The 127,834-nt window shown below is 43.1% G+C and overlaps 4 protein-coding genes across 8 annotated transcripts in view; 1 reads left to right on the top strand and 3 right to left on the bottom strand.

The window, feature by feature from the left end:
* The window catches only part of LOC124138114 (cytoplasmic polyadenylation element-binding protein 2-like), a 20,769-nt gene extending 19,475 nt beyond the window's left edge, over positions 1-1,294 (bottom strand). Inside the window, exon 1 of one of the 2 annotated variants that reach the window (XM_046504650.2) lies at positions 170-1,294. In XM_046504650.2, the coding sequence (XP_046360606.2) occupies positions 170-1,093 (924 nt within the window). In that variant the 5' untranslated portion in view covers positions 1,094-1,294. The remainder of the gene's footprint in view (positions 1-169) is intronic. The other variant, XM_046504651.2, reaches the window with a different exon arrangement.
* Positions 1,295-16,701: 15,407 nt separating this feature from the next.
* LOC124138113 (E3 ubiquitin-protein ligase MARCHF5-like) lies at positions 16,702-85,258 on the top strand. 4 transcript variants are annotated; one of them, XM_048393252.1, is made up of 7 exons: positions 16,702-16,981; positions 17,617-17,822; positions 18,374-18,504; positions 29,165-29,351; positions 78,160-78,323; positions 82,713-82,751; positions 82,839-82,883. In XM_048393252.1, exons 1-7 carry the CDS (start codon positions 16,941-16,943, stop codon positions 82,866-82,868), a joined length of 798 nt encoding a protein of 265 aa, XP_048249209.1. In that variant the 5' UTR covers positions 16,702-16,940; the 3' UTR covers positions 82,869-82,883. The 4 variants fall into 4 exon arrangements, with proteins under 4 accessions (XP_048249209.1, XP_046360605.1, XP_048249207.1 ...); XM_046504649.2 differs by lacking the exons at positions 82,713-82,751; positions 82,839-82,883 and adding an exon at positions 83,329-85,258; XM_048393250.1 differs by lacking the exons at positions 82,713-82,751; positions 82,839-82,883 and adding an exon at positions 82,976-83,176.
* A 2,196-nt stretch (positions 85,259-87,454) lies between these two features.
* LOC125378376 (extensin-like) lies at positions 87,455-95,346 on the bottom strand. Its single transcript, XM_048393828.1, has 2 exons — positions 95,257-95,346; positions 87,455-88,111 (listed from the first exon to the last, which is right to left on the bottom strand). Exons 1-2 carry the CDS (start codon positions 95,344-95,346, stop codon positions 87,455-87,457), a joined length of 747 nt encoding a protein of 248 aa, XP_048249785.1.
* Positions 95,347-106,887: 11,541 nt separating this feature from the next.
* LOC124138112 (transmembrane protein 127-like) lies at positions 106,888-116,659 on the bottom strand. Its single transcript, XM_046504648.2, has 4 exons — positions 116,570-116,659; positions 114,165-114,576; positions 112,296-112,466; positions 106,888-107,736 (listed from the first exon to the last, which is right to left on the bottom strand). The coding sequence occupies exons 2-4, from the start codon at positions 114,550-114,552 to the stop codon at positions 107,339-107,341; spliced, it is 957 nt and encodes a 318-aa protein (XP_046360604.2). The 5' UTR covers positions 114,553-114,576; positions 116,570-116,659; the 3' UTR covers positions 106,888-107,338.
* Between the last annotated feature and the right edge of the window lie 11,175 nt (positions 116,660-127,834).

The raw sequence follows: 127,834 nt of genomic DNA on the forward strand, positions 1-127,834 counted from the left end.
GGACTAGAAATCTAGGCCATATTGAGGTGACCTGACACAAAACTGTAAATGTAAACACCACAGAAACATACTCAACGAAAAACATCCAATAATGTACACAAATGAACTGAGAATGGGTATCCATTTGGTATATACTCCAATTTTGTTGATGAATGACACAAACCCTCACCTGATTAAACACAACAGAATTCATTCCGTCCCTGTGAAGGTCATCATATGCTTGGTATTCAAACTGCGGTTTCATTCCAAGAGCAGCCTGTTGTATTTGACCAGGAAAGGAAGTGCTCCGACGAAATTTGGACGGAGCAATGAAAGAAGATTGGGGAATTTGTGGAAAATTTGTAGCCCTCTTCATGGGGGCGAGAGCGTTGATATTTGGCACCGATCTACGCTGATGATTTGGCTGAACATTCCCCCAAGGTGACAACGTAGCTGGGTTTTGTTGACTAGACCAAGATGTTTGGGGTGCGTTACTCCAGTTGGGGTAACTTTTCGCATTATTCAACATAACATTTGGACTCTGGCGTTGTGGAAAATTATGATGGGCTGTTATGGCCCGTCTCTGAGGAGGGGGTACATTCATACTCATGTGCTGTCCAGTAAAGCTTGCATTCATCACCGAATTTGGTGCAGGGGGAAATTGTTGAAATGTAACTGTTCCATTCAACGACTGGAAACCGTGTACAAACGTATCATCAGCAGACGCAGTTGACCAAAAATTAGGTGCCGATGAAAGAGATGTAACAACCGTGGTACTAGGTTCAGAAAGACCGATTGACAGCTGAGTTACTGAATTCAAACTCATGTCATTTTTCTTCTCTTCCGATAACCCTCCATTTACTGTGTTTGTAACTATATCTCCATTTTGTTCAGAGGTTGAATTTCCTTGGCCAATGGACACGGGTAGCTGTTTGGGTGATTGTTGTTTAGAAGCAGGCTTTTCGAGCAGCGTGTCATCTTGCATGATTTGACCACCACAAACACTAGGGAATGGGTCCGATGCGAATAAGGACTGATTGTTTGCAAGCTGGTCAAAATCCACAGGCGATAAAGCTCTTACGTTTGAGATAGTGTCCAGTCCAAAATCACCCATGAGCCGGTCGTTATACCTTGTTCTCAATATTATATCCTTTTGGTGTGGAGAGGCCCTCACAAACTCAAATTTAGGCTGATCTTATCGCCACGTCTGCTTGATTCCGAACCACGTCTGCTATCACAGCTGAACTCTCGTACCCAGTGCTCTTTGTTGCCTATGTATTCAGTGACGTTTTCAGTCACCCCACAAGAAACAGTAAATTATGTTAGAAATGTAAAACAGTGAACATGTAGAGAAAACGGTCAGACTGGGATGTATTCTCAAACGACACCAAAGTCAACTATGGCAAATTTACCCAGACCCGCTCTATTTTAACAGCGATGGGAGTATCGCGCAGATGAAGCGGGCACCTTGAAACAGTCACGTGCTTTGGTATACACATTCCGGGCCTGAGGAGGCGTGTTCTGTTATTGGTCGCTTTTTACGTTCAGTGACTTTAGTTGCTGTTAAGTTTATTTACCGTTATATCTATTCACAGGTATGTGGCAGTGTTATTTCTTTGATCCAGAATTTGATTTTGTGTTTTAATGTCGTTCTGACGTGTACAAGTCGATTTCTTTACACCAAACGTAGCTATATTAGAAACAGACCCGTTATATAAACTGGAGTGAAAGTATAACTATCTGTGACAAAGTTATAAATACAAATAGTCACATGGCCATCACATGGGATAGTGGACCGTTCTAAGATCCGTTGTACATAAATACAATCTCACGCTGTATCGCCATGCTGCCACAGAAAGTTATCTAAAATCAGCCAGTATGTCCAATGTTACAGAAGACGGCGGTATAGACAATTTAGAAACGCGGCACATGCCAATTATTTATTTATTTAAGCGAAAGTGATATCCATCATTGACGTATTTACCTGTGTTTTTGTTCTGTATCTAATTAATTATTTGTTTCACGACAGCGAACGCGATCGGCTTACTCGTTGTGTATGGAAGTAGGGTATAGGAAGGTGTTATCTGTTATCAATGAAATAAAAAGTTGTTTTTTTTAACACTGCACATGATTTCCGTATTTGGCAGATTGGTTTTCAGGACGTATATTGAAACACTGTGACATTTATAAAGCATTTATTTTAAAGTCGATACAGCACGGGTAACCGTTTCCTACACTAAGCTGTATTAAATTGCATTTTCATGACAAAATCCAATCATTCATTACACTCAGGCTCACTCTAGCTACGTATAACAAGCTAGGCAGTCAACTATCACCCATCGCCCACCCATCAGTAATAACTAATACAGGATCATTTTTCACAGATTAAATTCTATACAATTTTGATTAGAAATGCAAACTTTCTTATTTTTAATTAAATATATAATCATGCTGACATTGTCTCCCCCTACGACACATATACTAACGGGCGACAATAATTTTGACAATGGGTATATTACATTTAAATATTTTTGGATATTTCTTTCATAGGTTTCTTGTATCAATATAAATTATAGTCACTGTTTTATTCCATCACTGTAAGATTGTGTCGGGTAGTATCAATTACATAGAAGTACTTTAAATCTTTCATAGGTTTCTTGTATCAATATAAATTATAGTTTCTGTTTTATTTCATCACTGTAAGATTGTGTCGGGTAGAATCAATTACATAGAAGTACTTTAAACATACTGATAAAAAAATAAATAAATTAAAAACAGTAAATAAGACTGCTGGTTTATTTAAACCTCGCACAACCACGTTGTCTCAGCGTGAACGCGACTATGACGTCACGGAAGTCAGTGTATGGGATATCGAGCGCACTCCCAGCTGATACCAAGGTGACAGGCGACCAAACTAGGGGCATAATCCTTAGAGCTCCTTGGTTGCAAGTTGGATTTATTGATTAATATTGTGATATTAGATCATTTGAGTCTCCAAGATAATGCATTTGGGTGTTTTATATAAATGTAACCAAATATTTCTGGTGTTTCAGAAAATAGTCAACATAGGTATTATTTCACTGTCGGCGCGTATAGCACGTTCATGTGGATGGATGCTATGTGTGTGTAACAAACTCGACGATCACAATAACATCAGTTTTAAACGTGTATAATTAATAAAATATAGATTTAGTCTTTCTTCTACATGGCCACCACAACACTGGGCACAGTGGGCATCCCCGGGTCCGTTTCACAAGGCAGTTGTATAGCGCTATAAGACGATCGTAAATCCCCCGTTACACTATCAAACTCCCATACTTATATATACTTCAACATAGACTTGTGGCAGTCATAGTACTACGATCGCTTGGTGGAACGGGGCCCAGGTATGCCTAGTGTTGCTCAATGGCTATGAAACACCCGAGTCCCAGCATGGAGATAATATTCAGTGTAGGCATTGATTCCGGCACCGCGAGACAGGTGATCGACGTGAGGATTGTGAGAATATGCTGGAAATACTCACCTGTGCATAAAATGGATTTGTCCGACAATGCCGAGGTCGGATTCTATTGAGGGAATCATCAATATTTAAATACGGGTAAATATTTTTAAAGCTTGTTCATTTTATCACCACCCTTAAAGAGGCTGTACATAATATTGATATCTCATATAAGAAATGATCGTGGTCGTTGATTATCGTACAATAAAACACTGCGGTGTGAATAAACCACTCGGGGCTGCACCCTTGATGGTTTATTTTCCCTGCAGTGTTTTATTGTACGATAAACAACTCCCGCTCATCGTTTATTTCTAAATACAGTGTCCGTCGCCGTGACGGCGGTACACAAGAGTAACATGGTCTCTCTCTCTCTCTCTCTCTCTCTCTCTCTCTCTCTCGATCATCCCCCAAAATAGACTTGGATACGGACGTCATTACATGTTAATTTAAATCGATGCTCAAAGAAGTTTTAATATGCGCATATTTGACACGTGACAAAACCAGACTGGAAAGGAAGCGGCTTATTCGACCGGCAAACTGAGACCCTTCCAGGGGGTTGTTCATGACCACCTGTCCCAGAGGGAGGGAACGGTGGGGGCGGGGCTACAGGGCGTGGGCACTCCGGGTCGTGTCGTATAGCTGGAGTAACGCCCTATCACGCATTGCATAACACTGCGCACCGCAGGAATACAACCAGTTTAACAGATGGCCATTTATTTGAGGTATGCGTATCCAGGACTCACTGACGGTGTACATGCACATGTGACACGGCACTACCTCATAGTAAACAACTGTATGTACAGTATAAACAAGCTAAACAATGTCAGTAATCCCTAGAAATTCTATACTTGTAGGATGACGTTAATATATTCCGAAAATGTTTAAACGCCGTATCTAATCTCAAAGTCCACGTGATTCACCCAACAAATCCAGCAGGACAAAATGTATACAATTACTGTGAATTCATCCATGCAGTGCATTATATATCATTTCACCATTTGATACATATTTATAATATTATTTGAAATGTAAATAAAATTAGATTGATAACTATTTATAATAAGAGAATGGCGTTCTAGTTCTAGTTCTGTCTGTTTGTTTGTTGTTTAACGCTGCACTCAGCAATATTCCAGCTGTATGACGGCGGTCTGTAAATAATCGAGTCTGGATCAGACAATACAGTGATTGGCATCATGAGATCTACCTACGCAATTAGGATACGATGACATGCATCAAGTCAGCGATCCTGACCACCCGATCCTGCTAGTCGCCTCTTACAAGCATGGTTTGCTGAAGACCTGTCGTCACGGGTGTATATATGTAAGCAAGGATTATGTCCTACCTAAATATTATCCCGGGGGAAGTTTTACTCTAGAGTATAGTATAGGATACAGGATTAAACACACTGGTATGGGTTCAAATTCACTAGGGAGAATCATCCTGACACTAGAGAATTTCATCCCCGGGATAAAAAAAAAATAGGGTAGGATAATATTCACTCTTACATGTACACTAGCAACTCGACGATGCTGTCAACTGCAACCTATACATATTGTTCACATTAAATGAGGCATGTATTTACATATTGTTAAACTGCAACGAATACAAGTAATAAATGTTATCGCCACGAGGGACTAGCGTTTCTGGGACTGCTTTTATTTGGTATTGGCGAAAAAGAATCTTTATGAGGTATGAGATGTTCTGTAGATTTAATTTAAAGAAAATGTGATTTATTGCGTCAAGTGTATAATAATGACAAAAATCCATCTCATCACACGTGCAGTCACACCTTTAGTATTAATATGTAATGTATCACGATTGTATCACACATACATCTGCACACATTCAGTGGAATATTGAGGCAAAAGCATTCAACAACGTTAAGCAAGTCGCGGACTTCAGTGTCACGCAGGCCGCACGTGCTAATCACGGCGCGTGTCCTCACAGTAATCACCGGCGTTGTATCGATCCGGCACGTGCTACCCCCACGTGCACTCACACACGGGTTGTGGCATGTCTCGCACGCCTACACATGCACGCGCTCACGCACATATTGATCATGTGCTGAGTCATGGTCCATCCTTTTCGGGACGCAAGCTGGAGTTACAGATGGTAACCTCTGTATCTTTCAAATTCGACAAATATTTCCGGTCACTCTTGGAGTGAAACGTGTATCTAAATAAGCAAAGAAAATTGGAAAATACAAATAGCGAGAAAAAAGCATCCTCGATTATCTAGGGAATAATATCTCCATTGTATTACGGTAAATTGCCTGGACGCTTGCGCAGGCAAGGCTTCATTTTGTTTCCATCTCTCGTATCACTGCCCAACGCATGATTTACCTCGCTCGTGAGTGTAATCTGATTGGACGGCTATTTCTTTTTCTTTAAGAGAATGGAGTTCTAGTTCTGTCTGTTTGTTTGTTGTTTAACGCCACACTCAGCAATATTCCAGCTATATGACGGCGGTCTGTAAATAATCGAGTCTGGACCTATATCATCAGCATCGATCCACGCACTTGGGATACAATGACATGCATCCACCAAGTCAGAGAGCCTGACCACCCGATCCCGTTAGTCGCCCCTTACGACAAGCATAGTTGCCTCTTACGGCTAGCTTGGGTTGCTGAAGACCTATTTCTAGCGGCGTGGATTTGGAATAGGGTTGAAAACGAAACAATGGATAGATCCAGGGTATTTATCATTATACTGGATTGACATGTCATACAAAGGGGAATTGACGAGGAAGAGGCCATATATGTTGCTGAACAGTACTATATGGTAGATGTATCTAAGGGTATATATTTGTTTCAAGTCCAATTGTAAATGATATATATATCGTACATCAAGTTACAACCGTTACATTATTTCTTCCCATCAGTATATCTCTACAACTTTTTGTGCAGATACTTGACGGCGGAATGTCCTATATTTCAATCGTCATTTTGAGATAGAATGATGCATTACCCCACTGAAGTAATATTCACACAGCAACATTCCAGCTATACGACTGGGGCCTGTAAATAATCGAATCAGGACCAGACAAACAAACAAACAAACAAACAAACAAAATAAATAAATAAATAAATAAATAAATAAATAAATAAATAAATAAATAAATAAATAAATAGTGGGACGAATCCATAATCAATATATGTGTTTTTGTCAAGCAACGCCGATAGGGTGCTGGTGCATAAGAGGGCCTGGCATTCGACTTCTGTGGAGTTACAAAGTTGTTTCAACAAATACCAGAATATTAAGATCCCCTGGAAGCATCAGGCTATATATAAATACCTGGAACATGATTAAGCACATCGTATATCCTGTATTTATTATCTGACGAAACAAACTAGTGTTTGTTCACAAAGTGCCGTACTGCCTACCTTGAAACCGACACCGATTATTCAGTAACACGTTTTGTAACTGTTGCACAGCAATGGTTGTTTTGGTCCCCACTCAGTGCGCTTCCTCTGCTCCTTGACATATTATATGATTCAGTCGAAGGCGCATTAAGACCATCTGCAGATACATACAGTGTTCTTATATATAGTTTTCACCAGCTATCAGTCTATCTTAGACACTTATGAAAATGAGGTGGGTGTCGTATGTAGATATCTCCCCCAAACACACAGACGTTCCCGAAATATGAGTGAGTTGGGTTTAACGCCGCTTTTAACAATATTCCAGTTATATCACGGCGTGTCAGCTTAATGTGGGAGGAAAGCCCGAAGTGATGCAGGTCTCAGACGTTAACCCCCTCGGTGAAACCCACGAGCACGGGTATGGTGCTGACAAATCTGGAAAGTTTACATAATCGGGGCGAACCGGGATTCGAAACCACAATCATAGGTTTTTTTGCGTTCCCAAGGGACGCAACTCCGACACTGCACAGCAAATCGCGCCGCCTAAGACGAATGGGCCACCCGTCGCATTAGATAGAAAAAAACCAAAGTGATGTCAATAATAATAAACATATTTATATGGGAAGTTCTTTTGCTCTTTTACGGCGTTCAAATTCGCATAACTGTCATGAGCTCATGAAACACGCGAAGGTACGAAAGTACTTCGCTTATATTAAAGATTATTTTTGACATCATATATATAATGATCCATCGTTGCCCTGGTGATATATTTTTAAACCATAGTTCATCTCACACGGTTCTGTTCCGTGGTCCTGTTTGAACGCATGTCTATGTTGTTTATTCAGAGAATTAATCACACTGGCTTATACATGTTCGTAAATAATAAAGGATACAAAACTATTTCTTTGTTTGAAAGAACATATCTGTTGGTCGTTGAATATAATAGTTTAATAATCCGAGCCGACCGCCATCTAATATATAACGTGTGTGTATGCATATATATACACACACACACACACACACACACACACACACAAAGGGCTGTCTATGTGGTTAATGATGCCTTTCAGGTGTGTCCTGTATCTGACTAGACATGATAAAGAAGTTGCCTTTGTGTTGGCTGCACAGATGGTTGTCTTCTTAATTTGCGCTTTAACTATACTATTGAAAAATTGTCCACGTTCGCATCGTGTATAGACAAGAGAGATGTATATCTGTATAGCAGACAAGCCATGAATATTATGCCTACTGTGTCAGGTACATACATTATAAGCAGCATACATGGCCGGGGGGTATGACGTGATATGAATATACATACTGTACGTGAGATACTACATTGTAGCCATCGCCATACGTACTGTTTAGTATACATCGTTTGCATATATGCAGTTATGCGTTATCTACAATGTATACCCATACAAGTTGCATAAAAGACACATTGTACAACGATGTTACATTTTGTCCATGGTATACATTGTATTAAACATAGTAAACCAAATGTTATAAACTCGCATACATGTACTTGTGTTTGATTGTTGTTTAATAATGTCGGACTTAACAATTCTCCAGCTGTATGGCGGAGGTATATTAATAAATGAGTCTGGACCAGACAAAAATGACTGATGTGAGTAGCAACCCACTTGGAGTGATGGTGAAGTGCGTTACGCGAATGACACATGTTTGTTTTGCTGTTTTATTTTGGTTTTTTTAACGCCGCACTCAGCAATATTCGAGCTACATGACGGCGGTCTTGTAATACTCGAGTTTGGACCAGACAATCCAGTGATTGACATCAAGAGCATCGAACAATTGGGATACAATGACATGCATCAACCAATCAGCGAGCCTGTCCTCCCGATCCCGCTAGTCGCCTCTTACGTCAAGCATGGGTTGCTTTAGATCAGTTCTACCCGGATCTTCACGGGTACGTATGGAATGGGGGTGAAGTGCGTGACGCGAGTGACGCACACATTCATGTGTGAGGTGGATGTAAAAACCTTGTAGCGCCTGTTGGCAGCATGGGTTGTATACTGCCCAGGGAGTTGAGAATAGCAACTGGCATGCATACTGATCCACTGGTCGGGGAACAAATATAAACTTGATTTGAGCAGAGATATGTGGGAAAGGGTGGTATAGGAATTGATAATATAATCATGCATGAAGCGAGGGTGAAGCCTGGGGCGTGACGCAAATGACGGACGCAGGAATGATGATAAAGTTCCGTGAAGCGAGTGAGTGAGTGAGTATGGTTTTACGCCGCTTTTAGCAATATTCCAGCAATATCACGGCGGGGGACACCAGAAATGGGCTTCACACATTGTACCCATGTCGGGAATCGAACCCGGGTCTTCGGCGTGACGAGCGAACGCTTTAACCACAAGGCTACCCGACTGCCCCGTGAAGCGAGTGACGGACACATACAGTGAAGGTATATAGCGCACGGACACCTGGAGTGCTGGCGAAGTTGTTAATTATTGTTACTTTGTTGTTTAACGCCGCACTCAGCAATATTCCAGCTATATGACGGCGGTAGGTAAATAATCGAGTCTGGACCAGACAACCAAGTGATTAAGACCATGAGCATCGATCAATCCATCGATTAATACCATGGGATCGATGACATGCAACAACCAAGTCAGCGAGCCTGACCACCCGATCCCATTAGTCCCTCTTACGACAAGCAGAGTCGCCTTTTACAGCAAGCATGGGTTGCTGAAGACCTATTCTAACCCGGATCTTCACGGGTTGCTGGCGAAGTACGTGAACCGGGTAACAGACAGCGGATCGAGCAGATCGAGAAGATCAGTTTAAAACCCCACCCCACCCCAACCCACCCCACCCCCTCAAACGAACAGCTGATTCAATGTATACACAATTACTTGAATTACGTTTGTGCAGACGTCCACGTTACACACATTCCCGAGAGCCAAGGTGTATCTTTTCGAGTATAACCAGAACGTCATTCTACATATACTATGTTTTGTTCGTGGCCTCATTCATAAACCCAGTTCCTACTACCTAAGTATACGACCCGTGAAACTCCAAGGTAGAATAGGTCTTCAACAACCCATGCTTGCCGTAAAAGGCGACTGCTTGTCGAAAGAGGCGACTAACGGGATCGGGCGGTCAGGCTCGCTGACTTGGTTGATGCATGTCATCGTATCCCAATAACGTAGACCGATGCTCATGATGTCAATCACTGGATTGTCTGGACCAGACTCGATTATTTACAGACCGCCGTCAAATAGCAGGAATATTGATGAGTGCGGCGTTAAACAACAAACAAACAAAACCTACGTATAAACCAATCTTTCACTGCAGCTGGCGCGGTTATGTATTTGAAGACTTTCAGCCATGTGTGAACATATCAATCGTGATAACTAACAAATGATCAACAATTACACTAAATTACTGCAAGTATACAGAACTAACTTCGTCATTAACACACAATAACGCACCCAGATGTTGGGGGTGTGTGGACTAGTACCACCATCTGTTGGATAAATACAACGCAGGTAACTCAGGTAGTTATCGCAACGCATCTTTTTGGGTGATGTTGAAAGCATTATTGCTTGTGAAGCCTCGCTAATGTCGCTGTCAGTTATGCAACAGATCTCGCAGCAGGGTGTCTCGTCACATCTGGCGCAACTCGGCTTGTTTACTTGCGCCACGCGCCACGACACCAGGGGTCACAGGGGTAGATAATGCACGTAGTCGCCCCACATCTTGCCTCCAGCACCTTCCCGATAAACCCCTTTGTAGCAATGAAACCACAACACCGGTTACCTTTTGATTAATAGTTAATACCCTTTTGTGAATACACCCCTACGCTGTCGCCGGGATATACCCTCGTTATCAAAGTCCCCATCCCCCATACACCACAGCTGTTAGCACATGGGCGCCGTCATGCGTTATACTGGTTGCCGGGCCAGGTCAGCATAGCTTGACAGCACTGCGCCACATGTAGGGCAGTATAGAGAGTATACTCCAGGAACTATTTGGAAATAAACAACATCTGTCACAAGTAAAATACAGATATCACAAACTGTTTGGTCAACAACGCGACAGAACATGTTTGGATCTGACCACCTTACCGATCGTAGCCCCACCAATTAACACGTGGTTGTCAATTAATTGTTGACCTATATTGTCTATTGGAATCGTGTCAGCCCAGCTTAGCGTTGTGTGAGGTTGTTATTTCCTAACGATGTCAGTAATACCCATCTAAGACTGTGTATTTATATTATGACGATGGAACTGCGGGTAATTCGATATCGACACTAATAGCACCCGTATATGATATAGGCTTGTATATCTATCGCCTCGATATAATATAAGACTCCTGCAATATACACAGCAGAATGGTTAAACGGCTGTCTCGTTTCCCCAATACTCACTTGCTTGTGACACAGGTAATTGGATACCCTATATACTGATAGTGGTACCTACATACCCGATTCTCTCAGTAGTCCCAATATAATTGATATTGTCGATGGTATCCACGCATGCAGATTTCAAATTTCGAAACCCAGGCCGACCCAGGTATCAAACCCCCGTTAACCACGATATATTTATTAACCAAAGTTAACCTTGGTTGACCAGAGTTAACACATGTTAACTGATTTACATCATACTTCGGTTGACCTTATTTGCCCACATTTACTAAACCCCTGGGGTTAGCAACCTCCAAGTGACGTCATCGTTAGTATTTCGTATCATTTATTGATTCATCATGAACAAAAGCATTTGAATGAATAAAATTAACTAGGTATTGATAGTATATGTGCATTATGATATGCGTCAGGGAAAGCTAACTCTCGATTGTTGATATAAATGCATTAGAATCAATAATTAAACTTTGATGATGACTATGATCCCTGTTACATGTTCTTTGCGATATTTTCAACTTTCTTGTAGTTTTTCATACATTAAATGGCACAAAAAGCAGCATTGTCAGGAAATGTAATACCTGTTTTCCTCTCGAAAATGTGTGTTACAGCAATTAGTTGTGTGTCGCTCTCTCATGACCGCCATATTGTATTATATCTAAGGTTACATATAATGCGTTTTATTTGGGATACTGCCCTTGATTATGCTTGTTTAACACTGGTTAACTCGGGTTTAAATTTGCAAGGACGGGCCCAGCATTTTTAAAAGGGAGGGTCAAAAATATCAAAATCCTCTCTCTAGATAATTTTACTGCCTAAAACAATAGCATCCAGTTCTCTCAGTAATACGTATATCCCTTGTCTGCGGTACCCACATACCCGATACTGTCAGCAATACCCGACTGCAGCAGCAATCAGGGGAGTAACTGAACGCTACAATCTGCTTCTCTTTGTTCCTTGAAGGAACAATGCGCGGTAATCATCGTATTGATCTCCTCTAATTCACCAGTGTCCATGGCAAGTGTGATTGACCGCCTTGTGTGCCGGCAGAGTTGACCACGCCGGGGCGACCGACACACGTGCCCCCACCTGCTCCTCAGTGACGTCACGGACAATCCACTCATTGTTTGTGTATCGGTCAATACCCCCCTACAGTCAAAACTCTTAATTGGGGCCTCAATGAGGGTTCTATTTCTGATTAAATTCAGGGGACGCGTGTCTGTAATGACATTTAACAAGGGGAAATCTATATCCAGATTACATTCTCTAAAAAATAAAATAATCAGAAGCATAAAAACGGAAGTAGAGGAATCAGTGAATAAACAAATTCTAGTTCAGTCAGAGAAGGGCGGAAGAAAAATAATTTTTGTGTGAAGCCCTTTTCTGGTGTCCCCCGTCGAGATATTGCTGTAAAAGTCACTCACTCACTGAACGTATTCGGGGTTCAAACGAGCCTCGGTGTCGTGTCTGGACTGCCATTTTCTGCTTGACTGTCATGACGTAAACTGATCTCATTCTTCCAGAATTTCTTGTTTCTTAGTTCAGATATTATACTGATCATATTACCTGATTGGATTTTTGAAATAGGATACATAGATACATATAAGCCGAGATGAGTGTTTGTTCGTCACACCGAACATCCATGTTTGGTACCCCACATCGGTACACAATGTGAAGCTCGTGTGGTGTCTCCTGACCGGGATATGGTCGCGATGTAAAAGCCCAATTACTCACTCACAGTAGATCAGTCACATTAGACACTGGAAGTCTTGTTTTTGCTCGCAGGGTTGATCTATCAGGACGTGTGGTCTGTTCGACTTGCAATTTCAGTGTGCCAGTATGACGCCGCACAATCACAATAATCACAGTTGTTTTTTGTTTGTTTGTTGTTTAAGGCCGCACTCAGCAATGTTCCAGCTATGTGACGGCGGTCTGTAAATAATCGAGTCTGGGTCAGACAATTCTGTGATTGACATTAAGAGCATCGATCCATGCAACTGTGATACGATGACATGCATCAACCAAGTCAGTGAGCCTGACCACCCGATCCCGTTAGTCGTCTCTTACAACAAGCATGTAGTCGTCTTTTACGGCAGGTATGGGTTGCTGAAAACCAATTCTAACCCGGATTTTCAGGGGTCCAAACTCTGTTGTTAAATGGCCACGCACCTTGGCATTGTTATGATCAACCATTGATGCCCAGACGCCAACGCTATCCTGACGTCGACAATACTATGACGCAAACAATACCCTGACATCCACTATATTATAACGCCAAAACAACCATGACGTCGACAATATTATGACGCCAACAATACCATGAAGTCGACAGTACTATGCCGTACGCAAAACTCTGACGCCAACACTACCCTGACGTCGACAATACTGTGCTACCAAACGTCGGCAATATCATAACGCCAACAAGACCATGACGTCGACAAAACAATGACGCCAACATATATCCGTACCTAGACAATAATTTTATCGTAAACAACGCCGACAATACACTGACATGAACAATGTTTCGATAACCCCACCCACTGCAGTATAAGAACTTACAATAATAAATACGTACATACAGATGTGTAAATGAAGATGACTTTTATTCGTAATATGACAGTACATCCATAATAATATTTAATATAATTGTAATACACTTTGGCAGAGGTTTCAAATCCGTCATGACGAGTAGGTTGGATGGAACATATGACAATCCTTCTTAACGACGAAAGAATAGTGAAATTCATGGACAATAGAGGGTGAACATGAACTTTTCTTTGGATGTTTTTTCCCCCAACGACCGGTCTCTTATGGCAGGTGATGATTTACTTGTTCTATATTTCACAATTTGTATAGGATATCATTTCATGAAAATTTTGGTAACATTCTTATGAAGTGGGGTAACTGGCGTTTACCGTCGCGTTTACGATTATCTGACTGACGTATATATAGCGACGTGCTTACATGTCTGTGCGTGTGTGTGTGTGTGCGTGCGTGCCTGCGTGCCTGCGTGCGTGCCTGCGTCTGCTTGTACTTGTCCGGACGTTTTCTGGTTTTGTAGCGCTAGCCCATTGAGACACACGCAGCAGTTTAGCGTGGATACCTAACTCAGACACAGTTGACTGACTCCGAACCGGCCAGTCCTTGTTTTATTCCCTTATTGTCGAGCGCCAGGCAAGGTAAGGGCAAGTTTCATCTTTTAGTGTGTTTTTGGTATGACGCGGCACGTGGACCCAACCATTAACTTTCCGCTCTCCGGGCAGATGCTCTATCCGCTACGCCACGGATACAACATCTTTAGGTGCTGGTAATAAAAATACCTTGATGCCAACGATACAATAACACCGACAATAACGTCCGCAAACAAACACATGACGTCAACAACATTTTTTGCCCAAACTAGACCATGCCACTCGGGGAAACACGCATGCAAGAACTGACAACGCAGCAAATACACCGACGCCATAAGTTGCCAAGGAAGGACATTATTGAACAAGATTGTGTAATGAAACAGTTTAGACGTTTTGACAAAGATACATTGTGTCGGAGCTGCATGGCGTCCGACATATTAAAGAATCAGAAATTGAATTAACAGAAATGGAGCCAAATGTTTTATAAAAACTAATTTCAGGATGTGTGTACAAACCGACAGCCTTCCTCATTTTTTGCGGAGGAAAAGTCCTTGCTCTTCATGACCCCGGCCATGACTGACGAAACACTTCATTATTATGATGATTCCTCAAGTAATAGTATTTTGACCGCTAAAATCAGTCCATTTTTTACGACTCTCCCTCAGATACTGTCGTTTTTCACAAAGACTCTCCCGATTCTCCTACGATTCTGATTCCTATGATAATAAAAATATAAACATCATACGAGCCATAAGTACTGGAAAAATAATTTTTCCTTCAAAAAATATTTATTCACTGGATGAATTGAGAAATAGAGTTGTCCTTCTCCATTATAAATGATCGGTCCCTAACCTGTGCAACGTCAGTATGGAAGGTTGACGAACCCGGACACAAGCTATAGATATAGCTCTCAAGACAAAAAACATGGTAAACTGTCATGTAGGAAATAACACGGAATTACATGCATAATTCACCTTCACTTGATTAATGTATCCAATTATTTTATGCGTGACACTTTAATAAACAATTCATTCATTCATTAATGAGGATACAAGTGGGATCGGCACTTCAAACTGCATGCATCGCCCCGTTCTGTCATGGCGGACAAGCAGTAATTAATGTCGTAAACAAACATAACAGACGTAAAAAGATCTGAGGATGAATTAAAAGTTTTACAAAGTTTTCAAACTCATGTGATCAGATTGTAGTCAACTGGTAAAATAGTCCTAAACAACAAAGTCACAAAACACGTTAATAATTTCATTACAGATATATTGCGGCAACCATTGACTAGTATGTAAGGGTTAGCATTTTGTATTATAGATCCCGGGTAGATTGATTAAATGACTGTTTGTATTGTTTGATTCTGAGAGAAACATATTGACATAACATGTGGATAATGAGGTTGTATTTGATAATGAAGAACGGGTACACGGATGTACATTTGCAATGTTAAATTGGGCCGAGAAGGAGAGGCTATATCCTATACTATACGTGGAGACTTATATAAGCATAAAGCATCTATTGATTGGGTCTTCTTTGTGACGGAACACGGGGTGAGGTACGTCAGCATCAACTTTGTGTGCCCTCAGACATCCTAATGAGGGGTAAACGACAAATGTTTCTAGGATCAGATATGTTCAGACAGGAATGGGAAAATTCTGATTAAAACAAAAACATTTATATGCCTCTACACTATGCCCAAGAGCAGTGAGAGAATGAGTGAACGTGAGTTTAACGCTGTTTTTAACAGCACAGTATTTCCGTAATATCAATGTAAACAGTAATATCAATGTAAACAGTAATATCAATGTAAACAGTAATATCAATGTAAACAGTAATATCAATGGGCGATAACGGTGTAAGAATCTACACCGAAACGTCGCTAAATGCAATAAACATAAACTAGAAGTTTGGGAAACAGTTGATATAATATAATACGAATTGATGTGACAATTCTTTGTCGGTGGGACCGACACCTCGTTGGGAATATAGGCCTTTGTCTACTTTTGACCTGTTACTATAAGACATTTACTCTTCAAGAACACAATTTCTGAACACAAAATATTTTGCTGAATAAACGATTATCATGGGGGAAAATGACATTTTCAGTTTGATGTTTATTTTCTCATATGAAAATGAAGATATAAGATTTACAGAGTAGTTTAAGATATATTCTCTAAGGAAAAATACATATTTATCATCTCTATGTTGACAAGCAACAAACTTAAACTATTTTTACATTTTTGTTGTCCACTACCACGACAAATCTAAAAAAAACCCAACGATTTCTGTATACGTTTTGATGAAATGACTGGTCCCCCAGTTCTTTCACTTCCGGTGCAACAAACGTTTCCGGTTTTAGCCGTGACCGAGAAATCATCTGATAATTTTCTCACGCATTATGTGAAAGTTAGATAAGATATTTTGTTAACTAGCATATTGCTCGCTATATTTTGTTTCTATACATTATTGTGCACGACTGAAGACAATGAAAGACAGTCGTGTTTGAGGAGAAGCGCTTAAACTGTCCGTGACAGTGTTTTCATATTAGACTCTTAGAGCACCGAGTTGTGAAGGAAATGGCACAAAGCAGATTAAAAGAAGATGAAGTCGACACCCGGTAATTAACATACTATTGTGTGATTGCATATCAATTTCCGTTAGTAGTCGCCTCATTGTAATAATTCCATATTTCTGTTACCCAGTAAATTCTAGTTTGACCCAAATCGTATAGCCGACTGTAATAGTTATTAATGAGGTAATATCAATTGAAAAGTGACATGTAAAAGGATCTGTGGGTCTTACATGATATGTTTGTACCCTGGTATTTAATGTCATATCTTTAAACAAAAATGTGATGGTATAATGGTTGTTGCAGTCTCCGACTTTTGCCACCAGCGTGAAGCCAGATTCTTGTAATATACTATTTAGTCTAATGAGCTCAGCTAACAATTGTCTGGATTGTAACACTACAGTATCTAATAAAAATGATGCTGAGAGGCAAGTCCAAGCTAGTAGACACAAAAGTTTTTGGCACGAAGTGTAGTTGCATGTGAAATGAAAGAAAACATGTGGCTTCTTATGGTATGTAATAGCCCAGGTCCAATTGTATACATAATGGACAAAGCTCACGAGATCATCTTCAAGATATGTCCATTTGTGAATCGTGGCATTTATATTGGTTAAGTCTTCTGGACGTCGGGAGTCGAGGGACCTTGACTGTGTCTTCCTTCATGTCTGTTTCATTCCTTTCAGGCGTTCTTGTTGGGTTTGTTTTGCCACTGATGATGATGACCGGGATGCTGCATGGGTGCGCCCATGTCGGTGTAAAGGAACGACAAAATGGGTCCATCAGAATTGCCTGCAGCGGTGGATAGACGAGAAACAAAAGGGAAATAGTACAGCCAAAGTAGCCTGCCCACAATGCAATACAGAGTACATGATCATATTTCCTAAATTAGGTAAGGCAAATACTTATCAGATGATGTGTGAGTTGAACAGTAAAGCATGACAGGCGAATAGTGACTTGTCAAAGTTGTATTATGTTTGTCTCATGACAAATTAAGATAAGGACTCACAAATATATTTTCTTGCTTTATGGCTTTTCTTGGTCAGAAGCAAGTTTTGATAAATGGGTTCAGCATTGATTTGAGGTTAATTTTCTTAAAAAACACACCGTGTAAACAAATTTGCTTACAAAAGTGCAAAAAAGTTGAGTGAAAAAGTTAATATTTTCAACCAAAGCATTCTAAATTTGTTTTTTCTCTTTTGAAAAATTTAGGGTAAGCTCATACATTAAACAAAAATAATATATTAATCTGGCCTCAGATTGTAAAGTGTCTGTTTGAAAGAGGTGATGTACACATGAAAGAAAATTTGCAATGAACAGTACAGTTTGCATAATGGGACAAGGTTAGAGATGAGTAGGATGCAGTTGTCACCAGTTGTTTCCAGGTGTGTGTAAATTGTGCCAATTGTAATGATAAAGCTGACAATATGCTTGTATTCCCAGGTCCGATTGTGTACATAATGGATATAGCTGACAAGATCATCTACAAGATGTGTCCATTTGTGGCTGGTGGCATTTTTATTGGTTCAGTCTACTGGACAGCAGTCACGTACGGCGCCGTCACCGTCATGCAGGTACGTTCCCATCAGGCTTTCCTGGCATCACTCTTATATTAAGAGTGAGGTACTGTCACGCTTTCATGTAGAATGAAGTGCAATCATGCAGTTGTGTCTCTGTTGAGTTGTTTTGGTGGACCGTGATGCAGGTACTTCACTGTTAAACTTTCATGTTGATTGAAGAACTGTCGTGCAGGTATGTATCCATGTCGCTTTCATGTAGAGTAAAGTATCATGATGCCGGTACGTCACCTTCATGCTTTCATGTAGAGTAAAGTACCGTGATGCAGGTACATCACCATCACGCTTTCATGAAGAGTAAAGTACCGTCATGCAGGTACATCACCTTCATGCTTTCATGTAGAGTAAAGTACCGTGATGCTGGTACGTCACCATCACGCTTTCATGAAGAGTAAAGTACTGTGATGCAGGTACGTCACCTTCATGCTTTCATGTAGAGGAAAGTACAGTGATGCTGGTACATCACCATCATGCTTTCATGAAGAGTAAAGTACCGTGATGCAGGTACGTTACCTTCATGCTTTCATGAAGAGTAAAGTACCGTGATGCAGGTATGTCACCATCATGCTTTCATGAAGAGTAAAGTACCGTGATGCAGGTACGTCACCATCACACTTTCATGAAGAGTAAAGTACTGTGATGCAGGTACGTTGCCATCACGCTTTCATGTAGATTAAAGTACCATGATGCGGGTACGTCACCATCACGCTTTCATGAAGAGAAAAGAACCGTGACGCAGGTACGTCACCATCACGCTTTCATGTAGAGTAAAGTACCGGGATCCTGGTACGTCACCATCACGCTTTGATGAAGAGTAAAGTACCGTGATCCTGGTACGTCACCATCACGCTTCCATGTAGAGTAAAGTACAATGATCCTGGTATGTCACCTTCACGCTTTCATGTGGAGTAAAGTACCGTGATGCTGGTACATCACCATCATGCTTTCATGAAGAGTAAAGTACGGTGATGCAGGTACGTTGCCATCACGCTTTCATGTAGATTAAAGTACCATGATGCGGGTATGTCACCATCATGCTTTCATGTAGAGTAAAGTACCGTGATGCAGGTACGTCACCATCATGCTTTCATGAAGAGTAAAGTACCGTGATGCAGGTACGTCACCATCATGCTTTCATGTAGAGTAAAGTACCGTGATGCAGGTACGTCACCATCACGCTTTCATGAAGAGTAAAGTACTGTGATGCAGGTACGTCACCATCACGCTTTCATGTAGAGGATTGTACCATGAAGCAGGTATGTCACCATCACGCTTTCATGTAGAGTAAAGTACCGTGATGCAGGTACGTCACCATCATGCTTTCATGAAGAGTAAAGTACCGTGATGCAGGTACGTCACCATCACGCTTTCATGTAGAGGATAGTACCGTGAAGCAGGTATGTCACCATCACGCTTTTATGTAGAGTAAAGTATCATGAAGCAGGTATGTCACCATCACGCTTTCATGTAGAGTAAAGTACCGTGATGCAGGTACGTCACCATCACGCTTTGATGAAGAGTAAAGTACCGTGATGCAGGTACGTCACCTTCACGCTTTGATGAAGAGTAAAGTACTGTGATGCAGGTACGTCACCTTCACGCTTTCATGAAGAGTAAAGTACTGTGATTCAGGCACGTCACCATCACACTTTCAAGAAGAGTAAAGTACCGTGATGCTGGTACGTCACCATCACGCTTTCAAGAAGAGTAAAGTACCGTGATGCTGGTACATCACCATGACGCTTTCATGAAGAGTAAAGTACCGTGATGCTGGTACGTCACCATGATGCTTTCATGTAGAGGATAGTATCATGAAGCAGGTATGTCACCATGACGCTTTCATGTAGAGTAAAGTACCGTGACGCAGGTACGTCACCTTCAGGCTTTCATGAAGAGTAAAGTACCGTGATTCAGGCACGTCACCATCACGCTTTCAAGAAGAGTAAAGTACCGTGATGCTGGTACGTCACCATCACGCTTTAAAGAAGAGTAAAGTACCATGATGCTGGTACGTCACCATCACGCTTTCATGAAGAGTAAAGTACCGTGATGCTGGTACGTCACCATCACGCTTTCATGTAGAGGATAGTATCATGAAGCAGGTATGTCACCATGACGCTTTCATGTAGAGTAAAGTACAGTGACGCAGGTACATCACCTTCACGCTTTCATGAAGAGTAAAGTACTGTGATTCAGGTACGTCACCATCACGCTTTCATGAAGAGTAAAGTACCGGAAGCAGGTACGTCACCTTCACGCTTTGATGAAGAGTAAAGTACCGTGATGCAGGTACGTCACCATCACGCTTTCATGAAGAGTAAAGTACTGTGATTCAGGCACGTCACCATCACGCTTTCAAGAAGAGTAAAGTACCGTGATGCTGGTACGTCACCATCACGCTTTCAAGAAGAGTAAAGTACCGTGATGCTGGTACGTCACCATCACGCTTTCATGAAGAGTAAGGTACCGTGATGCTGGTACGTCACCATCACGCTTTCATGTAGAGGATAGTATCATGAAGCAGGTATGTCACCATGACGCTTTCATGAAGAGTAAAGTGCGGTGATGCAGGTACGTTGCCATCATGCTTTCATGTAGAGTAAAGTACCATGATGCGGGTACGTCACCATCATGCTTTCATGAAGAGTAAAGTACCGTGATGCAGGTACGTCACCATCACACTTTCATGTAGAGTAAAGTACCGTCATGCAGGTACGTCACCATCACGCTTTCATGAAGAGTAAAGTACCGTGATGCAGGTACGTCACCATCACGCTTTCATGTAGAGTAAAGTACCGTGATGCAGGTACGTCACCATCATGCTTTCATGAAGAGTAAAGTACCGTGATGCTGGTACGTCACCATCACACTTTCATGTAGAGTAAAGTACCGTGATGCAGGTACGTCACCATCACGCTTTCATGAAGAGTAAAGTACCGTGATGCAGGTACGTCACCATCACGCTTTCATGTAGAGTAAAGTACCGTGATGCAGGTACGTCACCATCATGCTTTCATGAAGAGTAAAGTACCGTGATGCAGGTACGTCACCATCATGCTTTCATGAAGAGTAAAGTACCGTGATGCAGGTACGTCACCATCACGCTTTAAAGAAGAGTAAAGTACCATGATGCTGGTACGTCACCATCACGCTTTCATGAAGAGTAAAGTACCGTGATGCTGGTACGTCACCATCACGCTTTCATGTAGAGGATAGTATCATGAAGCAGGTATGTCACCATGACGCTTTCATGTAGAGTAAAGTACAGTGACGCAGGTACATCACCTTCACGCTTTCATGAAGAGTAAAGTACTGTGATTCAGGTACGTCACCATCACGCTTTCATGAAGAGTAAAGTACCGGAAGCAGGTACGTCACCTTCACGCTTTGATGAAGAGTAAAGTACCGTGATGCAGGTACGTCACCATCACGCTTTCATGAAGAGTAAAGTACTGTGATTCAGGCACGTCACCATCACGCTTTCAAGAAGAGTAAAGTACCGTGATGCTGGTACGTCACCATCACGCTTTCAAGAAGAGTAAAGTACCGTGATGCTGGTACGTCACCATCACGCTTTCATGAAGAGTAAGGTACCGTGATGCTGGTACGTCACCATCACGCTTTCATGTAGAGGATAGTATCATGAAGCAGGTATGTCACCATGACGCTTTCATGAAGAGTAAAGTGCGGTGATGCAGGTACGTTGCCATCATGCTTTCATGTAGAGTAAAGTACCATGATGCGGGTACGTCACCATCATGCTTTCATGAAGAGTAAAGTACCGTGATGCAGGTACGTCACCATCACACTTTCATGTAGAGTAAAGTACCGTCATGCAGGTACGTCACCATCACGCTTTCATGAAGAGTAAAGTACCGTGATGCAGGTACGTCACCATCACGCTTTCATGTAGAGTAAAGTACCGTGATGCAGGTACGTCACCATCATGCTTTCATGAAGAGTAAAGTACCGTGATGCTGGTACGTCACCATCACACTTTCATGTAGAGTAAAGTACCGTGATGCAGGTACGTCACCATCACGCTTTCATGAAGAGTAAAGTACCGTGATGCAGGTACGTCACCATCACGCTTTCATGTAGAGTAAAGTACCGTGATGCAGGTACGTCACCATCATGCTTTCATGAAGAGTAAAGTACCGTGATGCAGGTACGTCACCATCATGCTTTCATGAAGAGTAAAGTACCGTGATGCAGGTACGTCACCATCACGCTTTCATGAAGAGTAAAGTACCGTGATGCAGGTACGTCACCATCACGCTTTCATGTAGAGGATAATACCATGAAGCAGGTACGTCACCATCACGCTTTCATGTAGAGTAAATTACCGTGATGCTGGTATGTCTCCATCACGCTTTCATCATGTTCAAGAAGAGTAAAGTACCATGAAGCAGGTATGTCACCATCACGCTTTCATGTAGAGTAAAAGTACCATGAAGCAGGTACGTCACCATCATGCTTTCATGAAGAGTAAAGTACCATGAAGCAGGTACGTCACCATCACGCTTTCATGTAGAGTAAAGTACCGTGATGCAGGTACGTCACCATCACGCTTTCATGAAGAGTAAAGTACCGTGATGCAGGTACGTCACCATCACGCTTTCATGAAGAGTAAAGTACCGTGATGCAGGTACGTCACCATCATGCTTTCATGTAGAGTAAAGTACCGTGATGCTGGTACGTCACCATCACACTTTCATGTAGAGTAAAGTACCGTGATGCAGGTACGTCACCATCACGCTTTCATGAAGAGTAAAGTACCGTGATGCAGGTACGTCACCATCACGCTTTCATGAAGAGTAAAGTACCATGATGCAGGGTGTATGGAGGAACATGGTGTGTACATTCAGGGTGTATGGAAGAACATAGTGTATACATTCAGGGTGTATGGAGGAACAGTGTATACATTCAGGGTGTATGGAGGAACGTGTATACATTCAGGGTGTATTGAGGAACATGGTGTATATACTCAGGGTGTATGGAGGAACATAGTGTATACATTCACAGTGTATGGAGGAACATGGTGTATACATTCAGGGTGTATGAGGAACATAGTGTATACATTCACAGTGTATGGAGGAACGTGTATACATTCAGGGTGTATGGAGGAACGTGTATACATTCAGGGTGTATGGAGGGACATGGTGTATACATTCACAGTGTATGGAGGAACGTGTATACATTCAGGGTGTATGGAGGGACATGGTGTACATACATTCAGGGTGTATGGAGGAACATGGTGTAAACTTTCAGGGTTTATGGAGGAACGTGTATACATTCAGGGTGTATGGAGGAACATGGTGTCTACATTCAGGGTGTATGAGGAACATAGTGTATACATTCACAGTGTATAAAGGAACATGGTGTATACATTCACAGTGTATGGAGGAACATGGTGTATACATTCACAGTGTATGGAGGAACATGGTGTATACATTCAGGGTGTATGGAGGAACATGGTGTATACATTCACAGTGTATGGAGGAACATGGTGTATATACTCAGGGTGTATGGAGGAACATGGTGTATACATTCACAGTGTATGGAGGAACATGGTGTATACATTCAGGGTGTATGAGGAACATAGTGTATACATTCACAGTGTATGGAGGAACATGGTGTATATACTCAGGGTGTATGGAGGAACATAGTGTATACATTCACAGTGTATGGAGGAACATGGTGTATACATTCAGGGTGTATGAGGAACATAGTGTATACATTCACAGTGTATGGAGGAACATGGTGTATACATTCAGGGTGTATGAGGAACATAGTGTATACATTCACAGTGTATGGAGGAACGTGTATACATTCAGGGTGTATGGAGGAACATGGTGTATACATTCAGGGTGTATGGAGGAACATGGTGTATATATTCAGGGTGTATGGAGGAACATGGTGTATATACTCAGGGTGTATGGAGTAACATAGTGTATATATTCAGGGTGTGTGGAGGAACATGGTGTATACATTCAGGGTGTATGGAGGAACATGGTGTATACATTCAGGGTGTATGAGGAACATGGTGTATACATTCAGGGTGTATGGAGGAACATGGTGTATACATTCAGGGTGTATGAGGAACATAGTGTATACATTCACAGTGTATGGAGGAACATGGTGTATATACTCAGGGTGTATGGAGGAACATAGTGTATACATTCAGGGTGTATGGAGGAACATGGTGTATACATTCAGGGTGTATGGAGGAACATAGTGTATACATTCAGGGTGTATGGAAGAACATAGTGTATACATTCAGGGTGTATGGAGGAACATGGTGTCTATATTCAGGGTGTATGGAGGAACATGGTGTATATACTCAGGGTGTATGGAGTAACATAGTGTATATATTCAGGGTGTGTGGAGGAACATGGTGTATACATTCAGGGTGTATGGAGGAACGTGGTGTATACATTCAGGGTGTATGAGGAACATGGTGTATACATTCAGGGTGTATGGAGGAACATGGTGTATACATTCAGGGTGTATGAGGAACATAGTGTATACATTCACAGTGTATGGAGGAACATGGTGTATATACTCAGGGTGTATGGAGGAACGTGGTGTATACATTCAGGGTGTATGGAGGAACATGGTGTATACATTCAGGGTGTATGGAGGAACATAGTGTATACATTCAGGGTGTATGGAAGAACATAGTGTATACATTCAGGGTGTATGGAGGAACATGGTGTCTATATTCAGGGTGTATGGAGGAACATGGTGTATATACTCAGGGTGTATGGAGTAACATAGTGTATATATTCAGGGTGTGTGGAGGAACATGGTGTATACATTCAGGGTGTATGGAGGAACGTGGTGTATATATTCAGGGTGTATGGAGGAACATGGTGTATACATTCAGGGTGTATGGAGGAACATGGTGTCTATATTCAGGGTGTATGGAGGAACAGTGTATACATTCAGGGTGTATGGAGTAACATAGTGTATATATTCAGGGTGTATGGAGGAACATGGTGTATACATTCAGAGTGTATGAGGAACATGGTGTATACATTCAATAAATGAATCAGGTGAGGTGCTTGGTGCCTTTTCTCCCATCACATCACTCTAATGGTTTCTTCGCGCCATTGCTTGCTGTGGTGCAGAGCACCAGTCCTGTACACTTTGACAAATTACATTTGCCGCTCAATCAAGCAAAGGATGCACCTGGCCAGGTCGGCACCATTACTGGTCCTGGAATATCAATGTTCCTGGTGGCGCTGATCAATGACTGGCAATACTCACAGGAGCCAATCTGGATTACTAGAGTTTGTGTTGGCTGTAGGAATGTATGTGTTCTTTCAGCCTCCTTGTTAAAGTTCTACTGGGAACATGAATACATTGTGGTAGTGGCGACGTGAACGCTTGCCAGTGACCTCTTGTTACATTTGTTGTTTAAAGGGCCTCTCCTTGGCCCGTTCCACAATGCGTTCTTAGGGCTGTGACTGTCAGTAGTGTATGTTAAAGAATGGGATTTGTGATCGTCTTAGTGCTTTGACTGTCATACGTAAGTCTATGTTTAAGTATGGGAGTTAGTGTCATCTTAGTGCTACAATTGTTGCAAGTCTGTGTTAAAGTATGGGATTTACGATCCTCTTAGCGATACAACTGTCGTAAGTCTATGTTAAAGTATTGGAGTTACACTGGTCTTAGTGCTACAATTGTTGCAAGTCTGTGTTAAAGTATGGGATTTACGATCCTCTTACCGATACGACTGTCGTAAGTCTATGTTAAAGTATGGGAGTTACACTGGTCTTAGTGCTACGACTGTCGTAAGTCTATGTTAAAGAATGGGAGTTACACTGGTCTTAGTGCTACAATTGTTGCAAGTCTGTGATAAAGTAGGGGATTTACGATCCTCTTATCGATATGACTGTCATAAGTCTATGTTAAAGTATGGGAGTTACACTGGTCTTAGTGCTACAATTGTTGCAAGTCTGTGTTAAAGTATGGGATTTACGATCCTCTTAGCGATACGACTGTCGTAAGTCTATGTTTAAGTATGGGAGTTACAGTCATCTTAGTGCTACAATTGTTGCAAGTCTGTGTTAAAGTATTAGATTTACGATCCTCTTAGCCTTACGACTGTCGTATGTCTATGGTCCAGTATGGACGTTATCATAGTCATAGTATACAGTTGTCATAAGTCGTAGGTAAAGTATGAGAGTTGTGTTTGTCTTGGTGCTACGATTATCGTAAGTCTAAGTTAAAATATGGGATTATGATCACCTTAGGGCTGAGATTGCATTGTGGAACAGGGACCTGGTAGGGATCATTTAGGCCACAGACGATAAATACTATACAATGTACAACACCAGTTAAGTGTCAAACAACATTTGTGATCAATATTATGGGATAAGGTGTGGCTTTAAGTTTGGGTGTCAAGTCTCTATGTAATCTGTTAATGGCAACAAGTGGTAAACGGTGCAGAAAACTCCTGGGGATTCATTTTCAGCATCAGTAGACTTGCAAACTACTTTGATTTGAACAGGAATTGAAGCTTAAGTAAACTGAAGCTTTGAACTAAACACTTCATGTGCCATATTTTGTATAATGCACACTTTGTTCACATGTGCTCATGTATGTCCCATTTCTGGTGTCCCTGTCGTGATATTGCTGAAATATTGCTTATAGCAGCGTAAACCCATTCTCACTCACTAACTCTACCTAATTGTGTGAGAAAGACCTGTTTGATCATGACAAAGTTTCTCATGATCATAAAGATATGTCAGTACAGCCCTATAAGTAAGTGTACGAAGTGTCTTAATTAGCCCTATAAATAAGTGATTGAGGTGTCTCAGTACAGCCCTATAACTAAGTGTACAAAGTGTCTCGGTACAGTCCTATAACTAAGTGTACCAGGATATCTCAGTACAGCCCTATACCTAGGTGTGTCAGGATATCTCAGTACAGCCCCATAACTAAGTGTGTCAGGATATCTCAGTACAGCCCTATACCTAGGTGTGTCAGGATATCTCAGTACAGCCCTATAACTAAGTGTACCAGGATATCTCAGTACAGCCCTATACCTAGGTGTGTCAGGATATCTCAGTACAGCCCTATAACTAAGTGTGTCAGGATATCTCAGTACAGCCCTATACCTAGGTGTGTCAGGATATCTCAGTACAGCCCTATAACTAAGTGTGTCAGGATATATCAGTACAGCCCTATACCTAGGTGTGTCAGGATATCTCAGTACAGCCCTATACCTAGGTGTGTCAGGATATCTCAGTACAGCCCTATACCTAGGTGTGTCAGGATATCTCAGTACAGCCCTAAACCTAGGTGTTTCAGGATATCTCAGTACAGCCCTATAACTAAGTGTACCAGGATATCTCAGTACAGCCCTATAACTAAGTGTGTCAGGATATCTCAGTACAGCCCTATAACTAAGTGTACAAAGTGTCTCAGTACAGCCCTATAACTAAGTGTGTCAGGATATCTCAGTACAGCCCTATAACTAAGTGTACCAGGATATCTCAGTACAGCCCTATACCTAGGTGTGTCAGGATATCTCAGTACAGCCCTATAACTAAGTGTACCAGGATATCTCAGTACAGCCCTATACCTAGGTGTGTCAGGATATCTCAGTACAGCCCTATACCTAGGTGTGTCAGGATATCTCAGTACAGCCCTATAACTAAGTGTACCAGGATATCTCAGTACAGCCCTATACCTTGGTGTGTCAGGATATCTCAGTACAGCCCTATACCTAGGTGTGTCAGGATATCTCAGTACAGCCCTATACCTAGGTGTGTCAGGATATCTCAGTACAGCCCTATACCTAGGTGTGTCAGGATATCTCAATACAGCCCTATACCTAGGTGTGTCAGGATATCTCAGTACAGCCCTATAACTAAGTGTACCAAGTGTCTCAGTACAGCCCTATAACTAAGTGTACCAAGTGTCTCAGTACAGCCCTATAACTAAGTGTGTCAGGATATCTCGGTACAGCCCTATAACTAAGTGTGTCAGGATATCTCAGTACAGCCCTATAACTAAGTGTACCAGGATATCTCAGTACAGCCCTATAACTAAGTGTGTCAGGATATCTCAGTACAGCCCTATACCTAGGTGTGTCAGGATATCTCAGTACAGCCCTATAACTAAGTGTACCAGGATATCTCAGTACAGCCCTATAACTAAGTGTACCAGGATAACTCAGTACAGCCCTATAACTAAGTGTGTCAGGATATCTCAGTACAGCCCTATAACTAAGTGTACCAGGATATATCAGTACAGCCCTATAACTAAGTGTACAAAGTGTCTCAGTACAGCCCTATAACTAAGTGTACCAAGTGTCTCAGTACAGCCCTTAAACTAAGTGTACCAAGTGTCTCAGTACAGCCCTATAACTAAGTGTACCAGGATATCTCAATACAGCCCTATAACTAAGTGTACCAGGATATCTCAGTACAGCCCTATAACTAAGTGTACCAGGATATCTCAGTACAGCCCTATAACTAAGTGTACCAGGATATCTCAGTACAGCCCTATAACTAAGTGTACAAAGTGTCTCAGTACAGCCCTATAACTAAGTGTACAAAGTGTCTCAGTACAGCCCTATAACTAAGTGTCCGAAGTTTCTCAGTACAGCCCTATAACTAAGTGTACAAACTGTTGGTTGCAGGTGCTGGGACACAAGGAGGGGCTGAATGTGATGGAGAGAGCAGATCCTCTGTTCCTCCTTATCGGATTACCCACAATCCCTGTGATGCTGATCCTGGGAAAGATGGTGCGCTGGGAAGACTATGTGCTCCGGCTGTGGAGAAAGCACTCCGCCAAACTGCCTCTCCTCAACTACCTGTTTCCTGATGGTAAGTGTCACTGTGTGTCCCGGAATGCAGTGGTCCAGGGGAGATCCTGAGTTGATCCTGGGTTGATCCTGAGTTGATCCTGGGTTGATCCAGGGTGTAACTGGTGTGATCCTGAGTTGATCCTGGGTTGATCCTGGATAGATCCTGGATTGATCCTGAGTAGATCCTGGATAGATCCTAGATAGATCCTAGAAAGGACCTGGATAGATCCTTAAAGTTTTGAGGCTACACTTTGCTGCGCAGAGTGGTAAACATCTAAGATCTGCATTACCTCGGGCTTTCCTCCCACATGAAACTGATACACCATGATGTAACTGAAATACTGTTCAAAGCAGCACTGAACCTAACATACTTACTCTCTCTGGAGGCTCCCAGTCTAAACCTGGGATGCAGCCTTTTCCAGATATATGATCTGGAACTTCACTGGGTTCTGGGAGTTTCAGGATTACTCCTGCTGTTGTTTTCCCATGTCCTCACAAAACAAATGTCTGGCATCATGAAAATGCTTTTGTCTCTTTAAGTGAAGATACTGTGTGTCTTTGTTGTAACATATACCGTATTCGACGTAACAAGCGCCCTGCTCTAATAAGCGCCCACGGCGATATTTGCTAATATATTGGCTAGTGAACAATCTCAGTTAGCATCCCTTCCAATTGATTAATGTACACAAGACTTATTTACTTGTGTATAATACACACTCGTATGTCATATGCACCCTTAATTATGGGCAATTAAATCCTGGAAAAATATATCTGTCGTATATAACATTTCAGGCTGTCAGCATAAACCACGAAATTTACGATCTTTCAACTCTAAATAATATCCTAATAAGAACTCCCTATTTCTAATTTTGAGAGCGACCTGGGCGCTTATTACGTCGAATACGGTAGTTTCTTTACACCGTGTCTACCATCTGTCTACCTGGATATACTTGGAAGGGGTAGATTTTACTAATTTTCACCAGGTGGTTTGTGTCCCTAAAATATTCTCCTAGAATTCTGAATTCTGTGAAATTTGAACACATTAGCATTAATAATTTTGTTGTGGTATTCCGCATTGCGGAATTTGTCCCTTAATAATTGAAGGCGGTATGTTTCATTCCAAAATGGTAAAATATTTGAAGGTTACAAGTGATATGACATGATATGCTGCAGAATTGTGATTTATGTTTTAGAATTTGCTGGTTATGGTGGCAATTACGTTGGCGAAATTGGAATGGAATTAAAAGTCTGTGTTACGGTACATATCGTCTGATCTTAGGTTTACAGACATCCTACATTTTCAGACGACCATGTTTATCACGATTACTTGCCTTATAACGGGAGGTGTAGCATCACTCAGACATTGTAAATACTCAGATGATGGCTTGTTCTTAAGAGAAAGTTGTCTTTTATAAGTGAGTGAGATGTTTTACAGTTGGTGTGATTAGAGAGAAAACTATAACTGTTTCTTGAGTGTCCGAAAACCCATAACACGGGGATGAACAACAGATCTATCCGAATGTAGGGTGCTTTAAAATGAGGGGACACATTGATCAGTGAGGTAATGGAAACTAGAAGATTTTTCCATTTTACAACAATTTTCAGATGAAAAATCAATTCACCAAGAGGAAGAGACACTGTTCATAAACATATTTCAACCAGTACTGAGCTCTGGTAAACAAGAAATGCAATGATGCTGTATATAATGAATGTATAAAAATAGTTTATTATTGATCCATGTAAATGGTGTACAGTGCCGCCCATGTGTCATTGCAGGTTATGATGACATATTGCAATGACTATGACGTCATATTGTTGTGATGACGTCATATTGTAGCAGTTATGAGTTGACGAACTCCTGAAAGGAGTGAAAGTAGTTGGTACATAAAGAAGAGTATTTGGAGATCATAGTTACTTTGTTATGTGTATATGTAGGACTCAGATCTATGGTACGACTCTGATCTGTGGCCGATTCTCAGATCTATGGCACATTCCACACAGGGGGCAGATATTGGCATTTGCTCAGATCTATTGCAGATTATCATATAATAGAAATAATTGGCAATTTCGATAGTGCTAAACATTGTATAGAATCATCTATAGCGGCAGACTTTTGATGATCAATGTTGTGATATATCTGGATTTTTTTTAGCGTTTCCCCTGTGGAACAGCATCATCGGTGCAGGGATTTCACATCGGTACTTTCCTTAAAAACGTTACCCGAAGTTTCAGCGTAGAAATAATTCTAAGACCATCCTCTCATTTTCCCAAGTTGATAAAATCCTGAAATTGAAGTTGAAAAATGATTTTAAAATGATTCAGCATTAGGGTCTTTCCCCTCTTTTGATATTGGTTTCTTTCTCTGCCGGCATGAATCTGCTCTAAGAAAACTATAATTTTCTATGGTGTCTGGCTCCATCGTTTTCAACCGATAGCTGTGTCTATCAGTAATAGATGTTAATCATTCATGACCTCATCCGCCGAAGACCCGGGTTCGATTCCCGACATGGGTACAATGTGTGAAGCCCATTTCTGGTGTCCCCCGCCGTGATATTGCTGGAATATTGCTAAAAGCGGCGTAAAACCAAACTCACTCACTCACTCATGACGTCATCACAGGCAAGGAGTCACAAGCATGACGTCATATTACAATTGATATGATTGTCCATTCACGGATAAGACATCATTGCAAACATGATGTCATATAGGAATGAGAATCTGCCGCGGGTCTGAAAATCCGCCATGAATCTCCACGGACTGGCATATTTTGATGTTTTCTCTATGCAGTGACCTTTGACCTTCCGATCCCCTCATGTATCCTGGCATGGAATTCATGATGTATTTCTGTAAGATAATGAAGCCCTATGTTCTGTGATACTTTGATTTATTCATGTTGCGCAGGTGATGTGTTGGGGCTGTAGGTCACACATAGTGTGTGAGAACAAAGAAGGGTTGGCTCCAAACTGGCTGTACTGCGTTGTCTCATCTTGTGTTTTTAATATTACATAGTTTCTTGGTCTGTTTCATTTTCAGAAATGTAAAAAGCAATCTGCGCGGAAAAACATTTTTCTTGATGAACAAACGCATGGGATTGAAATTAGCAGTGGCTTGTTAGTCTGAGCCAATTTACCTATATGGAGTAGGTTAATGATTTCCCCATGCAGATGCATGTTAGAATTGGTCTTCAGCAACTGATGCTTGTCGTAAGAGGCAGCTAACGGGATCGGGTGGTCAGGCTCACTGACTTGGTTGATGCATTTCATCGATCTCTATTGCTTAGTTTGATGCTTATGAAGACAATTACTGGATTGTCTGGTCAAGACTCGATTATTTACAGACCATTGTCATATTGCTGGAATATTGCTGAGTGTGGTGTTAAACAACAATAAAAAAACAACAAACTAACAAAGTATAGCGAAGGTGTCAACAATGATCATTTCCACATTAAATAAGCTCCAGCCGGTGTAAATGTACAAACTGTTCCATGGGAATAATCCCCTTGAGAAATATGGTACAAAGGAGCAATTTCACTACAGGAACAGATACTCTTTGACAAAGGCACTTAATGCCCATAGGACCGCCTCCGGTCTAGTGGTAGAGCGTCCGCCCCAAGAGCGGAAGGTCCAGGGTTTGATCCCCGGCTGTGTCATACCAAAAGACGTTAAAAGATGGTATTTGTTGTTACCCTGTCTGGCTCTCGGCATTAAGGGGCTAAAACAAGGACTGGTCGGCTCGGAGTCAGTATACTGTGTCTGAGTGGGGTATTCATGTTAAACTGCGGCATGGTATCACAGTGGGCTAGCACTATAAATCGGCATCAGTCCAGACTAGTACAATCAGCCACACACGCACACACATGCATGCACGTCGCTATATAAGTGCAATAATCTTGGACACGACATTAAACCCCATTTCACCTCACCTCACCTATAAAGCCCATAGCTCCAACACTGGCCATGTGCCTCCAGGCATACAGGTGACTTGGGGTCAACGGAGGACATGGTTGTTGAACCATTATCAATTAAAACATCAAGTATTATGATTATAGCCTGGTGGTTAAAGTGTTCGCCTGTCATGCCTAAGACCCGGGTTCGATTCCCGGCATGGGTACAATGTGTAAAGCCCATTTCTGGTGTCCTCTGCTATGATATTGCTGGAATATTGCTAAAAGTGGCATAAAACCATACTCACTCACTCACTCTGATTATAGACTTGTGTCTCTGGTATGTGAAGAGTGAGGTGGGTTTAATGCTACTTTCAACAATATTCTGGTCATATCACGGCATTGCTGAGTGCAGCGTTAAAAAACCAACCAACCAACCAATCATATCACGGCATGTCAGCTTAAGGTGGGAGAAAAGCCCAAAGTGATGCAGTTCTTAGATGATCACCGCTTTGAAACCCACGAGCACGGGTATGATGCCGACAAACCTAGAAACATAATCGGGGTGAACTGGGATTTAAACCTACGATCATAGGTTTCTGGCCAATGAATTGTGGGACCTTAGACAACTGGGTCACCTGTGTGCCCATGTGAAGAAACACTTAGAGTGAGTGAGTGAGTGAGTATGGTTTTACGCCGCTTTTAGCAATATTCCAGCAATATCACGGCGGGGGACACCAGAAATGGGCTTCACACATTGTACCCATGTCGGGAATCGAACCCGGGTCTTCGGCGTGACGAGCGAACGCTTTAACCACTAGGCTACCCGACCGCCCCTAGAAACACTTAGAAACTACACTGGCGACTCATAACGTTTCAATGAAGATACCAAGGGGCGTGTTGCAGAGCGTTACGCCCTTGCAAGCGATTTACAGCGATTCGCCTTACAACGGGGTGGTAACTCTCAGCCGTTTGCAGTCGTACCAATCGCTGACTGAGGTCACTTCGTTCTCAAACCAAAATGGCGGCTGAGTTCGACAGCGGAACAAGAAATCCTTGACTGGATCAGCTGGGAAATGAGCAAAGGTAGCTAACACCCCATCATCCTCAGTCTGCTCCACATCTTCAAAGTAGTCATAAATTTCATCAGTTCGTCATCGAGCCTCTTCTATTATGTTCTTCATTAGGGCAATGCAACCAAGTGGTAGTTGTGCTACCATTTTGGAAGAGTGTGCAAGCGCTTCAAGCTGTGGGAGACCCTGCGATCAGTGACAATTTGCTTACTCTAAGCGATTCATGGCTTGCAATGCGCCCCATGTGATCAGGGGTCAAAATGTACCCTGGTCAGCTTGTCTGAGACACAAAACATTCAGGAAGGACTAGTGACATTTTCTTGTGGACTACCACTTTTACCATTTGTTAGATGGCAACTCTAGAAGATCTTTATTATTCCCTGCTATGAATTGGAAGGGGGATATAGGAATGGGTGCTGTCCTTCTGTCCGTCCGTCTGTCTGTCTGTCAGTCTGTCCGTCATGTTTTGTTTCTGGAGCAGAACTCAAAAACCATGAGAGATATCTTACCAAACTTGGCACATGGACAGGCCTAGTGGTGATAGTTGCTTGTTGCAGACCAGTGAAATCAAAAACCAATGTTTCACTCTGGTATTTGGGAGAAAGGCAAGCATGTCCTTCTGACCTGTAGCAGTCATGAGTGTAGGTCAAGGTCATACAGTTGGCACTAGAATAGTTCTAATATCGTTGAAGCCCAGGAAACAGTTTGTAGTCTGAGGACTTCTTTGTTACAGTACCGTATTCGACGTAATAAGCACCCTGCTCTTATAAGCGCCCACGGCGATATTTGCTAATATATTGGCAAGTGAACAATCCCAATTAGCACCCCTTTCGATTTATCAACTGTACACAACTTATTTATTCGTGTATAATACGCACTCGTGTGTTATATGCACCCTTTATTATAGGCAATTCAATTCTGGAAAAATATATCTGTCGTATATAAACAGTTCAGACTGTCAGCATAAACCACAAAATTTATCTTTCAACTCTGTTTTTTCCACCAAAATAATATTCTAATAAGAGCCCCATATTTCTAATTTTGAGAGCGCCCTGAATACGTTGAATACGGTATACATGGTTTTCTGATGCAGAGTTAAGTGAGCACAGTTTGGCAGTGTTCACGACAAGATATGACAATTTCAGGTTAATCAAAATGAGATTCAGTTTCACTGCATTGTCAAATAGTCTCCGCTTGTGTTAATTAGAAATGTATCATGTTGCATGATTTTATTGTTATGATATTTCAAAATGTTTGTTGATGATTGGCGTATGACATATATAAAATAAGGTTTAATAGTTAGCCACATTGGTAGCCGATCGTGATCAGTTCTCACATGCCAGTGACTAAACTCAGAACATTGACTGATGTGAAGAAAAGCACTAATAGACATGTGATAGACAATAAGATAACATGTACATTTAATGACTGAAACTTCTTCTTCCGTTCAGTGATTGTCTTTTTATTGACACTTCGCTGCTGCTGTTTCTCATTTTCCCCAACATGTTTAAATACATCTTTCAAATACATCATTCAGATCCCCAGTATTAGCCTAGTAAGAGTGACAGAATGTCATCAATAATATATCTAGCAAATTCAACAGCCTTACTTGTAGATGTTGTTAATACTAACGTCGGGAGATACTTTGTTCTTTTTTTATGTATTATTCACAGATTTTCGACCCTGGTGACTTGAACTCGAGTGTGCTTTTCAACTTAGTGCCTACTGCGTGAAATGGGGACAAGTTTTCTCAGAAACTAGCGAAGCTACATAAATGAACATTTGCATGCTTATCTAAGAGATACTTCTCAAGATTGAGTTCGAAAAGTGGTCCCGTCAATTATGTTTTTACAGAACTAAGGCCCTTGATCCATGTTATATTACTTGGTGCGTAGTGTCTGCAATGGGGACATGTTTCTGCTAACTACCAGAGTTAGCTTATCTAAGAGATACTTATCAGTCCTGAGTTATTGTTTTCAGAGATTGGGCCTTTTGTGTGTTCACATTTAATCACTTTTATCCCCCGCCCCAAAGTGGAAGGGGAATAAAGGAATGGGTGCTGTCTGTCTGTCCTTCCATCCTTCCATCTGTCCATCACATTTCTTTTCATGGGCAGAACTAAAAAACCATGTGAGATATATTAACCAAACTTGGCACATAGATAGGTCTAGTGGTAAACTGGTGCCTATTAATAGTTTTGGGATTTTAAAAAAAATAATTTTTTCGAGTTTCCGAGGCAATGACTTTGACTTAGACTGAAAATGGCGGTAGTCAGATCTTGAAAACCGTAGAATATTTCTACACCAAACTTGACACATAGGTAGGTCTAGGGGTAAACTGATAGTTTAGGATTTAAAAAAATATTTTTCGAGTTTCTATAGGAACGACTTTGGCTGAAAATGGCAGTAGTGCTCGTTTCCAGAGCATATCTTGAAAACCGTAAATATTTCTTGCCTTGCACACAACCGGACATATCATATTAGCATGGGATATGAGTATTTCAAGCTTGTTCCTGATGACATAAAGTGCTCCAAGTGCCTATCTCTTCTTAAGGCTTTATAGGACTCTTATTGTATGATTTATGTTCACTACTATATGAACATCCCATATTCTAATATGCCTCATGGCGGGTGATAGTGATGACGCAGTTTTCTTGATTTCAATTTGATCGGCAAATGCAAATAGTGGGCACAGTATCATGCGTTTTGGTACGCATGCAAGTTAAAATTAATTGCATAATTGTGTTATTTCGTGGATATTTTACGCAAATAACAGCTTATCTGGAGTGCTGTTAATAATTATTAATCATCAGCAGAGTGAAGACCATGGCTTGGATGAAATGTCACACCAATATTGATGATCTGGAACACATTCAATTTATAGACGTGGAAGCAGGTCAATTTTGATAAACAGCAGGGTCAAGGTTAAGTTGGACAAGGACTCCGGATGATAGTTCAGATGGGGCTTGGACTGCTTTCTTGACAACTGTTGATTGATGCGAATGAATATCCATATTTGATTGTATATTGACAGTGCTTAAATGCAGATTGCTTCAGTGTTTTATTTAGCTTTGTGTTTGAAGTGAGGGGTAGACTGACTTGAGATGAGCATTAATGTAAATCATTTGTATCATGTCTCAGTATTAATAACTCATTGGATATTTCTTCTTCTGATATTACTTCTTGAACGATGTCTCCTGTTTCCTGCCGAGCTTCATCCCACTCAATAACTTCAAGCAGTTGACCTTTTACTGCATGAAAAGTGATCCGAAGACAATTCTTGGTTTTTCTATTTCAATCAGTCATGGTCGACATCTTGCCCTGGTGTGTGTGTGTGTGGGTGGGCGGAGTGCTGCTTGTAGAGGGCAGGGAGTTAGTGGGCTTCAAGGAAAGAGACGGAGCTGAAAAAGAAATCAAGGACAGATATTGACTGGGGGCAGGGTACGATTACATTATTTTGTTGTTTTTTGGGGTGGGGGAGGTGGTTGATAAATGTGGATGATGATATTGATAGGGATGGATCTGCCACCCTTCTCAGAGAGACCCTTGTTTCTGGTAGACCCGCCTTCACAGTGGACCCGCCTGTACTGGTAGACCGACCTTTACAATTAGACCCACATTCACAGTAGACCCACATTCACCATAGATCAACCTTCACTGTGGACCTCCTTACTGGTAGAGACATCTTCACAGATAGACCCACATTCACAGTAGACCCACCTTCACCATAGATCAACCTTCACTGTGGACCCCCTTACTGGTAGACCCACCTTTACAGATAGACCCACATTCACAGTAGACCCACCTTCACCATAGATCAACCTTCACTGTGGACCCCCTTACTGGTAGACCCACCTTTACAGATAGACCCACATTCACAGTAGACCCACCTTCACCATAGATCAACCTTCACTCTGGACCCCCTTACTGGTAGACACATCTTCACAGATAGACCAAACTTCGCAGTAGACCCACCTTCATCTGGTCTGCCCTCACAGACAAACCCACCTTTACAGTTAGATCACCCTTTACAGATAGACCCATCTTATAGGTAGACCTACCTTTACAGATAGACCCACCTTATAGATAGACCCTCCTTTACAGATAGACCCACCTTACAGAAAGACCCACCTTTACAGATAGAGATAGACCCACTTTCATCTGGCCTACATTGACACATAGACCAAACTTCATCTGGCCAACATTGACACATAGACCCACATGTACTGGCCTACATTGACACATAGACCAAACTTCATCTGGCCAACATTGAACACATAGACCCACATGTACTGGCCTACATTGACACATAGACCAAACTTCATCTGGCCAACATTGACACATAGACCCACATGTACTGGCCTACATTGACACATAGACCAAACTTCATCTGGCCAACATTGACACATAGACCCACATGTACTGGCCAACATTGACGCAAAGACCCACATGTACTGGCCAACATTGACACCTAGACCCACATGTACTGGCCAACATTGACACATAGACCCACATGTACTGGCCAACATTGACACATAAACCCACATGTACTGGCCTACATTGACACATAAACCCACATGTACTTGCCAGCATTGATGCATTGACCCACATGTAACTCAACATTGACACATAGACCCACATGTACTTGCCAACATTGACACATAGACCCACATGTAACTCAACATTGACACATAGACCCACATGTACTGGCCAACATTGACACATAGACCCACATGTAACTCAACATTGACACATAGACCCACATGTACTGGCCTACATTGACACATAGACCCACATGTACTGGCCTACATTGACACATAGACCCACATGTAACTCAACATTGACACATAGACCCACATGTACTGGCCAACATTGACACATAGACCCACATGTAACTCAACATTGACACATAGACCCACATGTACTGGCCAACATTGACACATAGACCCATATGTCCTTGCCAACATTGACACATAGACCCACATGTAACTCAACATTGACACATAGACCCACATGTACTGGCCTACTTTGACACATAGACCCACATGTACTGGCCAACATTGACACATAGACCCACATGTACTGGCCTACATTGACACATAGACTCACATGTACTGGCCTACATTGACACATAGACCCACATGTACTGGCCAACATTGAAACATAGACCCACATGTACTGGCCAACATTGACACATAAACCCACATGTACTGGCCTACATTGACACATAGACCCACTTGTACTGGCCAACATTGACACATAGACCCACATGTACCGGCCAGCATTGACACATAGACCCACATGTACTGGCCAACATTGACACATAGACCCACATGTACTGGCCAACATTGACACATAGACCCACATGTACTTGCCAACATTGACACATAGACCCACATGTAGCGGCCAACATTGACACATAGACCCATGTGTACTTGCCAACATTGACACATAGACCCACATGTACTGGCCTACATTGACATATAGACCCACTTGCCTACATTTGAAAGAGCACCTTCATTAGCACACTGGCACACAATATCTGGCACATCTGGTCCCCAAGAACGCATGTATTGTTGCTGATTCTGCCCTTGTGAATTACACAAAAGTAAACCTGACCTTTGCATCCATTGATGTTGAGGCTTGTTGGAATGTGGTTACTCTTAACATTTGCTGGCTACCCCTGCAAACTGATGCTGATTAAGTATTGATTAATGAGTGGTTGCATGCAGCTCCGTGCCGCCTGCAGAACCCTGATTAAAGACATGTACGGCCGGCCGTACGTCGGCACCACAACTGGGCAGTCCACAGGAGACACGTGGAAGTCTCTGATGGTGATAGAGTGTCCAGGGAGAACTGTTGTGTGGGGCAGGCGGTGTACTGTGGTATGTGCATGTGTGCATGCATGTCTTTGAGTGCGTCTGCATGCATGCAGGTACATGTTGAAATAATATGCATGCACGTGTCACATGTGTGATTGCTTGCAATGTCTGCACTTTTTTATAGTTATTTGGTGCTAGGTTGCTGATATTGGACAAGCAACTTTAGTTAATTTCGAACCCTTGACCACTACCAAGTTGGTTTTAGTACATGGTTATGGTTGGCACAGTGTTCTCTGGAAGTTCTCTGTGCAGAGTTATGTCCCTTGGCTACATTAGGATCTGCTGATCTATGGTTCAAATTCAGATTTGCCTGATCCTCAGCCTCCAACAATGATATGATAATGAAATAACTGAAACTGTTCAAGAACAATTATACCAAACTCACTCACTGACACAATGCAGAACTGGGATTATTATTGTATTTTTTGTAGTTAATAGGGAGCATTCCGTTTGTAAGCCCTACCCAACTATGATCCTAAGTAAAAGATCATTTACCATTTTTGTAGATTCCGTCAGTATTGTTGTGACGGGGTGGTCTAGTGATAATGTACTCACTTGTCAAGCTGAACTTCCAATTCCTCCCCATAGAATCAATGTATTTAAATTCTATAAAATTTTAACATTTTAATAACTAGACCTGTCATTTTTCAGTTAGTGAAGTAGAAACCCCATTAGTTTCTTGGTTTACAGATATTTTTGCCAAAAGTCTGGTTGATTGGTTTGAAAAAAGAATGAAAAAATAAGAATTAGCGGGGGGTCTCGAAAACATTTCCTGCCATGTTTATTAAGACAGTTTTATTAGTCTTATGATTAATATATTGTGTGCACATTTGTTTATATAGATTTTGGTTTGGATAATATAGCAGCGGTAGAAACTAACAGTTTCAGTCCACTTGTCCTTAAAATGATAACATAGCAAACCCCCTAAAAATGGCAAATTTCTACTAGTCCTTATGATACCTTAACTGCTGGGCAGTTTGGCAAGGACTATAGGACTAGTGCCAATTTCTAACGCTGTAAAGTGCATTTTGTATTGTTTTTTACCCCCAACTGTTCTTTATTTTATAAGGTTGACTGATCTGTTAACCCATTACAATAAAGAGTATTGCCTCAGAAGAATTTGACCAAGATTTACAATGCCTCTGTCAGCATCATCCCAAATTTATCGTAATCGTGTTGTCAGTGGATTCTGGAACCGACGATGTCCCAGTTCATGGACTAGTCGAGATACCCAGCTGACTTTGTCGTTGTATGATTGTGTTGGCCTTGTACATGTTGCGTCGGCTCTGCCATAGATTGGAAGGTACATGAGAAGCAATCGGATATTGATGAAGCAGATTCTAGTTGGCATCGCACACAGCATGGTCTTAACCGAATGATCAAGATTATAGAATTCATTGATTTCTGTAAACTACGTCAGTGCACTGTTGAATGGCTTCTTGATTCCCACGTGTTCAATAAATATTTCAGCAGCGGTTCCATTTGTAGAGACTGTTGTGCCACCGTAGGACTCTGCCACCATCGCTCTTGCCGTAGTTGTCTATAGCCCACGATATGCCAGTAGTTCCCCATAACGAGCAGATCAATCATTTGTCTTAATAGCCACTGCTGCTCTGGGATTATCCAAATATGGCGGCACAAGAAGTTATCTTCTTCCACCACTTTGAATAATGTACAAGATGACAGTCTTGGACAGGATGTACTGCCACCAGCTGGTGGGAACGTGTACTTCTTTCTTATATCAAATAATCGCAAGATCCTATAATCAAGATAATCAGATTTCCTATGACTGTTGTGTTTGTTGCTTGCACTGGCATAATGACGGGGGAGATTTATCCGCTACACGGCGGGAATAATGGCAGTAAATTGGCTCTGTTAAGTTGCGGCATTTACTGGCAGCGTGAAGATGGATGAAGCATTTACATGAAATTACGGCTCAATTTGCTATGCTTTGCCAACAATCAAGAATTCATGACTTCATGTCATGCATACAGGCTGTAACATAAAACAATGGATTCTCGTCAAAATAGTATAGAATTTTATTATCAGTATCATTTTTAGTACAGCTGCTGGCAACTTGTATTGCATCATATCAAGGTTTGTAGCTGTTAAATTACTAGCCTTCGCACAGTGAGTGAGTGAGTGTTCATCACTATTTAGCTGGTTTGTATCAGAAGCAAAGTGTAATTTATTCCCTACAGTTCGTACTTAAACTGCCCCTAAACACTCCCAGTCATGTCACTTTTCCCGCCAGGTACCCATTATACAACTTTGTCGTGTGTGTCCAAGAGCAGATTCACATTGTATGTAAATATCTCCAGGATATTTTGAGAGATGATACAAATAGAAGGTCATGTATCGATACAACATGGTACATGTTGATATACACTGAAAAATAAAAAGTTAGAGATCATGAACATTTGGGGGGATATTTTTATAAAATTGTGTGCTCAGTCTTCACTACAATAAAATATCCAAAAAATATAGTCATGATCCCTCATATTTTTTATCCATATATGATATGAAAATGAAGATAATGTTACAGAAATGCTCACTGAGTTGAGACCTTTAGATATGTCAGATACATATTCCAGATTCGCCTTGATAAGTTTCTGGCTTTGTCAGCACCATATCCATACTCCTTGTTTTCATCAGTGGTGTAAATCTCCCACACCAAACTGACGCAGCGCCGTGATATAACTGAAATACTTTTCAAAGCAATGTTAAATCTCTCTCACTCACTCACTCACTCACTCGCTCACTCACTCTGCAGAGTTGCATCCCTTGGGCACGCTAGAAACCTATGACTGTGGGTTCGATTCTAGGTTCGCCCCGATTATGTTTCTAGGTTTGTCAGCACCATACCCGTGCTCGTGGGTTTCACCGAAGTGGTAAACGTCTGAGACCTGCATCACTTGGGGCTTTCCTCCCACATAAGCTGACACGCCGCGATATAACTGGAATAATGTTAAAAGCGGCGTTAAACCCAACTCACTCACTCACTCACTCACTCACTCACTCACTCACTCACTCACTCACAATAATCATGACATACATGTGCTTTTTAACTGACTCAGGTGTCCATGATTTGTCTCTTTGGTGTGACAACATTATCAGGCGTTTCCTCATCACACCAGCTATCCTGGATTGATTCTTCACACTGGTGCACTGTGTAATAACCTACAGGTGTCTGCCACCATGATTTATTCATGTTACATTTTTATTGAGAAATATATTTTATCATGACAAGTTGTATTATTCAAGCCCTAAATGAACCCTGAGTTCTTCTCGCTTCATGGCCCACCAGCTTGCCCACCAGCTTGCCCACGACCTTGCCCACGACCTTGACCCCGTGGTACGTGAGCACCTTCTGCTGCCTTCACTCAATAAAGCTTGGGTGGCCAAGTGGAAACAGATATCATATTCCTGGATCTATTTTAGTCTGAAATACAATATGTAGCTAAAGACAGCGCTATTATTTCAAACCCACATTGACGTCTTGATTGTTCTGTGTTATGGTAAACATGTACATATGTATAAACATTTACGACTAACTGAATATTGGACATTGTTATGAATGATACTCTCTGTATTAGATCTGTCCTGACATGCCATCGTCGACTATGAATTTGTTATTAAAGCAGTATTTGAATGTCCTGACGTATTTGAGATTTTAGTAACGTATACATTTTCTGAAGCGTTTATCTTCTTTTGGTTTGGCTATTGCCCATGTTGGTACTACCATTATCGAGGTACTCATCTTTGTGGAGGTACTGATTTCAGTTATGCTATCTTTACCTCCTTGGGGTGCCGTGGTGGAATAGGTTGCAAGAACTTGCTTGTTTGAAGAGCCACCTATTATTAAGAATTGACTTCATTTTTTTGGCTTTTCTAGAATTTTAAATGTAAAAGCTGGTGTGCATGATGTGGAAAACCCTAAAAAATGTCCTCAAAATGTGGTCACCAGTTTTTATGTTTGTAATTCCATAAACGCTAAAACATATATTGCAGTTAATTTTAGTAAATAAATAAATAAATAAATAAATAAATAAATAAATAAATATGTCAACAATAACTTCCTAAGCTGCTTATTTAATAATTAACAATAAAAAACTGTAGACAATACAAAATCATTTACATCGCTCAGCACAATAACGAAAACAAGCCCCGCCCATTCTATTGTAAGCTAATCAGGAAACAGTAGACTGTTAGTGGGCATGGCCTGATTACTTTGGTTTATGGAAACAGAAATTCAAGAAAAATTGCTTGATTATCCAATACAATGCCATGAAGTCACTTGCGATTTATTTATTGCAGATTGGTTTGGGCCTGGTGTGACTGGGCAGATTGTTTGTCGTTTGACCCAGTTTCTCATGCTATCCACCACTTCTTTCTCTGACCTAGAACTGGACATATACAGGCTGCCATGAGATATCACCTGACCTGGTCTTGGCTCATGAGTTGTAGTAGGATGACGAGTATATGAAGTTTTATGCGTCTCGTGTGAGGTTGTATACTACGAGCCAGAGGCAAGTGGTATTAAACCTAACAAGGGCGCATAAAACCCCATGTACCCTGAGTGAATCAATTTTATCGACATGTTTTATTGTGACACTGTAAAAGAATTAAAACAAATTCAAAATTGATAGAAAACAGCTGTTCGATTGAGCTGAGGTTAATTTGTGCTATGTCACATGACTTTCATAATGGATTTATTCTGCCTCTTAGAAATCCACGTGCAGCCTGACTTGCTCATGGCGGGGTATAAGGGATTTATTAACCTGCTGTGATATTTATTTCCCTCCAAGGCAGGATACACAGTATTTTATCAAGATCACATTGACCAATCAGATCTCATACTGACATGGAGGTATGATAATATGCTTTATTTTTGAAACATTGTTTTGGCAAGGTGAGGTGAGATGAAATTGGGTTTAACGTCGCGTCCAAGATTATTGCACTCATAAAGCGACGTGCATGCATGTGTGTGGGTGTGGCTGCTTGTACTTGTCCCGACTGATGCCGATTTATAGTGCTAGCCCATTGGGATACCATGCCCCAGTTTAACATCAATACCCCACTCAGACACAGTATACTGACTTCGAGCCGACCAGTCCTTGTTTTAGCCCCTTAAATGCCAAGCGCCAGACAGGGTAACAACAAGTACCATCTTTAAGCGTCTTTTGGTATGACGCGCCCGGGGTTGGAACCCTGGACCTTCCGCTCTCCGGGCAGACGCTCTATCACTAGACCACGGAGGCAGTCTGTTTTGACAAGACTTCAGGGTGGTTTCAGACAGCTGAGTTTTGATGGCCCAATATCTTGAAACACTCTGGAACATAACTGATTGTCTCAGGAGTCCTACAGGGTTAGAAATGAATTTATGTTTCGCTGGTCTGTAAAGAAGATCTGCTATCAAGTTTCCATCCATCTAATGGTAACAGTGGTAGTCTGTAAAGAAGATCTGCTATCAAGTTACCATCCATCTAATGGTAACAGTGGTAGTCTGTAAAGAAGATCTGCTATCAAGTTTCCATCCATCTAATGGTAACAGTGGTAGTCTGTAAAGAAGGTCTGCTATCAAGTTACCATCCATCTAATGGTAACAGTGGTAGTCTGTAAAGAAGATCTGCCATCAAGTTTCCATCCATCTAATGGTAACATTGGTAGTCTGTAAAGAAGATCTGTTATCAAGTTTCCATCCATCTAATGGTAACAGTGGTAGTCTGTAAAGAAGATCTGCTATCAAGTTACAATCCATCTAATGGTAACAGTGGTAGTCTGTAAAGAAGATCTGCCATCAAGTTTCCATCCATCTAATGGTAACAGTGGTAGTCTGTAAAGAAGATCTGTTATCAAGTTTCCATCCATCTAATGGTAACAGTGGTAGTCTGTAAAGAAGATCTGCTATCCAGTTTCCATCCATCTAATGGTAACAGTGGTAGTCTGTAAAGAAGATCTGCTATCCAGTTTCCATCCATCTAATGGTAACAGTGGTAGTCTGTAAAGAAGATCTGCTATCCAGTTTCCATCCATCTAATGGTAACAGTGATAGTCTGTAAAGAAGATCTGCTATCCAGTTTCCATCCATCTAATGTTAACAGTGATAGTCTTTAAAGAAGATCTGCTATCCAGTTTCCATCCATCTAATGGTAACAGTGATAGTCTGTAAAGAAGATCTGCTATCGAGTTTCCATCCATCTAATGGTAACAGTGGTAGTCAACAAAGAAATGTCACTAGTCCTGTCTGATTCTTACTAGTCTCGGACAAGTGGACTTCGAACCCTGGCTCTTCAATGATGGCCATTTAGATAATATTATATTTTCTTTTGCAATGAGAGTTGGGCAATACAGGTTTGAACAGATAGAAACCGTTGTTTTCCATATTGTAGCATGATAATGAAGAGCTTCCTGTATTAGGTAAACATTAATGTGGGTTTAATGTAGCTGATCAGTCATATGTGGAACCATGGTTGTCACATATCGATCATGTAGAGGTGTGTTTGACTTGGGTGAGATTCGGGCTCCCACAATGCAACTTGGATTCAACCACAGTTATAAATTTGTTAGTCCACTCTTCAGGTTTGGAGCCATGTTGGGTGGGGAGTGGATGGGGTGTCAGGTTAGGCAGGTGGGATAATAGTAGTTGGGTTGGGGCTAGGTAGCTATGATTGAACCACAGGTTCATGTATTATTAGCTGTGTTTACTAGGACTAACAGAATTTTACTATTTTCAGTGTGTGTGTGTGTGTGTGTGTGTGTGTGTGTGTGTGTGTGTGTGTGTGTGTGTGAGTGTGAGTGAGTGAGTGAGTGAGTGAGTGTGGGTGTGTGTGTGTGTGTGTGTGTGTGGGTGTGTGCTTGTTGAGGTGTGTGGGTGTGGGTGTGTGCTGGTGTGTGGGTGTGGGTGTCTGTGCTGGTTCATTCACAGAGGTTTGTGTGGGTGGGTGTGCTGGTGGGGGTGTGCTGGTTCATTCACAGAGGTTTGTGTGGGTGGGTGTGCTGGTGGGGGTGGGTGTGGGGGTGTGCTGGTTCATTCACAGAGGTTTGTGTCCGTGTGTGTCCTGGTGGGGGTGTAAGTGAAGGTTAAGGTTGGGAAAGTGGTCATTTCATTGTTGATATTATTTCTGCCTAAATCTTGACATTTAAACACTAGAGTTGATAGTACATTGACCCCTAGACCTTCATGCCTATTTTTTATTTTTGAACCCTGTCAAGTATTCCTATTCAATCAACCATAAATCCACAATTTATTGCCTATACCAATCACTGATCAATATCATATGTTTACCATTAACCACCCTAGTTGATGAGGGCGAATAGTGGTTGTGGGGAGTTGAGGTGGAATGAGTAAATGAAACACATTTAGGTGAGAGACTCTGGTGAACCCATCTCATCAGCCAGTGTACCAGTATAGGTGGAAAGTATTACCTATTAAACATACACATTTCATGAGGTTGACTGTTACATGTCTGCCTTGTCAAGTACGAGGCATGGTCATTACCAAATTGTTGAGAGAAATAATGCTATAAATTACTAATATGGCTTTCCCCTTGACTAGTCTTGTGGGAGACACAAGTAGATTACTTGTACATAATGAATTCTCCCTTGAGTGAGGGGGAGCCATCTTGATGGTCACTTCTGGCTGACATGCTGTAACTGTACATTGATTATTCATGGCTGAATGGCAAGGTGTAAGGTTCAAGGTTCCCTCATTTCCCATCCCATTTACCACAGATATGATCAGATGGCCTACTTCTTAGTTTGGGGCCAGATGGTCTGGAGGCCGGCCTATGACAGCTGTGTCTGAAGACTGGCCTATGACAGCTATAGTGTGGAGACTGGCCTACGACAGCTGTGTCTGAAGACTGGCCTATGACAGCTATGTCTGAAGACTGGCCTATGACAGCTGTGTCTGGAGACTGGCCTATGACAGCTGTGTCTGAAGACTGGCCTATGACAGCTGTGTCTGGAGACTGGCCTATGACAGCTGTGTCTGGAGGCTGGCCTACGACAGCTATGTCTGGAGGCTGGCCTATGACAGCTGTGTCTGGAGGCTGGCCTATTACAGCTATTTCTTGATACTGGCCTACGACAGCTATGTCTGGAGGCTGGCCTATGACAGCTGTGTCTGGAGGCTGGCCTATGACAGCTGTGTCTGAAGACTGGCCTATGACAGCTGTATCTGGAGGCTGGCCTATTACAGCTATTTCTTGATACTGGCCTACGACAGCTGTGTCTGGAGGCTGGCCTACGACAGCTATGTCTGGAGGCTGGCCTACGACAGCTGTGTCTGGAGGCTGGCCTACGACAGCTATGTCTGGAGGCTGGCCTATGACAGCTGTGTCTGGAGGCTGGCCTATTACAGCTATTTCTTGATACTGGCCTACGACAGCTATGTCTGGAGGCTGGCCTATGACAGCTGTGTCTGAAGACTGGCCTATGACAGCTGTATCTGGAGGCTGGCCTATTACAGCTATTTCTTGATACTGGCCTACGACAGCTGTGTCTGGAGGCTGGCCTACGACAGCTATGTCTGGAGGCTGGCCTACGACAGCTGTGTCTGGAGGCTGGCCTATGACAGCTGTGTCTGGAGGCTGGCCTATTACAGCTATGTCTGGAGGCTGGCCTATTACAGCTATTTCTTGATACTGGCCTTTGACAGCTATGTCTGGAGGCTGGCCTATTACAGCTATTTCTTGATACTGGCCTACAACAGCTGTGTCTGGAGGCTGGCCTACGACAGCTATGTCTGGAGGCTGGCCTATGACAGCTGTGTCTGGAGGCTGGCCTATGACAGCTGTGTCTGGAGGCTGGCCTATTACAGCTATTTCTTGATACTGGCCTACGACAGCTCTGTCTGGAGGCTGGCCTATGACAGCTGTGTCTGGAGGCTGGCCTATTACAGCTATTTCTTGATACTGGCCTACAACAGCTGTGTCTGGAGGCTGGCCTACGACAGCTATGTCTGGAGGCTGGCCTATGACAGCTGTGTCTGGAGGCTGGCCTATTACAGCTATTTCTTGATACTGGCCTACAACAGCTGTGTCTGGAGGCTGGCCTATGACAGCTGTGTCTGGAGGCTGGCCTATGACAGCTGTGTCTGAAGACTGGCCTATGACAGCTGTGTCTGGAGACTGGCCTATGACAGCTATGTCTGGAAACTGGTCTATGACAGCTGTGTCTGGAGACTGGCCTATAACAGCTTTGATCAGTCTTTATAGCATATGTCTTTGGTCTTCTATAGCTGTGGTCAGAGGGTCCAAAAAAGTGCTATGACTTATCATTATTGAAGTCAATTCTTAAATAACACAAGACTGGATTGCCTGTTGTGATGCCTGTTTCCGCCAGACAGTGATATATTCACTGCCCTGGTGTAGGTGCCGCGTGAAGTAGCTTCCCCGTGGCAGTTCAAGTCAATACTCATTGAAATATTCATCCTCCCTGTTCAATCAGGTTGATTTCCATTCAAATTCAAAGAAGTTTAAAGCAAGGAGTGGTGGGTGAGAGAATATGGGTATTGGTGAATCTGTTGATTGTATGATTGTATGATTGTATGATTGTATATAGAGTGTTTGTGTGTGGGGGTTGGGGGGGGGGGGACTTGTGTGCAGAAACTTATGATTGTGGGTTCCAATCAATCAATCAATCAATCAATCAATCAATCCATCATTCCATCAATCAATCAATCAATCAATCAATCAATCAATCAATCAATCAACCCATTCTTAAAAGGTGACCATGCAAGTTGCAACAAACAGGATTGCTGACTTGTCATGTCATGATATCCCAATTGCGTGGATTGATGCTCATGATGTCAATCACTGTATTGTCTGGCCCAGACTTGATTATTTACAGACCACCGTCATATAGCTGGAATATTGCTGAGAGCGGCGTTAAACAACAAACAAAATTCATTCGCTCTCACTCACTCACTCACTCACTCACTCACTCACTCACTCACTCACTCACTCACTCGACTTGCACATGGTATTAGGTTTCATGTGTTGCTGATTCTGGATATATTAATGTGTCAAATATTCTGCCTGATATTTCAGTCAATTTGTAAAATAACTGACTTTTTCTGTCAGTTTTGATTCAGTTCGTCATTTTACAAATTGACTGATTAAACACATTGATTGTAACATATCCAGAATCAGCAACACTATACAAGCCCTGACATTTCAGTGTTTATTTGAATGTGTCAACATGGTTAAGCACTTCAAGTTGATAAGGTTTCGCGTGTATGGTTTCTGTGACAAAGTAAAGGTATAAAGTAATGTACAAGGCCCATACAATCTACCATGCAAGCCAATCTCATTAAAATCAGACCTGAGTTCTCGCTACCACTAAACAAAGGTCTGAAGACATCCCATTACAGGCAACGTAGGGAGAACCTTTCATCCAAACAATCAGAGTGTCGCTTACCAGATCAGGAAAGTGTCTGTCAGAATGTGTTTTTTAATCATGCAACCTCAAAAGGGGGTAATCTGAACGACAGTTACAGCTTTTGCAACTGAATCCATACAATCTTGGCCATCTAATAGCCATTCCAGAATGTTCTTTTGTACAGTTTTCAAATTTTTAATCGAGAATTTGTCAAAATATATTTCGAAGAGTATTGCCAGTTTGAAGCTAGTGCCATAAAGAATGAGAAAGCTGCCCTCTGAATTCTTGTCAGTCATTCCATTGGTCAGTCAAAGTTTGCAAAAGAACGGTCTGACGTGACCCATAATGGGATGTCCTCAGAACATTGTTTTTGATGGTAGCAGGAACTAAGATCTGATTTTAATGAGATTGCCATGCAAGTTAACATTGTGTCCTTCAGAGGGAAACTCTACATCCCCCTTGGGGATTCAGGGTTAGAGTCGGCCACAAGTAAACATTGTGTCCTTCAGAAGGAATCTCTACATCCCCCTTGGGGATTCAGGGTTAGAGTCGGCCACAAGTAAACATTGTGTCCTTCAGAAGGAATCTCTACATCCCCCTTGGGGATTCAGTGTTAGAGTTGGCCACAAGCAAACATTGTGTCCTTCAGGGGGAAACTCTACATCCCCCTTGGGGATTCAGGGTTAGAGTCGGCCACAAGCAAACATTGTGTCCTTCAGGGGGAAACTCTACATCCCCCTTGGGGATTCAGGGTTAGAGTCGGCCACAAGCAAACATTGTGTCCTTCAGGGGGAAACTCTACATCCCCCTTGGGGATTCAGGGTTAGAGTCGGCCACAAGCATACATTGTGTCCTTCAGAGGGAAACTCTACATCCCCAGCCCAGCCAGACACAGCCAAGAAGGCCGTAGTTGAAGCAAGGGTCTGGCTGATGTACATTGTTAGGCCCTCCCTCCCAGCACTATGCATACAAATCAGTGTTTGTGATTACCTGATGTGTATTTTAGCTCGTCTGTTTTGATAGACATGCAGCTGAAACTCATTCTGCCCCCCCTGGGGAAGGAGCATGTTCCACCATTGTCATTTGTAGCCATCGCGATGAGCCTAGCTGCAGCTTGTCAGTAATGGACGGTTGTTTGGTGGAACATGGTATTTGTCAGCTTGATGTATGGTGGGTAGCCCTTGAGTGAGTGAGTGAGAGAAGGAGAGTGAGAGGGAGAATGATTTATAGCGCTGGGCCACCTGTGTCCTTTATGACCTTGGGAGACAGATCCGATAGGGAGGAAGGTCACCGTTGGTTCCCCTTCTACTGGATCATGCCGATGCCTGCCTCCTCCTTATAAACAACAAACCTACAATTACTCAAAATACAACAGCTGTTCTTAGTTTGGTCAATGACCCGCACACATATCCACAGTTACCAGTCACAAGAGTCTAGTTTTGGAATCAACAGAAATTGGTTATTTAATCTACAAGACACTGGTATTTAATCAACAGGAAATTGAAGACATGAGACCTTTCATGGATAACAGTTTCTTTATTGTTTGTAACGCTTCACAACAAAGAAGTTGTTGTCCATAAACGGTTTCATGTCTTCATGTTCTTTCAAATTCTAAAGGTCTGTCAGGCGGTCGGGAATCCTAGCATAGTGGTTAAAGCATTTGCTTGTCACACTGAAGACCCAGGTTCGATTTGGACATGGGTACAGTGTGTGAAACCCATTTCTGGTGTCCCCTGCAGTGATATTGCTGGAATAATGCTAAAAGCGGCATTTAGAGACTAGTATTTGAAATAGCAAAAAACTGGGGCTTTAATCTACAAGACACTTGTATTTGTATCAGCAAGAAACTGGTGCTTTTATGTACAATGTACTGGTATTATGACCTGTGTGACTATGCATCTCTGCGTGTGCAAGACACTAGGGGCTTGGCTTTGCATGAAAGCTGTAATGCCAGGACTCTCGAAAGACTTCGTGATGATGGAGGTTTGGCTCTCCACTGCGGCGGACTTAGAAGTTAGATGACTTCCCAATATCTTTCTACAGCAATGAATGCCCTACACAACAGTGGTATCATTTATAGGAGCGATTTATTGGTGGAGGCTACTTGCACTAAATGAGGATGTAGCATGACTGTAGAAATATAACTGGTGGCATGGCGGTGATGGACGACCACTTCACTCAGGAGACCTGACTGTCGTCGACTGCAAGGCAACTCGTTTTATTCTTTCTGACGCTGTGACCAGAGTTTCGATTTCACAGAACTGTTGGGATGATTGTATTTGTAAATGAAATGCAACCTCTTGGTTCCTACCCTTACTTGTGATCGATGGACAGAATTATATGAAAAAATTGATGAAGTTTCAATGAAATTGGGGAACATTGATGATGAGTTTCTGATCGTTTGACAGGAAAAGATTTGTTTCTGATGCTGATTTGACAGGAGAATAACAAACCTGCTTTCTTATTTGCATGATTGGAGAATTGTGGATGAGTTTTATCCTCAAATTATTGTTAGGTCGGTAATATCTGCACAATGTCCCTTGAATGTTCATGTGCTGCAATGACAGGGGAGGGGAGTTTGTGCTTAGGTATTGAGGGATGGGAGTTTGTGTTAAGAGATTGCGGGTGGGGGTGGGGGTGGGGGTGGGGGAGGAGGAGGGGAGTTTGTGCTTAGATATTGAGGAATGGGAGTTTGTGTTAAGAGATTGGGTGGTGGAGGGGGAGGGGAGTTTGTGCTTGGATATTGGGTGAGGGAGGGGAGTTTATGCTTAGATATTGAGGGATTGGAGTTTGTGTTAAGAGATTGGGGGTGGGGGAGCGGGAGGGGAGTTTACACTTAGATATTGAGGGATGGGAGTTTGTGTTAAGAGATTGGGGGTGGGGGAGTGGGAGTGGAGTTTATGCTTAGATATTGAGGGATGGGAGTTTGTGGAAAGATGTTGGGGGTGGGGGAGGGGAGTTTACACTTAGATATTGAGGGATGGGAGTTTGTGTTAAGAGATTGGGGGTGGGGGAGTGGGAGTGGAGTTTATGCTTAGATATTGAGGAATGGGAGTTTGTGGTAAGAGATTGGGGGTGGGGGTGGCGGAGGGGAGTTTGTGCTTGGATATTGGGTGAGGGAGGGGAGTTTACACTTAGATATTTTGATGGAGGGGAGTTTGTGTTAAGAGATTGGGGGTGGGGGAAGGGGAGGGGAGTTTTATGCTTAGATATTGAGGGAGGGGAGTTTGTGTGAGGGATATAAGAATATGTGTGGAGAGGTGTGAGGGGTGTGAGGGGTGTTCGTGCAGCATTCCATACTCCCGCTCAAGAGAAGTCTAATCTGTCAATGTTACACCTGTAAACCAATTTTATAAAAAAAAACAGTAGACTTTGCATGGAAATAAGATACAAGTACACCTGCATATATCATTGATATTCTCACTAAATCTCCATACTGTAGTGAGTCAAGGCAATATGCTGAACCTGTGCTTGAAGTGCTTTCTCATGTGCTCATTCTACGGCTCAGAGATTTTCTACAGTTGACAAGAAAGGCAGACAAGCAACGAAGCAGAAATCAATGAGTGGAGTTTGATTTTTTCAACACAACAGGGTGTGAGGTTTGATTTACGTAATCCCTCCAGAATGAGCATAAGTGTCGTTAATCAACCCTTACCACTACGGTCGTCAATGATGGGAAATTTAACTATCGATATATCACCTGTTCAATGGATATCAATACATCTAATAATGAAGTGTAAGAGAAAAGTGTTTGGAAGTAGTGCACTATATATGTTAGGCTTGTGAAAGCGTTCAATAGTTGTAAACGATATTGATGAATTTAGAATCAGGATACACTGCAGCATGCACAGAAGAGAGTCATAGAATGTTGCCACCATTGTCTCTCAAGCCCTGGCCAGATTCATGATAGCTGGTTTGTTGTCTTACGCCGCACTCAGCAATATTCCAGCTTTATGACCGCGGTCTGTAAATAATCAAGTCTGGACCAGACAATCCAGTGATTAACATCATGAGCATCGATCCACGCAATTGGGATCGATGACATGCATCAACCAAGTCAGCGAGCCTGACCACCCGATCCCGTTAGTCGTCTTTTGCAACAAGCATAGTTGCCTTTTACGGCAAGCATGGGTTGCTGAAGACCCATTCTACCCCGGATGATTAATGATGGACCAGAATATAGTAATTGTATGATTTTCATCCCCACCTGCCTCTCTACAATTTGGGGGGCGGTCGGGTAGCCTAGTGGTTAAAGCGTTTGCTCGTCACGCAGAAGACCCGGGTTCGATTCCCGACATGGGTACAATGTGTGAAGCCCATTTCTGGTGTCCCCTGCCGTGATATTGCTGGAATATTGCTAAAAGCGGCGTAAAACCTCACTCACTCACTCACTCACTCTACAATTTGGCCTCTTTCACATCATTTTATTGTCCACAAACCTACAATGGAAGTTGCTTCATTTGTTCCTTATTTCGAAATACAACATGTGCAAGTACATGGTGGTAGTGTATACTCGCCTGTGGGAATTCTGGGTAAAAATGTTGGTCCCCGAAACCTATGTGACTAAATGGATCAGTTGGTCACTCTGTGACTGGTTGATGCAGGTCATTGTATCTCAGTTGTTATGATCGATGCTCATGATGTCAATCACTGGATTGTCTGGTCCAGACTTGATTATTTACATGCCACCTTCATTTGGCTGGGATATTGCTTTGAACAAAAAACAAACAACCTACCAAATATTTACTCGTGTGAATCACATCTGCTGACAGTTCAGTACACAATTAAATTGTGCTACAAAAATGCAAATGTCTCCCACCTCGCATTTTTCAAAATCTTGAGAAGAAAATCTAATAATTTGTTATGGAAATTGCATGCAGTGCTTGTTCATCAGATAAAGATCCAGGGTAGAATAGGTCTTCAGCAACCCATGCTTGCCGTAAAAGGCGACTATGCTTGTCGTAAAAGGCGACCAAAGGGATCGGGTGATCAGGCTCGCTGACTTGGATGATGCATGTCTTTATATCCCGATTGCGTGGATCGATGCTCATGATGTCAATCACTGGATTGTCTGGTCCAGACTTGATTATTTACAGACCGCGGTCATATAGCTGGAATATTGCTGAGTGCGGTGTTAAACAACAAACAAATAAGATGTTCCCTGATTTATATCACACAACTTTCTTATTTACAGAAACGTCCCTATCAAATGTTGAGTCGTCTATCTCATCATCCATGTTTCTCCTACTTCTTAGCCAAAGACTTTCTACTGTTAACATATATAAAAAAAATATTTTAATGGACATTGATCCAACATTTCCAAGGTGAAATACTTTTATCTGTATTCCCGTTTCGATACTTCAATCAACGCCATCCCTATTTGCCCCTCTCTGCAGTGATCACAACCACAGTGACTGACAGTCAATCAGGGCGAGCTGTGGTATCCGGAATAGCACAGGGATAGCACTCAGTGATGTTGATGCAAGTGGAGTGGCTCTAACATAGAAGACATGTTGATGCTAAGTGTATGACATGGTCTGGGGGAGTTATGCCAACTGTATTGGATGCATGGTGATATGTGTTTGTGACAGGTCATGCCGAGATACTCCTCTTGGCACGCTGTAGTTGGGCTATAGCCACTTGACTACCGTATTCGACGTAATAAGCGCCCAGGGCTCTCAAAATTAGAAATAGGGGGCTCTCATTAGAATTTTATTTTGGTGAAAAAACGGAGCTGAAAGATAAATTTCGTGGTTTATGTTGACAGCCTGAAGTGTTCATGTACGACAGACATATTTTTCAAGAATTTATTAGCCCATAACTAAGTGTGCATATAACACACGAGTGCGTATTATACGCGAATAAATAAGTCTTGTGTACATTGATCAATCGGAAGGGTTGCTAATTGGGATTGTTCACTAGCCAATATATCAGCAAATATTGACGTTGGCGCTTATTAGAGCGGGGCGCTTATTACATCGAATACGGTATATCCTAATTCCATCCATATGTGGGCTTTCCTCCCACATCAAGCGGATACACTGGGATATAACTGGAATACTGCTCAAAGCGGCGTAACCCAACTCACACTTTCCATATGTTTTATACAGGTTGGTCAACATCAGCCGAATAAAAACTATACATTCAGACCTCGGAGGTCAAGGTCACCGGGACTTCAATGCTTAAATCCAAACTTTTATTTATACAGGAAGTTTTGTTGGCGTTTGAGTTGAGTAAAACTTTAGGCCATTACTTATAAAGTGACATGTTTTCACCAATAACACTATATTGGGATTCAGTCAGACCTGCTCAGCGGTTTCTATTTCGCCTGAGCAGATGTCCCACAGCGGAAGAAAACAACCAAATCATGATATAGTTCTAGCTAATGTTATGACTTTGTCGAGGTGATTTGTGTTTGATAACAGGATCAATAAGGAGGAGGATGCTCTAACACTATGTTATAAAATTTTGCATTGACTACAATGTTAAAATACCCCTGAATTTAGGAAATTTATAACTATAGAATTCCCAATGTTGGACCAAATTAAGATTTTTTGTCCAATTTTCCTCCTATGGGTAAATTATTTGCATTCAACCAGCACTTGCAAATAAATTGCGCTTGCAATATCTCAGTTTCTAAAAAGCTGTATCCAGTTTTGTCAGCAGACTTGCTTCGCTAAATGAAACAGTACCTCTCCCCAGATTGTTTATTTTTACAAAACGTGCCATTTCTTTAGAATAAACTTCATCCTCCTAGAAGTCTTGACGTTAGCGCATCCTTTCACCATGATGAGGTGGCCTTGGTAATCTCCACTGTCTTGCTGGCATTTACATGATGCTGTCTGTATCTTCTTGATATTAGACTGGGGGTGGTCAGGTAGCCTTGTGGTTAAAAGGCCCATCACACTGAAGACCCGGGTTTGATTCCCGACAATGTGTGAAGCCTATTTCTGGTGTCCCCCGCCGTGATATTGGTGGAATATTGCTAAAAGCGGCGCAAAACCAAACCCACTTCACTCACTGATATTAGACTGTGCAGGATAACAGAAGAATTAAATAATGTTGGAAAACTTGTAACCTTTTGTGAAAACAGACACACTCCTTCTATGTCCCTTATGGAATATGTGGTTAGGTCTACTTCACAGCTAACTGTTTTAAAATAAACAGAACTTGTGACTATCATAGCTGAAATATTTATCACGATAATGTTGTCCAATTTGATGCATGCTCTCCAGGTCATCAGAAAACAGGGTGGGATTGTAATGAATTTCCATTCATCTGATTACAGGGCAGGTTTCAATCAGATGTGATAAATGATTAATACGTTCATCCCCACCTGTCAGTCTCATTCATGACAACACAACACTTGGTGGGAGTGAGGGGTTAGGCGTTGCTTTCATGTGTATTGCACTATATAGTGAGATGTGTGTATGTGTGTGTGTGTGTGTGTGTGTGCGTGCGTGCGTGCGTGCGTGCGTGCGTGTGTTTTCTCATGTGTTTTCTTGTGTATTCTGTGTCTGTCTGTGACTGTGTGTGTGTCTGTGGGTGTCTGTGTGTGTGTATTCTGTGTCTGTCTGTGACTGACTCTGTGTGTGTGTGTGTGTGTGTGTGTGTGTGTGTGTGTGTGTGTGTGTGTGTGTATTATGTGTCTGTGACTGTTACTCTGTGTGGGTGGTTGTGTGGGTGTCTGTGTGTCTGTGATTGTGTGTGTGGCTGCTTGTACTAGTCCAGACTTCTGGTGGTTGTAGTACTAGCTCACTCAGATACCATGCTGCAGTTTAACATGAATACCCACTCAGACACAGTGTACTGACTCCGAGCTGACCAGTCCTTGATTTAACCCCTTAATGCCGAGTCCCAGGCAGGGTAACAACACGTACCATATTTTAATGTCTCTTCGCATGATGTGGCCCAGGGATCAAACCACCGACCTTCCGCCCTCAGACGCTGCATCCACGAGACCTACTAATTATACTAAGGGTGGAATGATACATCAGTGACCTTGCTGTATTGTTTCACCCCTAATTATATTCCCCTTCAGTGCTGCTAAACATTTCTCTAAACGAAATCTGTAATATGCACAAGAAAATATTAACTTTCATGTAAATTTTAGGTCTATGTTTACTTACAGATTTGTCTTGAAATTGGTCAAGTGGTGTTCATAGGAACAGGGCGCTTAATACAGCAAACATGGAAAAAATTATTTTGAAAGATATATTTCAAATTTGACTAACTGTGTCACCTAAAATCTTAGCATCCAGGTATTGAAGTTGGTTTTTGTTGTAGGAGCTGTTGAATATTTCATATCTTACATTCAACTTGGGACTGCAAACGATCACAATGACTTCTTTAGTACAAATAGTTGTTTGACTTTCAGTGGCGCTTACTAAGACTGATTGCTCATCCCAGCATATGTCCTCCCCTGACTGCTATCTCAAATGGGGCATAAACCATAGTCACTGTACTGCAATATGCATCATACTTGTCGCTACCTGCCGACACCTGCAGATTTATGCATCATTGCTCTGACCCAGCTGGCTGGGCTGATACCCATCATTGAGTGTCTCAGTGTCAGCGTGACATTGTCTTGACTGTGAGTGAGTGAGTGAGTGAGTGAGTGAGCATGGTTCGTCTCTTTTTGGAATATTCCAGCAATATCCCGCCTGGGGACACCAGAAATGGGCTTCACACATTGTACCCATGTGGGGAATCGAACTCGGGCATTCAGTGTGTTGAGCAAACACTTTAACCACAAGTCTACTCCACCGCACTTTTGATTGTAAGATTATGCATTGTTACAACAAAAAAGCACTTAGAAAGTAATTTATAATAATGATGGCGCTCAGAAGAGTGGTCTTGTATAGTGCTAGCCTCCCTAATGTAACCTGCTCAAAGTGCATGACACATAATTACCCTGACAATAGGTCAGTGTGTATTCAGATTATATTCTCAGCTCCCTGGGGATCAGTCAACCATGTCATTGCTAATTGCTCAACTGGACGGACGTGATTGCCACGAGTAGCTGCAAGATTAAACAATTATCACTCACTCACTCACTTGATATATTGTGATGTGATGTCCATTGTTGAGTTTACATTTGGTTGCCAGGTTACTGAGGTGGCGGGGCGGTGGGGTAGCCTAGGGGCTAAAGCGTTGGCTTGTCACGCCGAAGACCTGGGTCCGATTCCCCACATGGGTACAATGTGTGAAGTCCATTTCTGGTGTCCCCAGTCGTAATATTGCTGGAATATTGCTAAAAGCAGCGTAAACCATAATCACTCACTCACTGCTAAGGTGGATATGGATTTTACCAAGTTTGTTGTAGATAGGTCAGAATTGATGACCAGCCAAGTCAGTCAATAGATAATAGGTCAATGGTGACATAAATATTTAGCTCAGACTGCTTTCTTTTGAGATATATTGACAGATTTCAACCTAAGTTAACTGAAGTTTGCAGATAGGTTATAGGTAAACACAAATCTGTTTTGATAGTTTTCCAAATCTGTAATCAATGATGGCGAGGTCAGAGGGTCACATGGCATGATATTGATTCGTGGATGCTCCCAGCTGGAGCCTGGACATGGCTGCAATTGAGCTTGGGATACAGCTGAAGACACTCTTGACGATAGATTATTATTAGTTGTAGCATTATTATCTCATCTGACTGACAGCCACGTGGGGATTCCAGGCTGGAATGATCCCAGCAACCATTGCTGTAGTAAGAAGGGGCGGTCGGGTAGCCTAGTGGTTAAAGCATTCGCTCGTCACGCCGAAAACCCGGGTTCGATTCCTGACATGGGTACAATGTGTGAAGCCCATTTCTGGTGTCCCCCGCCGTGATATTGCTGGAATATTGCTAAAAGCGGCGTAAAACCATACTCACTCACTCAATCACTGTAGTAAGAGGCGACCCAGATGGAATGGGTGATGAAGCTTGGTGACATAGCCTATCCTCGGACCTGACTGTGGATCTTTGCTCACAATATCGATCACTGGATTGTCTACTCCAAATCTGATTATTATTTGGCTGCCTTCATATAGCTGGAATGATGCTGTGTGCGGTGTTAACAATAAACACACATTCACATTATTATTGATGAACAGACAGCCATGCTTGTTGTAAGAGGTGACTAACGAGATCGGGTGGTCAGGCTCCCTGACTTGGTTGATGCATGTCATCGTATCCCATTTGCGTAGATCGATGCTCATGATAACAATTACTGGATTGTCTGCTTCAGACTCAGTTACTTACAGACGCCATCATATGGCAGGAATAGTGCTGTGTGTGGTGTTAAACAACAAAGAAACAAACAAATATTGGTGAGCTTTTACCACTAAGCTGGTCTACTACCCCTGTAGGGTTGTGAATGAGATATCTAGTCAACTTGACTATCTGCAATGTACTTGTCTCCAGCCAAGCGTGGAAACATGTTCATCCAATCAGAGATAAATGTGGTTCCATCCTTCTGCGTTGGTGGGTGTATCATCACATTCCAGCTGTTGTATACGTTCCGCATCATCGCCACAGCCTTCCAATGTCGGCCATGAAGGAAATGTCTGAATATCATCGTGTGAGAGCATTGTACCATCGCCATACAGTAAAAGTTGAGTGCAAATAAAGAACGACGTCAACGTTGCAGCGATGGTGCAATCAATCATGCTGTTGTTGATGATAATAATGGACATTGAATTTGATTGTTGTCGAGATGGAAGTGTGCATGTTGTTAATTAAATATCATTATTACCAAATTCCCAGACATTATGTCGGTTATAATATTAGTGGAATTGGTTGGAATAAACAGGAATTTTTGCATTTTATCAAAAACAATCTGATGCCTGAGTGAATTTTTAGATTTTTTGCCCCGATATAATCATTGATGGAATCTTTATATATTATATATTCCTTTTATGTTAGTAATATATGTATGGACACCTGATTGTCACAGTTGATAGAGCTAGGGCACACATGATCAGTTCTAACATGCATAGCATCTGTGTGTGTCCCATGGCCCTGATGGATGAAGGGGACACGCGATCGGGCAGCATGTGTGTGGCCCCTGTTGGCCTTGATGGAAGTAGGGGCTGCATGAACAGTCAACACCTGTGTGTGTGGCCCCTGTTGGCCTTGATGGAAGTAGGGGCTGCATGAACAGTCAACACCTGTGTGTGTGGCCCCTGTTGGCCTTGATGGAAGTAGGGGCCACATGAACAGTCAACACCTGTGTGTGTGGCCCCTGTTGGCCTTGATGAAAGTAAGGGCCACATGAACAGTCAACACCTGTGTGTGAAGCCCCTGTTGGCCTTGATGGAAGTAGGGGCTGCATGAACAGTCAACACCTGTGTGTGTGGCCCCTGTTGGCCTTGATGGAAGTAGGGGCTGCAAGAACAGTCAACACCTGTGTGTGTGGCCCCTGTTGGCCTTGATGGAAGTAGGGGCTGCATGAACAGTCAACACCTGTGTGTGGCCCCTGTTGGCCTTGATGGAAGTAGGGGCTGCATGAACAGTCAACACCTGTGTGTGTGGCCCCTGTTGGCCTTGATGGAAGTAGGGGCTGCATGAACAGTCAACACCTGTGTGTGTGGCCCCTGTTGGCCTTGATGGAAGTAGGGGCTGCATGAACAGTCAACACCTGTGTGTGTGGCCCCTGTTGACCTTGATGGAAGTAGGGGCCACATGAACAGTCAACACCTGTGTGTGTGGCCCCTGTTGGCCTTGATGGAAGTAGGGGCCACATGAACAGTCAACACCTGTGTGTGTGGCCCCTGTTGGCCTTGATGGAAGTAGGGGCTGCATGAACAGTCAACACCTGTGTGTCGCCCCAGTTGGCCTTGATGGAAGTAGGGGCCACATGAACAGTCAACACCTGTGTGTGGCCCCTGTTGGCCTTGATGGAAGTAGGGGCCACATGAACAGTCAACACCTGTGTGTGAAGCCCCTGTTGGCCTTGATGGAAGTAGGGGCCACATGAACAGTCAACACCTGTGTGTGTGGCCCCTGTTGGCCTTGATGGAAGTAGGGGCTGCATGAACAGTCAACACCTGTGTGTCACCCCAGTTGGCCTTGATGGAAGTAGGGGCCACATGAACAGTCAACACCTGTGTGTGAAGCCCCTGTTGGCCTTGACGGAAGTAGGGGCCACATGAACTGTCAGAACCTGTGAGTGTGGCCCCAGTTGGCCTTGATTGAAGTAGGGGACACATGAACAGTAAACACCTGTGTGTGTGGCCCCTGTTGGCCTTGATGGAAGTAGGGGCCACATGAACAGTCAACACCTGTGTGTGTGGCCCCTCTTGGCCTTGATGGAAGTAGGGGCCACATGAACCGTCAGAACCTGTATGTGTGGCCCCTGTTGGCCATGATGGAAGTAGGGGCCACATGAACTGTCAGAACCTGTATGTGTGGCCCCTGTTGGCCTTGATGGAAGTAGGGGCCACATGAACAGTCAACATCTCTGTGTGTATCCAGTTAGCCTTGATGGAAGTAGAGGCCACACGAACAGTCAGAACCTGTGTGTGGCCCCTGTTTGCCTTGATGGAAGTAGGGGCCACATGATGTCAGAACCTGTGTGTGTGGCCCCTGTTGGCCTTGATGGAAGAAGGGGACACATGAACAGTCAACCCGTGTGTGTGTGGCCCCTGTTGGCGAATATATAGGCAGGGGCCACATGAACTGTCAGAACCTGTGTGTTTGTCCCCTGTGGGCCATGATGGAAGTAGAGGCCACATGAACAGTCAACACCTGTGTGTGTGGCCCCTGTTGGCCTTGATGGAAGTAGGGGCCACATGAACAGTCAAAACCTGTGTGTGTGGCCCCTGTGGGCCTTGATGAAAGTAAGGGTCACATGAACAGTCAAAACCTGTGTGTGTGGCCCCTGTTGGTCCTGATTTATGTAGGGTCCACATGAACCATCAGAACCTGTGTGTGTGTGGCCCCTGTTGGCGATGATGAAAGTAGGGGTCACATGAACAGTCAACACCTGTGTGTGTGGCCCCTGTTGGCGAATATATAGGCAGGGGCCACATGAACAGTCAGAACCTGTGTGTTTGTTCCCTGTGGGCCATGATGGAAGTAAGGGCCACATGAACTGTCAGAACCTGTGTGTGTGGCCCCTGTTGGCCTTGATGGAAGTAGGGGTCATATGAACTGTCAGAACCTGTGTGTTTGGCCCCTGTTGGCCCTGATAGAAGTAAGGGACACATGAACTGTCAACTTGTGTGTGTGTGTGGCCCCTGTTGGCCATGGTGGAAGAAGGGGACACATGAACAGTCAACACCTGTGTGTGGCCCCTGTTGGCCTTGATGGAAGTAGGGGCCACATGAACAGTCAAAACCTGTGTGTGTGGCCCCTGTTGGCCTTGATGGAAGTAGGGGTCACATGACCAGTCAGAACCTGTGTGTGTGGCCCCTGTTGGCCTTGATGAAAGTAAGGGTCACATGAACAGTCAACACCTGTGTGTGGCCCCTGTTGGCCCTGATTGATGTAGGGTCCACATGAACCATCAGAACCTGTGTGTGTGTGGCCCCTGTTGGCGATGATGAAAGAAGGGGTCACATGAACAGTCAACACCGATGTGTGTGGCCCCTGTTGGCGAATATATAGGCAGGGGCCACATGAACAGTCAGAACCTGTGTGTTTGTTCCCTGTGGGCCATGATGGAAGTAAGGGCCACATGAACAGTCAACCTGTGTGTGTGTGGCCCCTGTTGGCCATGATGGAAGTAGGGGCCACATGAACAGTCAGAACCTGTGTGTGTGTGGCCCCTGTGGGCCTTGATGGAAGTAGGGGCCACATGAACAGTCAACCTGTGTGTGTGTGGCCCCTGTTGGCCTTGATGGAAGTAGGGGTCACATGAACAGTCAACCTGTGTGTGTGTGGCCCCTGTGGGCCTTGATGGAAGTAGGGGCCACATGAACAGTCAACCTGTGTGTGTGTGGCCCCTGTTGGCCTTGATGGAAGTAGGGGTCACATGAACAGTCAACCTGTGTGTGTGTGGCCCCTGTTGGCTATGAGTGATGTATGGGACTACATGAACAGTCAACACCTGTGTGTGGCCCCAGTTGGCAATGATGTAGGCAGGGGCCACATGAACAGTCAAAACCTGTGTGTGTGGCCCCTGTTGGCCACGATGGAAGTCGTGGACACAATATGAGGTAGCGTGTTCTTTTGTCCCAACGGAGGAAATGGGGCAGTCGAGTGTTGCGTGTATTTCATTTTGACAGCAATATCACTGAGAGTGACCCTGACCCGCTACCCACTCTCTCGTGATGACTCTGTCCCCTGTTGGCCACAGTGGAGGTAGGGGACATAGGATCTATCAACGCCGGTGGTACACACTCCCTCCCTGCATGCCTGCCTACCACCGGTGTTCATTGATTCTGGCACATGGCCAACTTATCTGCAAGCCAACTGATTGATGCAGGACCACAAAATCAATATGGGGCTGGTATACGCAGTCGATTTCTTTTGTACCATGTGAAATTTTATTTGCTTTCTGCAAACTTCAATCAGCATTGATAGGAGAATTATGTTTATGCTTGGAATCCCCCCTGGACTCCAGTGAATGTTTTCCTCTTCTGGCAGCTGAGGAGAGAGTGAGGAGGCGCAATTAACATGCAGATAGTAACACTGGTGCTGATAGTTCATGCCACACTACTTGTGTAGTATTAGTTCATACCATGCTCCTTGTGTAATATTAGTTCATACCACGCTCCTTGTGTAATATTAGTTCATACCACGCTCTTTGTGTAGCATAGTTCATACTATGCCTCTTGTGTAATATTAGTTCATACCACACTCCATGTGTAATATTAGTTCATACCATGTTCCTTGTGTAATATTAGTTCATACCATGCTCCTTGTGTGGTATTAGTTCATACCATGCTCCTTGTGTAATATTAGTTCATACCACGCTCCTTGTGTGGTATTAGTCCATACCACGCTCTTTGTGTAGCATAGTTCATACTATGTCTCTTGTGTAATATTAGTTCATATCACACTCCATGTGTAATATTAGTTCATACCATGCTCCTTGTGTAATATTAGTTCATACCATGCTCCTTATGTAATATTAGTTCATACCATGCTCCTTGTGTGGTATTAGTTCATACCACACTCCTTGTGTAGTATTAGTTCATACCATGCTCCTTGTGTAATATTAGTTCATACCATGCTCCTTGTGTGATATTAGTTCATACCAAGATCCTTGTGTAATATTAGTTCATACCATGCTCCCTGTGTGGAATTAGTTCATACCACACTCCTTGTGTAGCAAAGTTCATACTACGCCTCTTGTGTAATATTAGTTCATACTATGCCTCTTGTGTAATATTAGTTCATACCACACTCCTTGTGTAATATTAGTTCATACCATGCTCCTTGTGTGATATTAGTTCATACCAAGCTCCTTGTGTAATATTAGTTCATACCATGCTCCTTGTGTGGTATTAGTTCATACCACACTCCTTGTATAGCATAGTTCATACTATGCCTCTTGTGTAATATTAGTTCATACCACGCTCCTAGTGTAATATTAGTTCATACCATGCTCCTTGTGTAGTATAGTTCATACCACGCTCATAATGTAGTATAGTTCATACCATGCTCCTTGTGTGGTATTAGTTCATACCATGCTCCTTGTGTGGTATAGTTCATACCACGCCTCTTCTGTAATATTAGTTCATACTATGCCTCTTGTGTAATATTAGTTCATACCACACTCCTTGTGTAATATTAGTTCATACCATGCTCCTTGTGTGATATTAGTTCATACCAAGCTCCTTGTGTAATATTAGTTCATACCATGCTCCTTGTGTGGTATTAGTTCATATCACACTCCTTGTATAGCATAGTTCATACTATGCCTCTTGTGTAATTTTAGTTCATACCACGCTCCTAGTGTAATATTAGTTCATACCATGCTCCTTGTGTAGTATAGTTCATACCACGCTCGTAATGTAGTATAGTTCATACCATGCTCCTTGTGTGGTATTAGTTCATACCATGCTCCTTGTGTGGTATAGTTCATACCACACCTCTTGTGTAATATTAGTTCATACTATGCCTCTTGTGTAATATTAGTTCATACTATGCCTCTTGTGTAATATTAGTTCCTACTATGCCTCTTGTGTAATATTAGTTCCTACTATGCCTCTTGGGTAATATTAGTTCATACCACATTCCTTGTGTAATGTTAGTTTATGCCAAACTCCTTGTGTAGTATTAGTTCACATCACGCACCTTGTGTTGTATTAGCTCATAACGTTCATCACTGCTTTAGCATGTTTAGATTGGTATTTGTGTGGCTAATTTCTTGACAAATACAAATTAACTGATTCTTTTGATATTTCCTTTTTCCTTAACACTTGTGATGAGCCTTATAGTTATGTAGATGCCAGCCACTGCCAGCTTCATTTAGCCAAGAGTTTCTCACTCACTGCCACACCACTACAATGGAATCGACACAGAATATGTTTTTATTCTTAAGGCCTTTTTTTCATTCACATGATGCTTTTCTTAAGGAACCAAAAGGTAATTATAAGATCAATATAAAAAAGGCAAAACTTTTATATTTGTTACGTAGCCCCAGAACCGTTGAAAGTTTAGTCTTTCCTGAAAGTGATGTGGTTCTGATTTCCTGACTGACCCTAATTTGGGTGCTGGCTCATATTGTTTTTTTAAGTGGAACACATAGTTCATGACAAAACAAAGGGTACACATGAAACTACGTATATACAAACCACCACTACCTTTGTTCTCCAACAATTGTTCTCGATCATTGTAGCAAGTATTTAAAAATACTGCCTACTGCCAACTCAACGTTAAAAGTTTAATGTAATTAGAACCACAACATATTTTTGTGTGAGGAACAGATTGCAAACCCCTGAGAATCCACGGGTCCTTGGTTTTAAGACAATTCAGGACGTTGGCAATGCTCTATGAAGTGTTGCATTAATCCATGGAATAACCTCTTATAATGCATCTAATGACAGTGTCTTGTCATGTATAGCAATCAAGGAATAATCTCCTATTAAACTTCTAAAGACAGATTGATGCAAGCTAGTTAATGGACACACGCTACCTGTCACTTGCAAGCTGACAGATCCTGGATCACATCGGACTCAAACAATGATGTCCATCATCTTCCACACTCCTTCTCATGCAAATAACCTTATTATTTCATGTTGATGAAAAAGGGCTCTTTAATCTGTTTAAAGAAGCCTCATTTAATTATACGTCCAAAATAGCACTTTTTCTGTCACGGTAGATGATTGACCATAATTATCTCCCCTTTGTATCTGAAGTCACAGGATGGCAACAGATGGCGGAACAGGTTGCGTGACTACTTTTTAGTGCATGCAAAGCAAGGACTATGTGCTTTCTCCCTCTCATACGAATACATACATGCCTTCAGTGACTGGCAGTGTAGAGTGTCTTTCTGGGCAGAAGCCTGAAGCTCTCAGGTCTGCTCCACCATAAGCTGCAACATTCTTGAGTGTCGTAAGGCGGTATTTGCTTTCTGATTTCTAATGGTATACATCAACGACTCTGTAACATGCTGGTAACCATGGCAATGCACAACTGCATGTTATGAAATCAGTTCACCATTACTGACTTAATAAACAGCCACACTACAAAAGTAGTCCAAACAAACTAGATTATTCCACGACAATATCACTTACATTATGACGTCAAGTTATTCTTTGTGTGGGGGGGCTGTCGGGTAGCCTAGTGGTTAAAGCGTTCGCTCGTCACGCCGAAGACCCAGGTTCGATTCCCGACATGGGTACAATGTGTGAAGGCAATTTCTGGTGCCCCCCGCCGTGATATTGCTGGAATATTGCTAAAAGCGGCGTAAAACCATACTCACTCACTCACTTTGTGTGTGGCGAGATAACAGTTTACCAGTAAACCAAGTTAGGTCCGGTTACTGTCCCCTAGAGACACCGTTGTCTTGTCATACAGTCATGAAAGCGTTACGGGAGAGGAATATCAACCAGAGTAATACTTGCGCTGTGGTTAGGTTAGTTACTCGTAGAAACGCAAGAGAGGCAAGTGTAATGGTTATGTTGCCTGTATGAATACCTCATATTGTAATGATTACATCACCTATATGAATACCTCTCATTGTAATGATTACATCACCTGTATGAATACCTCTGATTGTAATGATTACATCACCTGTATGAATACCTCTGATTGTAATGATTACATCACCTATATGAATACCTCTGATTGTAATGATTACATCACCTGTATGAATACCTCTGATTGTAATGATTACATCACCTGTATGAATACCTCTGAATGTAATGATTACATCACCAATATGAATACATCTGATTGTAATGATTACATCACCGATATGAATACCTCTGATTGTAATGATTACATCACCTATATGAATACCGCTGATTGTAATGATTACATCACCTATATGAATACCTCGGATTGTAATGATTACATCACCTATATGAATACCTTCAATCTCAATTATTTGATTTCCTGTATGAATACATCTGATCATAATGATTATATTACCTGTATGAAGACCCGAGAAGATCCGGGGCAGAGTAAGTCTTCAGCCGCCCATGTTTGCAGTAAAAGGCGACTATGCTTGTCGTAAGAGGCGACTATGCTTGTCGTAAGAGGCGACTAACGGGATCGGGTGGTCAAGATTGCTGACTTGCTTGATGCATGTCATCGTGTCCCAAATGTGTAGATCAATGCTCATGATGTCAATCACTGGAATGTCTGGTCCAGGCTCAATTATTTACAGACCGTTGTCATATAGGTGGAATATTGCTGAGTGTGGCGTTAAACAAACAAACAAATAAACAAACCTGTGATCATAATGATTATATCGCCTACCTGGTATATGAATACGTTTGATCAAACCAATGGGGATCCTGGGTCAGAATCTAGGTATCCAGCAACCTTTGCTTGTCCTTAGAGTCAATAATAGATCCGGTGGTCAGACACAGGGATTTGGTTAATTGCAGGTCCTAAAATGCATGGCTCAATGCTCATATTGTCAATCACAGGATTGTCTGGACACAATTATTTACAGTCTATATAACTGGAACACTACTGAGTGGGGCAAACAAACAAACAAAAACAAAAGAATAAATTGAAAAGGGCGAAAAAGCAATATATTCATAACACATTTATACACAGGCTTATCAATGGTCGCCATCAAGCCCTCTATATAATGCTTTCAAAGCCAATGACAAGAGGAAACGATTCGTCAGTTAGAACTGCTTATATTACAGCTGACATTAATACCCCATCCCTCATCATTTTCAACAAACAGAATGATAAATCACATGACCATGCTGTGTCGTAACCCATTGAAATATTATTTATTGAACTTTGTTGTAATATTTAAAACAGGAAGACTCTTAATGTTTCTCGCCCTTAAGTAAATGATATTGTTTTGTCATCTGTTGCCACAAGGACTGACTTTGTATATATTAGCTTATTAAAGTGTGCATGTGTTCATGGTTTCGGCGGTGATGAGGCAGCTCGGCACCACGGTAGGGGGTAGCAGCACCCATCTTGCAGATCACCACTGACTACACACACAGATCGCTGACTACTCAATAATTAAGCTACAAGTACAGCTGTAATGGAATTCTTTGCTTTTACATTGCCGATGAAAGGCTGATGTGGCCGGATCCATCTGCCTTGTGTTACGGAGGTTGTGTTATAGAAATTGTGTTGTGGAGGTTGTGGTGTGTTTGTCGGGATGAGGATCCTTGTCATCTTACTTCATCAGTTCTGGCAGCCTAATGCCATCTCCATTCTCACAAGCTGTCATTAGGGAAGTTGTCTTTGATCAGATAATTCTCCATTAATTCCTCTCAAGTCAACCGTGAAGTTAATTCAATCAAAGCTTACTGTTTGTTAGTGGGGGGAAATCCATATCTCTCTGTTAGCAATTTGTGAGGAAAACGCACTGCTGCCACAGCAGTAGGGTTTAGGGTTGGAACTAGGGTTGGAACTGAGCCCGGTGTTGCTGTTTGAGACAAGGATAACCTGATTTTCATGATACCCTGGTTTTTGCTTTTAGACCAATGTGTTTTAACTGCAAGATCCTGTTTGTAAAGGTCCTGATGTTTTAACTTCAACATCCTGTTTTTTAAAGTCCGGATGTTTTAACCACAAGATCCTGTTTGTAAAAAGTCCAATGGATGGAGTTATGACTGACAGGCAAGAGGCTGAGTTATGACTGGCAGACAAGGGGTGGAGAAATGACTGAGAGACATGGGAGGTGGAGTTATGACTGGCAGACAAGGGGTGGAGTTATGACTGGCAGACAAGGGGTGGAGAAATGACTGAGAGACATGGGAGGTGGAGTTATGACTGGCAGACAAGGGGTGGAGAAATGACTGAGAGACATGGGAGTTGGAGTTATGACTGGCAGACAAGGGGTGGAGTTATGACTGACAGACAGCGGCTGGAGTTATGACTGGCAGACAAGGGGTGGAGTTATGACTGACAGACAAGGGGTGGAGAAATGACTGAGAGACATGGGAGGTGGAGTTATGACTGGCAGACAAGGGGTGGAGTTATGACTTAGAGAAAAGGGGTGGAGTTATTACTGACAGACAAGGGGTGGAGTTATGACTGGTAGGCAAGGGGTGGAGAAATGACTGAGAGACATGGGAGGTGGAGTTATGACTGACAGACAGCGGCTGGAGTTATGACTGAGAGACAAGGGGTGGAGTTATGACTGACAGACAAGGGGAGGAGTTATGACTGACAGACAGCGGGTGGAGTTATGACTGACAGACACGGGAGGCTTGAGTTATGACTGAGAGACAAGGGGTGGAGTTATGACTGAGAGACAAGGGGTGGAGTTATGACCGACAGACAGCGGCTGGAGTTATGACTGAGAGACAAGGGGTGGAGTTATGACTGGCAGACAAGGGAGGCTTGAGTTATGACTGACAGACAAGGGAGGCTTGAGTTATGACTGACAGACAAGGGAAGCTTGAGTTATGACTGAGAGACAAGGGGTGGAGTTATGACTGACAGACAAGGGGTGGAGTTATGACTGACAGACAGCGGGTGGAGTTATGACTGACAGACAAGGGGTGGAGTTATGACTGAGAGACAAGGGAGGCTTGAGTTATGACTGAGAGAAAAGGGGTTGAGTTATGACAGAAAAAGAGGATGTACTTTAATTTGAGTTTGCTCATTGTTTTCCCAAGTTGACTTTTTGCTGGAGTGGCTGTTTGATTGGCAATAGTTGTGGTTTTGCTGCAAACACTCAGTGTAGGCTCTCCTTGTTTCCAGCAGCTGGTTGTGTCAGTGCACTAACACAAAACACCTTGCTAACAGGGACGGCAGTGTTGGCAGCTTCACCTCAGTCTCAGCCAAGGAATTGTGGAAGATAATGAATACCAAACGTAGGCATTAGGACGTTACTGGTGTTTAAACCCTGGCAAACACTGTAATCCGGTGAGGGAACATGACAGATGCCGGCATTGGCAGCATCCCCAGCAAGGGGGTATGTTGACGGTCGATGCAGTGGTAGCTGCTGCTCTGTTTACAAACATACCGCCCACTCACAGTCTGAGTAGTAGTACAGTCTCACCCAGGGTAGATGAGTAGTACAGTCTCACCCAGGGAAGATGAGAGGTACAGTCTCACCCAGGGAAGATGAGTAGTACAGTCTCACCCAGGATAGATGGGTGGTAGTACAGTCTCACCCAGAGTAGATGAGTAGTACAGTCTCACCCAGGGTAGATGGGTGGTAGTACAGTCTCAACCAGGGTAGATGAGTAGTACAGTCTCACCCAGGGTAGATGAGTAGTACAGTCTCACCCAGGGAAGATGAGTAGTACAGTATCACCCAGGAAAGATGAGTAGTACAGTCTCACCCAGGGTAGATGAGTAGTACAGTCTCACCCAGGGTAGATGAGTAGTAGTACAGTCTCACCCAGGGAAGATGAGTAGTACAGTCTCACCCAGGGTAGATGAGTAGTACAGTCTCACCCAGGGTAGATGAGTAGTACAGTCTCACCCAGGGAAGATGAGTAGTACAGTATCACCCAGGAAAGATGAGTAGTACAGTCTCACCCAGGGTAGATGAGTAGTACAGTCTCACCCAGGGTAGATGAGTAGTACAGTCTCACCCAGGGAAGATGAGTAGTACAGTCTCACCCAGGTAGGATGAGTAGTACAGTCTCACCCAGGGTAGATGAGTAGTACTCACATGATACATCATGATATACAACAAACTCCCATGGTACATCATGATATATGACATACTCCCAGGATGCATCATGATATACAACAAACTCCCAGGATAGCATGCTCATGTTATATCCGACCCACAATGTGTAGCTTTGTATTCCTGTCAGTTTACCTGAGCTCCAAGGTAAAGTTTATAGTGCACCTTGGCTGAAACCCTAGCATGTTGTCCCTAGTTCAAGTCTGTGCATGGGAAAGCAGTGATAAGGCAGAGGTTCCAGTCCCAAGAATGGCTAATTGAACAAAGATGGGAAAATACGCAACACACCTAGCTAAGATAGTGTGTTTGTCTTGGGGCGGTAGAAAAAAGTGCTTTTCTTTGTCCATGCCAGGGGTTTGTGTCAACATAAGTACCAGCTTGCCTGTGCTTCCTCAGTTGAGCAAATAGAGCTAAGCACTTAATCTAATTTGTATCTGGAGCTAAAACCAATGAACTCTGTGTTAACAGTGTCTTGGTGCTTGACAGCTAAAGGGAGATAACTTATGGATGTCATGGTCTGTTGATTAGGTCATATGCCATTCTCTCATCATGTTATGATTGTGTATCTGCTAGTGATTTGTTAACATGCCTGTTGTCTGTAGGTGTAGTTGAGTGGTGCTCTATTACACTCACATAATTCAGTAAATGTGTTTCATCAGTGTATGTTATGACTATGTGGAGACACTGACCAAGGTTCTATTCCCCATAAGGGTACGACCGCCACTGTGGTCTCGTTGTAGAACGTACGCCCGGAGAAAGGACATTTTGGGTTCAATCCCCGCCTGTGTCATACCAAAAGACGTTAAAAGATGGTTCTTAATATCACCCTGTCTGGTGCGGAGTCAGTATACTGTGTCTGAGTGGGGTATTCATGTTAAATTGTATAAATCGGCATCAGTCTGGACTAGTACAAGCACACACACAAGCACACAGACACGCACACACACACACACACACACACACACACACACACACACACACACACACACACACACACACACACACACACACCACAAAGACAACAAAACAAATACATACAGACACACACACAGACACAGACACACACACCAAAGACAACAAAACAAATACACACTAATATATAAGTGCAATAATCCCATTTCACCTCACCTCACCTCACCTCACCTCACCCATAAAGGTACAGTGCCTCCATCATGGTGTCTTCCTGCCCTGGTATTCCTGCTCTACCATGAATAGCTGCAAAATTGCTGATGCGGCGTTTAGCAACATTCACTCAATCACTCACCTGCTGAACTACGGAGTCTGTGGTCCCTCGGGGTATCCCAAATAATGAGTTCGTATGATTGTACCACATGGAAAATACCCTGTCAGATATCGATGAGTTGTTGGGCGACACTGGTCAAGCCTGACTATAGCCCTAACCCTCACCCTAACCCTCACCCTAACCCTAACCCTCACCCTAACCCTAACCCTAACCCTGGACCTAATCAGGGTGTCTAGCAGTGCCTGTCAGCACTAATTAAGGTTCTGACCTTCCCAAAATATTGTTGCAATAGACAATATCCGTCCATCATTGTTGGACTCCCATGACCCCTCCTGACGCCTGACCTCTCATGGCCTTGTCCTGGTCGCCAACAGCGGTGCTTGATGCCTTTAGGGACAATAAGGCCGTAAGGTGGCGCCACCAGTCAAGTTCGTTAGTCAACCCCTGTTGGTGTGGCCTTGTCCTGTTCGCCAACAGCGGAGCTTGATGCCTTTAGGGACAGCAAGGTCGCGGAGGTGGCGCCACCAGTCAAGTTCGTTACAGTCAACCCCTGTTGGTGTGGTTTGAAAACTTATGCACTGTGGGCATACAGGCTATTTCTCTTCTTCTTATCACTGTTGAGAATCAAAGCTTGATGTAGCTTCTTAAAATTAGAGGATGGGTGAGTTGTTGAAACGAGATCAGGCTCTTGTAATGACTTAGTAAAAGTATAATGTGTTGGAGCTCCTACCTTGGCGCCAGTTTTCCCATCTACCTGTGAAGATCCAGGTTAGAATAGGTCTTCAGCATCCCATGCTTGTCGTAAGAGGCGACTAACAGGATCGAGTTGTCAGGCTCAATGACTTGGTTGAAGCATATCATCTCATCCCAATTGTAGGGATCGATGCGCATAATGTCAAACACTGGATTGTCTGGTCCAGATTTGATTATTTACAGACCGCTGTCATAAAGCTGGAATATTGCTAAGTGAAGTGTTAAACAAACAAACAAACAGATCTGTTCTCTATTGTCACGTTGTTGTTTACATCCCGACAATTAAAAGAGCCGGGTAAAAGCAGACTCACTGACTCCATGAAGATAGTTTAGGCAACGATGTAGTGGTGTAATAATAGTGGCGATTCCAAGGGGGTGGGGGCCCATTTAAAATTAGAAATGGTCCCCAGCGACAAAAAAAATAAATACCATCTTATTAGTGAAATGCCTGTGTACAGCTTTGATTTATTGCCAGTTGGACCTCCCACAGGAGGTTAAAAATAGACTTCACACTCTGTGGTTAGAAAAACCTGAACCCGGCCTTTGAACTATTTTACATCTTTTATAATTTAATGTAAGCTTGTAATCAAGTTTATCTTGATGACGTCTTGTGGAGGATGCCTTAAAACAGCACTCACACACACACTCACTCACTCACTCACTCCCTCACTCACTCCGTGTAGAGAATTTACTGGACAGTTTATTGCTGTGAGGAGCTGAGGGTTAATGTGTACATAAACTGTGACTAATTGCCAGCAGGTGCCTTTGTACAGGGTGTGTGCTTAAAGTATTCCCCATGTGCAGTTGGACCTGTTTTGGATTTGAAAAAAACCCTGCCAGAATCAAATATGCAGGGAAATATGACTCTTTCAGAAGGTGCAAAAATTCTATACTTCAAAACTATCAATCTGCATGCACTTTTTCACCCCGATCCTTGAATGAGACAGGTTTTCCAGAGTTCTGTTGCCTTATTGCTCTCAGGTTTAATAATCATGTGCATTTTGTATTAACTCAAATCCAGCAGTCTTCTTCAGGATATTGATCCGTTTCATGAATTTGTTAAGTTCTATCATCTGTTGTCTGTGATGCTGAGCTGATATCTTGCGGTCGGGCAGAATGTCGAAGGATGACATAGTGGTTGGGGTGTTTCATTCCCACGTTTTAGACACAGGTTCGATATTTGCAATTAGTGGAGTAGGTAGTTGGGGTATGAGATGGGTGAGTGAGTGAGTATGGTTTTACGCCGCTTTTAGCAATATCCCAGCAATATCTCGGCGGTGGACACCAGAAATGGGTTTCACACATTGTACCCATGTCGGGAATCGAACCCGGGTCTTCAACATGACGAGCGTATGCTTTAACCACGAGGCTACCCGAGGATATGAGATGGGATGTGGTTAATTTTGATTAAAGTGTCTTAATATCTAGTGGTTCCTCTGAGACGATCCATGAGACAGAGAAGCATTGAAATAAATCCCTGGCTGTCTTTGTGTACAATCATACCCGACGTGATAAATATGTAATTATGAACTAACTCAAGAGAAGAGCGGTTTGCCTGCTCCAAGTATCACCATACAGCACCTTTTTAAGGGACCTATGAACATCCAGGGTAGAATATGTCTTCAGCAACCCATGCTTGCTGTAAGAGGCGACTATGCTTGTTGTAAGAGGCGACTAACAGCATCGAGTGGCCAGGCTCACTGACTTGGTTGATGCATGTCATTGTATTCCATTTGTGTAGATCGATGCTCATGATATCAATCAATGGATTGTCTGGTCCAGACTCAGTTATTCACAGACTGCTGTCATACGGCTGAAATATTGCTGAGTGCAGCGTTAAACAACAAACAAACAAACTTTGTTACGGCTGATCACAAGACTGCAGGGTAATGTCTAACACCCATGCAGTGATGCACACTGTCAAGCTGATGCTAATCAGCTGATGAACACTCTCACCTGCCCTGGTGCTCACACCCTGCGTTCCACCGTGAGTCATCAAGCAACCTCCTTACTCTTCAACTGCACAAAAAATTGAAGGATATTATTTTAGCCTATTTTTGTTGCTTCCCCTCTGACTTGGCTGGTAGAGAGTGGAGGGAGGGGGATTCACAATGTTATAAACGTTTCCCTCGTTTGACTTGTGCTCACTCCTGGCGATTGTCCATGGCTTCTGTAGAATGTTGATACAAGCTTGCCGCTGCTGCCGATCAGGTTCATTGTAGACATGTGGGGTGCAGCATTTATACCAAACCTGCCGTTTCCTTAAAACAGCACTCACCCACCCAAATCCCACCCAAATCCCACCCACTCACTCACTCACTCACTCACTCACTCACTCACTCACTCACTCACTCACTCACTCACTCACTCACTCACTCACTCACTCACTCAGATGCCACAACTAGAGCTGTCAAAGCACCCCTGGCTCTCTGTTTCTTTGCTTATTGATAGTTTGGGTTTAGTAACTTTGTAATTAATGATGGATGTCCACCAAACTTTGAGTGAATAACGTCAAATGCTTTCATGTTAATGAGTGAGTAAGTTTTAAAAGAAGAGTGAAATACTTAGTCATGTTACCATAGTGAGTGAAATACTAAGTCGTGTTGCCATAGCGAGTGAAATACTAAGTCATGATGCCATAATGAGGGAAATACTAAGTCATGTTGCCATAGCGAGTGAAATAGTAAGTCGTGTTGCCATAGCGAGTGAAATACTAAGTCGTGTTGCCATAGTGAGTGAAATACTAAGTCATTTTGCCATAGTGAGTGAAATACTGAGTCGTGTTGCCATGGTGAGTGAAATACTAAGTTGTGTTGCCATAGTGAGTGAAATACTAAGTTGTGTTGCCATGGTGAGGGAAATACTAAGTCATGTTGCCATAGTGAGTGAAATACTAAATCATGTTGTCAGAGTATGTGAAATACTAAGTCATGTTGCCATGGTGAGTGAAATACTAAGTCATGTTGCCATGATGAGTGAAATACTAAGTCATGTTGCCATAGTGAGTGAAATACTAAGTCATGTTGCCATAGTGTGTGAAATACTTAGTCATGTTGTCAGAGTATGTGAAATACTAAGTCATGTTGCCATAGTGAGTGAAATACTAAGTCATGTTGCCATGATGAGTGAAATACTAAGTCATGTTGCCATAGTGAGTGAAATACTAAGTCATGTTGCCATGATGAGTGAAATACTAAGTCATGTACAAAAAGGTAGGAGATGATATTGAAGAAATAAAAAGTAAAAAGATGTATATATATTTTTTCAATCAAACATAACATTCTACAAAATGTAAAGGAGCGTTTTTTTCAGGAAGAAACTAAATGGATCGGGGTTTGACATGATCTTAATACGATACTTTGTGTTTCAGAGTATTCGCGGCTGACCCGCGTCCCGGCTGAGACTGTGCCGCTGTCCGACCCCATCTCTGCCACACGGGTGCTGTGTGGGGCCCTGATCATGCCCACCATTGCAACCATCGTAGGCAAACTCATGTTTGGGTCTGTGGAATCCAATTTCCAGAGGACTTTACTAGTGAGTTGATATATATTTCTGATGGGGCATTTGGGAAAATGTGAGCTTGGGGTGGCTGCTTCTGTCTTTGCATGTAATGTAAACACCTTCCTCGTGAAGCTAGTAATTGTTCGGGAGTCTTTTATATTCTTTTTAATGTATACATGGTGTATTTTACCTTTCATTATAAAGCCATTCGATATGTTTTGTTTGAATGTACATTTGCCATTTTCCATCAGTATGTGACCTCGCAATACGAGCATAAAAAATCTTGAAAATTAATGCGTAGATTCTTTTCAAACTTGGTGAACACTTTCTTAACCAAAAGGAGAGGTGCAGTGCTAAGTTTAATTTCAATATTCGGATTTTCTGAGAAATACAACTATTCATTTTTATTAGCTCACCTGGTGCAAAGGACCAAGGTGAGCTTATGCCATACCGTGGTGTCCCTCCGGCGTCCCTATGTTCACAATTTTTCCAAACGACTTCTTCTTCTGAACAACTCATTGGAAATTAACGAAATTTGACTGGAAGCATCGCTAGGTGGTGGGGAATAAAAAGTGTACAAATGGCAGCGCTGACCTCCCAGGGGACTGAGGGCGGGAGCCAAATAGGGGTAATTTGGCTATATTGCTTTAAACGACTTCTTCTCTGGAACTAAGGATAGATATCAACGATATATGGTTGGAAGCATTCTCCGGTGGTGAGGATTCAAAATTTTACAAATGGAGGGGCTGAACCCCCAAGAGGCTGAGGGGCGGGGCCAAATAGGGATAATTTGGCGTTAATGCTTCAAGCGACTTCTCTCTGGAACTTAGAGATAGATATCAACCATATTTGGTTGGAAGCATTCTCCGGTGGTGAGAATTAAAAATTGTACAAATGAAAGGGCTGATCACCCCCCAAGGGGCTGAGGGGCAGGGCGAAATAGGGGTAATTTTGCGTTATTGCTTTTAACGACTTCCTCTCTGGAACTAAGAGATAGATATCAACCATATTTGGTTGGAAGCTTTCTCCAATGGTGGGGATTCAAATTGGATAAATGGAGGGGCTGAGGGGCAGGGCCAAAAAGAGTTTATAACTTGGACACAGTTTAGATCCCCACCGTATAACCATATGTACAATTGCTGAGTTTTATGAGAGGATTGCACATATGCTACCAGGGCCCTCTTGCACAAAGCGATCTTAGCGCTAAGACTATTGTAAGCCGATGTTAAAGTATGGGAGTTACGATCATCTTAGCGCTAAGATCGCTTTGTGTAAGTGGGCCCAGGACTGTAGCTCTGTCCTGCAGTCTCAAAGGAGTTAGAACCTTGACCATAACATGCAAACTGATATTATCCCCACCCTATAATAAACAGATACATTTATACATATGTTTGTTATGAAGAGAATAATACATTTATGCCAATAGGATTCGCCCTTGGGTCCAACCTTGCCTCTGGAAACTTATATCCTTGATCATAACATGGAAACGGTTCAGATCTTTATGCTACATTTGTATCTAGAGGAGTACACGTTCATGCTGTCAGATTTGCCATCCACCCCTTTTAAATACTGACAGTCAAAATTAGGAAATATTTGTAGTGTTATATACATGTACAATGCAAATGTATATTTTGTCATGATTGCATAAGGGGGCACGGGTGGCCCAGTGGTCTAAGGCGCCGCGATTCGCTGTGCAGAGTTGCGTCCCTTGGGCACGCCAGAAACCTATGATCGTGGTTTCGAATCCTGGTTCGCCCCGATTATGTTTCTAGGTTTGTCAGCGCCATACCCGTGCTCGTGGGTTTCACCGAAGTGGTAAGCGTCTAAGACCTGCATCACTCTGGGCTTTCCTCCCACATTATACTGACACACCGCGATAAAACTGGAATACTGTTAAAAACAGCGTTAAACCCAACTCACTCACTCACTCATGATTGCGTAAATATCCAGGTGGGTGATACAGGCCCTATGGGCCTCTTGTTGTTACTCAGAATTCTACTTAAACATTTGTGCGACCTATAACTTGAAAACTACAGCATGGATAGCGAACAGTTGTCACATAAATAGAAGAGGTGCATTGCAAAGTATGATTTAGATATGTAGATTTTCTGAGAAAATATGAATTTTTAGAAGTTTTGTTTACTTTAACATTTGTTCAACCTATAACTTGTGAACTATTAAATGGATTCTTTTTAAATTTAAATTTAAGGAACACTTTCGTTAGATTTTGATATGTCTTTATTCTGATTTTTTATTTTTTTTCATGTTTTCAACTTCTGCCTGATTTGGTGTCAAGGAGATTCAGACTGGCATGGCGTGGGTATCTGCCTGACTTGCTGTCTGTTATCCGATAATGATTGACAGAATCTAGGCTGGAATCTCTAGAAGATCATAACGATTTCAGTTTACACGATAATGTATTTGTCGTATTAGACACCCCCATCCAAGCACTTTTAGACTTATAATTCTGCAATGAATCTCTATAAGCGCCCCGTACTAACCCCGAAAATGTTTCTCGTGTTTAACACATTTTTTACAGAAAAGTCAGCTGTGTAGAAGGGGTGCATAGCATTCATGCAGACATGTGAGCGTGTTTCCTTCACCATAATCACTCATTGGTCGATGTCAAATGATGACTCGTCAAACTGTTTCGTGCAAACAAAAACTACCTGACATACCAAATGCTGGGAATGTGTTTCAGAAGGACGACAGGTTTTCAGTCACCTGTCTCATTACCTGTTATGCCCAAAGTTTTACATTCATTGATGTTTTAACCCAATTTGAATATACATGTTGGTGGGGTACATGCTGAACTTACATGTGGGTGGAATGAACATGGGTGGTGTAATAGTGGGTGGGGTGAGAGTGGGTGGGGTAAGTGTGGTAGAGTGTGGGTGGGGTGGTGTAAGTGTGGGTGAGTGTGGGTGGGGTAAGTGTGGGTGAGTGTAGGTGTGGTGGTGTAAGTGTGGGTGAGTGTGGGTGGGGTGGTGTAAGTGTGGGTGGGGTGGTGTAAGTGTGGGTGAGTGTGGGTTGGGTGGTGTAAGTGTGGGTGAGTGTGGATGGTGTAAGTGTGGGTTAGGTGGTGTAAGTGTGAGTGTGGGTGGGGTGGTGTAAGTGTGGGTTGGGTGGTGTAAATGTGGGTGATTTTGGGTGGGGTGGTGTAAGTGTGGGTTGGGTGGTGTAAGTATGGGTTGGGTGGTGTAAGTGTGGGTGGGGTGGTGTAAGTATGGGTGGGATGGTGTAAGTGTGGGTGAGTGTGGGTGGGGTGGTGTAAGTGTGGGTGGGGTGGTGTAAGTGTGGGTGGGGTGAGTGTGGGTTGGGTGGTGTGGGTGAGAGTGGGTGGGGTGAGTGTGGGTTGAGTGGTGTGAGTGGGTGGGGTGGTGTGAGTGTGGGTGGGGTGGGTGGGGTGGGGTGGTGTAAGTGTGGGTTGGGTGGTGTAAGTGTGGGTGGGATGAGTGTGGGTTGGGTGGTGTAAGTGTGGGTGAGTGTGGGTGGTGTGAGTGTGGGTGGGGTGGTGTAAGTGTGGGTTGGGTGGTGTAAGTGTGGGTGGGATGAGTGTGGGTTGGGTGGTGTGAGTGTGGGTGGTGTGAGTGTGGGTGGGGTGGTGTGAGTGTGGGTGGGGTGGGGTGAGTGTGGGTGGGGTGGTGTAAGTGTGGGTTGGGTGGTGTAAGTGTGGGTGGGGTGGTGTAAGTGTGGGTTGGGTGGTGTAAGTGTGGGTGGATGGGGTGATCGTGGGTGGAGTGAGTGTTGGTAGGGTGAGTGTGGGTGGGGTGGTGTAAGTGTGGGTTGGGTGGTGTAAGTGTGGGTGGGGTTAGTGTGGGTTGGGTGGTGGATGAGTGTGGGTGGGGTGGTGTAAGTGTGGGTGAGTTTGGGTGGAGTGGGTGGGGTGAGTATGGGTGGAGTGAGTTGGGGTGGGGTGAGTGAGTGTTGGTGGGGTGAGTTTGGGTGGGGTGAGTGTGGGTGGGGTGAGTGAGTTTGGTTGGGGTGAGTGAGTGTGGGTGGGGTGAGTGAGTGTGGGTGGGCTGAGTGTGGAAGGAGTGGGTGAGTGTGGGTGGGGTGAGTTTGGGTGGGGTGAGTGTGGATGGAGTGAGTGTGGGTGAGGTGAGTGAGTTTGGGTGGGGTGAGTGAGTGTGGGTGGGGTGATTGTGGTAGGAGTGGGTGAGTGTGGGTGGGGTGAGTGAGTGTGGGTGGGGTGAGTTTGGGTGGGGTGAGTGTGGGTGGAGTGAGGGTGGGTGGGGTGAGTGTGGGTGGTGTGAGTGTGGGTGGTGTAAGTGTGGGTGGTGTGAGTGTGGGTGGTGTGAGTGTAGGTGGTGTGAGTGTGAGTGGTGTGAGTGTGGTAGGGTTGAGTGTGGGTGGAGTGAGAGTGGGTATGGTATCTATCCCCATCAAAGGTGTAGAAAAGGGCACTATTTCTGTTTACAGGGTGGTATAGCATTTATCGCCATCAAGGGTGTACAAAAGGTCACTATTTCTGTTTACAGGGTGGTATAGCATTAATTGCCATCAAGGGTGTACAAAAGGTCTATCGCCATCAAGGGTGTACAAAAGGTCACTATTTCTGTTTACAGGGTGGTATAGCATTTATCGCCATCAAGGGTGTACAAAAGGCACTATTTCTGTTTACAGGGTGGTATAGCATTTATCGCCATCAAGGGTGTACAAAAGGGCACGATTTCTGTTTTCACGGTGGTATAGCATTTATCGCCATCAAGGGTGTACAAAAGGTCACTATTTCTGTTTACAGGGTGGTAAAGCATTTATCGCCATCAAGGGTGTACAAAAGGTCACTCTTTCTGCTTACAGGGTGGTATAGCATTTATCGCCATCAAGGGTGTACAAAAGGCACTATTTCTGTTTACAGGGTGGTATAGCATTTATCGCCATCAAGGGTGTACAAGAGGTCACTATTTCTGTTTTCAGGGTGGTATAGCATATATCGCCATCAAGGGTGTACAAGAGGTCACTATTTCTGTTTACAGGGTGGTATAGCATTTATTGCCATCAAGGGTGTACAAAAGGTCACTATTTCTGTTTGCAGGGTGGTATAGCATTTATCGCCATCAAGGGTGTTCTCAAGATTTACTACAAGCAGCAGCAGTATCTCCGGCAGGCCAACCGCATCATCCTGGACTTCCCTGAAGAAACAACATGTGCAGCTCAGACGCCGCCACAGTGAGCCCGGCTCCAGGTGACACTGGAGCCAAACAAAAGCTCCATGGGACACTGGAGCCAAACAAAAGCTCCATGGGACACTGGAGCCAAACAAGTGGACTTTGTGTGGAGGGATACACGGATGATGTAGATATTTAACTTGTGATGTATATTTTGTAAATAATGATCATCAGGGACTGATCTAGTGACAGACATTGTCAAGTTTGAACTTGAGTGTACACAAACAGAAACACTGCCTTCTGTGAACAGACATGCAGACACAGGCATGTTTTGTGTGAACCCGTAATTTATCTCTGTCTTTTTCGACAAACTGACATATACGCAGACATAGGCAGAAACTTCAGAGACACCCATAATTAGTTCTCCCGACTACAGACATCAAGTCACATACACAACAAGAGGTTAACACATGGACACTGATTGATATGATGCCACAGCAGGATGCAGGGATGATCCACAGCAGGATGCAGGGATGATCCACAGCAGGATGCAGGGATGATCCACAGCAGGATCCAGGGATGATCCACAGCAGGATCCAGGGATGATCCTTAGCAGGATCCAGGGATGATCCACAGCAGGATGCAGGGATGATCCACAGCAGGATGCAGGGATGATCCACAGCAGGATCCAGGGATGATCCACAGCAGGATCCAGGGATGATCCACAGCAGGATCCAGGGATGATCCACAGCAGGATCCAGGGTGGCATGACCTCTTCCTTTCAATAGTTTTGTTGATTTGTCAATGATTGCTGCAAATTTTGTTTTTTGATTAGCCCTATTTCAATATTCCTAGATTACGATATACACATCAGCATAAAGACTGCTGTAAAGATATAAAGAATATTGTAAGAGAGACTCACACACATTCTGGAAGTGGTGGGAGAGTAAAAAACAAAACGTACAACACTATGGATAACAAAATGATTCATTGCATAAAGCGACGTTTAAATGTAGATTCGTACACTGTTATCAAGCTACACACACGCAAAAAGAGGGGAAACACACTCACACATAATCAGGCATGTCCTCAGACACACATAGACATGATCAACCACAGTCACACGTATTGAGCTACACACATGATCAGACACATATTAAGACACATATTAAGACACACAAATGATCAGACACATTAAGACACACACATATTCAGCTTTACATATTAAGACACACATGATCAGACACATATTAATACACATATATGATCAGACACACCTATTAAGACACGCACATGATCAGACAAACATATTAAGACACACATATTAAGACACATATTCAGCTTCGCCTATTAAGACACACATGATCAGACACATATGATCAGACACAGATATTAAGATACATGTACACCTATTAAGACACACATGATCAGATACATATTAAGACACACACATGATCAGACACACATATTAAGACATGCATGATCAGACACACATATTAAGACACGCATGATCAGACACACATATTAAGTCACACACATGATCAGACACACATATCAAGGTACACACATGATCAGACACACACCTACAAAGGCTGACATTTTGTGATATGCAGGACAGTATTCCTCCCTGTGTGGGGTTCCAAGTACAGCGATGGCTGCGTTGATAGTCCCGACTGTGAAAGATACAGACGAATGTGTCTTACACCGGAATATGTAATAGCACCTGACACAGGCATATCAATATTCAAGAGTCCTGTTGTTAGTTACTGACGTTTGTGGGCTGTGTATTTGTCTGTCACCTTTCATTGTATAACAAATAAAACATTGTGGGGGTTTTAACACCCATTTACAGAGAAAGAAGAAGTGTTTGGTCTTTATTCAGTGATAATCCCTTGCCAGACAATGGGAGGTGAGTATTGGTCCAGTTATTGTCCATCTGTCTTTCTCAAACACAGGATGAAAGGAGACTGTTGGAAATAGTTAGAAATATGCAGGGACTTTATGAATTAGCATTATGTTATCTTGCCTGTTGTTTCCCCCTGTGTCCATGTCGTTCGTAGCACCAGAGCAATTCTATGGAGGGATTTTTCATGCAAGAAAGACATGAGTTTGAACATGACTATTTTGGGGAGCATTATACAAGCTATATGTATCAAGTCAAAAATTAGGTTTATAGGATAATATTTACATTTTCATTTTTATCATGCTGTATTTAATGATATTTATGACATGGAGGTGTCGTAAAGGGGAATGTCAATATGTCTGGGGCTCGGCTGGCTTTGTGCCCTAACCCACTGAACACAGTTACATCCTTTAGCTACACCAGGATCTGCTGATTAAGAGATAAAAACATCTTGTTAGTCAACACCTTACCCCTGCTTATGGGCTGCACCATCTTGGTGAATTGTTATAGTCTTGAGTGTATAAAATCTGTGATTGTCTGGAACCTGTGTTGGTCTGTGATTGTCTGTGGCCTGTGTTGGCTTGTGATTGTATGGGCCTGTGTTGGTCTGTGATTGTCTGTGGCCTGTGTTGGCTTGTGATTGTATGGGCCTGTGTTGGTCTGTGATTGTCTGTGGCCTGTGTTGGCTTGTGATTGTATGGGCCTGTGTTGGTCTGTGATTGTCTGTGGCCTGTGTTGGTCTGTGATTGTGTTAGGCCTGTGTTGGCTTGTGATTGTGTGGGGCCTGTGTTGGTCTGTGATTGTGTGGGGCCTGTGTTGGTCTGTGATTGTGGGGCCTGTGTTGGCTTGTGGTTGTGTGGGCCTGTGTTGATCTGTGATTGTGTGTGGCCTGTGTTGGTCTGTGATTGTGTTAGGCCTGTGTTGGCTTGTGATTGTGTGGGGCCTGTGTTGGCTTGTGATTGTGTGGGGCCTGTGTTGGTCTGTGGTTGTTTTGGGCCTGTGTTGGTCTGTGGTTGTGTGGGCCTGTGTTGGTCTGTGATTGTGTTAGGCCTGTGTTGGCTTGTGATTGTGTTAGGCCTGTGTTGGCTTATGATTGTGTGGGGCCTGTGTTGGTCTGTGATTGTGTGTGCCTGTGTGTGCCTGTGTTGGCTTGTGATTGTGTGTGCCTGTGTTGGCTTGTGATTGTGTGGGGCCTGTGTTGGTCTGTGATTGTGTGGGGCCTGTGTTGGCTTGTGATTGTGTTAGGCCAGTGTTGGCTTGTGATTGTGTGGGGCCTGTGTTGGTCTGTGATTGTGTGGGGCCTGTGTTGGCTTGTGATTGTGTGGGGCCTGTGTTGGCTTGTGATTGTGTGGGGCCTGTGTTGGCTTGTGATTGTGTGGGGCCTGTGTTGGTCTGTGATTGTGTGGGGCCCGTGTTGGTCTGTGATTGTGTGGGGCCTGTGTTGGTCTGTGATTGTGTGGGGCCTGTGTTGGTCTGTGATTGTGTGGGGCCTGTGTTGGTCTGTGATTGTGTGGGGCATGTGTTGGCTTGTGATTGTGTGGGGCCTGAGTTGGTCTGTGATTGTGTGGGGCATGTGTTGGCTTGTGATTGTATGGGGCCTGTGTTGGCTTGTGGTTGTGTGGGCCTGTGTTGGTCTGTGATTGTGTGTGGCCTGTGTTGGTCTGTGATTGTGTTAGGCCTGTGTTGGTCTGTGATTGTGTTAGGCCTGTGTTGGCTTGTGATTGTGTGGGGCCTGTGTTGGCTTGTGATTGTGTGGGGCCTGTGTTGGTCTGTGGTTGTTTTGGGCCTGTGTTGGTCTGTGGTTGTGTGGGCCTGTGTTAGTCTGTGGTTGTTTTGGGCCTGTGTTGGCTTGTGATTGTGTGGGGCCTGTGTTGGCTTGTGATTGTGTTAGGCCTGTGTTGGCTTGTGATTGTGTGGGGCCTGTGTTGGTCTGTGGTTGTGTGGGCCTGTGTTGGTCTGTGATTGCGTTAGGCCTGTGTTGGCTTGTGGTTGTGTGGGGCCTGTGTTGGTCTGTGATTGTGTGGGGCCTGTGTTGGTCTGTGGTTGTGTGGGCCTGTGTTAGTCTGTGATTGTGTTAGGCCTGTGTTGGCTTGTGATTGTGTTAGGCCTGTGTTGGCTTGTGATTGTGTGGGGCCTGTGTTGATCTGTGATTATGTGGGGCCCGTGTTGATCTGTGATTGTCTGTGGCCTGTGTTGGTCTGTGATTGTGTTAGGCCTGTGTTGGCTTGTGATTGTGTTAGGCCTGTGTTGGCTTGTGATTGTGTGGGGCCTGTGTTGATCTGTGATTGTGTGGGGCCCGTGTTGGTCTGTGGTTGTGTGGGGCCTGTGTTGGCTTGTGGTTGTGTGGGGCCTGTGTTGGCTTGTGATTGTGTGGGGCCTGTGTTGGCTTGTGGTTGTGTGGGGCCTGTGTTGGTCTGTGGTTGTGTGGGGCCTGTGTTGGCTTGTGGTTGTGTGGGGCCTGTGTTGGTCTGTGATTGTGTGGGGCCTGTGTTGGCTTGTGATTGTTTTGGGCCTGTGTTGGTCTGTGGTTGTGTGGGGCCTGTGTTGGCTTGTGATTGTTTTGGGCCCGTGTTGGTCTGTGGTTGTGTGGGGCCTGTGTTGGCTTGTGGTTGTGTGGGGCCTGTGTTGGTCTGTGGTTGTGGGGCCTGTGTTGGCTTGTGGTTGTGTGGGGCCTGTGTTGGTCTGTGGTTGTGTGGGGCCTGTGTTGGCTTGTGATTGTGTGGGGCCTGTGTTGGCTTGTGGTTGTGTGGGGCCTGTGTTGGCTTGTGATTGTGTGGGGCCTGTGTTGGCTTGTGATTGTTTTGGGCCTGTGTTGGCTTGTGATTGTGTTAGGCCTGTGTTGGTCTGTGATTGTGTGGGGCCTGTGTTGGTCTGTGATTGTGTGGGGCCTGTGTTGGCTTGTGATTGTGTGGGGCCTGTGTTGGCTTGTGATTGTTTTGGGCCTGTGTTGGCTTGTGATTGTGTTAGGCCTGTGTTGGTCTGTGATTGTGTGTGCCTGTGTGTGCCTGTGTTGGTCTGTGATTATGTTGGGCCTGTGTTGGTCTGTGATTGTGTGGGGCATGTGTTGGCTTGTGGTTGTGTGGGCCTGTGTTGGTCTGTGATTGTGTGGGGCCTGAGTTGGTCTGTGATTGTGTGGGGCCTGTGTTGGTCTGTGATTGTGTGTGCCTGTGTTGGTCTGTGATTGTGTGGGGCATGTGTTGGCTTGTGATTGTGTTAGGCCTGTGTTGGTCTGTGATTGTATGGGGCCTGTGTTGGTCTGTGATTGTGGGGCCTGTGTTGGTCTGTGATTGTGTTAGGCCTGTGTTGGCTTGTGATTGTGTGGGGCCTGTGTTGGCTTGTGATTGTGTGGGCCTGTGTTGGTCTGTGATTGTTTTGGGCCTGTGTTGGTCTGTGATTGTGTGGGGCCTGTGTTGGTCTGTGGTTGTGGGGCCTGTGTTGGCTTGTGATTGTGTGGGGCCTGTGTTGGTCTGTGGTTGTGTGGGCCTGTGTTGGTCTGTGATTGTTTTGGGCCTGTGTTGGTCTGTGATTGTGTGGGGCCTGTGTTGGTCTGTGGTTGTGTGGGCCTGTGTTGGTCTGTGATTGTGTTAGGCCTGTGTTGGCTTGTGATTGTGTGGGGCTTGTGTTGGTCTGTGATTGTGTGGGGCATATGTTGGTTTGTGATTGTATGGGGCCTGTGTTGGTGTGTGATTGTGTTAGGCCTGTGTTGGCTTGTGATTGTGTGGGGCATGTGTTGGCTTGTGATTGTGTGGGGCCTGTATTGGTCTGTGATTGTGTTAGACCTTATTGGAGTGTATGTTACATGCTAATGAAGGATTGATTCAGTTTATTAAGATTATTTTAAAGTTGTTTGAACATGAATGAGACTCACACGCACACATGCAGAGACACGCATTTCTGCCAACCTGCCCTTCAGTTGAGCATCCAGTGGAGACACAACACTACATAATTGAATACCACTTATTTAATTGAGCAGCAATATTAACTGTAATTGCTTCATTGCATAGCGACATTAACTATGATTGCATTATTTGTTCCCAGATGATTAGATGGAAGTCAATTCAAACAACATTAAGCCATTCCGTCTCAGGCCACATGAAAAATACTTGTTTTCAGTGTGTGTACATTTACTTCACATGCACTTGTTGATATTACAAGACAAGGAGGACAAATCCGAACCATTTACTCTCACTCTTTACAAACAAGTAGCTGTGTACGATTTTTGACTGGTAATAAATAATCATGAATGTTCCAAATCTGAAAATATAATTATTATCAATATTTATTACAACCACCAGTCAGTCATGCGGATGTTTTTGAATTAATAACAATCAGTTCAAACGTTTGGTTAATTTTCCCCGTTTTCATATTGTAAGATTAGGAGGCTCTAGATTCTGCATCTCCTGATCACTGCAACACCTTCAGTTTCAAATGAAAATCTTTACTTCCGAAATAACATAAAACAGCTCTTATCTGATAACTTTGCAGAGTTGCGTCCCTTACACATGAAGGATCCACTGATGATTGATTCAATATATGGATTTTCCTTAAGTCAGCAGCATAGCCATGCTCGTGGCTTGGCCAATATTGTAGTGAGTGCTCAGTGAACTCCATGTGTATTTAGTTGCCGACTTGTGAAGATCTGGGGTAGAATGGGTCTTCAGCAACCAATGCTTGCCGTAAAAGGCGACTATGCTTGTCGTAGGAAGGGACTAACTGCGTTGGGTGGTCAGGCTGCTGACTTGGTTTATGCATGTCATCGTATCCAAATTGCGTGGAATGATCCTCATGAGTGAGTGAGTGAGTGAGTGAGTGAGTGAAAGTGCATTTGTCACAAGGGTTAATTGGTTCTTTTCAAATGACCCCTACCACATTGCAACTAGTATTTATACAGAGCTGTGCGCAACATGTGGAGTTCAGTGAATCTCACATCAGGATACAGCCAGCAAACATCCACGCAGGGAATCCCGAGTCCTCTCGGGGCACAAATGAAGGAACTAACAAGAACTTAAAAAAGCTAAACTCACCAATCATCGTAAACAGACGATTATGCACTAGATGTTGAATCCGAGATGTATCTGTTATGAGGGAATATTCAGAAAAATTACTGTTTCTAATTTGAATCTTGAGGCATAAATTCTCAAAATGTGGCAGTTCTCCTAGGCTGAACTGACACTTGTATCCTAAGCATATGGTCAGAAGAAAATTTAGACATGCTTCTGCCATAGGAAAATGTAGGTTGCCAGAATTTTCTTGTGGAAATGTCAGTGTATTTGAATATTTTGTTCATCACTTTGTGTCACGACTTCAAATAGTCACTTGGAGGTGAAAGTATGTCGAAGTCTTCGCTATGAATAATTGAACCTTTATGGTTTAAGTATGCTATCCCCTTGTGGCGCCAGTCGGCAAAGGAGCCGTGATTCGCTGTGCAGAGTTGGGTCCCTTGGGCACGCCAGAATCCTATGATTGTGGGTTCAAAATCTGGTTCGCCCCAATTATGTTTCTAGGTTTGTCAGCACCATACCCGTGCTCGTGGGTTTCACCAAAGTGGAAACGTCTAAGACCTGCATCTGTTCGGGCTTTCCTCCCTCATTAAGCTGACACGCTGCGATATAACTGGAATACTGTTAAAAGTGGCGTTAAACCCAACTCACTCACTCACCCTTGCATCATAAGTTCTGTAACGTGCAAGGTGATTTTTATTAAAAACCTGCTCTTAATGAAGTATTTATTGATTTTAAAATTTAATCTATACTGATGGAATATGATAATGGAACATATTACACGACCACTTATGAACAAAATGAGTGAAATGTATATTCAATTATAATTGTCTATGAGATGGTTCAATCTGTCACTGAAATATTTGTATCTCTGTTGAGTGGTGATAAACTTATATCACCCAGTTGTTGACATGGGTTAAAGATTCTTGGCACCATATAATTGGCGGTTGTCTGACCAGTTTGTATGGTCCCAACATTTTCCGCCAATTTTATTGTCTGCTTGTTACTGAGGACACTCTGAATGTTAACAAGTGACTGATCATGGTTTAAAATGGCTGTGCTTCTGTTTCCAGTACAAGTATTCCTACACGCTAGGAACTGCTGTACATTGTAATTGGTTAGAATTTCTTATGTATTGCATACCATTCCAGCATGTCTTGAACATGTTCGTCATTGGTTGTATCGACAAGAATGTAGTATGCCGGACACCTTCCGCCATTTTGAGCACGAGCTCATTCCTTAGTAACTGTTTCTATGTTTTTCAGACGCCATTTTTGTCGCCTCGCTTAAACAACAGGGTGTTTGGGGGGCTTGCCCCCTACTCAACGGTTTCAATTCAATGCTTTCGTAAATATAGGAAATTTCTAATTACCAAAGTAAATACAAAATACTTTATTAGTTGCATCAAGCAGACATGGCAGATTGGTGCCTGGTATAATGCATGTGTACCGGTTGTATAAAATAATGTTTACAATGTTTTTTTCCCATTATTCCCTCGGGCTCACCAGTCCGAACTATTTATTGTCCCATGTGTGGTCCGAGAAGGAAGTGGTAGGGTTCCAAATGGGTTTTTGTTTGAGAAGTAAGATCATGCAAGTGACACGAGAGATGGAATCTGATTGGTCCATAGGAGAGGCTTAGAAGGGACATAACTCGTAATAGCCACTGTTGGCACTACGATCGAGCCCAGTAATTCCAGCCTAGTTCGGCAAGGGTGGAAACTGGACTTTTTTAAGACAGTCAACTCTCTTGCCTCGGGAAGATGTATTCCCTCAGGCTCACCGGTCAGAACTATTTATTGTCCCATGTGTGATCTCAGAAGGAAGTGGTAGGGTGCCAAATGGGTTTTTGTTTGAGAAGTAAAATCACGCAGAATAAGCTTAAATTCTGTAATGAACAGAATATTTGATGATGGTTGTCAAATACACTGTCTTTAGAAACCTACTGCTACTTTTTCCTATTGTGTTGAAGAAATCTTTCTATCTCATTGTTACCTTTGAAGAATCCCGGTTCGCCCCGATTATGTTTCTAGGTTTGTCAGCACCATACCCGCGCCTGTAGGTTTCACCGAAGTGGTTAACGTCTAAGACCTTCATCACTTCGGGCTTTCCTCCCACATTAAGCTCACACACATGATATAACTGGAATACTGTTAAAAGCGGCGTTAAACCCAACTCACTCATTGTTACCTTCAAAGAGGTACTATCAAGTGAGACATGCTTGGAGGCTTTACAGCTGAATTATACAAACAGCCAATTACTTTGCATCTAATGTTGATTTTTTTTTACTGGTTAAAAGTCTTTATATTTTCGCATATAATGTTTAGCATAAACCCACTTCGTCTGGGTGTGTATCCTGACACATCTATGTGCAATGGCTTAGCCTGGTCTGCTGTGGGCCTCTGTGTCGCCACTACTTCAGCTGCCCGACTTAATTATCATTGATCAATTAGACCATTGGTAATGCCTCTGTCACAGCTGTGCACAAAGAAGGCAAATTAAAACAGTAATCATATTATTGATGTGTGTGTGCAACAATTTATGTTTTTCAATGTCATAAAGATATTTGTAAATAATGCAAAGATATTATCATCATATTATGACAGTATAATGTTTTGATAATAGTAGAAGAAGGGAAGAGTGGTCCCAGAGAAGTGTAATAATTGGTTGGGTAGTTGTTACAGTATCCACTTGTCACTCCCAGGGCCTGGATACTGTATCATTCCTTCCTGTATAACACACTACACTGTAGCAATACACTACAACACACTACACTGTAGCAATACACTACAACACACTACACTGTAGCAGTTCACTACAACACACTACACTGTAGCAGTACACTACAACACACTACACTGTAGCAAGACACTACAACACACTACACTGTAGCAGTACACTACAACACGCTACACTGTAGCAATACACTACAACACACTACACTGTAGCAATACACTACAACACACTACACTGTTTCTATACACTACAACACCCTACACTGTAGCAATACACTACAACACACTACACTGTAGCAACACACTACACTGTAGCAATACACTACAGCACACTACACTGTAGCAATACACTACAACACACTACACTCATTCATTCATTCATTCTACAGCTACATTACACTGTTAAAATACAACACACTTATAATGCACGAAAATGTTAAAATACAACACACTTACAATACACAATAATGTTAAAAAACAACACACTTATAATACACAATAATGTTAAAATACAACACACTTATAATACACAATAATGTTAAAATACAACACACTTATAATACACAATAATGTTAAAATACAACACACTTACAATACACAATAATGTTAAAATACAACACACTTATATTACACAATAATGTTAAAATACAACACACTTATAATACACTAAAATGTTAAAATACAACACACTTACAATACACAATAATGTTACAATACAACACACAATACACAATAGTGTTATAATACAACACGCTTATAATACACTAAAATGTTACAATACAACACACTTATAATACATTACACTGTTAAAATACAACACACTTATAATATACGAAAATGTTAAAATACAACACACTTACAATACACAAGAATGTTAAAATACAACACACTTATGATACACTAAAATGTTAAAATACAACACACTTATAATACACAATAATGTTAAAATACAACACACTTATAATTCACTAAAATGTTAGCATGTAACACACTTAAAATACATTATAATGTTAAAATAAAACACACTTATAATACACGAAAATGTTAAAATACAACACACTTATAATACATTACACTGTTAAAATACAACACACTTATAATACACGAAAATGCTAAAATACAACACACTTACAATACACATTAATGTAAAAATACAACACACTTACAATACACAATAATGTTAAAATACAACACACTTATAATACACAATAATGTTAAAATACAACACACTTATAATACTCTAAAATGTTAAAATACAACACACTTATAATACACTAAATGTTAAAATACAACACACTTATGATACACTAAAATGTTACAATAAACAACACTGATACAATACACTATACTTAAACTACATTACAATGTAACACTACAATTTTACAATACGCTACAATGTTACACTACAGTGTTACAATACACTACAATGTTACAATACACTAATCTGTTACAATACAATACACTGTTACAATACAATACACTGTTACAATACAATGCGCCTACAATACTTAACGGGGGCACGGGTGGCCCAGTCGTCTAAGGCGCCGCGATTCGCTGTGCGGAGTTGCGTCACTTAGGCACGCCAGAAACCTATGATTGTTGGTTCGAATCCCGGTTCGCCCCGATTATGTTTCTAGGTTTGTCAGCACCATACCCGTGCTCGTGGGTTTCACCGAAGTGGTAAACGTCTAAGACCTGAAACACTTCGGGCTTTCCTCCCACATTAAGCTGACACGCCGTGATATGAATGTAATACTGTTAAAAGCGGCGTTAAACCCAACTCACTCACTACAATACTTAACACTGTTGCAGTATTACACATTAAACTGTTTGATTGGCATTTTAGAAGTGAGCAGGTAATGTTCAGTGAGGAAAGATATTCTTGCTTGACAAAGGCATAAGGACCCTTTACCGAAACACGGCCTCATAACAGAATAAAGATGTTGCATTATACTGAAGTATAGGGTGCATATCCCCACAGCAGCTGGCTGACGTAGCACGGTGATGCTAGTTGCTAATTAGTGGGAGATGCTCAGCTTCTATTTATGTGGCGGTTTATAGTGGAACGAGATCCTACCTGGGTCATAGTGGAGGGTAATAATCAGTGAGACATGGAGATCAAAGACTTAACACTGAGAGTTACCATGGTAATTGAACACCTTCACAACTTAATCAACAATTCTTGGAACAAATGGGTGTTGATGGCTAGACCAAGTACCATTTTCAACAAGATGCCACTCCCAGTTGTCTTCCTGGCCGCATCACAGACAGCCTGACTACTGGGTGGTGTGACGTGCTCCGTCCCCATCTATGTCCTCACAAGGGGGCACGATTCGCTGTACAGAGTTGCGTCCCTTGGGCACGCCAGTAACCTATGATTGTGGGTTCGAATCCCGGTTCGCCCCGATTATGTTTCTAGGTTTGTCAGCACCATACCCGTGCTCGTGGGTTTAACCGAAGTGGTAAACGTCAGAGTCCGGCATCACTTCGGACATTAAGCTGACACGCCGTGATATAACTGGAATACTGTTAAAAGCGGCGTTAAACCGAACTCACTCACTCACTATGTCCTCACCCTCTCATGAGACCCCTGAAGATCCCGTGTAGAATAGTATGACACAGACACACTAAGCATGACACAGACACTTCAAGCACGACTAGCCACATCAAGCTTGACGCAGACACGTCAAGCAAGACGCCAACAAACATACATTTGTCCATGGCAAGTGCATATTTTGTTGCCGTTTTTCAACAACAGGTAGGAAGGGTGTTTATTTTGTATGCCGAGGATTACAACTAAATACCCCCGGCTCAGTGATGAGCATCTCCCATTGGGATGCTCACAAACTAAATCAAAGACCAAATGCAATCTTGTGGTATAAGAAATAATTAAAGCTAAACCAAAACATCTGGCTTAAATTGCTACACGAAGCGTTTGAGGTGATCTCCAACACATGTAATACCTAGAACTGCCTGCCGACACTAGCGTCTTGAACTGCCTGCCGACGTTGTAGGTATCGAATCGGCAGAAGAATGGCGGGCCCATCTGGCGGACTGTTGCTGCTCTAACGGCGCCGTTTCATAACGAAGACGTAGCCAACACGGACGATGTAGCCCGGAACGACATCAATGGCCAGTACACACATTCACTCCATGACATCATAATAACTTTCTTAAAGTTTCAATTTTACGGCTGTTGCAAAGGCTACAGCAAGTGTCTGCAAAACACTCTCTGAAAAAGCATTTATGGTAATTTCCGACAGTTTGGAACCGCAGGCAGTCAATCACCTGAACACAGATGGCCCAGTTTTCTGAACCTTTAAAACATCATAATTTGTGGTAGAAAATGAAATCATCATTCGCTGACTTCGCAACCACATAAATTGTCTGACGATGTGTTAACCTTGGAAGCATATGTTGCAGCTGACGAGCCTCTGGAGAACAGAACATCCTTACACGAAGTTTGTGGACAGCGTGTTAACATGATGATACAACACGAGATTAGACACCTACTGCTTGTCCTGGTGCGTGTTCCCCGGTATTCCATACTTGTCCTAATGCGTGCTCCCCGGTATTCCATGATTGTTGTGGCGCATGTTCCCCGGGATTCCATGCTTGTCCTGACGTGTGTTCCCTTGTATTCCATGCTTGTCCTGTTGCGTGTTCCCCAGTATTCCATGCTTGTCCTGTTGCGTGTTCCCTTGTATTCCATGCTTGTCCTGTTGCGTGTTCCCCAGTATTCCATGCTTGTCCTGTTGCTTGTTCCCCAGTATTCCATGCTTGTCCTGTTGCGTGTTCCCCAGTATTCCATGCTTGTCCTGGCGCATGTTCCCCGGGATTCCATGCTTGTCCTGACGTGTGTTCCCTTGTATTCCATGCTTGTCCTAGTGTGTTTCACAGTATTTTATGCTTATCGTGATGTGGGTACCCCAGTATTCCATGCTTATCGTGATGTGGGTTCCCCGGTATTCCATGCTTATCGTGATGTGGGTTCCCCAGTATTCCATGCTTGTCCTGGTGTGTGATCCCCAGTATTCCATGCTTGTCTTGGTGTGTGTTCCCCAGTATTCCATGCTACTCTTGAGGCATGTTCCCCAGTATTCCATGCTTTTCTTGGTGCATGTTCTCCAGTATTCCATGCTTGTCCTGGCACGTGTTCCCCAGTATTCCATGCTTGTCCTGGCACGTGTTCCCCAGTATTCCATGCTTGTCCTGGTGTGTGTTCTCCAGTATTCCATGCTTGTCCTGGCACGTGTTCCCCAGTATTCCATGCTTGTCCTGGCACGTGTTCCCCAGTATTCCATGCTTGTCCTGGCACGTGTTCCCCGGTAATCTATGCTTGTCCTGGCACATGTTCCCCAGTATTCCATGCTTGTCCTGGCACGTGTTCCGCAGTATTCTATGCTTGTCCTGGCACATGTTCCCCAGTATTCCATGCTTGTCCTGGCACGTGTTCCCCAGTATTCTATGCTTGTCATGGCGTGTGTTCCCCATTATACCATGTTCGTCCTGACGTGTGTTCCCCAGTATTCCATGTTTGTCTTTGCGCCTGTTCCCCAGTATTCCATGCTTGTCCAGACGCGTGCTCCATCCCATACCATGTTTCTATGCTAGGGAAGAGATGACGTTGTTTCATACTGTAGATGACGTTGTTTCATATTTCATTCGTTGTAGAGCCATATAAATAGTGTATCTGCCATCTGCATGTCTTACAAGGAAAATTGTTCCAATGTATAGGCTTATGAAAAAGATCTTTTCTCTCATGACCCGCTTGCCCCTCATATAATTTTTTTTTCAAATTCAAGGATTTCAGAACGTTTCAACATAAAATTCGCTTTTGCATTCGGTTCTGACTATTGCACCTCGAGCCGAGGGTAATGGCCAAAAGAGGAAACGTGGAGCGTTCGAATCACGTTCACCTTTTACATGTGTAACCTACTACAGAAATATATTTAAGAAACTAAAATCTTCCCTCCCTACAGCGTATGGTTTGAAAACACACATGTTCTTCTTACTGGTCGTATACAAGTACATATCGGAGTCCAGTCACTGTCCGGCAGAATAGCAGTCTTGTGTGTGTAGCGCTGAGCTTGCATTTACATATTTTAATGTCTTTGCAAGATAACTTCTATTGCTATTAGAACAGAGTTCAACCATTAATAAATGTAAGATCAACGTCCCGACACATGTTGTGCTGGCGATATTTTATTGTGCTGTACTTGTTTCAATCAAGTCCTTGATCTTTGGCCGTGAGATGTGTTTGTTTGTTGTTTGACGCCGCACTCAGCAATATTCCAGCTATATGACGGCGGTCTGTAAATAATCGAGTCTGGACCAGACAATCCAACGATTGACATTATGAGCATCGATGCACGCAAATGGAATACGATGATAGCATTAACCAATGTCAGCGAGCCTGACCACCCGATCCCGATTGCCGCCTCTTACGACAAGCATAGTCGCTTTTACGACAAGAATGGGTTGCTGAAGACCTATTATACCCCGGATCTTCACGGGGCGCTGTGAGAGCAAAGAATGAATGAGTGAGTTGTGTTGTACGCCGCTTTGAACAGTACGTCATTGATATCACGTGTCGGTGTGGGAGGAAAGCCTAGAGTGGTGTATAGACGTCGTCTTTGAGTGATGTCAGTAACATGAAGTGGAAGGACACTATGGGCACATGAATAAGGTGAGGTGAAATTGGGTTTAACGTCGCGTCCAAGATTATTGCACTTATATAACGACGTGCATGCACGTGTGTGTGTGTGTGTGTGTGTGTGTGTGTGTGGCTGCTTGTACTGGTCCGGACTGATGCCGATTTATAGTGCTAGCCCACTGAGATACCATGCCGCAGTTTAACAACTACAGCAAACTCGGCTTCGCTATACGTCGTCACCCTTCCCCGCCCTGTCACACACCCGCAGCAGTTTGTGTTTCTGAATTAGCCATGACACCAGTCTATATAATACGTTTATAGACACGACAGTTGTAGTTAAGAACGTTACTAGCTCGACCCTTGATAGTAAACTTGAAGTAAACTTCGATAAAGACTAATATTGTGATTTTTATAAAAGGATGACCTATTGCACTAAGAGAAAAGTGGACATTTAAGGCTGAATATATGAATATTGTCGTGGAATAGTATTCAGAAGTACATTAAACTTAATTAAATCGGTGTTAAATTTATCAACAAGAGCTTAGAAAGCTTTCTTTCAACTACAGTCGGTTGTACATGAACTTGGCGTTGTTACACCTCAAATTTTCTTTAAACCGTTTGATTGTCAAATACAGCCGATCTTATTGTATGGCGCAGAAATATGTGGCTGTAGAGAGTTTTATGCTATGGAAAAGGTTCAGCTGTTCGCCTGTAAAGTATTTCTTAATGTGGGCATGTCAGCTCCCAGTAATATGGTTTATGGTGAATGTGGGAGGTTCCCACTATAAATAACATCTTATACTCGATGCCTACGCTTTTGGCTGAAGTTATTATGTATATGTCTGAACATCGTTTGCCAAAGAAAGCTTATAATATGCTGGTATATCTTGATAATATTGGCAAGAACACATGGGCCTCCCGTGTGCGCTTAACTCTTTTTAATTATGGCTTGGGTTTATATGGATCTCGCAATCTATTGGTGACATGCATATGCTTTATAACAATTTCGTACTCGTGCTATAGATATGTTCCGACAGGATTAGTACTCTACACTTTCAGGAAGTTCGAGATACGACAAATATCGCAATATCAAGTCTCTCCTTGAACCAGTGTCGTATGTTTCAAAATGAAGATTCAAACATCTCCGCAATACCTTTCATACGCTTTAGACTTGGCCTAAATGATTTAAAAGTGAAGAGTGAGTGAGTGAGTATGGTTTTACGCCGCTTTTAGCAATATTCCAGCAATATCACGGCGGGGGACACCAGAAATGGGCTTCACACATTGTGCCCATGTCGGGAATCGAACCCGGGTCTTCGGCGTGACGAGCGAACGCTTTAACCACTAGGCTACCCCACCGCCCCTTAAAGTGAAGAAAGGGAGATAATAAATATTGGAAAGTCACTAATACCCGCCTGGCCATTTTCATGTACACTAATAACTGTATATGTCTGCTGTCAAACCAAAAATATAACTTACAACTACAAGTACCTCCATACATTGATCAAGCTTTTATGCTACGTCAGTTGTAGATGGTCCAGTCGCCTTTTATAAAATAAACCATTAAAATGAATTAATTGAATTGATACAGGATTGTGGCTCTTTAACAGGTCTAGAATTTAATAGCGAGTGTGTTGGGCTTAACGCCGCTTTTAACAGTATTACAGTTATATCGCGGCGTGTCAGCTTAATGTGGGAGGAAAGCCCGGAGTGATGCAGGTCTCAGACGTTTACCACTTCGGTGAAATCCACGAGCACGGGTATGGTGCTGACAAACCTAGAAATATAATCGGGGCGAACCGGGATTCGAACCCACAATCATAGGTTACTTGCGTGCCCAAGGGACGCAACTCTGCACAGCCAATCGGGGCGTCTTAGGCGACTGGGCCACCCGTGTCCCCTACCCACCGCCCTATAGATTGCTATTTTAACGTTTCAGGGGTTAAGGAGTTACGACAGAGGTAAGAGCGCTTTGTGTAGCTCGACACTTGATATCGGTTTTACGACTGAACTAAAATCAATTTTTGTAGCCAGCCCATCGATACAGGAGTTACGACAGCGCTAAGGTTGCTCTTTTAACGTTTTAGGGATTAAGGAGTTACGACAGAGGTAAGAGCGCTTTTTGTAGCTCGACACTTGATACCGGTTTTACGACAGAACTAAAATCACTTTTTGTAGCCGAGCCCATCGATACAGGAGTTACGACAGCGCCAATATCGCTTTTTAACTGGGCCCATGGATGTATGGAGTAACGGCAGTGCAAAGCTCGCTAGCTCCGATACTAACGTACTGGCTTATCTATGAGCAACATGCGGGAGGCAGCAGTGTTTCTGTGCTCAACTATGTCAGCTATGTGAATCTGGTGCCTCTGCCATCAAGACGCCCACTTACGTTCGAGCAGCACTTGACAGACGCCATCATAAACATGGGCTGCTTACCAGCTCACTACCTAGACTACTCCATTAAAGTGCAATCACGGCTGCTCGGTCTGTCAACGTATCTGCCAAACGTTGCTCAGTGTGTTCCAGACTTCGCCCTGCCAGTTGTGGTCCAACGGAAGTTATGTAATCCGGCAAATAAATGACCATGAGATCTGATTGTGTGCTTGTTGTGAAGCGCCGCACTCGGCGGGCTGTAAATAAGCGAGTGTGGACCAGACAAACCAGTGTTTGAAATGATGCGCAGCGTTCCTCGTCGTCGGGGTACGTTGTTTTTTTGTTGTTTGTTGTTTTACGCCGCACTCAGCAATATTCCAGCTATATGACGGCTGTCTGTAAATAATTGAGTCTAGACCAGACAATCCAGTGATTGATATCATGAGCATCGATCCACGCAATTGGGATCGATGACATGCATCAACCAAGTCAGCGAGCCTGACCACCCGATCCCGTTAGTAGCCTTTTACGACAAGCATAGTCGCCTTTTACGGCAAGTATGGGTTTCTGAAGACCTATTCTACCCCGGATCTTCACGGGTCTCGTCGGGGTATGATGACATGCAGGATTCAACCGAGTCACCAAACCTGATTTTCCGAGCCAGAAGTTGCTTCTTCCGACAAGCACAAGTTGCTAGGGACCAATTCAAACCCGGCGTCCCGTTGGGGTCGTGGATCAGTCGGCTGTGGTAGGTCATGTGACGAAAGTGAGTGAGTGGTTTAATGCCGCCTCGAACAGATTTTCGTTATATCACAGGGTCAACTTTTATTAGGATGGTTACATCAACTAAATGTAAACTTTCGTTGAACCAAATTGCGCTGTCATACGGAGAATATAACATCCACGATAATCCAGAGTACTATGTATCTATTCTATAATCATAACGAGCTCGATTCGAATAGCACGACGCTAGAAATAGCCGTCCAATTATGTTTGTTGTTTAACGCCACACTCAGCAATATTCCAGCTGTATGACGACGGTCTGTAAATAATCGCGTCAGCACCAGACAATCCAGTGATTGACATCATGAGCATTGATCCACGCAATTGGGATACGATGACTTGCATCAACCAAGTCAGCGAGCCTGACCACCCGATCCCGTTAGTCGCCTCTTACGACAAACATTGACGCCTCTTTCGACAAGGATTGCTGAAGACCTATTCTAATCAATCAAATTACTCTAACGGGCAAATGAGACGTGACCGTGGGTAGATGGGTGAGAAATGGAGGGGCACCAACGCTGGTGGTATGAGGCGACTGAATAGATGGGGTGGTCAGACTCGGTACTTGGTGGTGGATTGCATGACATCGTCGCTGACGACGACGTGGGTAGTTGCTCATAATATTAATCAGTGGATTGTCTGAAATATTGGTCAGTGGAGTGTAAAACAACCAACACTGACTCACTAACTCTGAAACGGTGCTATGATGACGAATGGATCCACGATATTTATCATAATGGGATGACCACATACGGGAATCATGTGATCCTTTAACCGGTCACATGACCACTAGCTAGTCACATGATATTAAAACCATGTTCACAGACACGACCCCCAGGAAGGGTCTTGTGACCCTTCAATCTGTCACATGACCACTAGCAGGAGTCATGTGGTTCATATCCACTGTCACATGATCACATGCATGTACGTTTTCAGAGTCTACAATTCTTCCCTGGAATGCATTTGGGTAAAAATCGGGGTTTTGAGGACCTATTCTTCCTCCGAGTCCTTACAGGAGATAAGCAAGTTACCTACAGTCCTCACGGGGAGACAAGCTTGAAGTCACATTCGACATCATAAGTTGTCACCTAATCTTGAGGGGTATATCGTGTGATGTACACAACATATGCCCTGAGGGATCGGTTGACAACGAACTTATCTGGCAGACATTTATCCATACATGTCTGAAGTTTCAGTGAGTAGAAAGCTCTGATTCAGACATTTTGACAGCTAGCAGACGACACAAATGAACTGAGTTACATCCCCTTACCCAATGCATTAGGAAAAACAGTGATATTTATGCAAGATAAGCAAGTTACCTACAGTGTTCTGATTGATTTCTCAGTGGGCTACACAAGCCGGCTACATGGAAAATAATTGCCTGCTCCTTAACCAATGAGAAGCTGGGATTCTAATGTGAGGTGAGATATAGAAAACAACACATCTGCAGTTAGTTGGTTTTATTTAAAAAACAAGCAGCACTTAGGTAGTACAGTGAAAATAGATCAATAATTCATGTTGACTATTGATAAATGCCATTACACAAATATATCACAAATGCTCGTACATACAGGTATGTGCAGCCAAATCAGGACAAGAATAATATGTTTTGCATCTTTGAACATGTAAACAGTAAAAGCCTGATCCTGACAAACCAAGGATCATGATGAGGAGGAATTGAACCCACAGTCAGTGGATCCTTGTAAGTTGCTCCACCTAGACCTCTGGGCCATCCATGCAACCTACAGCACCAAAAACAGCTACGCCAATCATGCCCCCTGCAGCACTATGTTACCCATGCCTCATTCATAACCCTAGATCAATGGGGAAACTGTGTCGCCTACGCCCTGTATCACCCTAGAGCCCTGAGCCAATCACTGGCCCTGATGTCGTGGGTACTGCCAGGGCACAGTTCGCCCAGAAGTCTAGGGTTCCGGAGGGGGCACGGGTGACCCATCTATAGTGCTGACAAACCAAAGACCAGAATTAGGGCACAGTGAAATGCAGCACCTTAGACAAATGGGCCACCCCTGTCCCGATAAACCAAGAAACATAATCAGGGCAAATCTGGGATTCAACACCAGAGTTCACAGGATTCAGGCACGCCTAAGGTACACAACTCTGCACAGTGAATTGAGACACCTTAGATGACGAAGCAACCGATCCCCCCTCTCACTCTGTGGCTGAACGCATAACTAATCGAGACTCACATCCGCCCTGCTTGGTGAAATGAATTCTATGCTACAAGACTAGTATACAGTAACATGTGACAATATGGATGCTGGGCTATATTCCACTAGAGGAAACATTGTCATTGAGCTGATTCATCTTCACTTCAAAACATAGTATTCTTTTTTTTTATGCTGCACTCAGCAATATTTCAGCTATACGGCAGCAGTCATATATATAATTGAGTCTGGACCACACAATCCAATGACTGATATCGTGAACATTGATCTACACAGTTCGGATACGATGACATGCATCAACCAAGTCAGCAAGCCTGACTACCAGATCCCAAAGTCATAATTTAAAACTATGTAACACAACTGTCCTCTGAATCATAACTCAAGTTTTTTAATAAAATAGGAGTAATAAATAATCAACACAAATAATGTCAGCTGATATCCTCGTTAAAAGCAACATGGAGCCTATCAATTCAGCAAACAATTGACTTAATTTACCACTTCACCTTATATTTTTATTTTCTATATCTAACTACAAAGGACATTTTAAGGCAATGCAAAATGACCACACAATTAGTTTAGTGACTTAAGTAAAAATAAAGTTTAGATCATGTTTCTGAATCAGGGCTGCAAGCAGAAAGAACAGTCAAAGGGAAGTAACTCTAGGCAATATTGCACTGTGATTGTGATACCAGCATTTCTTTTATCATGGTTATTTCACTGTAAATAATCATTTGGTTTACATAATCAAGGACTGACTAAGAACAAGTCAAAAGTAAGAAATATTTCCATATAACAATGATAAGCAGTAGGCTTCTCCTGCCCAGGCACATGCCACTAAGCAGAACACTACTGACTCCACAAAGACACACACAGTAGCAAGACACTGAGTCTCCTCACACATTGTTACACATGCTGTACACATGGCCACACACACATGCACTAAGGTGCATATCCGTACATACACTTTCTCGCAACACACCCAAACATAAACAGCAAGACACATAAATTTTTACAATCACACACACACAAACAAATAAAGCAGAAATCTTTATACATGTATGCAACACAACACTAATAATGAATAGATTATTCTGCATATATCTTAGTCAAACAATATATGCTGACAAGACAATCCCACATAGCCACCAAGATAGGACAATCCCACATAGCCCCCGGGACAGGACAATCCCAAACAGCCTCTATGACAAGACAATCCCACACAGTCTCTATGATAGGACAATCTTATAAAGCCTCCATGACATGACAATCCCACATAGCCTCTATGACAAGACAATCCCACATAGCCTCTATGAAAAGACAATCCCACATAGCCTCTATGACAAGACAATCCACCACAGCCTCTATGACAAGACAATCCCAAACAGCCTCTGACAAGACAATCCCACATAGCCTCTATGACAAGACAATCCCACATAGCCTCTATGACAAGACGATCCCACATAGCCTCTATGACAAGACAATCCCACATAGCCTCTATGACAAGACAATCCCACACAGCCACTGAGACAGGACAATCCCACACAGCCACTGAGACAGGACAATCCCACACAGCCACTGAGACAGGACAATCCCACACAGCCACTGAAACAGGACAATCCCACATAGCCACTGAGACAGGACAACCCCACATAGCCACTGAGACAGGACAATCCCACATAGCCACTGAGACAGGACAATCCCACACAGCCACTGAGACAGGACAATCCCACATAGCCACTGAGACAGGACAATCCCACATAGCCACTGAGACAGGACAATCCCACACAGCCACTGAGACAGGACAATCCCACACAGCCACTGAGACAGGACAATCCCACACAGCCACTGAGACAGGACAATCCCACACAGCCACTGAGACAGGACAATCCCACACAGCCACTGAGACAGGACAATCCCACACAGCCACTGAGACAGGACAATCCCACACAGTCTCTACAGTCTCCAGACACATGTCCTAAGTAGTCTGGTAATATCAACCCAACACAACTGATCAGGATTAAATACACAGAGGCCTATTTTCTGTCACTACCCAATATCAACTTCTGTGAAGCATTAGCAATAAATACTAAGTTCTCTCACAGAGAGTCACTGTCAATAGAGGAGCGTCTCTGATGGGGGTGGGTGGGGTAATGGTCTGTGTTGGTGTGATGCTGGGGGTAGGGTCGGGATAATAATGAGCACTATAACACACATTTGAGGGCTGGCCCTGGCAGAGGTCACTGATAAATGATAAGCGATATACACTGTTGCTCTTTTCAGATCACCATAACATGAAGGGCAGGCTTAGTGTGGGAAAAGGGTGGGGTTGGGATTGGTTCAGCTGGGAAGTAAGGAGGGATGGTGGTTGTGGAGATATGACATATGCACTGATGTTCTTTTCAGATAACCACACTATAGGAGAAAGAATTTATGGATGTCAACTTCTTTATCACGAGGAACAAGTTGACATCCATAAATTCTTTCTCTTATGTGTATCACTTCTAAATGCCATCCAAAGACTCACCACACTATGCCAGGGAGGGATAATGGTAGTGTAGAGGTGCTGGGGTTGGGGGTTGGGGGTCGGGGTTGGGGTTAGGGTTTGGGTTTGTGTGATATGATCAATATCTATGCAGTGAGGACCTTTGGGAAGTGACATCTTCCCGAGGCAAAGGAGTCAATTTTAGAGTCAAGTATAGTTTCCACCCTTGCCAAACTTTCTGAGTTCGAATGTAGCGCCACCAGTGGCCATTACGAGTTATATCCCTTTTTTGTCCCTCCTATTGACCAATTAGATTCCACCTCTCATATCACATGCATTTGCTTCAAACAAAGTGGCTGTCCTCAGTTCAGATCTGATCGATAATCAAGATCTTTATTATATATAATGGGTCTTACCTCGTGAAGTGCATCAGATCATTTGTGCACCTTGATCAAAAACATGAAAAGATTTGGAAAATATCTGCTGACGCTGAGCTGGTGGTACACATCCTTCGCAAATCCTGCAATTGACTGAAATCTACACAGCAGTTTACGAACTGGATGTTGATTTCGTTACGCTATTTTGATTGGACTATGCATAAACCCTTTAGTCCAGCCAAAATATAACTCCATAATTCCAGCTTAGTTCAGCAAGGGTGGAATCTGGACTTTTAAAGTCAGTTAACTCCCTTGACTTGGGAAGATGGGAGGGACAGCGGCAATGTAGAGGTTGGGGTGGTGTCAAGGTTGGTTCTGTGAGGGAGTGGGGATTGGGATAGTGGAGGCCTGACCAATACACATACACTGTTGAGCTTTTCAAGCAACCACACTAGCAGGAGCTGGGCCAGGGGTGGAGGTGGTTGCAGATGTGTTAGATGTTGTTGCAGTTGGGGTTGTAGAGGGGACATTGGGGGAGTAGGCTGGGGGTGGCGGCAGTTGCCCTATGAAGGAAACGTCGTGACTGTAGGGAGACAGTAGAGAGTGCAGGTCGTCGCAGTCGTCCAGCAAGTACGGCTGAGGGCGGGGCTCCTCGTGGAGAGGGTATCGGCGCAGGCAGTTGCAGGCCACAGCAAACACGGACACACTTCCTGCTGCCGAGATAAGGTAGAAACTGACATCAAAGGACACCTCTACTTTCTTGTTGTCCCCTTGAAGCTGCTGTACTTGTGTCGTGATGAAATAGCACAGGATGTTCACAATCACACAGATCACAACTGCAACACAAGAGTTAATGTATAATACAAGAGAGAGTGAATCATACAAGAGTGAGTGAGTGAGTGAGTGTTTGATTGTTAGTTGCTTAACATGGCACTCAGCAGTATTTCCAGCTATGTGATGGCGGTCTGTAAATAATCAGGTCTAGACCAGATGTTTAGATCATGAGCATCAATCCACACAATTGGGATATGATGACATGCCATCATCCAAGCCACTGAGTCGCCTTTTATGATAAGGGGATGTGGTAAGCCATACAAAAATGACAGAGGATCATACAAGAGTGAGTGAGCGGATCATACAAGAGTGAGTGAATCATAGCATGCAGTGATATGTGCATCCTCACTAGAGCGTAGTGTTGTGCATCTTCCCTCACATGTAGAGTTATGCATCTTGCGTATAGTACATGTGTATTGTGCATCTTCCCTAGTGTGTAGCATCGTGCATCTTCCCTCATGTTTGGCATTATCGTGCATCTTCCCTCATATGAAGAGTTAGGCATCTGGTGTATAGTACATGTGTATTGTGCATCTTCCCTAGTGTGTAGCATTGTGCATCTTCCCTTGTATGTAGAGTTAGGCATCTTGTGTGTAGTACATGTGCATCGCGCATCTTCCCTCATGTTTGGCAGTATCGTGCATCTTCCCTCTTATGTAGAGTTATGCATCTTGCGCATAGAACATGTGTATTGTGCATCTTCCCTAGTGTGTAGCATTGTGCATCTTCCCTCATGTTTGGCATTATCGTGCATCTTCCCTCATATGAAGAGTTAGGCATCTGGTGTATAGTACATGTGTATTGTGCATCTTCCCTAGTGTGTAGCATTGTGCATCTTCCCTCATGTTTGGCAGTATCGTGCATCTTCCCTCTCTGTAGAGTTAGGCATCTTGTGTGTAGTACATGTGCATCGCGCATCTTCCCTCATGTTTGGCAGTATCGTGCATCTTCCCTCTTATGAAGAGTTAGGCATCTTGTGTGTAGTACATGTGTATTGTGCATCTTCCCTCATGTTTGGCAGTATCGTGCATCTTCCCTTTTATGAAGAGTTAGGCATCTGGTGTATAGTACATGTGTATTGTGCATCTTCCCTCATGTTTGGCATTATCGTGCATCTTCCCTCTTATGAAGAGTTAGGCATCTTGTGTATAGTACATGTGTATTGTGCATCTTCCCTTGTGTTTGGCATTATCGTGCATCTTCCCTCTTATGAAGAGTTAGGCATCTTGTGTGTAGTACATGTGTATTGTGCATCTTCCCTCATGTTTGGCATTATCGTGCATCTTCCCTCTCTGTAGAGTTAGGCATCTTGTGTGTAGTACATGTGTATTGTGCATCTTCCCTCATGTTTGGCATTATCGTGCATCTTCCCTAGTGTGTAGCATTGTGCATCTTCCCTCATGTTTGGCAGTATCGTGCATCTTCCCTCTCTGTAGAGTTAGGCATCTTGTGTGTAGTACATGTGTATTGTGCATCTTCCCTCATATTTGGCAGTATCGTGCATCTTCCCTCTCTGTAGAGTTAGGCATCTTGCGTATAGTACATGTGTATTGTGCATCTTCCCTAGTGTGTAGTATTGTGCATCTTCCCTCATATTTGGCAGTATCGTGCATCTTCCCTCTCTGTAGAGTTAGGCATCTTGTGTGTAGTACATGTGTATTGTGCATCTTCCCTCATATTTGGCAGTATCGTGCATCTTCCCTCTTATGAAGAGTTAGGCATCTTGTGTGTAGTACATGTGTATTGTGCATCTTCCCTAGTGTGTAGCATTGTGCATCTTCCCTCATATTTGGCAGTATCGTGCATCTTCCCTCTCTGTAGAGTTAGGCATCTTGTGTGTAGTACATGTGTATTGTGCATCTTCCCTAGTGTGTAGCATTGTGCATCTTCCCTCATGTTTGGCAGTATCGTGCATCTTCCCTCTCTGTAGAGTTAGGCATCTTGTGTGTAGTACATGTGTATTGTGCATCTTCCCTAGTGTGTAGCATTGTGCATCTTCCCTCATATTTGGCAGTATCGTGCATCTTCCCTCTCTGTAGAGTTAGGCATCTTGTGTGTAGTACATGTGTATTGTGCATCTTCCCTCATGTTTGGCAGTATCGTGCATCTTCCCTCTTATGAAGAGTTAGGCATCTTGTGTATAGTACATGTGTATTGTGCATCTTCCCTCATGTTTGGCAGTATCGTGCATCTTCCCTCTTATGAAGAGTTATGCATCTTGTGTGTAGTACATGTGTATTGTGCATCTTCCCTTGTGTTTGGCATTATCGTGCATCTTCCCTCTTATGAAGAGTTAGGCATCTTGTGTGTAGTACATGTGTATTGTGCATCTTCCCTTGTGTTTGGCATTATCGTGCATCTTCCCTCTTATGAAGAGTTAGGCATCTTGTGTGTAGTACATGTGTATTGTGCATCTTCCCTCGTGTGTAGTATCGTGCATCTTCCCTCTTATGACGAGTTAGGCATCTTGTGTGTAGTACATGTGTATTGTGCATCTTCCCTCGTGTGTAGTATCGTGCATCTTCCCTCTTATGAAGAGTTAGGCATCTTGTGTGTAGTACATGTGTATTGTGCATCTTCCCTTGTGTTTGGCATTATCGTGCATCTTCCCTCTTATGAAGAGTTATGCATCTTGTGTGTAGTACATGTGTATTGTGCATCTTCCCTTGTGTTTGGCATTATCGTGCATCTTCCCTCTTATGACGAGTTAGGCATCTTGTGTGTAGTACATGTGTATTGTGCATCTTCCCTCGTGTGTAGTATCGTGCATCTTCCCTCTTATGACGAGTTAGGCATCTTGTGTGTAGTACATGTGTATTGTGCATCTTCCCTCGTGTGTAGTATCGTGCATCTTCCCTCTTATGAAGAGTTAGGCATCTTGTGTGTAGTACATGTGTATTGTGCATCTTCCCTTGTGTTTGGCAGTATCGTGCATCTTCCCTCTTATGAAGAGTTAGGCATCTTGTGTGTAGTACATGTGTATTGTGCATCTTCCCTCATGTTTGGCAGTATCGTGCATCTTCCCTCTTATGAACAGTTATGCATCTTGTGTGTAGTACATGTGTATCGTGCATCTTCCCTCTTATGAAGAGTTAGGCATCTTGTGTGTAGTACATGTGTATTGTGCATCTTCCCTTGTGTTTGGCATTATCGTGCATCTTCCCTCTTATGAAGAGTTAGGCATCTTGTGTGTAGTACATGTGTATTGTGCATCTTCCCTCATGTTTGGCAGTATCGTGCATCTTCCCTCTTATGAAGAGTTAGGCATCTTGTGTGTAGTACATGTGTATTGTGCATCTTCCCTTGTGTTTGGCATTATCGTGCATCTTCCCTCTTATGAAGAGTTAGGCATCTTGTGTGTAGTACATGTGTATTGTGCATCTTCCCTCATGTTTGGCAGTATCGTGCATCTTCCCTCTTATGAAGAGTTAGGCATCTTGTGTATAGTACATGTGTATTGTGCATCTTCCCTCATGTTTGGCAGTATCGTGCATCTTCCCTCTTATGAAGAGTTAGGCATCTTGTGTATAGTACATGTGTATTGTGCATCTTCCCTCATGTTTGGCAGTATCGTGCATCTTCCCTCTTATGAAGAGTTATGCATCTTGTGTGTAGTACATGTGTATTGTGCATCTTCCCTTGTGTTTGGCATTATCGTGCATCTTCCCTCTTATGAAGAGTTAGGCATCTTGTGTGTAGTACATGTGTATTGTGCATCTTCCCTCATGTTTGGCAGTATCGTGCATCTTCCCTCTTATGAAGAGTTAGGCATCTTGTGTGTAGTACATGTGTATTGTGCATCTTCCCTTTGTTTGGCATTATCGTGCATCTTCCCTCTTATGAAGAGTTAGGCATCTTGTGTGTAGTACATGTGTATTGTGCATCTTCCCTTGTGTTTGGCAGTATCGTGCATCTTCCCTCTTATGAAGAGTTAGGCATCTTGTGTGTAGTACATGTGTATTGTGCATCTTCCCTTGTGTTTGGCATTATCGTGCATCTTCCCTCTTATGAAGAGTTATGCATCTTGTGTGTAGTACATGTGTATTGTGCATCTTCCCTCTTGTTTGGCATTATCGTGCATCTTCCCTCTTATGAAGAGTTATGCATCTTGTGTGTAGTACATGTGTATTGTGCATCTTCCCTTGTGTTTGGCATTATCGTGCATCTTCCCTCTTATGAAGAGTTAGGCATCTTGTGTATAGTACATGTGTATTGTGCATCTTCCCTCATGTTTGGCAGTATTGTGCATCTTCCCTCTTATGAAGAGTTAGGCATCTTGTGTGTAGTACATGTGTATTGTGCATCTTCCCTCGTGTTTGGCAGTGTTGTGCATTTTCTGTGTGTAGAGCCCTGTGTTACCCTCTTCGGGGTTGCATGATCGAAAAGTGCATTCCGACTTTCACTTTCTCCAATCTGGTAAGCGATGCTCTGATTGGTCGAATGAAAGGTCTTCTGACATGACCTGTAACGGGATGTCGTCAGAGATCCGATTAGAGGTGGCAAGAACTAAGATCTGATTTTTATTAAACCGAGTCAGGGCATCTTAACTTGTTCTGTGTACCTGTGAGAATGCTGAAGATGGCATTGCGATGTAACATGCGGAAGGTCCTCTGCGTGGGCCCAGTCAAATCCAGCAGGAAGGCGATGAGGCTACAAATGACTGCGACACAGGAGGCAGCTATCACCCACTTGAACACCATCACTGCCTTTGTGGTCACACAGTTGGCCATTACTGGGGAAACATTCAAACACAGCAGTAGAGAATTAGCAAAGGAGTCCAAACTAAGCGCCTTGGCAGGCAAATTAGGATTCTTATTTTTCATAAATTCAGAGGAAAATACATTGTACAGTAGAACACGGAATGAACTACAAGGGACCAGAGAAATCAGTTCGTTATATCCGTTGTTTGTTATACACGTTTTCGCTCGGAAACGTCTGCCATCTTGGATAAGACAAAACACAATACACGTAATTGCAGTGTTACACGTGAAATCTTCATGCCCTAATTTCACTGCAAGTTCGTCAGCTTTGGTCTTTCTTGGTTTTTATGCCAGCATCAACAGCATTAATACTTCTCAATTTCGTCAGTGACACTTGACACTGAGTGAGATTTCTCAGTTCGCTATACACGTCACTAATTAGTGATAGATGGGCTTGTCGGTGATCAGATATCAGTTTGCTGTATCCGTTAGTTCGCTGTAGAGAGTTCGTTATATATGTAAATTTTATATGATATTATATCAATGTATATAGGAGATAAATGGGGAATTTTTTAACAGTTCGTTGTATCCGTTTGTTCGCTATATCCGGGGTTCGTTATATCCGTGTTCTACTGTACTTGAACCTCTTGTTCCCTTGTTAAATAGAACCCCACCTTTTGTCACTTCAGGCCTACCAAAGATACCCAGTAGAGAGCTACCCAACTATGGAATATGTTCACACTTTAAATAGATATAGCCACACAAATTACAAACAAAGACACAAGATAAAGTTTGCATCGTAGTGATATAGAGAATCTCACCCAAGTGTCGTTTGATATCAAATGTATCAACATGAGTCGATAAACTTTTATCGACGAGTGTAGATATACTTGATATCAAAAGACCCAAGGGTGAGATTCTATTTATCATCAAACATCATTCTTCCAACTTTTTCAGTTTGTAGACAGTAATAAGATGTGTCTTAAGTGTTAAAAGTACAGCTAACAGCTTCAGTAGCAGAGCCATTAGTGATGTCCTTTGATTGTAACGTCATGGTATCCAATGATGTCACAATCGTCTGAAAAGCAGTGTGATGCAATTTCATTGCTGCGATATCTACAATGTAGTTATCGCTTGATCTCACCCAAGCAATATCTGCTGTGTGGGCCAGTTTTGGATGATACAAGTTTGTTGCAAGTGTGTCTTTCTTTGTAATTTGTGTGGCTATTTCTATTTGAAGTGTGAACCTATTCCTTAGTTTAGTAGCTCTCTGCTTACTGTTTCCCTTACTAAAGCGAGTGAGTACGCTACTTCATACTCCATCAATATCACAGCAGGGGACTCCAGAAATGGGCTTCACACATTGTACCCATGTGGGGAATCGAACCTGGGTCTTCGGCATGACGAGCAAACACTTAAACCACTAGGCTACCCCACCGCCAAATCACTTACTAGAAAGAATGCAGCTAATGCCTTAAACATGTAAAAAGGTTCAGCTATCTTCAAAGATTTTGTGCATTTTAATTCATTGGTTAAATCAGCATTAGAAATTGACACTAGTCCTGTAGTCCCGGCCAAACTGCCTAATAGTTAAGATATAACAAGGACTAGTAGAAATTTGGCATTTTTAACGGTTTTGCTATATGTTATCATTGTAAGGACTAGTGGACTAAAAATGTTAGTTTCTACCGCTGGTTACCACAAGAATGTTCACCTGGCATGTATCTTACCATCTAGCATGCTGGGCCCATACTGATATAAAACACTAGAACCTTCATCTGGATATGTGCCCGGCGCTATAAAATGTCCACTATAGAAGAACTGAAACGCTCCCAGGAAGTGCAATCCTCCCCGCGGTCTCTGGATGAGGCTACAGAGTCCATTGTAGATAGACACCCATTTGGGTTCCGCCAAGGCCACACACAGAATCACAATAGTTATCATGTTACAAACGGCTCCAGCAAAGTTCCGTTCACGCTGTTTGAAATTACAGTGTGAATGGCGTCGACTGCGACTCTGGCCATCGCTATGACGACTGCGTGATCGGTTGCTTGAGCGACTTCTTCTTGATGTCGACTCCCGACTTCGAGTTCTCCCTGAACTCCGTGAACTTGGCATAGTGGGTAGTCTACTGATGCATACCTGTCAAACAAGAAAGACAAACTTCATTACTAGAAACATATCAAGTGAGTGAGTGAGTGAGTTGGGTTTAACGCCACTTTTAACAGTATTCCAGTTATATCACCACGTGTCAGCTTAATGTGGGAGGAAAGCCCGAAGTGATGCAGGTCTAAGACATTTACCACTTTGGTGAAACCCACGAGCACAGATATGGTGCTGACAAACCTAGAAACATAATTGGGGCGAACCAGGATTCGAACCCACAATCATAGGTTTCTGGCGTGCCCAAGGGACACAACTCTGCACAGCGAATCGCGGCGCCTTAGACGACTGGGCTCCCTGTGCCCCCGAAACATATCAAGGTGTGCCAGAGGCATAAAGGCTATTTTGAATATTCATAATAGTTTGACTCATGACAAGAGCGCCGACTCACTTTCAGTATTATTTCCTGGTAGTCAGAGCAACGTTTTATGTTTGCTTGTTTGACTAACGTCGCACTCAGCAATATTCCTGCTATATAATAGCAGTCTGTACATAATCAAGTCTCAACCAGACAATCCAGTGATTGATACCAATAACATTGATCTACGCATTTGGGATATGATGGCATATGTCAACCAAGTCAGCGAACCTGACTGCCTGATCCCGTTAGTCGCCTCTTACAAGGAGAATGGATTTCCAAAGACCAATTCTCACCCACTATCTTCAGAGGATCAATGTCTCAGGAGCAAACACAACTTGACCAGGGGTCAAGCTTCAGATTCATGTTACCGTAAGTCCCCATGGTCCCTGGTCTGGCAGCCTAACTTTGGTGGCTGGTGATCTATGGCTCACTTTTATTATGTATTGTAATGAATATTCATATTTTAAGAATATATGCTAGCTTCAAATACAAATCTATGATACTCTAGTTGTATTACTGTCCATTGTCAACAGATTTTTATAAACTTTAAATGTATTTACTCGATATATAAATTGGTCTCGTCACAATATGGCTGAAATATTGCCGATGTGACACTCTTTACTGTGACTGTTGACCGTAATTGTTAATAGTTGGTGACCATGAAAAATATCTGGTTTGTTTTTACACAACTACATTAACAGTAATAGCTTCTTAGCCATCTCAGGGCACCTTCTTGACCCTTCATCAGGTGAATACTGAATAAGCATAACGACTTTACACAAGGTGGGATTAATGGATAAAGGTAGGTATATAATGAGGAAGCCAATGGCATTAATGGCAGAGAAACCAATAAAGTACAATGAAGATGTAGTGATGGGGCTGGGTGTTGTAACAAAGAGTGAGTGTGTGAGTATGGTTTTACACCGCTTTTAGCAATATTCCAGCAATATCACGGTGGGGGACACCAGAAATGGGCTTCACACATTGTACCCATGTGGGGAATCAAACCTTTGGCGTGATGATGAACACATTAACCACTAGGCTACCCCACCGCCCCTGTTGTAACAAAGAACTGACTTTGGTAACAATATAATAACAACACAATCAAGATGTCCCTTTGCGTTTATTGATAGGGATAAAGCACAGTAGAGTACAGCCCCTTCTAATTATTCGGACACCACTGACATTCCAAGATCACACTAGCTAGTCTGACCACCTCGATTACTTATTCCAAAAGCTTGCTTCCATTTTTCTCGTGGACAAAGATATGCGTCAAACACCAAGTCTTACCTCATAATTACCCAACGGTAAGAGTGAACGAGTGAGTTGGTTATACCATCGCTTGGAACAGTATTGACTTATTAAATGATAAGGTTATTTAGTGTTACAATGAAGTCAAGTTGTGTACTTTGGCAGGTTGTGTCCTAACGCTGCCGAAGACCTGGTCATGACAGATCCTCTATTGTGGAATTGCCGAAGTCAGACACCAACTCGAAAAGATGACAGTTCTTATCTATTATTATCGCAAATAACCTCAGGAATGTATTGTAACACGTCCTCATACATACAATTGCTGGTTACGTTTCTAAGCAACAGTACAAATCAATATACCTCCAAATTCTTCTCCTGTCGCCAATTTTTCTTACATCCTTCGCAGAGTTATCTTTGGAAACCGGAAGGAGATCTTCGGTTATGTTCGGCTATTTCCGTCAAATCCTTGTCGGCTTGTGCCGGTGCGCGGAATATAAGATTTTGTTTGTTTGTTGTTTAACGCCGCAGTCAGCAATATTCCAGCTATATGACGGCGGTGCGGAGATAAGAACAGGGAACATATAATATGTACTCTCTGATACGAGGCAAATTCATCACAGCAATTTGCGGGGCACCACCCTCACCCTCACCTCACCCCATCCCCAGCACATCTAGATCTATAATAAATTACCAGTCCCTTATGTCAGAGGCAATGCAGATGTGTTAATTATTTCCAGTAGACATGTTTATCATGGTCACTGTGTCAGGTGGATATATAAAGTAATTTCTGTGATCAAATGGTCTTCGATAAAGTTTTTACCTAATTTTTAGAAAGAAATCGGATTCATGCCGCATTACCAAGATATTGTGTTGATTACGGCTAATTAGGCCGGCTAATTTAGGCCCGAAAATAACAATTGATTACACCATTACATACGTAACATATGTTACACTTGGGATTACACGTCTAGTACTGTTTGGGATGGATTCCCATCAGGGATTTGAACCCACATCCTCAGAATAAGGCACTCAACGCCAGCACACATAGTCAGCGACGTAATTAACCCACTCAGCCTAAAAAATGGAAGTCCGACAACTGGTAGTCTAGATCCGCTACTTTAGTTCCCTTCCAGTGGCCCGACACCCAGGCCGTTATCATACTCGGAATTGTTTTACACTCGGATAGTCCCCCCCCCCCCCCCCCCCCCCCAAAGTGCTAGAATTTGTAATTTACTAAGAGTGAGTGAGGTGGGTTAAACGCAGCTTAGAATAGTATTCTAGTTATGTCACGGCGTGTCAAATGTTGGAGGATAGTTTTTTTTCATCAATGGTGGTAAGCCCATCTATTGCAGTGCGTAATATAGAATTGCAGATTTGGTGTATAAAAAACCCTACATATGATTTTCACGCCTAGTAATAAAGAAAAAAAACAGGGGGAAACACAAGAATGTGTGACAAAAGAGCCACTAAACTCAGAATTCAAACATTTTTCAGAATTAAGTATTTTGGGGTTCGGGTGTGTGGGTGTGGGGTGGAGGGGGTTGTCATCAAACTTAATTCGACATCGAACTTTTGAACTGGTCCCTTACTGAGACTGTATAATCCCCCAAATTAAGATATGTGGAGAAACCCTGCGTCAAATTCTTATATCGGTATTTAAGGCAGATGTTGAAAAAACGGGTGTCGCAGACATGCAATATAACAATGGTTGTGTAGCTCCAAAGGATAAGTGTGGTTTAACACTGGGGCTGGGACGAGTCCAAATTTACTACCCGGGTACCCACCACGCTATTACCCGACCCTACCCGGATACCCGCTATATGTCTCAAGACTTGGGTGTAAAAAGTCCGATTGGGAATTGTTTGACCGTAGCCCTGGTAAAATGTATTTAGATACACATATAAAACGATCTGGTCATGCATACACTGACGTTGACTGAAATATTATCTTTATTCAAACCTATACAGGTCAGGATGAAAGGGTGCATAGTCAGAAAGAAATGCGAACATTAGTGACTTGTAACCATAGAGTTTTAGATATGTGTTGTCCTTAAACAATGTATCACGTGACTAACGGTAGTTCTGTGGGTACCCGGGTCCTACTCAGTACCCACCCGACCCGAGTTACCCGTCCCAGCACTATTTAAAACCGCCTTGAACAATATTTAATGGCAGATTGACGCGAGAGGAAAACCCGAAGTGATGTCGGGGAATTGTGGATTCAAACCTACAAGAGTAGGTTTCTGACACACCTAAGGGGAGTAACTCTGTTTTACGAACTGAGGAACCTTAGACAACTGTGGTCTTATACACAGGTATGTACTACCATGTTGAAGCCTGTGGTCTTATACACAGGTATGTACTACCGTGTTGAAGCCTGTGGTCTTATACACAGGTATGTACTACCGTGTTGAAGCCTGTGGTCTTATACACAGGTATGTACTACCATGTTGAAGCCTGTGGTCTTATACACAGGTATGTACTACTGTGTTGAAGCCTGTGGTCTTATACACAGGTATGTACTACCATGTTGAAGCCTGTGGTCTTATACACAGGTATGTAGTACCGTGTTGAAGCCTGTGGTCTTATACACAGGTATGTACTACCGCGTTGAAGCCTGTGGTCTTATACACAGGTATGTAGTACCGTGTTGAAGCCTGTGGTCTTATACACAGGTATGTACTACCGTGTTGAAGCCTGTGGTCTTATACACAGGTATGTACTACCGCGTTGAAGCCTGTGGTCTTATACACAGGTATGTAGTACCGTGTTGAAGCCTGTGGTCTTATACACAGGTATGTACTACCGTGTTGAAGCCTGTGGTCTTATACAAAGGTATGTACTACCGTGTTGAAGCCTGTGGTCTTATACACAGGTATGGACTACCGTGTTGAAGTCTGTGGTCATATACACAGGTATGTACTACTGTGTTGAAGCCTGTGGTCTTATGCACAGGTATGTACTACCGTGTTGAAGCCTGTGGTCTTATACACAGGTATGTACTACCGTGTTGAAGCCTGTGGTCTTAAACACAGGTATTTACACCCATGTTGGAGCCAGTGGTCTTATACACAGGTATTTACTCAAACGAACACTCAATGCCATTTAGACAACATATACAACAAATGTTATATTTGGGATAACACTTTTTGGGGTGGTACTTTTTGGGGCTGACTCCCTGTTTGTGTGCTGGCGATTAGGTGCGTTACTCTGGCAGTGTAGGTTCGAATCCCGGACGGGACTCAACCCCCAAAAGTACTAGAATCTGTACTTTACAAAGAAAGTGTTATCCCAAATATAACATTCGTTACATTTGACCACTTTCTAAATGTCATTGTGTTTCATACGAGGGCTGACTGAAAAGTTCTAAGCCTAAGTGGGATATCTCAATCGGATTGAAACAAACTTTTGCCACACACAAGTACAATCATTTAATGAATCATAGACATAAGAACTGCAACTGTAGTGTTATTATTGTCTTTGTACCAGACCATCTTGTGAACCTACCCATTGAAATCTCCAGAAATGGCCAAAACTGGCTATAGGGCAGTCATCAAGTACCTGCAACTGAAAGGGCTAACTCCAACACAGATACATGCTGACATGGTCTCCACTTTAGGGGATGATGCCCCTTCCTTTTTCACTGTAAAGAAGTGGGCTGCGGAATTCAAGCGTGGCAGAGAGCCTTGACGATGACCCGCGTCCAGGAAGGCCTTCAACAGCAACCATTCCGGAAAACATTACCCGGGTGCATGACATGGTGATGGCTGATCGACGATTGACCACTCGACATATTGCCAGTGTTGTGGGCATCTCTCATGAGAGGGTTGAGCACATTATCACCACCGAGTTGGGAATGACAAATGTTTCTGCAAGATGGGTGCCAAAGCTCTTGACAGCGGATCAGAAACGTGTCAGATTCCTGACGTCCCGTGACAATTTATGCCGTTTTGAAGCAGATCCCGATGATATTTTGGCCCGATTTGTAACCATGGATGAGACCTGGATTCATCACTTTCAACCAGAAACCAAAATTCAGTCTAAACAATGGAAGCATCCGGAATCACCAGCCACCCCAAAAGCCAAGTCGGTTCCTTCTGCTGGAAAGGTGATGGCTTCAGTCTTTTGGGATTCCAAGGGTATTCTGCTGATTGACTATCTTGAAAAAGGCCAGACTATCAATGGCAGATATTATGCTGACCTACTGAGACAGTTTCGTGAAGCTATCAAAGCTAAGCGACGGGGAATGCTCACTAAAGGAGTCCTGTTCCACCAAGACAATGCTCCTGTTCACAAATCGGTGGTTGCCATGTCAGCGATCCATGATTGTGGCTCATTGACCATCCCCCTTATTAACCCGATTTGGCCCCGTCAGACTTCCACCTGTTTCCCAAAATGAAAAAGGAACTAGCCGGTCGCCATTTTCCTAGTAATGATCACGTCATTTCCGCCGTGGATGACATTTTTAGGGTGGCTGAAGAAAATTTCTTCTTGACCGGCATCCAGGCCTTGCAGCATCGCTGGCAAAAGTGTGTAAACCTGGAAGAGGACTATGTGGAGAAATAAATGAAAACCATCGACTTGGTACGGGTCTTTCACAGTTAGGCTTAGAACTTTTCAGCCAGCCCTCGTAGCTTTCGGCCATGTCAGAGGGGTACGCAAAGTACGTGATCAAGACTACCAGTTGTCGGACTTTCTTTTTTTGTGGAAGCCTCGGTGTCTGAGTGGGTTGGGTCGCAGACTTTGTGTGCTGGCGATTAGGTGCCTCATTCTGACAGTGTGGGTTCGAATCCGGACGGGACTCAAGTCTCAACCCAAAAGGTACGAGAATCTGTACTTTACAAAGAAAGTGTAATCCCAAACATTTGTTATATTTCCTCAAACGTTGGAGCCTGTGTTCTGATACACATGTATTTACACCCGTGTTGGAGCCAGTGGTCTGACACACACGTATATACGACCATGTTGGAGCCTGTGACCTTATATACACATGTATTTACAATGATGAACCATAGAGAAAGGTTGGTTGGTTTGTTGTTTAACGCCGCACTCAGCAATATTCCAGCTATATGATGGCGGTCTGTAAATAATCGAGTCTGGACCAGACAATCCAGTGATTATTATCATGAGCATCGATCCACGCAGTTGGGATCGATGACATGCATCATGCCAAGTCAGCGAGCCTGACCACCCGATCCCGTTAGTCGCCTTTTACGACAAGCAAAGTCGCCTTTTACGGCAAGCATGGGTTCTACCCCGGAATCTTCACGGGCCACTATAGAGAAAGGACTGTGGCCTATTGTATCACACTCTGTAGAGAGGTTTGTGACCTATTGTATATCACTATGAAGACAGGCATGTGGCTTATTGTATCCCACTGTGGAGACAGGCATGTGGCTTATTGTATATCACTATGAAGACAGGCATGTGGCTTATTTCACACTGTGGAGACAGGCATGTGGCTTATTGTATCACACTGTGGAGACAGGCATGTGGCTTATTGTATCACACTGTGGAGACAGGCATGTGGCTTATTGTATATCACTATGAAGACAGGCATGTGGCTTATTTCACACTGTGGAGACAGGCATGTGGCATATTGTATCCCACTGTGTAGACAGGCACGTGGCTTATTGTATCACACTGTGGAGACAGGCATGTGGCTTATTGTATCACACTGTGTAGACAGGCATGTGGCTTATTGTATATCACTATGAAGACAGGTATGTGGCTTATTGTATCCCACTGTGGAGACAGGCATGTGGCTTATTGTATCCCACTGTGGAGACAGGCATGTGGCTTATTTCACACTGTGGAGACAGGCATGTGGCTTATTGTATATCACTATGAAGACAGGCATGTGGCTTATTTCACACTGTGGAGACAGGCATGTGGCTTATTGTATCACACTGTGGAGACAGGCATGTGGCTTATTGTATATCACTATGAAGACAGGCATGTGGCTTATTTCACACTGTGGAGACAGGCATGTGGCTTATTGTATCACACTGTGGAGACAGGCATGTGGCTTATTGTATATCACTATGAAGACAGGCATGTGGCTTATTTCACACTGTGGAGACAGGCATGTGGCCTATTGTATCCCACTGTGTAGACAGGCACGTGGCTTATTGTATCACACTGTGGAGACAGGCATGTGGCTTATTGTATCACACTGTGTAGACAGGCATGTGGCTTATTGTATATCACTATGAAGACAGGCATGTGGCTTATTGTATCCCACTGTGGAGACAGGCATGTGGCTTATTTCACACTGTGGAGACAGGCATGTGGCTTATTGTATCACACTGTGGAGACAGGCATGTGGCTTATTTCACACTGTGGAGACAGGCATGTGGCTTATTGTTTATCACTATGAAGACAGGCATGTGGCTTATTTCACACTGTGGAGACAGGCATGTGGCTTATTGTATCACACTGTGGAGACAGGCATGTGGCTTATTGTATCCCACTGTGTAGACAGGCATGTGGCTTATTGTATATCACTGTTGAGACAGGTATGTGGCTTATTGTATCACACTGTGGAGACAGGCATGTGGCTTATTGTATCACACTGTTGAGACAGGAATGTGGCTTATTGTATCACACTGTTGAGACAGGCATGTGGCTTATTGTATCACACTGTGGAGACAGGCATGTGGCTTATTGTATATCACTGTTGAGACAGGTATGTGGCTTATTGTATCACACTGTGGAGACAGGCATGTGGCTTATTGTATCTTACTGTGTAGACAGGCATGTGGCCTATTGTATCACACTGTGGAGACAGGCATGTGGCTTATTGTATCTTACTGTGTAGACAGGCATGTGGCTTATTGTATCACACTGTGGAGACAGGCATGTGGCCTATTGTATCTTACTGTGTAGACAGGCATGTGGCCTATTGTATATCACTGTGGAGACAGGCATGTGGCTTATTGTATCACACTGTGGAGACAGGCATGTGGCTTATTGTATATCACTGTGGAGACAGGCATGTGGCTTATTGTATATCACTATGAAGACAGGTATGTGGCTTATTGTATCACACTGTGTAGACAGGCATGTGGCTTATTGTATCACACTGTGGAGACAGGCATGTGGCTTATTGTATCACACTGTGGAGACAGGCATGTGGCTTATTGTATCACACTGTGTAGACAGGCATGTGGCCTATTGTATCACACAGTGTAGACAGGCATGTGGCCTATTGTATCACACTATGGAGACAGGCATGTGACCTATTGTATATCACTGTGGAGACAGGCATGTGACATATTGTATTTTACTATGTAGACAGGCATGGTGCCTATTGTTTCACACTGTGGAGACAAGCATGTGCCATATTGTATCTTACTATGTAGACAGCCATGTGGACTATTGTTTCACACTGTGTGAAAGGCATGTGGCCTATTGTATCACACTATGGAGACAGGCATGTGGACTATTGTATCACACTGTGTGAAAGGCATGTGGCCTATTGTATCACACTGTGGAGACAGGCATGTGGACTATTGTATCTCACTGTGGAGACAGGCATGTGGCCTATTGTATCACATTATGGAGACAGGCATGTGACCTATTGTATATCACTGTGGAGACATGCATGTGGCCTATTGTATCTTACTATGAAGACAGGCATGTGGCTTATTGTATCACACTGTGTAGACAGGCATGTGGCTTATTGTATCACACTGTGGAGACAGGCATGTGGCTTATTGTATCACACTATGAAGACAGGCATGTGGCTTATTGTATCACACTGTGGAGACAGGCATGTGGCTTATTGTATCACACTATGAAGACAGGCATGTGGCTTATTGTATCACACTGTGGAGACAGGCATGTGGCCTATTGTATCCCACTGTGGAGACAGGCATGTGGCTTATTGTATCCCACTGTGGAGACAGGCATGTTGCTTATTGTATATCACTATGAAGACAGGTATGTGGCTTATTGTATCACACTGTGGAGACAGGCATGTGGCTTATTGTATCACACTGTGGAGACAGGCATGTGGCCTATTGTATCTTACTATGTAGACATGCATGTGGCCTATTGTATCACACTGTGTAGACAGACATGTGGCTTATTGTATATCACTGTGTAGACAGGCATGTGGCTTATTGTATCCCACTGTGGAGACAGGCATGTGGCTTATTGTATCACACTGTGTAGACAGGCATGTGGCTTATTGTATCACACTGTGTAGACAGGCATGTGGCTTATTGTATCACACTGTGGAGACAGGCATGTGGCTTATTGTATATCACTGTGGAGACAGGCATGTGACTTATTGTATATAACTATGAAGACAGGTATGTGGCTTATTGTATCACACTGTGTAGACAGGCATGTGGCTTATTGTATCACACTGTGGAGACAGGCATGTGGCTTATTGTATCACACTGTGGAGACAGGCATGTGGCTTATTGTATATCACTGTGGAGACAGGCATGTGGCTTATTGTATATCACTATGAAGACAGGTATGTGGCTTATTGTATCACACTGTGTAGACAGGCATGTGGCTTATTGTATCACACTGTGGAGACAGGCATGTGGCTTATTGTATCACACTGTGGAGACAGGCATGTGGCTTATTGTATCACACTGTGTAGACAGGCATGTGGCCTATTGTATCACACAGTGTAGACAGGCATGTGGCCTATTGTATCACACTGTGGAGACAGGCATGTGGCCTATTGTATCACACTGTGGAGACAGGTATGTGGCCTATTGTATCTCACTGTGGAGACAGGCATGTGGCTTATTGTATATCACTATGAAGACAGGTATGTGGCTTATTGTATCACACTGTGTAGACAGGCATGTGGCTTATTGTATCACACTGTGGAGACAGGCATGTGGCTTATTGTATCACACTGTGGAGACAGGCATGTGGCCTATTGTATCACACTGTGTAGACAGGCATGTGACCTATTGTATCACATTGTGGAGACAGGCATGTGACCTATTGTATCACACTGTGGAGACAGGCATGTGGCCTATTGTATCACACTGTGGAGACAGGTATGTGGCCTATTGTATCTCACTGTGGAGACAGGCATGTGGCTTATTGTATCACACTATGGAGACAGGCATGTGGACTATTGTATCACACTGTGGAGACAGGCATGTGCCCTATTGTATCACACTGTGGAGACAGGTATGTGGCCTATTGTATCCCACTGTGGAGACAGGCATGTGGCTTATTGTATCACACTATGAAGACAGGCATGTGGCTTATTGTATCACACTGTGGAGACAGGCATGTGGCTTATTGTATATCACTATGAAGACAGGCATGTGGCTTATTGTATCACACTATGGAGACAGGCATGTGGACTATTGTATCTCACTGTGGAGACAGGCATGTGGACTATTGTATCTCACTGTGGAGACAGGCATGTGGCTTATTGTATCACACTATGGAGACAGGCATGTGGACTATTGTATCACACTGTGTGAAAGGCATGTGGCCTATTCTATCACACTATGGAGACAGGCATGTGGACTATTGTATCACACTGTGGAGACAGGCATGTGGACTATTGTATCTCACTGTGGAGACAGGCATGTGGCCTATTGTATCACACTATGGAGACAGGCATGTGACCTATTGTATATCACTGTGGAGACAGGCATGTGGCCTATTGTATCTTACTATGTAGACAGGCATGTGGCTTATTGTATCACACTGTGGAGACAGGCATGTGGCTTATTGTATCACACTGTGGAGACAGGCATGTGGCCTATTGTATCACACTGTGGAGACAGGCATGTGGCCTATTGTATCACATTGTGTAGACAGGCATGTGGCTTATTGTATCCCACTGTGTAGACAGGCATGTGGCTTATTGTATCACACTGTGGAGACAGGCATGTGGCTTATTGTATCTTACTATGTAGACAGGCATGTGGCCTATTGTATCTTACTATGTAGACAGGCATGTGGCCTATTGTATCTTACTATGTAGACAGGCATGTGGCCTATTGTATCTTACTGTGTAGACAGGCATGTGGCCTATTGTATATCACTGTGGAGACAGGTATGTGACCTATTGTATATCACTGTGGAGACAGGCATGTGGCCTATTGTATCTTACTATGTAGACAGGCATGTGGCTTATTGTATCACACTGTGGAGACAGGCATGTGGCTTATTGTATCACACTGTGGAGACAGGCATGTGGCCTATTGTATATCACTGTGGAGACAGGTATGTGACCTATTGTATATCACTGTGGAGACAGGCATGTGGCCTATTGTATCTTACTATGTAGACAGGCATGTGACATATTGTATTTTACTATGTAGACAGGCATGTGGCCTATTGTTTAACACTGTGGAGACAGGCATGTTGCTTATTGTTTCACACTGTGGAGACAAGCATGTGACATATTGTATCTTACTATGAAGACAGGCATGTGGCCTATTGTATCACACTGTGGAGACAGGCATGTGGCCTATTATATCACACTGTGGAGACAGGCATGTGGCTTATTGTTTCACACTGTGGAGACAAGCATGTGACATATTGTATCTTACTATGAAGACAGGCATGTGGCCTATTGTATCTTACTATGTAGACAGGCATGTGGCTTATTGTATCACACTGTGGAGACAGGCATGTTGCTTATTGTATCCCACTGTGGAGACAGGCATGTGGCCTATTGTATCACACTGTGGAGACAAGCATGTGACATATTGTATCACACTGTGGAGACAAGCATGTGGCTTATTGTATCCCACTGTGGAGACAGGCATGTGGCTTATTGTATCACACTGTGTAGACAGGCATGTGGCTTATTGTATCACACTGTGTAGACAGGCATGTGGCCTATTGTATCACACTGTGTAGACAGGCATGTGACATATTGTATTTTACTATGTAGACAGGCATGTGGCCTATTGTTTCACACTGTGGAGACAGGCATGTGGCTTATTGTTTCACACTGTGGAGACAAGCATGTGACATATTGTATCTTACTATGAAGACAGGCATGTGGCCTATTGTATGACACTGTGGAGACAGGCATGTGGCCTATTGTATCACACTGTGGAGACAGGCATGTGGCCTATTGTATCACACTGTGGAGACAAGCATGTGACATATTGTATCTTACTATGAAGACAGGCATGTGGCCTATTGTATCACACTGTGGAGACAGGCATGTGGACTATTGTATCTCACTGTGGAGACAGGCATGTGGCTTATTGTATCACACTATGGAGACAGGCATGTGGACTATTGTATCACACTGTGTGAAAGGCATGTGGCCTATTGTATCACACTGTGGAGACAGGCATGTGGACTATTGTATCACACTGTGGAGACAGGCATGTGGCCTATTGTTTCACACTGTGTGAAAGGCATGTGGCCTATTGTATCACACTATGGAGACAGGCATGTGGACTATTGTATTACACTGTGTGAAAGGCATGTGGCCTATTGTATCACACTGTGGAGACAGGCATGTGACCTATTGTATCTTACTATGTAGACAGGTATGTGACCTATTGTATCACACTGTGTGAAAGGCATGTGGCCTATTGTATCACACTATGGAGACAGGCATGTGGACTATTGGATCTCACTGTGTGAAAGGCACGTGGCCTATTGT

This window comes from Haliotis rufescens, unplaced genomic scaffold, assembly GCF_023055435.1.
Source record: "Haliotis rufescens isolate VD_foot unplaced genomic scaffold, xgHalRufe1.0.p SCAF_12, whole genome shotgun sequence".
Taxonomy (NCBI): Eukaryota; Metazoa; Mollusca; class Gastropoda; order Lepetellida; family Haliotidae; genus Haliotis; species Haliotis rufescens.

Coding starts and splice junctions, on each gene's coding strand:
- LOC125378376 (XM_048393828.1), bottom strand. CDS start 95,346: ATGGGGACGGAGCACGTCACACCACCCAGTAGTCAGGCTGTCTGTGAT. Junction 88,112..95,256: donor GTGGCATCTTGTTGAAAATG/GTACTTGGTCTA, acceptor AAGCCAACACAG/GCCCAAAACAATCACAAGCC.
- LOC124138112 (XM_046504648.2), bottom strand. CDS start 114,552: ATGCCAAGTTCACGGAGTTCAGGGAGAACTCGAAGTCGGGAGTCGACA. Junction 112,467..114,164: donor TGGGCCCAGCATGCTAGATG/GTAAGATACATG, acceptor ATGTTTCCCCAG/TAATGGCCAACTGTGTGACC. Junction 107,737..112,295: donor CATCTTCAGCATTCTCACAG/GTACACAGAACA, acceptor CTTGTGTTGCAG/TTGTGATCTGTGTGATTGTG.
- LOC124138113 (XM_048393250.1), top strand. CDS start 16,941: ATGGCACAAAGCAGATTAAAAGAAGATGAAGTCGACACCCG. Junction 16,982..17,616: donor GAAGATGAAGTCGACACCCG/GTAATTAACATA, acceptor CATTCCTTTCAG/GCGTTCTTGTTGGGTTTGTT. Junction 18,505..29,164: donor GCGCCGTCACCGTCATGCAG/GTACGTTCCCAT, acceptor TGTTGGTTGCAG/GTGCTGGGACACAAGGAGGG.